The sequence below is a fragment of the Sorex fumeus genome, unplaced genomic scaffold (assembly GCF_029834395.1).
Source record: "Sorex fumeus unplaced genomic scaffold, SorFum_2.1 ptg000051l, whole genome shotgun sequence".
NCBI classification, from domain to species: Eukaryota; Metazoa; Chordata; class Mammalia; order Eulipotyphla; family Soricidae; genus Sorex; species Sorex fumeus.
The window spans coordinates 12,003,780-12,125,675 of record NW_026606108.1 but is presented as its reverse complement, the minus strand read 5'-3'; the positions used below and the strand labels follow the sequence as shown (position 1 = coordinate 12,125,675).

Below are 121,896 nucleotides of genomic sequence, written 5' to 3'. Positions count from 1 at the left end.
TTAGATCTCTACAAAGGCCTTGATCTATTTCTGCTGTTGTTACATTTTATACCTTCCTATTTCAAAAGAAAGGCTATGTTTTAAAAAAATTTTGGCGGGCTAGGCTGGGATCTTAACTGGAGTTGATAGCCTTGTGTGCCAGTGTTTAGGAGTTAAAGCAATGAATTTTTGGAACTTTATCCACTTGTAAGTTGTTAGCTGTCTGCTTTAGAATTTAAACTGACCTTTTCAAATTGGAAAAGTGGGCAGAAACAAAGAGGAACTTGGAAAATCATAATGGACCACATTTTCAAGCTATTTATGGTTTATAAAGTGGGTTTGTATCATCATCTCATTTGTCCTCCCTATGAGCCTATGAGGTCAGTATGAGGTTTCCCAAAGACAGCTGAGCAAGCAAGTCCCATAGACTCAAAGTTACACATACTTAGCAAGAAATGGAGCAGGATTCACACAGTTTTCGGTCAGCTCTGTTCATCACTGTTCCACATTCTGTATGCTCATACACGTACACACTAAACAAACTACTTCTTGCATTTGTCCAAGGTAACTTTAATTTCAGCCTCTAAATACAATGGACAAAAGTGACCAATTTGTGTGGAGGTTGGGGCAGGGGGGGGGAAGGGCGGGGGATGTGCCCAAGCCCTTGCTGGCTTCCACCCCTTACTCCAGTTGCTTTCCAGTCCACAATGCTCTGAGGAAAGTTTATGAGGGGCGTCTCAGAAGACCACTGGGCATGGACTTTTATTTAACCTAAATGGTTTTGTTTGGGTTTGTTTTTGTTTTTGTTTTTTTGCTTTTTGGGTTACACGCAGCGATGCTCAGGGCTGACTCATGGCATGGCTCTGCACTCAGGAATTACTCCTGGTGGTGCACAGGGGACCATATGGGATGCTGGGGACCCAACTCGGTCGGCTGCGTGCAAGGCAAGTGCCCTACCCGCTGTACTAGTACAGTTGTACCTGCTGTACTAAGGACCAGTATCTAAATGGTCTTTAATGGAGACACTTGCTTTTCCCTCTGAACGGGTTCATCCTCTTTTCCAAGATACAGAATGGGAGAGGGAAAGTTGACATTCTTCATACAATCTTCAACGTAAAGGGGCCGCAGTGTCAGAAGCAATCTTCTGTGATTATATTGGGGAAAGTGTCTATTACATGCTATTTTGTCTGCCAAGGGAGATCACCATCTTTTCTCCCTCTTTCTTGGCCTTTCTTCACATCAGTGCATTGGGAACCTCCAAGTACGGACATGTCCCCAGCACCTCTCAGTAATCCTTTCCATTTCTCCTGGGTGGGTTTTTATTTTTTGAAGATTATTGTTGTTGTTGTTGTTGTTGTTGTCGTCATCATCATTATCATCATTATCCACACCCTTAGTGAGCCAGCAGAGTGCCTGCTGCGCTGTCTGGCTCAGGAAGACCCGTGTATGGAGAAGAGCCAGGAAACGGGTGGCAGCTGCAGAGACAGAGGTTCGATTCCACCGGAAGAAAGTGCGTGCTCCCTAGCAGTGCGGGCGACCTGCGGTGGCAGGAGGGTGCGAGGGCCACCCCCGCCCCGCCCCGCCTCGGCGGTCAGTGGCCCGGAGGGCGGGGCGCGGGCGTGTGCGGGGACCCCCGCCCCGGGGCGCGGCGCGCTCGGGGCTATTCCGGGAGCGGCGTGGAGGCGGGCGCTGGGCGCGCATCCTGCCGGGGGAGGAGACGCGCGGCGGCCGAGCGCGAGCCCTTGCGCCCTGGTGCGCGTCCCTCGCCGGCGCCATGGACCGAGGCCGGGGTAAGAGGGGCTGGGCGCGGCGGGGAAGGGGGCGGCGGCGGCGAGGTGAAGGCGGCGGGCGCGGCGCGCGGGGCCGGGGCGCGGGCTGGGCGCGGGAGCGGCCGGCGCCGCGGGCAGGTGCCTGGGGGCTGCGGCGCGCTCGCGGGCCCGGAGCTGAGCGTAGTAGAGAAGCCGGGTGTGGGGGCCCCCGCGGCTCGCGGCAGACGCCCGCACGGGATTGCCGAGCAGACCAGCTCCTCCCACCCATGACCCTCTAGCCGATCAGATGGAGCCACCAGGCTGCCCTCCCAAACACCCCTTCTTCACCGCCTCCCAACGGGCACAGCCCCTACTGTGTGCCGGGGGGAGAGGGTGTGTGTGTGTGTGTGTGTGTGTGTGTGTGTGTGTGTGTGTGTGTGTGTGTGTGTGTGCAGTTGCAGCTGAGAAAGATTTGGGAAGAGGTAGTATGCGTGTGTGTGCATGCTTTTGTGTGTGCGCGCGTACGTGTGAGCACGTGCGTGTACGTGTGTGTGCATGCGCACCGAGACACACGCGCGTGCTATCTGCGCTCACTGTTTGGGACACGAGTCCTGTGACCTGAGCTCAGTCCCTGCGCTTCTCTGGGCCAGCGACAAAGTTGGACTAAAGACTGTCCACTGCCCCTTTCTGCTTGCACTCTGAGATGAAAGTGTTTGATAGCCGGGTCACAGGGCAAGGAGGGCTGTCAGGCAGAGTAGGTTGAGGTGGGAAGAAAGAGCTGTACGGGACTATTGTCTACTTAAAGGCCCACATACCATCAGGAGCCTGTGACTGTCAAGAAGTGGCCTGTTTGGGCCTGGAGGCAGGCTGGGAATGAAACCCCCAGATGCTTAGCCCCCACCTCTGGGATGCCAAAAGATCACAGGTGTTGGTGCCCTTGGCAAATGGCTGAGGACTGAGGGCTGTGAAGGCGAGCTGCATTCTTGTGCTCCTTTTTGTTATGAATGGAAAATCCCTCCTCTTCCTGTTGTGACCTTACAACCTTCCCCCATCTGCCTGCTTTCTAGGGCCTGGAAGGTGGGGAAAGGCATGGCCAGGGCTTGGAAACTAGGAAGGCACTGGGGCAGAGTGGGATGAGTGAGGGGAGGATGTCAGAGTGCTCCCCTGCACTCCCTCTGTGGATAAAGACAGGCTTGGTGAGCTCAGAGGATGCCAGGGAGCCCCTAACTTCCAGTCCAAGATGCCAGGAAGTGGCCCAAAGGGCTGGGAGGCCCAGGTTCAATCACCTACATTGTTGGGTCCCCAGAGCACCCCCAGCTTTGTCCTTCCAAAAGGGCTCTCACGCACCCTCCTCCTCAGCACACATACTGTGTACATCCCCTCCAGGCTGAGGAGGGCTGGCAGAAAATGGGGGGGCGGGAGGGGGTTCCTTTGGGCTCTGTGGAAACTGAGTCTGTTGTGTGAAGAAGCCCTCACTTAGCCCAGAGAGCCTTCATGGTAGGCAGAGAAGAAAGAGAGAAGAAACTTCTGAAGTCCCTCTGTCCCGCTTCCTCCACCCAGAGCAAAGAGCACCACCCCTCACCGCACAACTTGTCAAGTATATCCCCCTGTCCCCCAGTACAGAGACCCATGTCTAGTGTACCCATAATCATGGAAAAGACTATCTTTATTACACAGTGCAAGAGTGACAGGAATTCCCGTCACGTAAAAGCTTAATAACTCATGCCTTGGTGTAGGAGTCTCCTACAAGAAGCTCTTGGCACTCTGAATGTTCTAGAACTCTGGTCCTCTTCCTGCTACAGGTGTTCCTAATCCATCTCTCTGGGGCACTTGCGATTCCTCTGGGGGGGTGGGGTGTAGTTATCTGGCTGTCTGCTCCCCTGGCACTGGGCTTGAAGGTGAAATGCCTGAGCTTCACATTGCAGTGATGCTCTAGGACAGTGGTGCTTAGGGAGCACTGAGGCTAGAGCAGGTGCTACTCTGGGGACCATGCAGTGACAGGGGTCAAAGCTGGGGCCCCCCACCCTTTGAGCTAGCTGAACCTCCAATTAGTTTTTTGCTGATGTGAATTGCTCTTCATGGTAGGAAGGTTGATTTTTGATTTTTTTTGAAAGAATGCAACCATAACTCCTCACATTTGTTTAGGTTTAAAGTGACCCTCTCTAAAAGTGTCGTAGAGGGGTCATGTGAGGTTACCCAGAGAGGGATGCCTAGTTAGATCATCGGGGGGCTACCCTGTCAATTCTTGCAAACACTTTATGAATTAAAAACACACAACTAGGCCGGAAGATAGTTTAGTTGTTAGGGGACCCACTAGGTGTGTGCCCAACCATTTCTCACCAACCACATGGTTCCCTGAGCATTGCTGGTGAAACTCTAGTGAACCTCTGGATACCACTAGTGGGGCCCTCAGGTCTCTTGAGCACTGCTTGAGATGGAAGGAAGGATGGATGGAGGAAGTGAGGAAGGGGAGATGGGGAGAAAGACAGGAAGCGTCACTGTATCAATTAGAGTGCAGTCGTTAGGCTTTGTTTTTAAATCAAACAGGACTTCACCAATCATGCCAAAGAACACTGCACCGGGCCACTGTCCTTGGGTGCTTTTCTGTTGTCCGGTTTCTGGAGCTCCCAGACCTGCCAGGTGGGACACAGGATGACTTTGTCCAAGTACTCAAGAGCAGACTTCGATGTTAGTACCAGTCACAAATGAACTCACCCAGGCCCAGAGCTCCAGAACTTGCTCCACTTTCTCTGCGCCTGCCCCAAAGACAGAGGATGAGGCAGAGGCCCCTCCAGCGGAAATCCCCCATCAGAGGAAGCAGGCTCAGCCATGCTTTCCTTTACAGAGCAGGGCTGCCACCACAGACTGTCACAGAATGGCTGGCGCTAACAGCAGACTGAGTTTTTCCCAGAGACTCCCCAGTCCAAGAGCAACTCGTCATCCAGGTGTGGTTCTTCTTCTACCCTCGCAGATGGGCCCCTTCTGGCTTGTCCCCACATGACCTCTTCTCTCTCTAGTGTCTCTTCCTCTTCTTGTTGTGGACTTAAATCAGATTAAATTGAATCACCATTCAATTGTGACCTCATTTCACCTTCATCACTCCCCCAAAGGCCCTATTTCTAAATATAATCCCATTTGGGATTCGGGCTTTCCCTTCCAAATCAGGAGTTGTGACGAGCAGAGTGAGATGTCAGACATTAGCATGCACAGCTGCTCCCCAGGCAAGAATCAGCACTGGACCTGAGACAGAGCCCTGCTCATCAGCAAATCTCTGACCCTCCCCAGTGCAGGTGACCGTGCAAGCTCTATGGCCATGCCTGGACAACAGTGCTGATCACCTCCGCCAATCTCTGACTCTGGCTTTTCTTTTTTTCCTTTTTGGGTCACACCTGGCAATGCTCAGGGGTTATTCCTGGCTCTGCACTTAGGAATTACTCCTGGCGGTGCTCGGGGCTCCTTATGGGATGCTGGGAGTCGAACCCGGGTTGGCTGCATGCAAGGCAAACACCCTACCCGCTATGCTATTGCTCGGGCCCCAATCTCTGACTCTTCTGTGGCAGTTTCAGCCTAAAATTCAGTGTCCCAGTCAACTGCATCTGAGAGTGGAAACACGCTTAGTGGTGGAGTCTTCTGCTCCCAGAATCTGTGTCTTCCTTTGATTAAAGCAGAATTCACAGGCAGCAGATAGAATGAAATTTCTTCCAGTCGGATTTAGCAGTTCATGGATGTCCTACGAAGTAATGTCATAGACGTTACCTCTGCAGGGCAAGTTCTTATCTCTACATCCTTGGATGAGTATAGAAATGAATATTGATCAAGACTATTCCTTAGGGTTTATTATAAATGTTAAGTGTATAAAAAAAATTACTTCCTACAGTGCCTAGTATATGGGATCCACCCAAACAGAGGCACTGGCCATAATTGCAAAGTTTTTAATCAACTCAACATAATTAAATTGCTTTAGAGAGCAACACTTAGTTCTTCCACGAGCTGTACTAATTCTGGTGACGCTTTGAGTCTCCATTGTTTTAAGTACTGGTACTAGACAGCTTAGTGACCAACTCAAACTCCGGGGCCATTTGTAATCATTTGCTTCTTAGTGCTGGCCTCTCAGAAACCCGTCTCTGCATCCCTGTCCAACAGACTTATGAGTGACAGATTAAATACCTATGCCAATGTGCCCATTTTCTTGTGTTAAGCCTGCTCATTCCTAATGCCCCAATTGTGTCTTCACAACTTGTGAACTTCCCAGTCTTGGGCTAACTTTGGCTGATTTTCAAATGCACCTTCTAGGTTTTTTTGTTTGTTGGTGTATTTGATATGCCAAACACAGTAACAAGTATCACAGTGGAGACGTTGCTGGGTCTGCTCGAGCAAATTGATGAACAACGGGAGGACAGTGACAGTGACTTTTTGGGTCACACCTGGCAGTGCTCAGGGGTCATTCCTGGCTCCCCACTCAGAAATTACTTTACTTCTGGAGGTGCTTGGGGGACCGTATAGAATGCAGAGGCTTAAACCCAAGTCAGCCAAATACAAGGCAAACGCCCTACCCACTGAACTATCTCTCCAGCCCCCCTCATACTCCTTAATGACCAAGGTTACATCTCATCTACCTGACTCCGTGAAGGGAGGTCTCCTTCAGATCCACGCTCAGATTGTCTCTTGTCTTTACAACTAGTTCTTTCTCAGCAAGTTGAATATAACCCAACTTGGGAATTACTTTTGGTTTTTGTTTTGTTATTTTTTGTTTGGGGGCCACTCTCAGTGAAACCCAGGGATCACTCCTGGCTCTATATTCAGGAATTACTCCTGGTGGTGTTCTGGAGACCATATGGGATACCGAGGATCAAGCCCAGGTTGGCCACGTGCAAGGCAAGCACCTAACTGCTATACTATCTCTCTGGACCCTTGGGAGTTACTTTTGCTACTACATTCTGTATTCTTTAGATCATCTTGTCTACTGATGAACAAAAAAATCTGAAGCTTTGCTTTTCATTAAGTAACAGTTTCTTTCATTGTTCAAAGCAATAGAAGACTCAGTCCCTTCTTAAGTGGGCCGTGCATCTAGTTGTATATGCTTTGAGAGCTACATTAGGAAAAATATGGCTTGCCTAGCCATGGTGTTGATTGGCCAAGCTGTCTGCACCTGGCGTGTGCTTGCTGAGAGAGCTAAACCTCTCCTCAGCGTCTGTCTCCAGAGCTGTGAAAGCCCCTGCAGACATACCTCTTTCCTGTCATCCAATTCACTTTTGACTCATCCATCAGCTACTGCTCTTCTGGAAGAAACACTTGTTCCTCTCTATCCTTTCCCCCAAAACACATTCCATGGGGACTCCATACAGCTGAAGAGTTCAGAGGATGAAGAAGCCTGGCCTTGGGTTTGGATGACAACCTTCCAGCTGTGTGACCTTGTATGAATTGACATAAGTTCTTTGAACTTCAGTTTCCTCTGCTGGAATGCCATGGAAGCAGGTGGTACCTGGGGGCTGCCACTCACAAACAATGTTGTAATGAAAGCTGGGGTGGGTGGGGTTACCAGGTCTAGTGGACTGGGTTTCAGCCTCACCCTGCACTGGCCTGATGTGGTCCAGGGGACCATGGCACTTACCTCATTCTCCCGGCAGATGCTCCTGCAGGTCCTGCTGCTGCCTCCCTCTCCTTGTCCCATGAGGCCTCCCTGGCCTTTACCTTTCCACTGGAGTCACTGTCTTCCTCCCCCTCAAGATCACTTTCCCGCTTTCCACATGGGTGAGTCCCTGCCAAGTCACTTCCACCCAGCCTCTGACCCGGAGCCTCTCATGAGTATTCTGATCTCTACTTCCGGAAAACAATCCTGATTTTCAGCTACTCATATCCTTCTTACCTTTAAAAAAATAACTTGCACTGAATACAAAGTGAAGCACACACCTACCCATATACTCACATGCCTGTACATGTCTACACACTCACATGCACACGCAAGCACAACTCAGTCGCTCAGAGACACACCTCAGTATTCCTCCCCCCCCACCCCCCCCACCCCCGCCGCCTTTCCTTTTGGCCAGTCTTCAGTGAGAAATGGGCACGCATGGCCTCTTGTTCCTTCCGCTCACTTCCGCCACTCCCTCCAGACTCGAGTCAGCCGCACTCTGCACACAGCCCTCTCCCTAGGGGCCCAGAGGGCCCATCTGTCTGCTCTTTCCCTCTTCCAAATCCCATCTCCTGGACTTCTCTCTAGGTCTATTGACGTTTCTGATTTTCTTCTCTTTTTTGCAATGATAGGAAAAACGTAGATGTGGGAATGGAATAAATCTAGTATCAGTGACCCCCCCCCACGCCCCTGCAGACCCCGGCCCACTTGCCCATGTCCTTGGGCTGCTTGGCTCCAGGCAAACTCCCAGCTAAGCCTTATTGCTCCGTCTGTGAAAGCAGGTAGAAAGACCTCCAGATCTGGAAGGCAGAAATGAGGTACCCTGCACCCAGCACCAGGGCTTGACCGTGGTATGCGCTCACCAGTTTTTGTCCCTTCTTCCTTCTCCGCTTTTTATTCTTGGGCAGCTCTTGCCCCTCTCTTCCCTGGTCTTCCCACCACCTTCACTCCCTGGAGGGCAAGCCGCCCTGGGCAGGTGACTCTCAGACACCCAGTCCATCACCATCCATGTGGTGGGGTCCCCATCCACGTCAGCTTCCATCTGGTACATTTCCACTCACAGATCGACCAGCCTCCCAGTGACCCAACTGTGAACTCCCCCTATTCACCACCAAATCAGACGACCTTTCCTGTTTCTCTTTTTCTGCTAACAGTACAGCCATGTGAGGAGCTATTGAAAGAAATGGGGCTGTTTGTGAGCTCTTTAACCAAATTTGAAAGACTTGATTTGATCGGGGACCTGGATCAGTTCTCAACCTAACTGTCCTAGAGAAGTCGAAGAAAAAGTCTCCAGAAGGCTCTGAAGAGGCTAAACAGAGGCAAATTTGGGCACCATCAAGGACAGTGTCCTCCAGACTAGGCACTGTGGAGAACAGTGCAGGAACAATTCAGTGCTGGAACAGTCGGGAAACAGTGGGGGCGGGGGTGGAGGTGATACCAGCTTCTGCTGCTGTTGGCCTGAGGTGTTTGTTTATTTGTTTGTTTGCTTTGTTTTTTGTTTATGCTTTTTTCCCCTGAAGATCTGGCAGTAGCAAATTTGGGAACCTCTGATTTGGGAGAAGCAGACAGATGAAAAAAATAGGAGTTTCCCCAGGACCCAAGGAGGCAAAGCTTAAATCCCCACCAGTCAGGCAGTCCCCAAATGATTTCTGTGTGACCAAAGTCAGATGTAGGCTAAGAACCACTGTCCTTGATATTGAGGAGGTGTAAGCACGCTGCCTTTGCAGACTCTGGAGAATAGGATTTTTAGAATTTTTTACTTTAACCTACAATATTCAGCTATGTTGGAGGGGAGGAGTCATTTCATACCCAGTAGTGCTCAAGGTTTACTCCTTGCTCTCCACTTAGGGATCACTCTTGGGGACTCGGGGACCATATGTGGTGCTGGGAGCTAAATCTGAGTTGACAGGGTGCGAGGCAAGTACCTTACCCCCTGTACTGTCTCTCCAGTCCCAACCTTCGGCTTTTATTTAAATGTACACCATATCCTTAGCGGGTAAGGTGTTTGCCTTGCATGCGGCTGACCCGGGTTCGATTCCTCTGTCCCTCTCGGAGAGCCTGGCAAGCTACCGAGAGTATCCTGCCCACACAGCAGAGCCTGGCAAGCTCCCCGTGGCATATTCGTTATGCCAAAAACAGTAACAGCAAGTCTCACAATGGAGACATTACTGGTGCCAGCTTGAGCAAATTGATGAACAACGAGAGGATAGTGCTACAGTGCTACCATATCCTGATTTTTTTTTTTTATTTCTTTATTGAATCACCGTGGGAAAGGTTACAAAGCTTTCAGGTTTAGGTCTCAGTCATGCAAATATCAAACACATTTCCTTTTACCAAAACTTATTTTTTACCATGAAGAACCCCAATAAAACCCCACCCCCCACCCCTCCCAGTCCCTGTGGGGCAGATGAATTCTAGTTAACACTCTATCTGCTTTGATTAGATTCATTATTTCAATAAAAGATTCACCACTATTATTTAGAGTTTACCCCCCCCCCCCCCAAATCAGACACGCTGAAAAAGCATTGTGAAGTGATTTGCTTTCTACAGCTGGGTTCAAGAATTAAATGTTGGTTTTGGATTTCTGCTATTTTACTTATTGAACCTGGAAGTATTTCTACTGAGAGTCAGATAGTTAAGAAATTGGTTTCTGTGCACTGGAGACGTGGCCGTGCTGGAGAGCCGCTAGTGGGAGGCAACTGGTGGCCTCGGTAGGGCGTGAAGGGCGGACCGAAACGCCCCCCTTCCCATGAGGTTTTAGTCGCCCCCACTACCCCGGCTCATACCTGCTGTCCACAAGGCTCCCATGCGGCCATATCCTGATTTTTAATGGGACATATAAACAATATATTTGAGGACAGAATTTGGAAAGAAGAGGACCTGATACAATTAATTATTTAAAACAGGACATATATATATAAAGATAGCATTTTATATTTGTATCATTTTTGTATCATTTGTATATATATTTGTATCATATATATTTGTATCATAGTTGTAGGCTGGAGCGATAGCACAGCGGGTAGGGTGTTCGCCTTACACGTGGCCAACATGGCCGACCCGAGTTCGATTCCTCCGCTCCTCTCGGAGAGCCCGGCAAGCTACCGAGAGTATTCGATATGCCAGACACAGTAACAACAAAGTCTCCAATGGAGACGTTACTGGGCCCACTCTAGCAAATTGACGATCAACGGGAGGGCCTTTACCTTTTACCTTTTATAGTTGTAGCATTTATATTTGTATCGTATATGTGTATAATAATCATACAATTATAAATATACCATTACATATTCTATCATTTAAACAGCATATTTTCTGTATGCTTGACATTTTACATAAATGTGTTTTATTTTTATTATTTGTACTTACATTTTATCTAAAACATATATACCTAAACAAACTCAAGTCCTTCAGTGGTATCACATTTTCTCAAGACAAAAGCCACCATCTGCAGAGGGCCTTGGACCAGCCCTGTCTGTCTCCAGCTCCCTCTAGACCCCTGTCCACCTCTTGCTTTGGGCTTCTGATGGTCACCACTTCATGCCTGCTTTTCTCTTGGCTCAGTGTTACTTCCTCAAGCCAGCCCTTTCCCTTCTTTCTGCTCCATCCCTGTCTGGATGCCCAAAGGCTGCTTTTTCCCTGGTAGTGATCCTTGTAGGGCTGAATCAGAGCCGGGTAAGAGGGGCGCCTCCTTCTAACCTAGTTGACTGCCCTTTCCCCAGTATCTTGGTCACCTAGGAAGGCTCAAAACGTGACAAAAGGAAAAATGTACAATTCAGGGTAGGCATTGGCTCCTTCTGGCTTTGAGAGAAATTGTCCAGGTCAGATTCATTTTAAAGGGACAGGCACAGATACGTCCTCCTTCCCTTGGCCTGTCTTAACACCGTCAGCCCCCAGATCCTGCCTCCGGGCTCTTCTCCCATACCCTGCTCCTTCTGGAGGGGCTTCCTAGCTTTGCTCTCATGTTCTCTAGCCTAAACCCTGTAGTGTCTACCCAGTACCTACACTTAACTCCAGCTGGGCTCAGAATCACCCCCTCTAGAGCCCACTGCCACAGATGGGATGAGGGGGTGGATGGGTGTGGCGCGAGGGGTGGAAGTGCGTGTTTTTGCAAAGCCGCTCCCTTGCCCCGCCTTCCATGCTGTGGCCCTGTTCTGATGCCCTTACTCTGCCCTGCCCCTCTTGCTTTCCACCAGGTGCGACTCTACAGCCTGGATTTGCTGCTCAGAGTCGCCGCTGAAAGCTTGGGATGTCATGTTTTATCCTTAAAATGTTGAGCCAAGTGCGCCAGAGATACATAGTCCACGGGTTTAGACCCTTGTTAAACTGTGTGAGCGATAGCACAGCGGTAGGGCGTTTGCCTTGCACAAAACCAGCCCGGCCAAGCCAGGTTCGAATCCTGCACCCCTCTTAGAGAGCCCAGCAAGCTACTGAGTATCTCACCTGCGCGGCAAAGCCTGGCAAGCTACCCCTGACGTATTCAATATGCCAAACACAGTAACGACAAGTCTCAAAAAAAAAAAAAATGGAGACGTTCCTGGGCCTGCTCGAGCAAATTGATGAACAATGGGAGAACAGTGTATTTTGCAGTTTAGACCCTTGCCTTGCTTGTGTCTGTGGCCACGACAGTGGTTCGAATCCTGGAACCATACATGGTCCCCACTGCTAGACGTACCCTCTTCCCTAAAGAGCAAAGAATTCTGATAGCCTATATCTGAACACACTCGCTTCCTCACAAAAAACTGTTTGTGCAGGGGCTGGAGTGGTAATATAACAGGTAGGGTATTCGCCTTATAAGGGTTCGATCCCCAGAACCTATGTGGTCCCCTGAGCATGGCCAGGAGCACTGCCGTGTGTGGCCAAAAGAAAAAAAAAGTATGCAGTGGGCCACAGAGATGACACTTCTCTGCATCCTTCCCAGCTCCTATCCTCCACCTTGGATCTCCAGTTTATGTGGACTCCACACCCAGCACACCATGCTGGAGTGGGAGCTGAAACCCCACAGTCTAGCCTGGCATGGCCCTGCCTTCTACAGTATGAGGACAGCATCTCATAAAGCTTCTGACTTTTACAAGCGTTTCACATTCCCCAGATGCATCCGTTTTATGGGTGCATGGCTAAGGGCCTTGACTTTCTTGGGTCATAGGTAGACTCCGCACTCTATACTTCCTTCCGGCTGTGCACAGGGAAGAACCGGTATTTTCAGAGGGTTCATTAGAGAATTGGCCCATGAAATGTTTTCACCGTGAGCCCTTTCAGCCCAATTTGCCCATTGGCTTCTTAACTCTGTAAAGAGGAGCAAATGAGACCTTCTCCTCACTGGACAGATAGGACAACTGAGGTTCAAAAAGGCAGCTGCATTTTTGCCCTCCCTGAAAGAGCCCACTTGGTATCAGCTGCTGGTGCCGAGGGCAACCCCTTCCATGTCTTCCCCAGCCTAAACCCTACCACACCTCCTCCTGCCTAAACCCTATCCCATCTCCCCCAGCCTAACCATACCACACCTCCCGTAGCCTACCCCTCCCACACCTCCCACAGCCTAAACCCTAGAACAACTCCCCCAGCCTTCCCTGTGGACTGCAGCTTCCCGCCATCCTCCTTCACCTGTGCTTTCAGATGCTTTGACTGCCCTAAATGCTTCCTCTGTGTATGGATGAGACCCTCTTTTCTTTCCTCTTTCATTTAAAAATGGGGTCTGAGACCCTCTTTGTTTTTTCTCTTTCATTAATTTTTTTTAGTTGATTCACTACAAGATATGCAGTTACAAAGTTGTTCGTGATTGGATTTCATACAGTGTTCCAATACCTGTCCCCTCGCCAGTGTACATTTCTCGCCACCAATGTCCCCAGTTTTCCTCCTACCACTGCCCACTTCCACTTCTCTCTCTCTCTCTCTCTCTCTCTCTCTCTCTCTCTCTCTCTCTCTCTCTCTCTCTCTCCCCCACCCCCTTTTGGACATTATGGTTTGCAATACAGCTACTAAAAGGTTGTCATGTATATCCCTTTACCTACTTCAGCACTCAGCTCTTGTCCAACTACCATTGTCATAGGGGTCCCTCCTCTATCCTAACTGCCCTCCCCCCACCACTTATAGCAAGCTTCCAACAGTGGACCAGGCCTTGCGGCCCCTCTTTCTGCTGTCCTTAAGTATTAGTCTCATACTGTGTATTTTTATAGCCCTTAGATGAATGCAGTCATTCTATGCCTGTGCCTCTCTTTCTGACTCACTTCACTCAGCGTAATACTCTCCATGTCCATCCATTTATAAGCATATTTCGTGATTTCATTTTTCCTGGTGGCTGCGTAGTATTCCATTGTGTAGATGTACCACAGTTTCTCTATCCAGTAGTCCTATTCTTGGGCACTTGTGTTGTTTCCAGATTCTGGCTGTTGTGAACAGCACTGCAACAAAAAGAGAAGTACAGATGGCTTTTCTGCTGTGTGATTTGGGGCACCCATGGTATAATCCCAGATGGGGTATTGCTGTGAGACCCTCTTTTCGTTCCCTTCTTTACATTTGATTTCATCTTCCACATTGCAGAATAACCAGGCAGCTGACAAGAGTGATGGGGTCTCTTAATCTTCGAAGCAGGCAAGGGCTGTTCCATCCAACCTCCCTGTGGGTCAGATACACCACAAATCACAGCGCCCACTCGCAGATGGTGCCTGCTGCTGTGAATTAAGAGTTTTCCTCCAGGGGGGCTGGAGCGATAGCACAGCGGGTAGGGCATTTACCTTGCACCCGGCAACTTGGTTTGATTCCCAGCATCCCATATGGTTCCCCAAGCACTGCCAGGAGTAATTCCTGAGTGCAAAACCTGGAGTAACCCCTGTGCATTGCTGGGTGTGACCCCCCAAAAAAACAAAACAAAATAAAACAAAGAGTTGCCCTCCAGAGGGGAGCTTTTGCTCTCTTAATTCAGATAGGATGTGTAGATGAATTACAAATATGTGTATGTTCGATGTTTCACAGTTATTGCAAATGCGGGTTCTGAGTAGGCTAATGAGTACATTCCCTGGGAAGGAACGTAGGTAACCCTCGCATGTGGTGGCATACAGACCACTGAGCAGCTTTATGATCTGTGCTGTTGAGTTTGCTTGGCCACTACAGTCTCACACCCCAGGGAATGCAGGGGCCAGAGTTTATCATGGGTCTGCCTTATTTGCATTTAGTTATTTCCTATCATTTCTTTTCAGTCCATAATTAAGAATTTGTTCCTGGGCTAGTGGTGAGATAAAGAGGTTAAGACTCCTGTTTTCATCACTATCACGATCACTGTCACTATCACTATCACTCTCTTCCCATTGTTCATCGATTTGCTCCAGGGGGTCCAATAACATTGTGAAACTTGATAGTGTGTTAGGCATATTGAATACGTCACGGGTAGCTTGCCAGGCTTTGCCGTGCAGGCGAGATAATCTCAGTAGCTTGCCAGGCTCTCTGAGAGGGGCAGTGGAATCGAACTAGGGTTGGCCATGTTGGCTGCGTGCAAGGCAAACACCCTACCCGCTGTGCTATCACTCCAGCCCCCTGTTTTCATATACCTATCTATATATCTATATATCTATATATATGGATCTATATATGGAGAGAGATAATGCGATATGGAGAGTATATATATATGTGTGTGTGTGTATATATATATATATATATATATATATATATATATATATCACCTCCATGGTCCTCCCGTTATTCATTGATTTGCTCGAGCGGGCCCAGTAACATCTCCATCGTGAGACTTGTTGTTACTGTGTTTGGCATATTGAATACGTCACGGGGAGCTTGCCAGGCTTTGCCATGCAAGCAAGATACTCTCGGTAGCTTGCTGGGCTCTCCGAGAGGGGCGGAGGAATCGAACTTGGGTCAGCCATATTGGCCGCTTGCAAGGCAAACGCCTTATCCGCTGTGCTATCGCTCCAGCCCCCTGTTTTCATATACCTATCTATATACCTATATATCTACATATCTGGATCTATATATGGAGAGAGATAATGCGATATGGAGAATATATATATATATACACACACACACACATCTATATCTTTATATATAGATATAATATATATTTAGTTATTTTCATTTTACAGATGATGAAACTGAGGCTTGGAAAAGCTAGTTTATTTACCCAATTCTCCAAACCTCAGTTCTTTATTAAATGCTAGAGAGTCACCGCTAGGTCGGATATTTGAAAGACTTACAGATAAGCCACAAGGACTTACTAGGTAAAGATTTCAGGGCACTGGCGGGGGAGGTAAATCCATTTGGACAATTACAGGAGACACTCCACCAATGAATGGTATGTCCAGGCAGCTGGCATGAGATTATATTTCTTGCCCTTCACACTCTTGGCTGTGGCCTCAGAGTTCTCATGATCAAAATTCAAGGACCACTCATCCTGGAATTCACAAAGCAGCAGCTTGGGGGCTTCGAGGGGGTTGTTGTCTCCCCCCCTAAAATTCCATCCTGCAAATCCCAGCCAGGCCCATTGTGGGTGGAGGTGAAGAGGCTGAGTCTGCTCCCTGGCACAGCTGTCGGGCTGAAGGGGAAGAATGTGGCACTGCAGTGTTGTCATTCTAGCCCTGGGGACTTTACTGACAGCATGGCCCACGGGGCAGGCTCCAGGGCTTTATTTAGCCCGCTAAGAACCTTGGGGAAACCCGATCTCCTGGCTGAGAGTAGTGGGGCCCTGTCTTTTCCAGGCACATCTCCTCATCAGGGAGCCCTGGATCCCTGTGGTTCAAACTGGGCCACGGGTCCCAGCTAAGAGCAGCACGGAGTAAGCAAGCATGGTCCCCATCCCACAGGTGTCATCCAAGCCAGGTCTCACACATCCGCACACGCCTGGCCCTTGCTTTAGGAAATGACACGACCATACTCTCCATCACCTATTGTCTGTGGCTGCTGTCTGAGTCATTGCAGCCAAGGCCACATGCAGCCTGCAGTGCTCAACGTCTATAACTAGCTGGTCTTCTGCAGAAAAGGGTTACCTTGCATGTGCCTGACCTGACTCGGATTCCTTCTCAGCACCCCACAGGGTTCCTTGAATCCCACTGGGAGTGATCCCCAACACGGAGCTAGGAGAAAGCGCTGAGCACTGAGGGTAGGATCTGGGAATGGCTCCAGGAGGACTTAGAGGGGGTCTCCTGACTAAGGAACCACTCTGATACCTCACAGCAGTATGTATTCAAAGGCAGTGTCAGAAGAAAGCCACTAACCAGATTTTTCCCCCCAACTACTTCTAGCCCCAGATACCTTTTGCAAACAAAATCTTAAGCAATAGAACTGAAAGTTTGCTTAAGCTCTCGGATGAAGTAGGACTAAGAACACCAAGTACCGTTCCATCTGTCCCAGGCCTGTGAAAACTTCTACGGAAGCCCTGCAGACCCATAGCTCCTTCAGAAGAATGTTTGGAGGGACTGGAGCGATAGTACATTGGGTAGGGCATTTGCCCTGCGCGCGGCCGACCTGCGTTCAATCCCCGGCATCCTGTCAAGTAACCCCTGAGCGTCGCTGGGTGTGATTCAAAATGCTAAATAAATAATGTTTGGAAAAGTTTGCAACTAGGGAAGGGTGCCTGAGAACCAATGGCAGGTTCTTGCCTAGGGTCACATGACTGGCTCCAGGCGAAGGCTCCCGGACCCTCCACAGAGGTCCTGAGGTATTGGTATCTGCGGGGCATAGAGAGGCTGCTGACTTCAGGGTCTTTGGGCCTGTCACCACGTGTGGGAGGCTGTGACAGGCCCTGGCTGGCCCGGGCAACACCTCAGAAGGCAGGGCAGGGGTTTGGCCAGGACACGCTGCTGCCATGTATTAAGCTTGAGAGCCTTTCCTCTTGAGACCACCAGATGCAAAAGAAGAAAATAAAAATTGAGTGGGACTCTGTTGTGTTTTGTTTTGAAAGACTATTTTCTTTGCTGCTAAAATACATTTTTAAAAAGTCAAAACACAGCGGACAACCAATACATTTCTTTGTCTACTTTTCCATTTCTCTTTTCCCAAAAGCTGTTATTTAGTCCGTGAAACATCTTTAAAGCAGTGGCTTCTTAGAATGGAGAAATTATGGTAATTTATACCAAAACTTTCTTTTGAAGATGGTATCAGGTTCATTCATTTGTAGAATAAATATTTATCCTTCCTGCCCGTTCTTGTTGAAGGGTTCGCTGAGCACAGATCCCACTGATAGGAGCCCAGGGGGATTTTTTTTTTTTAAGCTCCACTCGAACCAAGAAGAAAATTGATCTAGGAGTGAGCTGGGAAACCAGGGAGACAGATCCAATTTCCTCACCTTCAGCCTGCAGCCAGACACGCACCCTCTGGGGGACTCCATGGAAAAAGTGAGGGTCCTTGCACCATGTGTCCTGGTGAGACAGAAAAGGTCAAATGTGGTCACCAAGGCCTGTGATGTGAGCTGGACAGAGTCCATCCAAGAGAATGCATGAAGGGACCAGAGAGTGTCAGGGACACTTTAGGGCCAGGATCTTCTTAGGCGGGAAGGAGGGATGGCGAAATGGTGGGGGAAATGCACAATGCTGGACTGCAAGCCCACAGCCAAGTGGAGGTCCACGCCCTCCCACAAGGGGGACCTTATCTGCAGGTTCCTCCTAACTGGGTGTGCGCCAGCCCCTGAGAGGCTGGTGATTTGTAGCTAATAATAGAGGTGGCATGAGGCAGGAGCCAGCGCATGGGGCCCAGTAAATATCAGATTGCAGGGGTTTGAATCCTGGCCCTTGTGCATCCACTTAATCCCCCAGACCAGTATCTTCAACTAAAAATGGAGATCACGGTGGCCTGTCTGCCCACAAGGGATCTGGGATCCTTGGATCTGTGAAGGACAACACTCAGCTCTTGAAAGCTTTCAATTAAAAAAAAAAAAAAGGTGAAAGCTTCCATGCAGGTTGATAAGTGATCCCTTGTTCAAGAATTCCAGGAGACTCCAAGCTATTCGGGCTTCCTTGCTGTGCGTGCAACGAGTCAGGGAGTGTGCAAAGACTGCATATGGCGGTGGACTGTGCATACCAATTCATCTTCATGCTTAAGACCCAGGAAATGGGGCTGGAGCGATAGCACAGTGGGTAGGGCATTTGCCTTGTACGCGGCTGACCCAGGTTCGATTCCCAGAATCCCATATGGTCCCCCGAGCACTGCCAGGAGTAATTCCTGAGTACAAAACCAGGAGTAACCCCTGAACATCTCTGGGTGTGACCCAAAAAGCAAAAAAAGAAAATAAGACCCAGGAGACTGGTGCATATGCTGCCTGAGCCTATGTGCTGCTTGTGCCCATGTGGTCAAGAACGTGTGTTGCCTGAGCACATGCGTCTCCCACATCTCCCCTCTTGAGATGCTTCCATATCTAATGCTGGGTTGGGGAGGGGGGTGTAGGGGCTCTCTCTGCCTTTGGAAAAGTCTATGTTCTCCCTTGAGCACATTATTCTCATTTTTCTCTCCCTCCTTCCCCTTCCTAAAAACCTCCAGATAAAATGTTTTTACTTAAAAAAAAAAAAGACCGAGGAGACTAAAAGTTCAAAGTGTCCACCTGCGAAAAGTATAATGGGGGTCGCGTAGGAGACTTTTGGCTGAAGGTCTCTGTGCCTCAAGGCATGCATTCCCAGACCTTCACCATCCCAGCCCTAGAAGCAGGAAATCAGCCCCAGAGGAAGGCGGAGAGGCGGGGAGGCATCAGTGGTGGTCTTGGGATGACTGTGTTTCCTGTGGGCAGGATTCCTGAGCATCTGACCCCAAATCAAATCCATGGTGAGCTCTGGCACCCTTTGCAGGGAGGGGGAGAATGGAGTGGATAAAGGAAGTGATGTCTGTGGGCCCCACAGTCGGCTTATCTGAAGCAGGGAGGAGAAAGAGAGTCGCTTTATCTCTATCCATATCTGCCACCAGGGAGCCCAGGGTTCCCGGGTTCTTATCTCACTTTGCAAAAAAGGAATTTCAGGAGTAGACAAGAAATGCAGTAAAACGTCTTATTTGGAGATTTTTGAAGGGAAGGAAGAAGAGAAAGTGGGAGAGAGTGGAGAGTAATGCTCTCAAGAGAGAACCTGGGCTTCTCTAAGGGCAGGAAGAGCCCCTACACACATCCCAGCATTAGGCATGAAAGTACACATCTCAAGAGTGGAGATGTGGGCAGCATGTTAGGTAGAGGTCTGAGCTCTTTTTTGTTTTGTCTTGTTTTTGCATGTAGCTGTCCAGTTTTGCCAGCACCACGCACGCTTCATATATTTTGCTGCTTTATCAAAGATTAAATGATCATTTATTTGAGGGTGTAAGGATATTCAATCCTATTCCATTGGTCTGCAGATCTGTCTTTATTCCAATACCATACTGTTTTAATTAATACTGCTTTGTAGTACAGTTTGAAGTTGGGAAAGGTGATGCCTCCCATCTTTTTTTCTCCAATTAATTGCATTAGCTGTTTGTGCGGGGTGATTGTGTAGTATGAATTTCTGGAGTGTTTGATCAATTTCTTTGAAGAAATGTCATGGGTATCCTTATAGGGACCGCATTGAACCTGTATAATGCTTTGGGAAGTATTGCCATTTTGACAATGTTAATTCTCTCAATCCATGAGCAGGCTATGTATTTCTATGACCTCACGTCCTTTATTTCTTGAAGTAGCATTTTGTCGTTTTCTTTGTACAAGTCCTTTACCACCTTAGTTAAGCTGATTCTGAGGTACTTGATTTTTTGAGCCTCACCTCCTAAATCCCGTGAGCAGATGGCACCCCCCCCCAACCTGTTAATCCCAGATAACCAACTGACAAAATATCCTTATTTTCAGGGCCGTACCCCACCCTGCCCCCAACCTACGTTGCCAGGTGTGAGGCCTGAGGTGTGAGTCAGGCATCCACACTTTATTATTTTTTCTTTTTTGGAGGGTCGCACCCAGCGATGCACAAGGGTTACTCCTGGCTCATGTACTCAGGAATTACTCCTGTGGTGCTCCAGGGGACCATATGGGATGCTGAGAATTGAACCTGGGATGGCTGCCTGCGAGGCAAAAACACCCTACCCATTGTGCCTTGCATCCTCTCCTCATTTTCATGTTGAGAAAATGGAGGCTTAGAGACCTGAGGCCACTAGCCCAAGGTCACACAGCCAGGAAATGTGGATCCAGGGCTCTTCCCTGCTGTCTCCTCTAAACCAAATCATTGTGTACAGTTTGGGGCCAGGAGATTTAAAGCCAGCAGCAAGTGCCAGACCCTCTCAAGGACTTGATTTCCTGTCTAATAGAAGAGTTCTTTTCAAAGAGGGGTGCTGCAAAATTTCAGTGAGGCACTAGGTGGAGAGTCAGAATATTCCTGTGCTGGATTCCCCTAAAATAACAAATGAAGGAGCAGAATGACAAACAACATGGCTAGTTTTTTTTTTTTTTTTTTGCTTTTTGGGTCACACCTGGCCATGCTCAGGGGCCACTCCTGACTTTGCACTCAGGAATCACTCCTGGCGGTGCTGGGGGGGGGGGGGGGCATATGGGATGCTGGGAATCGAACCTGGGTCAGCCACGTGCAAGGCAAACACCCTACCCTACCCGCTGTGCTATAGCTCCAGCCCCATGGCTAGTTGTTTTTAAGCAGCAAAGGAAAGAAAAGTCACAAAACATTACCTCTATCGTTATACATCTTTCTTCAAATTAAGGAGGACTTTAAAAAATGATTCCTCCTGGGTCCATTCAGTTGCAGTGCGGCTCTGTCGTAGGGAAAGCAAGGGCATGGAAGAGCACGCAGGTAGGAAGGAGAGGTTTGCAATGGCACCATTAGGTGTAAGATGCTGTCCGGATTCGGCTTTGGCACTCAATCTAGAGCTGTGGGTGCTTCTCATATTAGCAAAAGCAACTCATGGAGCAAATAAATAAATATATTGATGAAAGTCTCAAAACAAGGATTAGGATTTACCTAATCAGTTTTTGTTCCCCTGAAATCTTTGTAAAAAGAGATAAGGGCTGGGGTGAAGCCCAGCCCTTGCCTAAAGATGGTCCCGAGTCTGGTCCCTAGCACTGCTCTGCCAAGCAAACCTCAGGAGCTGAAGCTCTGCTGGCCTCTGTGTGCCCTGGGTCTGAGCATCACTGTAACTTCTATCTTTGAGGAAAAGAAAAGAAGGGAAATTAGGGGCCAGAGCAGTGGTACAGCAGGAAGGGCCCTGGCCTTGCACCCAGCCAACATGGGTTCAATTCCCAGTATCCTATATGGTCCCCCCTGAAACCTTGCCAGGCGTGATCCCTGAGCACAGAGCCAGGAATAAGCCTTGATACCACTGGGTCTGACCTGACCCCAAAACAAAACAATCAAACAAGAAAATTATTAGACACACTCTCTCACTGTCAGAAGTGCCAGGATTCACTGTCAATCTTGGGTCTCTTTAATTTTTATCTCCTTTATCTGCATTGTCCAAATGCTCTAGCCCACACCTTCCATTGTCTGTTCCACGGACCTCAAACTCAAGCTTCTCAGCAGCAAAAAGTTTAGCCCCACGCCAATGGCCAGGCTGTGAGTGGACTACAACACAGATTGGTCATGAGGCCCTGCTGGCTGGTTCCTGTGCAGGTAGAGGGCCTCTCAGTTTTCGATCACTACAGACCCAAGAATTGACTTGAGGCTTGAATCACAGAGGCTGTCAACTGTGTGCCTGGAGAATTGTGGCCCTCTGAACCAAAGTTGGTTTAGATGAAAAACAGGGGGTAAAAATAGGACCTGCCTCACAGGGTCATTATGAGGCGTGGATGAGATCACCCAGGCAGCATACTGTGCTGAACATCTGGAACATCACTTAGGGACTCAAAAATACTACCTGCTTTCATCACCAGGTATCCTAGAGCTCTCCTGGGGGCTACTTCTGTTTCCCTAGCCTTTGGGGAAGGAGGTGGCGCAAACTGTTGGAACCGGAAGCAGCTGCCATCTTGGGGCGTATGTCACTGTTTTCTACTTCCTCCTGGAACCGTTTCCTTTGTGAGCTAAACAGGGAGGAATCTGTAGACAAAGGAACAATTCTGGGAGAGCCCCATTCCACAGCCAGAAGTTATTTTCTCGGAAGTGGGGCTTGCCCCTCCCCGTCCTGCACACCAGGCAGGTTACAGAAATGGCCTGTGGAGATGCAGCTTCCCTGGCGTGGGCCTGGAGGAGGGTTCCCTGGGCGACTAACAGCACCTGGGCAGACTGTGCTGGAAGGTGGTTGAGATGCAAAGGCTTTCTGGAGCCTGTTGCCCTGGCTGGTTGGCTGGAAGTCACCCAGAAACTACCCCAGGACCTGCCCCATTGGCCTGAAAACTCCCTGACCTCTTGGCTTCCCAACTTTAGGAAAATAGCTGTAAATAAAGACGTGTGTTCTTCTGCCTTCCACAAAGGCAATCCTACAAGTTTCAACCTTTCCCAACCAGCCCCTGAAATTCCCCCTGCCCCCAGTCTTATACTGAATATTCTAAGGAAACCCACACTTCCATCTAGAAAAAAAAAACACAAAAAAAAACAAGGAAATATGCTCTGAGGGACTAACTGACGGCCCCAAGAGTGAGTGGGAGGACTTGGAACCCCATATCCCAAATCTCCCCTACTCCTCCCTCAGGATTCTGTTCCTGCTGTGGAGTCTGACTCCTACTGTTCTCTTCGGCATTAAGGATATTCCATTTCCTGCCCTTGCTGTAATTAACAGGCACAAAAGGCTTCTGAGGTCACCTGGCCAGCCCTGACCCCTCCTGGCACTGGGCTCTGTTTAACTCCTGGAAAGCAGTCAGCGCTCAGGCTGGGCTTGGGGGCCAGGATGGCTTTGCTGCCGTGTTTCCATTCTTCTCTAGCTGGCTTCACCATGCTCCTCCCGGTATGCTGTGAGACAACAGGAAGCGTTTGTTTTAGCAACCAACAATGCAATTCCAACCCCTCAGCCTCAGAAACCATGGCTTGACTTCACTGAGACTCAGAAATGCTTGTAAATTCAGAGGAAGGAAGTGAGATGACCCCAGGGTTGCAAACCGGCAGATTTGCAACAACTTGGACTAGAGCTCTCCTCAGGCATGGAGAGGAGAGATTTCTGCTCCACCATTGAGGGACAGGTGTACAGATAGATGGTGGCCTCACTGGGATAGAGCAGCCCCTCCTTCCCCAATGGACAGCCACAGTGAGAAGAACAAACTGATCTGAATAATCCCGGTCAATCTCTTAAAGTAGGGAGGGCACCTGACAGTAAGGAGAAGAGGCTGGTATTGTGGCCAACACTTCTGAGCACATTGGTCCTTCTAGCAAATTCTCTTGTGTTTGAGTTCATTCCCACAGGCGCATCTACAAGTCCATGCAGCCTGGGGCAACCATCTCTGCCCTGAAGTTAGGAAATGGGGAGCTCGAACTTTAGTGATGTGGGCTGCTTAAGCTATGTCAATAATTATTTCACAATATACATGTTAGAATTAAAAACCCACCAACTGCATTAAGCATGTCGCCAGGTGAACTGGCAGCCCAAGGGCTACCAACTCCACCAGGCAGGGTGTGGACAGCTTAGCCTCGTGAAAAAAATGAGGCTTCACTTGACTTTTCCTGTGGATTTTTGTTTTCTGCTTTTTCTTTCACGAGTTTTCTTTTTCCTTTTTCAGTCTCTTTTTCAGTAGGCTGAACCTCTGTGGTAAATTAGCTGTTACTTTATTAACTCCTAAGAGAAGTTTGCTTAGGGACCTAAGGAGATAGTACAGTGGGTACTTGATTTGCATTCATTCAGTCCCTGGAACTCCATATGGTCCCCCAAGCCCATCAGGAGTAATTCCTGAATTCAGAGCCAGTAGTCAACCCTGAACACTGGGTATGGCCAACAATGCCCCCCCCCCCAACAAAAAAAAGAAAAGTTTGCTAAGGGCTGGAGACATAGTCCAAGGGTTAAGTCACTTGCCTTGCATGTGGTCAACCCAGGTTTGATCCCCAGCACCACATATGGTTCCAGCCAGAATTGATTACTTACTGAACAGAGAGAGCCAGGAGAAAGAGGAAAATAAGCAAGGAACGGAGGAGAAGAGGTTTGGTTCAAAAGTTCATGTGCTCCACAAATATTTAAATATACCAAACTAGAAAAAAGCTGGAACTTTTCCCACCCTCAGGGTGGGCACAAGTGGGGACACTGACATAAACCAAGAAATGCATCAGTATAACATTTCTCCATGACTGTTACCCCAGGGAGAGTGATGCTAATTGGAGGGCATTGAGCAGGGAGAGTGGGTGTGGTCCAGAGAATGGGGCTAGTTTTCCAGAACACCCTGGGGGAGCTGAGTCTGACAGGCAGAGACAGCTAAGGAGGCAAAGGCCCAACCTCCAGAGGCTGAAGACCAGAGTATGAGGGAGGGAGGTGGGCAGCCCACAGGATGGAACCAAAGTCTCCTCTTCCTTTCCCCACTCCCGCCCGAGCACTGAGGCACACCTGCTAGGTGTTCCGCTTTCCTTCCCAGAGCCATTTGTGTTTCTACTGCTGTACAGTCACCAGTTGCTTGGCAACAGAGCTACGTTCTGAGAAAATGCATCCTTGAGTGATTCTGTCACTGCAAAAATAAGAGTTAGGTCAGACACCAGACTGGCACAGTGGAGTATATGCTTAGGCAGCCTGGCACTGGCAGTTGGCACCACGGTGCTCCATGCAGCCAGTCAACCAAAAGGTCATTGAGGATTGGATGACTATAATGAATTAGACCTCTTGAACATGCTAGCTTGTTAAAACACCATAGGCAATCATTGACCATGACTCATAGTTAAAATCATGGTCAAATTTTTTTTAAAGGAAAGCATTTTTTTTCCTCCAGGAGAGATGGAATGTGGGTTTCTTTTGCTGCATAGAAATGAGAAAGGAAATTTGAGTAAACCAAAAGAAAAAAATTGTAGACCCTTCATTAAACTATGGTTTATGGGGCCAGAGTGATAATACAGTGGGTAGAACACTTGCCTTGCACAAGGTCCACCTGGGTTCTATCCCTGCTATCCCGTATGGTACCCCCAGCACCACCAGAAGTAACTCCTGAGTGCAGAGCCAGGAATAACCCCTGTGCATTGCTTGGTGTGGCCAAAAAACCAAAAGAAAAATAAAACAAAACTATGGTTTGAAAGAGCTTCCCAGTTTTCCTTTTTACATGCTTCCGGGTTTGTTTGTTTGCTTGCTTGCTTGCTTGCTTGCTTGCTTGCTTACTTGCTTTGAACATTGAAAGGAGCATGTTGTCTTTGTTCTCAAGAGCTTGTCAAATTAAGATGTGGGGGGAAAAGCAATTGTGTTTCCTCTTTGTTCTTGAAGTTCTCATTTGCACAGTGTTCCTAAGTGTATCTGAGTTCTGAACAGCTAGGGGGATGAGATAGTGCAAAGCTTAAGGCAAATGCTTTGGGTGCAACTGTGTTGGTTCAAATCCCTGCACCACATCTGGTCCCCAGCACTGCCAGACATGAGCACTGCTGGGTGGGGCCCAAAAGCAAACCAGTAATTCTGAACAGATTGAAGGGTGTCCAGGAATGAGATCATAATTCAAAGTCCCTGGTGGGTCCACCAGGTAGAAGCCAAGCAGGGGTGTTGGTTTCTGTGGTTTGCTGAAGCTTCATTATTTGCTTCTCCTTTGTCACGGGAATTAGTTAGGCTTGTAACACTTGAGATCACAACATCAAACTACTCCTCCCTGCACGGAAACCTGTACTGAGTAAGAGAAATAGGAGAAACATTTTCTTTTTTTAATTGAGCCACTGTTATTTGTTAGAGATGGTTAGACATACAATGTACCAACCTCAACGCCATCACCAGTGTCCACTTCCCTCCACCAATGTCCCCAGTTTTCTCCTTTGACTCCTCAGCCTGTCTGTGACAGACACTTTCTAAAAACATTCGAGCCACTGTGGTTTACAATACTGTTACTGATAGAGTTTTTATGCATAACACGTTCAGCTCCACACCCTCCCCCAAATGACCGCCTCCCTCCTCCACTGTCCCAGTGCCCCCCCACTTCCCTCCTCTGTGGTTTGCATCCTACTGAAGACACTTCTCAGCTCTGTTGCCTTGGAGCATGTTCTTGCTCTATTATGCTTTTGTTATATCCTGCATATGGTGACAAACGCTCTTAAAGAAAAATGCATCACCGTGATATATACAGGTACAAAGCTATTCATGATTGGGTTCAGTCATACGATGTTCCAACAACTGTCCCTTTACCAGTACATGTTTCCTGCTACCAGTGTCCCCAGTTTCCCTCCCCCACCCCTTCCTCTTGGGAAGACACTACCCTCCCTCCCTCGCTCCCTCTCTCCCTTCTCCCCCATTCTCTCTCTGATGTCTCTCTGTCTCTCTGTCTCTCTGTCTCTCTTTCTCTCTCTCTCTCTCTCTCCTTCTCCTCCTCCTCCTCCTCCTCCTCCTTCTTCTTCTTCCTCTCTATCTCTCTTTCATTTTAGGCACTGTGCTTTGCAATTCTGTTACTGAAAAGTTATCACACATATCACTTTATCTCCTTTCAGCACTCAGTTCTGGTCCAGAGTGACCATTTCCAACTATCATTGTCATAGTGGTCCCTTCTCTGTCCTAACTGTACTTCCCCTCCCCGCACCCCATAACTTGTGGCAAGTTTCCTACCATGGACCAATCTTTCTAGCCCTCATTTTACTGTCTTTGAGTATGATTCTCATACTGCTTTTTAAATATATCCTGCAAACAAGTGTGATCATTCTATGTCTGTCCCTCTCCCTCCAACAGATTTTACTTAGCATGTTACTCTCCATGTCCATTCTTTTATAAGCAAATTTCATGGCTGCATTTTTCCTAATGGCTGCATAGAATTTAATTATGTAGTTGTACCATAGTTTCTTTATCCACTTATCTGTTCTTGGGTATGGATTGTTTCCAGGTTCTGGTAATTGAGAAACACCACTGACCAAAAAAGTGGAAGAAAAGATAAACATTAAAACTAGGAAGCTTCTGTACCTCCAAGGAAACTATGAACAGGATACAAATAGCCTGCAAAATGGAAAAAATTATTTACCCAATACCCATCTGATAAGGGGTTAATATCAAAGATATATAAGCTCTGGTAGAAGTTTATATTTAAAAAAATCCAACCCAATCAAAAAATGGGGAAAAGAAGTGAACAGAAACTTCCTCCAAGAAGAAGTACAAATGGCCAAAAGGCACCAGAAAAAGTTCTCTATTTCACTAATCATCAGGGAAATAAAAATCAAAACACACAAAAAAAACACTGTCCTCTCGTTGTTCATCGATTTGCTCAAGCGGGCCCAATAACGTCTCCATTTTGAGACTTGTTGTTACTGTGTTTGGCATATTGAATACATCACGGGTACTTTGCCAGGCTTTGCCGTGCGGGCAAGATACTCTCGGTAGCTTGCTGGGCTCTCCGAGAGGGGCAGAGGAATCGAACTCTGCTCAGCCGGGCTGGTTGTGCACAAGGCAAATACCCTACTGCTGTGCTATCTCTCCAGACCTTAACTAACAAATTACCAAAACTAATTACCAGAGACCCCAAAACTTCAGTATCTTCTACCAAGGGCTTTTGTTCTTGTTGCTGGGGGCATATCTGAATGCTAACCGACACCTCAGTGAGCACTGACTTTGCCTCAGTTATCCTTGTCGATCATGTTTGCTGTGGATACTGAAACACCATGGTCTGTGAGGCTCAGCATCAGAGTTAAGAGGTTCCTCATCTATTTGAGTTTCAATGACAAAATACTACAGCCTGGGGGGCTTAACTACAAAAATGTGTTTATTTTCTTTTTTAATTTTTAATTAATTTTTAATTGAATCACCAGTTGTAGTTACTGGTTTTGGCATATCGAATACACAACAGATAGCTTGCCAGGCTCTTCCATGCGGGCGGAATACTCTCGGTAGCTTGCCAGTCTTTCCGAGAGGGATAGAGGCTTTTGGGGCGACCTCTAATCACCAAAGAAGGCCTTTGATTCTGTTGAGACGGAAGCAGTCATTGAAGCCCTAGCCAATCAGGGCATTCAAGCCCAATACATCAGGATCCTCCGTGAGCTGTATTGCGGATTCACTACCAGGATCTCACCATTCTACAAAGAAGTGATCGTTGATGTCAGAAGAGGGGTTCGGCAGGGTGATACCATTTCACCGAAACTCTTCAGTGCCACCCTCGAGAACATCATGCGACGACTGGAATGGGAAGGAATGGGAGTGAAGATAGATGGTCGGCAACTACACCACCTCCGCTTTGCTGATGACATTGTTTCAATAACACCAAACATCAGCCAAGCGGCACAAGTGCTGGCCGACTTTGACCGTGAGTGTGGAAAGGTAGGACTACAGCTGAATCTTAAGAAGACAATGTTTATGAGAAACAGCCTCATTCCTGATGCCCCATTCGCTCTCAACGGAACGACCATCTCCGAATGCAACAGCTATGTGTACCTAGGTCGAGAAGTCAACATGACAAATGACCTGGCACCCGAGCTGCGCAGGAGGAAGAGAGCAGCTTGGAACGCCTTCAAGAGCGTCAAAGAAATAGCTAAGAGGACGAAGAACCTCCAGCTCCGGGCACATCTCTTTGATTCCACTGTTCTTCCTGCATTAACATATGCCTCAGAGACCTGGGCCCTACGCAAACAGGATGAGAACGCTATTCAGGTCTCCCAAAGAAGAATAGAAAGAGCTATGCTTGGAATATCACGTTTCACTCAAATGAGAGAAAAAATCCGGAGTTCCGACATCCGTGGATGATCAAGAATCAGGGACGCCGTCTCATTTGCCAAGGTGTCAAAAATCAGATGGGCTGGTCATGTAATGAGATTTAAAGACGACCACTGGACTAGAGCTGTTACTGACTGGATTCCACGGGATGTCAAAAGACCGCGTGGCTGCCCACCTACCAGATGGTCAGACTTCTTCGTGAAGATCATGAATGATCGGTTTGAGGCTCTTCATGTTCCCAGAGCGAACAGATGCCACTGGGCTACACTAGCACACGACAGGGACAAATGGAGACGTTATTGGCGCCCGCTCGAGCAAATCGACGACTAACGGGAAGTTAAGTGATTCTTAAGTGATTAAGAATTGAATCACAGTGAGATACACAATTACAAAGTTGTTCATGATTGGGTTTCAGTCACACAATGTTCCCAAACCCCTCCCTCCACCAGTGCATATTACTCTGCATCAATGTCCCCAGTTTCTCCCCATCACCCCCACCTCCTCCACATCATATCTGCCTCTATGACAGACACTTTAGACACTTTCATTCTCTCTCTCTCTCTCTCTCTCTCTCTCTCTCTCTCTCTCTCTCTCTCTCCTTGCAATACAGATACTGAATATTTCACAATAATTTGCAATACAGATTCTGAAAGGTTATCAGGCATATCCCTTTACCTACTTTCAACATTCAATCCTGTACAAAGTGATCATTTCCATCTATAATTGTCATAGGGGTTCCCTCTCTATCCTAAGTGCCCTTTGCACCCCACCCCAACAACCTTGTGACAAGCTTCCAACCACTGATCAGACCTTCTCAAATAAGGACCTGTAGGACTGGTAAAAAATGGGTTTCTTTAGTTCTGGAGTCTGAGAAACCAAGATCCAGATCCCTAATGACTCCATTTCTGATGTTGCCTTTCTAACCTACAGAATCTGTCACTTGCTTTTTTCTGACGTTGCCTTTCAATACTGGGTGGGCTCAGGGAGGCGCGAGATAGAGGGATAAGAAGGAGCTCTCTGGAATCTCTTCAATCAAAGTTCCGGATCCTCGAAATAGCACCCTGTTCTTACAAAATTCTTTGACCGTGAATACTTCTTTTGAGGCCAAAATATTGTTTCTAATATAACTACACCATGGTGATGGCTTCACATGTGAATTTGAGGAGGACACAACATTCAGATTATCTGGGGAAGAGAGGAAAGAAGCTGCTCACTTGAAAATATAACACTGAAAATTGCTCAACTTGAGTAAAAACAGACTGAGAGAATAAAGAACAGAGCACCATATGATCACAACATGAATTCATAGCATCAAAGACCAGCGTGAATTGGACTTTAATCTACCATTTTAGACATTTTAATAAAACTTGGGAGGCGCCTAATTATTATTAATTATCTCAAAGTTTTTCTTCATCATGCACAATTCAAAAATCAAAACAGTGATGAAATATATCTCATGCCACCGACATTGGTACACATCAAAAAGAACAAGAATAACCAGTGTTGGCGCGGATGCGGAGAGAAAGGGACTCATTCACTGCTGATGGGAATGACGACTGGTCCCACTTTTTTGGAAAACAATATGGACATTCCTCAAAAAAGTAGAAAATAAGCTTCCATATGACTCAGCAATATCGCTCCTGGGAATATACTCAAGAGGTCCAAAAAAATGATGAAATTTTTTTATGTTCAGCTAACATATTTCTTTGGGTTTTCTTTAGTTGAAGGTTCCACTCAGGTTGCATGTGGAGCCACACCTAGGATACAGCTGCAGAAGCAAGTGACAGTGCTTTTGTCGGACTTACTTTCTCCTTTGCATCCAATTTTGATTCCAGTTAGGTCAAGAGGGTAGAGAGCAACAGGAGAAAATTGGTCATAGTCTCGCGTATTCACCAAGAACCAGAAGCACTTAGTGGTCTGGCTCCTCTTAGGCATATTTTGTATCTAAGAGGTTGCCAAATGTAGGTTGCCAAATGTGTCTTAGAGAAGAGTTTTCACACATCGTGCATTTCTGAGCCTTGAAAACTCTTCCTCCTCCTCCTCCTCCTCCTCCTCCTCCTCCTCCTCCTCCTCCTCCTCCTCCTCCTCCTCTTGCTTTTCCTCCTCCTCCTCCTCCATCTTCCTTCTTCTTCCTCCTCTTCTCTCCTCCTCCTCCTCCTCCTCCTCCTCCTCCTCCCTTCTTCCTCCCTTTTGCCCCCCCTCCTTCTCCTCCTTTACTCCTTCTTCTCCTCCATCAGGAAGCTAAGATTCTTCTATCCTTCTTAGGCGGGAAAGAATCAAACTGACACAGGAGAGATTAGCCAGAGTAATGACAAGTTTAATTTAGTACACATAGTATATCTAGTCCTTCCATGGAATAATCCAACCTAGTCATTATGAGAAGTTATCTAGTCTCTAGAAAGAAGGTACACCATACAGGGGGACAAATATCAAAGAACTTGGCAATTTAAAGAAAAAGGAATCTTGCAGTGTTTAATCCACATCTGTATCAAAAACTGATCTTGTGACTGTCACTCTGGCTCCTCACTCCTGAGCCACTAGATTTCTTGTGTTTCGGGGAGAGATAATGAGGCAAAAACATCCTTCTCAGATCTCCTATTCAGTAGTTCTGAGACACATCCTTGGTAGCTAATATCAGATCGCCACAGCCCCTAGACCCTGCCCCCAACGTCACAGATGAATAAAGAGAGCCCATGTGCTCATCTGTGTGCCAAGCACTGTCACCATCTGCCCCTTCTGCCCCTTCTCATACTGTCCCTTCTGCCAGCACGTGGGGCACTGGCAGGCCAGAATGGTTAGGAAGTGTCCCAGGGGCCCACGGCCGGAAGTGCAGGGCCACAGAGCTCCCACTTAAGTAGAAAGTGCAGCTTTACCAACATGGGCTCAGAGCCTGATTGTTCTCACCTTAGAAACAATTGTAGGAGTCTTAGAAGCAGAGGAGCTTGAGATGAGAAGTAGGAATGTTGCCCACCCAGAGGTGCTGACAGCAGGAGAGGAAATCAGCGGGGCCTCATACAGAAGGGGGGAGGGGAAGGAAGAACGGATGAATGTCAGAAATCTTCAGGGTTTTACCCTGGCAGGTCATTGCCATTCTCCCAGCAGCTTGCTTGGGACTGACAAGATGACCGGGGAGGGACGACTGAGGGTGCTTTATGTCTGGGGACGTTTGTAGTAGTCGTGTGCCTGTGTACTTTTCTGGTTTTTTTTGTTTGTTTGTTTGTTTGTTTTTCATTTTCTGTCTCAGTTGCTACCATGGTCTGTACTGATTGATATGATCCAAGGGAATGCATGCTCCTTGGGGCTCTTACCAATTTTTGGAATTGTAGAGGGGCCTTGAGATTCGAGGGTCTGAAAAGTATTGGTGCCAGGACAGACCATCACTGCGGTCCGAGCCACAGTCCTTTAAAGACATAGCACATGGGTTTTCAAATGGGCACCATGGCCATCGGCCACATGCGTGCCCTTGGTCGCTGGGTGCCTTCTTTGTCACATCTGCCCTGACGTGTGTGTGTGTGTGTGTGTGTGTGTGTAACAGAAGAGGAGAAGGGAGGGAAGGAGAAGGCCAGGGAAGAAATAAACTTCATGACTTTTCAATCATTTCTCTTTTTGTCTATTCTCTAGGATTCCTTTTGGTGGGGGCTGAGGGGTTGCACACATGGCAGTGTTCAGAGCTTACTCCTGGTTCTGTGCTCAGGAATTAATCCTAGCAGTGCTCAGGGGAACCATATGGGATGCCAGGGATCGAACCCAGGTCAACTGTGTATAAGGCAAACACCCTACTCTCTATGCTATCTCTCCAGCCCCTATCTAGGATTCATTTTCCATTGAATAGAGTCCTTCTCTAGATTCTATTTTTCTATTATTCTTCTCTGGGATTTATCTTCTCCTTTGCTTCCAGCCCAAGCGCCAGTTGGCACATCAGTAGATACTTGGGGGCTTGTGATGTGCTTCTCAGGGCCCCCAGGGAGAGTTGGGATTCCCCTGGGAGAGATTTCCTTCCCAGTACTCAAACTTGGCTGAAACTATTTCCAGTGACTGCCCCCACCCCCACCACATAGTCTCCAGCTCTGGACGCTCTGGGGTTGCAACAGTCAGAGACTTGAGGGGGATTCCACAAACTTGGATCTATCTGATCCCCCTCTTTCAAGCTGCGTGGCCATCCGGTAGCTTCTCTGGGCCTGTGTCGTCTTCTGGTACATAGATTTCCCATGACACCTCGCAGGACTGCAGAGACACCTGGGAATCAGCTGGCCAGCCCTGCACCTGCTCCTGCAGCAAGGCTGATAGCATCAGAGAACTCACGTGTAATAATTTCAGGGTGATTGTGGGAGACTCACAGGGATGCTGGAGCTAACATTCTTTCAACAAGATCTCTCTGATCGAGAAGCGCTGTGGGGTCTATCATTCCCTCTCCTGTCAGACACAGGAGAGCACCCCCATCTCCTGTCAGGCAGAGAGAGCACCCCTCTCCCATCAACACAGAGAAGCACCCCATCCCTGTCAGACACAGAGCAGCCCCCATCCCATAAGACACAGAGAACACTCATCTCCTGTCAGGCCCAGAGAGCACCCATTTCCATCAGACAAAGCATCCATCTCCGTCAGACAGGCATCCATCTCCATCAGACAGAGCACCCATCTCCATCAGACAGAGGGCACTCCCTGTAAGACACAGAACGCCCATTTCCATCAGACAGAGCACCCATCTCCGTCAGACAGAGCACCCATCTCCATCAGACACAGAGCACCCATCTCCATCAGACACAGAGCACCCATCTCCATCAGACACAGAGCACCCATCTCCATCAGACACAGAGCACCCATCTCCATCAGACATAGAACACCCATCTCCATCAGATACAGAGAGCGCCCATCTCCATCAGACACAGAGAGCACCCATCTCCATCAGACAGAGGGCACTCCCTGTAAGACACAGAACGCCCATTTCCATCAGACAGAGCACCCATCTCCGTCAGACAGAGCACCCATCTTTATCAGACACAGAGCACCCATCTCCATCAGACACAGAGCACCCATCTCCATCAGACATAGAACACCCATCTCCATCAGATACAGAGAGCGCCCATCTCCATCAGACACAGAGAGCACCCATCTCCATCAGACACAGAGCACCCATCTCCATCAGAGAGCACCCTTCCCTCCTGTTGGACAGAGAGTACCCATCTCCATCATGCAGACCACCCTCCCCTCCTGTCAGACACAGAGCACCTATCTCCTTCAGAGAGAGCACCCTGCTATTCCATCAGACTCCCAGAACCCCTGAGCTGTGCAGGCCAGAGGCTGAGGAAGCTGGGGTTCACAGCACAGTCTAGAACCTGACAGTCTATAACCCCCGCAAGCCCAGCTTCCATAAGGACAATAACTACAGACAGCAGTCAGGGCAGAGCCTGTCTCCTCTGAGTCCTGCCCTGATGAACCCGTGAGTTAGGCATCCTCCCTTTACACGGGACGGGGAGACTGAGTCATGGCTTAAGAAGGTTGTCAGAGACTCCTCAGGATACGGATAATGGTCCTCAAACCTAACCGTGGGGATATGACTCCACGTGCAGATGGTGCGGCCCCACGTTCATTCAGCAACCTTGCCGCAAGCCAGGGATTCCCGAGATCTCAGGAGGGTCCAGGCCAGGGCCCCAGGCTAAGAGCCCTGGCCTGATCCCCAGCACCAGAGGCCTCCCATCCCACCCCACCCACACACAATGGGCCACACCCCTGGGCAGCAGTAACTAAGACAGAGAAGGAAGGCGGGAGGAAGGGGAAAGCGACAGACAGCTCAAGTGTGGCTCTTGAACCTGCCTCTGTAGCACAATAGCACTGTCCTCCCGTTGTTCATCGATTTGCTCCAGCGGGCCCAGTAACATCTCCATTGCGAGACTTGCTGTTACTGTTTTTGGCATACCGAATACGTCACGGGGAGCTTGCCAGGCTCTGCCCTGTGGGCAGGATACTCTCGGTAGCTTGCCAGGATCTTCAAGAGGGACGGAAGAATCAAACCCGGGTCGACCACATGCAAGGCAAATGCCCTACCCACTGTGCTATCGCTCCAGCCCAACAAAATGGTATATCTCTAAATGATGATCCCCATATAGAATCTAATTGTGTAGTATGTGGTACAATTTAAATTTGCATAAGTATGTAGCACTGTAGCACTGTCTTCCTGTTATTCATCGATTTGCTCGAGCGGGCACCAGTAAAATCTTCATTGTGTTTTTGACATATCAAATGCGCCACAGGGAGCTTGCCAGGCTCTGCTGTGTGGGCAGGATACTTTTGGTAGCTTACCAGGCTCTCTGAGAGGGACGGAGGAATCAAACCTGGGTCGGCCACATGCAAGGCACACACACACCCTACCTGCTGTGCTATCGCTCCAGTCCTGCCTTTGTAATTCCAAGTTATTTTTCCCATCTCTCAGTCCTGTAAGAAGAAGAGGTGGAGTGTGTGTGTGTGTGTGTGTGTGTGTGTGTGTGTGTGTGTGTGTGTTATCTACAAAGTCGGGGTGATCAGAAGACCCATCTCAAAACTTGGTAGGATTGTAGAAAATGCCACCCAGCTCTCGAGGGCTGTGGTGGAGTCAAGGAGCCAGTGTCCCGGGTTCTACTGGCTGCGTGGCCCGGAATCATTCATTCTCCTTATGGCAGGGCTACCCAGAGATGGGTGCGAGATGCCAGGGCCACTCACAGGAAGGCCTTAGCAGATCTCACACTCACAGTCCCGCACTCCCCGGTCCCTGCTGTGCTGGGGGCTGTGTTGCAGAGCTGGATGATCCCAGCGCTCTGGTGTAACTGACCTTTAACCCTAGAGCCGGCCAAGCCCCAAGCCACTAGGGGGACAAGGAGACATCAGTGACCTCATGGTCTTGGCATGCTGCAGTCTTTAAAGGACTCTGTCCTCTAGGATTTGTGACTCAGTCCTTGGGGTCTCAAGTAGCCGTCACTCCCACCCCCCCCCCCCCCCCCAACGCTGGGAGCTCGTCAGAGGAGCAGAATGCCAGCTCCAGCCCAGACGCAGAATCTGAGGGTCTGGGCAGTGGCTGTCTCTGTCCCCCACATGAGAAGCGCCACTATAGCAGGAAAAGTAAGGAAAGGCAGCATTGTCTGGGCTCTGGTGTGAGAAGGGTTAATGTTTCATTTGGCTCCCGTCAAGGCACCGGAAACAGAAGTTTCCAGAAATTGAAACAGAGGAACGGATGGGCCAGGAAGGCTCCCTTCCTGCCTACGTCCTGAGCAATGGGGAGCTGATTGGGACCTGCACTGGGCCCTGAGCTTCGGGCCTGCAGGGCAGAGGGCGTCAGCCCCCAGAGGCAGGCCAGGACCCTCTGTTCCGGCCCCCTGGCCTGAGGCTACTGGGGAAACCAGCTAACTCAGCTGTCCTGCAAGGAAAGTGCCGAAAGGCGGGTGGGTGAGCCCTGGGACTACTGGGAGGGCCTCTGGGGTTTCCCCTGTGGTGCTGGCCCCTCCCAGTGTTCCCCCAGGTCCCTGAGGAGAGGGCAGGGCCAGTGCCCAGGCCCAGAGCCCTGAAGTGACTGTGTTTGTCTGTCCCCGCCCCCTCAGTGCTGGAGCAGTTGCTTCCTGAGCTTACTGGCTTGCTTAGTCTCCTGGACCACGAGTACCTCAGTGACAGCGCCCTGGAGAAGAAGATGGCCGTGGCCTCCATCCTGCAGAACCTCCAGCCCCTCCCAGGTCTGCCCAGCGCCCCTCAGGACCCTCCATCAGCAGTACACATCAGAGCCTGAGAGCGTGGGACGCTCACCCCTTCTCAGGGTCTGGCCAGTGTCCCCAACCCTTCCTGGCCCTCCTCATCCTTGGCCTGTGGGACCCTCACACCCAGCCCTCTATCACATCGACCTAATGGGGTACACACTGTCCCCCATGCTCCTGCCTCTGTTCCTATCTCAGGACCTCCCCAGCCAGGCCACGGGCTGACGTCCGTGCTCTGGGCAAGCTGCCCGTGGCCTTCGGTGTTGGTGCAAGTCACCTCTGGGCATCGGCGCCCAGCCAGACCAAGATGGTGTCGAAGCTGCCTGCTCGGCCCGCAGGTCCTGGAGGCCTGTCCCCCGCCACTCCTAGAGCAGCCCTGGCTTCCATGTTGGCGGGGAGACTCTTGCAGTCATTTCACTGGGCAGAGGTGAACCCAGTATCAGTGTCAGCACCTCAGGAAGGGCCCTACTTTGCAAAGTGAGTGCTGAGGCCAGGATGGGCTGGGGCCCGGCCACCCCCTAAGCTCCTGTACCTTTTGCTCCTTCACAGCAAAGGAAGTCTCCTACCTGTACGTGAACACGGCAGACCTCCACTCAGGGCCTAGCTTCGTGGAGTCACTCTTTGAAGAATTTGGTGAGTGGGTTCCCCCCAACGCGCCCCCGCTGTGCACCCCTCTCCCCGGGCTGGGGTCCAGCGCCCCTGGCCTTAGCCCAGCTCTGACTTCGCAGCACTAAGGCCCTTTGGGCAAGACCCTGAGTGTGCCTGGAGTCACCGCCATCTGCCTACAGGCTGAGGCAATGAGGGATGGACAGAGGGGTCTCAGTGGGCCGGCCCACAGCTGCTCTCATCCACGTCCAGGGCTGTCCAACCGCTGCAGCCCTGGAGGCCAGTGGTGGCCCGCAGGAGTTGGGACGATTCTACCACAGGCGTCTCCATGTACCCCTGACAACAGCCAAAGTGGCCGCTCCCTCACCTCAGCCTCTCCTCACCCCGACACGGCCATAGCGGCCAGTGTGGGGCCACACGGCTGGAGCCGAGCCCAGTCCCTTGCTCCCTCCTCGTTGATGGAGGTGGCAGCTTCTGAGGAGGTCTTCCCACTCTGCACACCCATCAGACTGTGACCTGAGTGACCTTCGGGACATGCCGGAGGATGAGGGGGAGCCCGGGAAAGGAGTCGGCCCTGAGCCAGCCAAGAGCCCGCCCTTGAGAGCCGTGAGTCCTGCCCTGGGTTTCCAGCCCCTCACCCTTACCCCATCCCTCCACAGAGGGCAAGAGAGGCTCTGGCATGAAGTCTGGGGGGCTCTGAGGGCTCTCGCTTTCCTGGTGGCAGTTTAGGGCCGTGAGAGTCACATTCCAGCACCCCGGACATGTGCCCTGTGTTCATGCCTAGCAACCACCTCAGGGAAAAACCCCTGCTATTGAGGATGGGGGAAAGGGGTTAGGGAGACTAACCCCAGCATCAGGGATTGGGGGTTAACATCAGCACCAGGGATGGGCTAACCTCAGCACCAGGGATGGGGGGCTAACCTTGGCACTAGGGATGAGGGCTCACCTCAGCACCAGAGACGGGGGCTAACCTCAGCACCAGGAATGGGTGCTAACCTCAGCACCAGGGATTGGGGGGCAGGGGGGGGTAACCTCAGCACCTCAGCACCAGGGATGAGGAAATGGGGTGAGTGGGGGGGTTGCTCTGCCCTCCCTATTGTAGAGCGTCAGACAAATCACTCTTGCCTGAGCCTGATTCTTTTCACCTACAAACTGACACCTGGCATCCGGCCCTCAGGTTTCCAGCCTTGGTCCTTGGAACAGGGCAGAGCCATAGTCACATCAAGCCTGTCCCCTTGACTGTGTGGTTCACCAGCCCCAGCACCATCCTTGGTCCCGAGTGTTGCCACTTGCCATGTTCTTTAGCGCTCACAGCCGTAGAGTGAGGTGGGTGCTCTTGGTGTCCAGTTTCGTGATAAGAAAACTGAGGCTCAGGGCTGGAGAGATGGTACAGCAGGTCAGTGCCTGCTTAGCATGTGGCTGATCTCGGCTGAATGCTGGCACCACATAGCGTTCCCCAAGGCCCTCCAGGAGTGATCCCTGAGCACAGAGGCAGGAGGAAGCCCTGAGCACTGCTCGGTGTGGGCCTAAGAGGAGGGAGGGAGGGAGCGAGGGAGGGAGGGAGGGAAAAAGAGGGAGGAGGAGGAGGGGAGGAGGGAGGGAAGAAGGCAGGCAGTCAGGCTGAGGTTCAGAGAGCATTGGTGGAGCACAGGGTACAGGACAGCACAGACCTTGTATGCGACCCACTCCCACTAGACCCCAGCACCCCAAGGGTCACTGAGTGAGCCCTGGAGGCCCTTGAACACCATCACGGTGACCTGGGTCCCCCCTGCACCCAGGCCCTCGCAGCACCTTAGCCTTGGGTCTTCATATGAAGCCACCAGCTGAGAGCCAAGAATTTCCAGGATAATAATTATTATTAATATTTATTATTATTATTATCTTGGTGAGACCCTTCAGCCTGATCTCCGGGTTTCCCAGCCCTGCCCTTGCCTGGTCCCTCAAAGTTTAGGCCCCATGTCTGTCTCCTGCCTGTCCTCCTGCCTCCCGCTCCTCTCTGTGAAGGCCTCTGGGTCTCCCACGTCGCTGTGTCCCCCACAGGCAGTGGACCTGCCCCCGCCGCTCCCCAACAGGCCCCCGCCTGAGGACTACTACGAGGAGGCTCTTCCCCTGGGTCCTGGCAAGGCCCCTGAGTACATCAGCTCCCACAGTAAGTTCTGGTCCCCTGGGGGCTGGGGGACTGAGTGGAGGGGACCAGGGCGGGGGAAGAGGAGCTTTTCCCTGAAGGTCTAGCCTGGGATGCCCCCCGCCCCCCCCCCCCCCCCCGCCACACTCCCCTCTGAGGTTACTGAACTTCTCTAGCATGGCCTGTGAAGGTGATGAACATGGTCCTGGGGGCCAAGCCTGGGTCCAGTCCCAGTTATCTGTAGCCTGGGTCCCCTCTTGCTTTGTCCCCCCTTGACTTAGAAAGAAGGACCAGGCACGTAAAGGTGCTCGGCAAGGCCGCATGGACTCACTCACACACTCCTGGCCAAGGGGCTGGCCTCGGTGCTGTCTCCACTGTCCCCTCCTGCAGCAGAGTTGGTTATAAAGCCACAGGCTGACATGAAAGGCACACAATAAAATAGGTCTGCTGTGCTGATCCCAAAAGAGGCTGAGGGCCACACGTTTCCACAGAGCCCAGACACCTTGCACCTGCATCCATGTAACAGTGATGTAGGGTATGCCAGCAACTCTCACCAGCATTTTCCTGTGAGAAGTGAAGAAATATCAGAATGAAGGGGAGGCAGTTTCCTATTCATGCTCTTCTGGTCGGATTGTGCTTCTCACGCTGGGCACCTACTTTCTTGTAGCAAAATTGCACAGGAAGTGATGGTTGTTTGTGAGTTCAAAGTGTAGGGGTAAAAAAATAAATAAAAATAAAAAATAAGGGGCTGGAGCAATAGCACAGCGGGTAGGGCGTTTGCCTTGCACGCGGCCAACCCGGGTTTGATTCCCAGCATCCCATATAGTCCCCTGAGCACCGCCAGGGGTAATTCCTGAGCACAGAGCCAGGAGTAATCCCTGTGCATTGCTGGGTGTGACCCAAAAAGCAAAAAAAATTAAAAAATGTAGGGGTGCCCGACGCGAGCATTCGGTATCCAAGAGATGGCAACCACATACTGTTGTTCAGAATCGCCCCTTTAATGCAGAGCTGCTAGCATACTTATAGAACATCTGAGGGGTTAGAGGTACAGGACTGCATGTGGGTGTCATTGATTATTTACAGAGGTAAAGTGTTTTGGCAGAGGCAGTTCGTTTCCTTGGGCAGATTAACTCAAGGAGACACTCTGTCTCCCAGAGACATCTATATTGCTTTTCTCTTTCCCTTTTGTTGTACATATTAAACAATTAAGCTTACTTCTTATTAATACTTGCAGTTATTTGGATAAACACAGTAAGAGATATAGATTCCAAAACTTAGTTCTCTGGGTCCTCAGGGCGAGAAAGACTTTTACCATAAATCCCAGACTTGGCCCTCAAGCTGGTTCAGCTTGTCCTTCCCCATTGGGGTCCTGTCTTTTAAGTCACAACAGCTTGCATCAAAACTATGCTTTTATGCATAGTTTAAAGACTAAAGACTAAAGTCTAAAAAGACTGTCCCATTTGGATGCTGAGGTAGCTTCACTGCTTGCCCTGGGTCCCAAATATTAGAAGCATAGTATTAATGGTCTTCCTATGTTTAAGCAAAGAACATTGCTCTATAGTAAAATATGAAAAACAAGTAATTCACTTAAAAAATTCAGAATCACCAGAAATTTTGACTTATAAGTAACCAAGACTGATTTAGGGAATTGTAACAATGAGAGGTAAAACACAAAGGAAAGGTTAAAGATAAACTCGGGATTAGGGACCCTGGAAAGAACACTCTTAAGTTTCTCTGGGGAGTGGGAAGGAAAAGGGGCAATTCATTGAAGAAGCCTAAAACACTTAGGGTTAATATCCAGCAGTTGTTCAGGGACCCACAGCGTGGCATGTGCTGGTGCCATGCCCCCTCCCAACCCCTCAGCTCCCAGCCCTCAGAGCTCCCACCTGAAGCCTCCCCACTCCCACACACTCTCCCACACACAGCCACAAGCTTCTTACTGTGTAGTTCCCCTGTCTGGATCTTTCCTGCCAATGGAATCATGTTGTCAAGATTCATCCATGATCTTGATGAATCGGTCCTTTCGTTTTGTGTGTGGTGCTGGGGGTTGAACCCAGGGCCTCACCCATGCAGAACACATGCCTTACCACTGAGCTATGTCCCCAGCCCTGCGTCAGGACTCTCATAAAGACCAGAAAACATGCCATGGTGTGGCTAGCCCACACTTTCTTTTGACCCATTTGCCAATGAATGGATATCTGACTATTTCCCACCTAGTGGCCTCTGTGACCCAAATTTGGCTGGGTCCGGAGGACACTGTGCCTCTTTGACCCTGACAGTCATAGGGTCCATGTAGCAAGTGACATTATCCACTCAAGGACTTGGAGGTGGTGAGGGCAGGGCTGGATCTCGGGCTCAACCCACTGCTGCATGAGGTTCCTCCCCCTCCACAAAGCATCCCCAGGACAGTGGGGATCCCGGGGCAGAAGGGAAGGGAAGGGAGGGACACAGGAAGGGGCAGGCTCTGGCCAGGGCGGAGGCGCCAGGATCCCCCACAGGATCTGATGCTGTAAGAGCCAAGCACATTCCCCCCGCCCCCATGCTTCCCACCCACCCCCACCTTTCTGCCCTGAAGCCCCCAGTCCATTTAAGGGGTGTCAGTGACATGTGACAGAGGGCCTGGGCAGAGCAAGCTGAGTGTCACAAGGCAGAATGCTGGGTGTCCCCCACACACATACACCCTACCCCCTGGCTCAGTCCTGTCGTGCTCCGGAAACAGATGGCAGGGCCGGGAGCCCAAATTAAGTTTTGCAGGACCGTGCAGGGTGGGAGCAAGTGGAAGTGGGTGAAAGACTTCCCAGAGATGGGCCACACGCCTGTCCCTGGGGCAGGGAGCTCCGTGCCCAGCCAGGCTCCCTTCCTAGCACACCCTGCGAGGGCTGGGTTTCCTCGTCTGTCAGGTGTCAGGCGGGGCTGATGCCAACCTCCCTGTGTGGGGAAATGGAAAGTTGGCAGTGGGGATGGGCACTTGCCGAGCACCTCCTGGCTGTCAGGCTCCAAGAGTGAACCCATATCATATCACTGATTTGAGGAGGGATTGTGGTCCTGTCACTCCAAGCAGTGCAGTGTGAAAAGCAGTGACTGTTCTTCCAAGCTGGCTGGAGAGGTGACAGAGAGATGGATTCACACTCAAGTCCCAAAGCCTCCTCCACCCACCAGAATTCAGAACTGAGCTGGTGTAAAAGGACAGTCACTGTTCCGATTCCTCGGAATCAGTTTCATTTCTCTCTTCTCGCCGCTGTTTATGATGGTCCACCTAAATAGGTTCCAGTTTAAGTGAAGTTCCTGGGCCCTGCCCAAAACTGTGAATTGACTCTTTGGGGATACAACCCAAGAATCTGCATTTTATACGATCGCCCTGTTATGCTGGTACAGAAGAAACTGAGACCCACCCCCCACACACACACCCTGTGTTGTACAACCTCCGATGAGAATGTATCGTGAAAATGAGCATCAGCACTGTGGTCTGCAGCCTGGGCCACAATCTGATTGTGATTGGGTCTGCCTCTAGAGAGTACAGGGGACACAGTCCTGTTTCCCTTATGGCCGTCCTCATCAGGGCAGGTGGGTCGGACACCACGGGCCCAGGGCTAGCTATGGAGCACTCGGTATCCCACACGGCCTCGTGTGGAGCACACTCTGAGGCCAGGCCTATGATGTTTGCACAGCAATAAAAGGATGGATTTTTCCCATCATGTCTACAGCCTTAGGTGATGCAGGCAGAGTTCTTTGGGTATTTGCTGGTATATTGAAAGGAAGCGTATACAGCAGTATCAAGTACCAGTACTAAGTACCCTGCAGTACCAAGACTAGGTCAATGACACACACCCCCTACATAAACCCCCCCCCCCATATGTACCTCAGGCTGGAGGTCATTGAGGAGGGGCTGGCCACTCTGGGTCTTGAGGGATGAATAGGAGTTCTCTGGCAGAAGACAAGAATGGATCGGAGTAGCACAGGCATGGTATGGAGGTGCCATGGAGCCCACAGGGGCATTTCCTGGTGATGGGAACACAGTGGGGAGTACTAGAGGGTCAGAGAAGGGCCAGGTGTTGGGGTCTTCCCCACCCAGTGCCCTGGAGTCGACCTGCATTTTGCCGAAGGGCAGTTCCTCTGCCAACCCCACAGATGGCTGCAGCCCTGCGCACTCCATCACAGACGGCTACTACGAAGACGCCGACAGCAGCTACCCTGCCACCAGGATGAACGGGGAGCTAAAAACCTCCTGTGAGTAGAGGACATGCAGACCGACGCTTCTGTGCGCCCGGGCTTGATCCTGTGCATTTGGGTGCCCACCCCCTCGCCCTCGGGGTTGCCATGGAGCCCCCATGGAGCCCCCATGGAGCCTGTGTATCTGGTGGTCGTAGGGCTGGATGAACTCCTGGAGACAGACGCAAGGGTCTCTCTGGGCTCCGCTTTGCTACTGTGTGAAAGGGGGTATGCGGGGCACTGTGAGAATCACCCACCTCTGGGTGCCAAGTGGTGTGCCAGGCTCGAGGCTTAACGAGCCCGGCACACACAGCTTCACAGCCCGCACTCACGCTCACCACAGCCTGAGTAGCAGGTGGCGTTATTCCCGTGGCCTTTCACTGGTGGGGACGGAGAGAAGCAAAGCCGCCAACAACCCCCAGCCAGCGGTCAGCTGCCAGGACCCTGAGCGCAGGGTTGATGCCCACCCCAGGAGCGACCCCATGAGAGGGTGGGTAACTACTTCCCCAGGATGGCACTGATGGTCCTTTCCTCACAGACAATGACTCTGACGCCATGAGCAGCTCCTATGAGTCGTATGAGGAAGAGGAGGAAGAAGGGAAGGGGCCACCTCCCCTGCACCAGTGGCCCTCCGAGGAGTCCTCCATGCACCTGGTGAGGGACAGCAGGATATGCGCCTTCCTGCTACGGAAAAAGCGCTTTGGACAGTGGGCCAAGCAGCTGACCGTCATCAAGGAAGACCAGCTCCTGGTGAGTGGCACGGGCGCGCCCCTCGGCAGCACAGGGATTAGTACTGCTGGTGTGTGTGATGGGGGGAGGTGTGTGTGTGATCTGTGTGTGATCTGTGTGTGTGTGTGTGTGTGTGTGTGTGTGTGTGTGCAGGTCACCCGCCTCTGTGTGCAAGTGTGTCTGCCTTCCTCTCTGTGGGCTTGGCTTATGCACCAAGGCTACAAGCCAAGGCTGCAAGGGACCAGAGCTCTCCCACTCTGCTAGAAATATCTAAAAATAACTTGAAGACCTGATAGAGACTTTACCAAGTTTTTTGTTTTGTTATTGCCAGAGACACCTTTTAAAATTTTTTTTAATCATTTTGTTTTTGCCAGAGACACCTTTAAAAAATAAGTTATAGGGCCAAAGAACATGGCTTAAAGGACTGGAGTGCACAGTTTGCATGGGGGAGCCCCGAGTTCCATCCCCAGCACCCCACATGTTGCCCCTCATCCCCCACCCCTCTGTGTACCACCAAGGGTGACACCCTTGTTCTATGCTGGGAACAGTCTCTGGACACTACTGCCAGATGTGGCCCCATGCCAAAAATTAGATAAACAACAGAGAAAAATAAATAAATATGGGACCAGGGAGATAGTATAGAGGTTAGGTTAGGGATGGATTCCTGACTCCACATGACTTCCCAAGCGTGGGCAGGTGTGACCCTGAAGCCCACCAGGCACTGCTGTTCTTGCCCTGTGGTCAGCTCTGCATCCTTGGGCCCTGTCTGAACCACTGGCCCTGGTCGGCAAGGGATGACCCACATCACAAGCGGTGGCACCAGCCGCAGAGCACCACATGGGAGGCTACAAAATAATAATAATACTAAAATATAAAATAAGGTTTAAATCAGAAAGATCTTGAAGGGCTGGAGCATGTTCCTGGCATGTGGAATGCCCCCAGTTCAATCCTGGCACCACAGTCCCTGGTTTTCACCAGGACGGTCTCTGAGCCACCAAGCACTGGGGATCCCCCCCCCCATGCCCTCCAACACAATAAGACTTACTGGTTTTCATGGCATAGGCAAGTACGTTCATTTGTGGGTTATAGGAGAACAGAGTGAGAAAGTATGTTCTAAAACCACCCCAGGGTTAACCAGTATTTCCATCCTGGTTTTCATACATGTTTTTCCTAAAAACTGCCCATGCAGTATTCTGTATTATTTGGGAGTGGGGTGGGGGTGCCATACTTAAAAGTACTCGAGGTTACTCCCAAGTCTGTTCTTTGGGATCACTCCTGGAGGTGCTCAGGGGACCGTGCAATGCTGGGGGTCAAGTCAAGGTCAGCACTGTAATACTTGTCATTATATCCTGTCTTTAAGTATTTTTTAAATTCCTCATTATTTCTTAAAAGAAAATGTAATCTTAGTTCCAGAAAGGAAATTTTCAGGAATAAAGAAAAAGAGGGGCTGGAGCGATAGCACGGCAGGTAGGACGTTTGTCTTAGACGCGGCCAACCCAGGTTCGATTCCCAGCATCCCATATGGTCCCCCAAGCACCGCTGGGAGTAATTCCTGAGTGCAGAGCCAGGAGTAACCCCTGAGCATCGCTGGGTGTGACCCAAAAAGAAAAAAAAATAAAAGAGTCCTTTACCTAAAAGCTCCTGGATTTGCGCTGACCAACACGTATCACTGGATGAGGCCTCTTGTACTCCAGGGACTGACCAGGTTGGAACTGGCTTCCTCAAGTCTTGGCTTTTCCTGTCTGAGTGCTCTGGCCAGAGTCTCTACATCGAGTCAGTGGAGCGATGAGAGCAGGAGCCCTTGTGCAGAACTCTGGGAGGGTTGCAGTTACTTGTCAACAGGCTGAGGTTTGCCACGGGTTATTGTAGAGGCTCCTTATTTATTAGCACCTTGAAGAGAGTTCTTTTATTTTCCAAGTTGCTGAGAACCAACAGTAAACTAATTGTGAATTTTATCAAATACTTTTTCTGCTTCTACTGAGACACGTGCTTTTTCTCCTTTTTCCTAGTCAGATGAATTATGTGTCTAGTTTTTGAAGACTCACCTGCTCTCCTGTTCCTGGGACCCATTCTTCTTGGTCCTGATGCAGTGTCCTTTTTATATGTGTCTATACTTGATTTGCAAATATTTTGCTTCAACTTGTGAAGCACTTTTGATAGGCGAGGTTGGCCAGGGAGCTCTCCAGTGGGAGGCCCCGAGATCCATCCCAGCACCACACACACCCTGAACATGCCACAATGGTGGGGCAAGCCCCATTAAAAAAAAAAAAAGAGGGGAGCTGATACTTCCCCCTTTTCATAAAATAATTGTCAGAGTCCCGTGTCAAGGTCCTGCTGACCTCCTACTAAGAACCGAGCAAAGAAAATCATTGCATATAAGTGACTGATTTCCTGAACCTACTAGGATTTCATCTCCCATTTTCCTGCCTCGCAGCCTCTGGCCAGGGGCTGGCTGTCTCCCAAAGGCTGCCGGATTCTTCTCTGGCTCTGCTCCAAGGCTCTTTGAGTTTTGTGTGAGAAGTGCGCTCTCAGGCCACTCTCTTGCTCAGTGGCGCCCCCTGGAGTCCCTAATTGTCCTTGAGTCCTGAAGGCTGCCCAGGGAGGCTGGTGCCTGTCAGCCAGGCTTCCCTGGGAGTGAGTGACCACAGCTCCCGTCCTCATGCCCTGCTCACTACTGAGCAGGGGCCGAGAGGCCTCGGGAGGAATGCGTAGGCCAGTTCCCTGGCTTCTCTTCCTTCTGCTCCAGGCCACGCTGACTCCTTTCCCACCCGCCCCTTCCAGTGTTATAAAAGTTCCAAGGACCGGCAGCCGCACCTCCGGCTGGCTCTGGAGACCTGCAGTGTCGTCTACGTGCCCAAGGACAGCCGCCACAAGAGACACGAGCTGCGTTTCTCCCAGGGTGCCACCGAGGTGTTGGTGCTGGCGCTGCAGAGCCGGGAGCAGGCGAAGGAGTGGTTGAAGGTAAGGGGGTCTGAGCCCACCTGGCCCCTGCTCTGGAAGGATAGGCCTTGGTCCGGGCCTGTGTGTGGCCGTGGGGCTGAGCATCTGCATCAGACAGACCTCAGGCTGGAGGTCTCTGTTCCTTCTCTCATCTGAAGCCCCTCTTCCAATGGCCCTGCTGTGGATGGGTCCTCCTCCCATGGCGAGTTATCAGATGCGCCAAGCAAGCCGGGTCTGCCACTGTTTGAAACTCGGATCCTTCTAATCACGGAAAACCCCCACCCTGCCTTTGGCGAAAAGGCAAAAATCCACCTGGATCCGTCTGCTGTGTCTTGGAACCACGCAGAGGAGGGGTCCACGTCTCCGCGTGCTGAGCACCAGCCTTGGGTCATGCAGGGTGCTGAGAGCTTATTGATGTGACCTCATTTATTCCTCCCCACTAGCAGAACTGTTATTTTACAAAGTGGGGAAACGGAGGCACCCACTGGGCACTCACGTGACTTTCCAGAGGTTGCATTGAGGATGAGAAGTGAAAAAGGATTTCTCCGACAGCGCTGACTGGGGCTCTGTGATGAGTCTCAGGGCAGGCAGATGTGTCTGGGCCCCAGCCTCAGCAGCAGGGCGGCTGCATGAAGTCCTCGTAGGGATCCTGGGCACCGCACGAGCCCATGGCTGCCTTATTCCTACCCTCCTGCCGGCCTGCATCCCTGCGCCCCCGTGGGTGTCCCTCTAGCCCATGCCTCTGTCCTGACTTTCCTGCTGGAACAAAGAGCCCCTCCTCCCTTCCTTCCTGAGATAACCAGCTCTCCCGCTGCAGGGCCCAGCGTTTCCCAAACTGCCTTTGTCTGGGAGGGGAAGGAAACCCGACCACCTGCTGGGGGCGCCTCTGCCCCCCAGGGCTGCGGCAAAAGGAGGGGTCCTGGACCCGGCCTCAATGTCCGGTCCTGGGCAGCCTCAGCCAGCAGCTTAAGGGCTGGAAACTGGGTCCTCACCTCTCCCAGCCTCACACGAGTCTGTCCCTGGGTGGTGACGTTGGCTGCGACCCCCGGGGCTGTGCTGGGACACAGTGAGCTCCTGTGGGCCTGCAGCCACCAGCCGCCACGCTTCCTTTTGGCCCAGCTGCCTGTTGGCCCCAAATGACCTGGTGCTGCAGAATGTTGTGAGGGTCCAACCCACCCATGAAGCGTTCCCGTGCACACAGGCCACTGTGTCCAGTTCACATCCATCTTCTCATGCGTCCTTCCACCCCCGGAGAGAGAAGCCAAGGACCAGCATCCATCGCAGCTTGGGGAAACCCAGACGGGAGCAGGGAAAGGACTTTGCCAGGGCCACGTAGCTAAGAAGCACCAGTGCCGGTTCTAGGAGTCCGGTCTCTCTGTTCCCAGCCCCCGTCTTTACCATCCCAAGGACAAGTGTGACAGGAGGCCGTGCCGCCTCCTCTCTTCTGCCTGGTGGCCACACGGCCCCTGGCTGTGCCCACCTCCTGCTCATAGCTGTGTACTCTCACACACAGGCCATCCGGGAGGTGAGCAAGTCTGCAGGGGGAGCAGAAGGGTTGGAGGTGCCCACATCCCCGGCCCTCCAGTGCAAGCTGGACCTGGACAAGGTAGGTCTGTCTTTAGCGGGGCTCCTCAGGGCAGGCACGGGCCGCTCAGCATAGGGTCTGTCCCCGGGCATTCCCAGAACGGATGGGACGGCCCGCACAGAGCTGTGGGGCTCAGGAAATATCTGCAAAATGAAAACCTACATATATGCTGAGCAGGCAGAGGTGGGTGTGGCTGACCCCTCCCACCTCCATCCCCTCCCCCACCCGCTGTCTTTGAATGGGCCGTGAACAGGGCATGGGAATAGACCAGCCAGGAAAGGAGGGAGCCCAGCCTGGAGTTGTCATCATTCAGTGGTTGTCAGCCATTGACAAACACCAGCTAGTGCCTGTGCATTGTGGAGGATGTGCACTGTGGGCCCCAGCCCCCTGTTCCTTTTATGGGAGTTCTATGACCCAAAGAGTGTGATTTCACAAGTGAAGAGTATGACTGTGTAACCAGCAATGCTGTAAACACTTTACTCCTATTACCTAATTCCTCAGCAACTTTTTGGTGAAATGCTGTTTCCAGCTGAGGCTGCGGGCACAGAGACTGACCCAAGGGCACACCATTAGTGGAAACAACTAAGGCGGCCACCCCAAGGTCTCCCCTTGGGACCCCAACCTCCAGAGGTCATCCTGAGCCCCACTCATACGCTGGGACTAGAGAGAAAGCAGGGGAAGCCTTCCAGGCAGAGGGCATGGGTCCTGGCACCAGAGGAGGCCTGGCCTGGGCAGGGCCATGTAAGCACTCAGAGGAAGGGGCTGATCTGAGTGATCCTGAGAGGCCACCATGACAGGCACCTGTGTTGGTGAGAGGCTGGAGAGACAAGGGTTTTAGAGAAGAATGGCCCCCATGTTGAATCATAGGAATGAGATTCCAGAGATGCAGAGGTGGGCCAAGGGAAAGGGCCACAAGGAGAAGAGCCTGTGAGGGAAGGGAGGAGTGGGCACAGGACACAGGTGTAGGGCAGCATGCGTGTTTGTATGCCTGTGTGTCCATGTGTGCATGTATTCGTATACATATGCATGTGTGTAGGTGCCATGAGCATACATGCATGTATGTGTACACACGCATGTTTGCCATTGCATGCTTGCATATATGCTTGTGTGTACACGTGTGACACTATGCATGCATATATGCATATGTGCACATGTATGTATGCATGTGTGCCACCATGTGCATGCACACATGTATGCCTGTATACAGGTGGAAGGTATCATGTACATGCACATCATGTGTGCGTGCATGTGTGCCTGTGTGCACATGCATGTGTGTCATGTGCACGCATGTGTGTGCATGCATGCATATATGCATGTGTGTACACACGTATGCACATCATCGTGCGCACATATATGTGCACATATACACGTGCATGTGTCAGCATGTGTGTGCATGTATGTATACACACATGTTGCACACATGTGTGCATGCGTACCTCTGCAGGCGTATTCCATGGTGCAGCAGCTGGAAGAGTGTGCAGAGGAGAAGAGGCAAGCTGTGGAGTGGGGAGCTTCCACGGGGGGCTGAGTGATGCTTGTGCAGCCAAGTGGGGGAGCAGGTGACATGTCAGAGGTCTTGTTTCTGGGGAATCCTGCGGTCCAAGCATCGTCTCTCAAAATCAGAGCTCTCTGGATTTCATTCCACTTGCTTCCTGATACAGACATGCACCAAATAGACTGTAACTTATGTTTCATGTGCTCACGGGTGCTGCTCCATCTGATAGTTCTGGCCCATTTCTTACAGCTGCCATTTGTCACAACGCACACAACCTCTCCAGTCTCCAAATCCCAATACTCTCCCTCCAGCCCACAGCCCTGAGCCTGGCAGGGTGGGAAAAGTCTGTGATCTCAGAACTCTGTAACCCCCTCTTATTTAAGTCACTGGGTATTTGCCGTTCATTTCCCCCTTGCCTCTCCCCATCCTGTGTTTTGTGCTGTGATGCCTGGGGCTGTCCTGGCTGTAGGATTGTGTTGTTCACACACACTGCTGTGATGCTTACCAAGGTTTGTGCTCCCTTAGCTGTGGTGCTCACAAATGTGCTTGCTAGGACTCACTCCAGGGTTTTTTATTGTTTTTGTTTTGTTTTGTTTTGTTTCGTTTTGTTTTTTTTTTTTTTTGTGAGATGGAGGACAACACCCAGTGATGTGTGATGCTCAAGGGTTACTCCTGGCTCTGCATTCAGGAATTACTCCAGGCAGTGCGAGGGAATCATATGCGATGCCGGGAATCAAACCCTGGTCAGTTGGTGAAAAGCAAGTGCTCTCCCCACTGCCTATCACTCCGACTAGCCCTGGGGCTCACACTCTTTGTTTTGTTTTTTTGTTTGTTTGTTTGTTTTTGTTTTTGTTTTTTTGCTTTTTGGGTCACACCCAGCCAAAGCTCAGGGGTTCCTCCTGGCTCTGCACTCAGGAATCACTCCTGGCGGTGCTTGGGGGGTACCATATGGGATGCTGGGAATCGAACCCGGGTGGGCTGCGTGCAAGGCAAATACCCTACCCACTGTACTATTGCTCCAGCCCTGGGGCTCACACTCTTAATGGTGACACACCTCATGGTAGTGGTGCTCACCAGGGGTCACTGCAGCGCTCACACATGCGCTCTAGTCAGAGAGTCATACTTCCTGACTGTGATGCTCACACATTGTTTTAGTGGCAGTGCTCACTCTTGTGATGCTTACACACACCTGAGTGTGGTGGGGCCAGGAATTGCCTCTGGCACCAGGAGCACAGACAGTAGAGCTGCCAGGCTCAAATAGCAGTGTAGATCCCGTGCAGCACATGTGGGACACCAGGGATTTGAACTTGTCACTGTATGTTCAAAAGGAAGTTGCTCTTCAGTCACTGCACTATTCCCCGGCCTGTCATTCCCCCTCACTGAGTTGGTGGCTGTCTTCTCAATCCTGTCCTGAGTCTGGCCACACACAGCTTAAAGTGAAATCATCACCCAGCACAGGGTGAGAAATAGTACAAGTGTTTGACCTCAAAACTTGATCTTGATGCCGCTAAAAAGGGATGTAATTCAGGTGGGGAAAAAAAAACAGCCTTGGAGAGAAGAATTCTCCCTCACTTCCCATTTCCACAATTAATAGCTGATTCTAAATAACCTCTTCCAAGATTCTTCTGAAGATCTTCCACCTCCCGTAGTACTAGCATGTACCTGGCCTTGTGTGAGTGAATGAAGGAATGATAGTGAGTGAAAACAATGGTGCCTGGAAGTACCAGAGAGAGTGAAAGAGTGAGAGAGAGAGAGAGAGAGAGAGAGAGAGAGAGAGAGAGAGAGAGAGAGAGAGAGAAAGAAAGAAAGAAAGAAAGAAAGAAAGAGTTTGCTGCTGTCCTCTCATCCAAGATGGGATCATAATGGACTCCTCTCACAACTCACATTAATTGATCATCAATTCCTGCCATAAGTATTTTCAAACTATCTGCAAGCTCATCTCTCTTCTTCTTGCACACTGTCACCTCAGTTTGTCTCCATAGCAAAAGTCACTTTGCAGATGATGACATTGTCTGTTCTTTTCTTTATCTTTTTTGTGTGTGTGGGAGGAGGAGACTGTCACACCTGGCAATGCTCAGGGGTCACTCTTGGCTCTGCACTCAGGAATTACTGTTGGCAGTGCTTTGGGGTACCATATGGGGTGCTGGGAATTTCTGTTTGCCACAGATTATTTTTCACCTTCTGGTTTATTTTGCTGGACGTGATGTCCTCCAGTTCTATTCAAGTTGCATAAAATTGCGCAATTTCGTATTTTACAACTTCATAGTATATAACATTGTGTCTGCATACCATTTTTATATACTACTTTACCCATTTATCTATCATTAGACATGGGTTATTTCCCTATCCTAACTATTGCGAGAAGTGCTGCAATGAAAATAGTTGTGTGTATATATATATTTTCAAAAATAATGTTTCGTGTATATGTGTTAGAGGGGTAGATGTCAAGAAGTGGAATTTTTTGGATCATATGGAAGCTCTATTATATTGGAGAGGGGGAGAAATTTCCATAGAGGCTGAACCAGATAACATTTCCAGCTATGAAGTTTCCTTTTTCACCACACTCCGCCACACTGGTTGTTCCCAGCCTTTTGATAATGCCCTTATCACTGGTGCCATTTTGATCTGCATTCCCATAAGTGACGATGAACACTCTTTTCTAGGCCTACGGGCTATCCGTTGTCCTCTTCCAGAAAGTTTCTTCTCCCATATTTTGATGGAGTTATTTGGGCATTTTTGCTCTTGAACTTAATGAATGCTTTACATATGTTGACTATTTACCTGATGTATAATACAATACACAACTATTTTCTTCTCTTCAGTAGGGTGTCTTTTCATTCTAGCCTAGTTTCTTTTGCCATCCAAGACCATTTTAGTTTGACATAGTTCCATTTTTTTTCTACTTTTGTCATCTTCGCCAATACAGTTTGAATCATTGACAACTCCTTTGATTCCCATATTATCCTGGTGAGTTCTGCCTATCTTATTTTCCCCAGTGTATTTTATGGATTCTGGCCTAATATCAAGGCCTGTAATCCAGTTTGAATTAACTTTGTGTGTGGTGTGAGATATGAATCCAATTTCAAGTTTTTGCATGTTGCTAACCAGCTTTCCCAGCATCCTTTGTTGAAGAGGATTTCCTTCCTCCACCTCATGCACCCAGCTTCTGTGAGGATGACATTCTCTTTGCTGACAGCCTCGTCTGTCTGGTGATGCATCCTCAACGCACTGAAGGCAGCCTCCTGAGCCCACTGCATTACATTGATGCCCCTCTTAACTCAGGCCCTCAGTCCCTGTCCCCTGCTCAATATGGACCATACATTCATCTCAGCCCATTATGAGTCCCTCATTCCTTGTTCAGGAAACAGACTGTGAAGCCCCATCTCTCGCAGGCCCTAGTTATGCACCCACAGCTGGTAGAATTCCAGGCATAAGATACTTGTTAGCACATCCCCTGAAGATCAAACCAATCAGGGAGGGCTTCTTTGTTGGGGAACAGTTTTTACTCAATGTGCCCAGACACGTTGCACACTGGGTCTGGGCAGACGTGAGGCAAAGGATGATGGGGATGCAGAGAAACCACTTCAGGAGACTGCTGATGGCCACTCACTTTATTGCCAAATCACGATCACGATCGTCCTGTTGTTCGTCGATTGCCTCAAGCAGGCACCAGTAATGTCTCCTTCTTCCTAGCCCTGAGATTTTAAAAGAGCCATATTCAATGCTCTTTCAGGGCTAGGAGAATGAGACCTATCATTGTTACTGGTATCTGGCATATTGAGTACGACACGGGAAGTTTGCCAGACTCTGCCGTGCGGGCAGGATACTTTCGGTAGCCTGCCAAGTTCTCCAAAGGAAAAACAAGATAATAAGATGTCGCGCAGCCGCGAGTGTATTTGCCAAATACACAAGGTATTTGGTGGTCTCAGCTTAAGAGGATGGTCCAATCACATAAAGTTTAGCGTTACTGACCTATCACCTTTCCAACTCTGTTTTGCCGTAGCCCAATCCCAATTAGAGCCAGATAGGAATGCAGTTAGGTGACAATTCTTGGGGGATGAGACTCAACACGGGATACCCGGTGCTTGTAAAATGTGCCCAGACACTCCCTACTGGGTCCCCATGAAGGGACAGGTCTTATCTACTCTGCAGGGACAGATCTCATCTGCTCTGGCGCCTGTTGCCATGCTCCACACTACTTCTCCACCCTCTCACCAGGGCTGTGTGTTTCCCCCACAGAGGCTGTCCCAAGAGAAGCAGACCTCAGACTCCGACAGCCTGGGAATGGGTGACAGCTGTTCCACTCTTGGCCGTGAACATGGTAGGAACTGAAGGGGCTCAAGAGGAATAATAGTGTAGCTGTGGGGGTGATGGGTGTGGGTCTGGGCACAGGCTAGCAGGGCCAGCCCAGCACTCTGGGCCAGGCATGGCATGTGATAGATAGCACTGGAAGGAAGGCAGGGGCAGCTGGACCTGGGACTCAGAGCCCCTCCTTCCTCTCCCTGACAGGCAAAGGGAAGAAGAGCAGCCTGGCAGAGCTGAAGGGCTCCATGAGCAGGGCTGCAGGCCGCAAGATCACCCGCATCATCAGCTTCTCCAAGAAGAAGGGTCTGGCTGATGACCTGCAAACGTCTTCCACCGATGACGAGGTTCCCTGCTGCGGTGGGTGTGGGCATGGGCAGAACTCAGATCCCACAGAGGCTAAGCTAGGAGACCCTTAAGGCTGCAGCTCCCACCTCGTGGCCAGGGCAGAGAGTCCTGGGCTAGTGAAATAGTTCCACTGTCCCAACAAGTAACTTTCTGACTTCTTCCTCGAACCCCTGACAATGAGCACAATGAAAAGCTAGTGAAGCCCCTATTTCTGTATCTGCACCCTGGTCACCCCGCCTCTGGGCCCCAGAGACTCTGATTAGGGGAGTGTCTTACTCTGTGTGTAATACAGGGAAATTTCTGGGAGAAAAAAATTGAAATACTTTTCTTTTTGTTTTTTCCTTCCTTTTTAAAATTTTTTTGACTTTTTGGATCACACCCAGTGATGCTCAGGATTTACTCCTGGCTCTGCACTCAGTAATTACTTCTGGCGGCGCTCTGGGGACCATATGGGATACGGGGATCAAACCTGTGTTGGCCGCATGCAGGGCAAGTGTCCTACCCGCTGTAATATCACTCTGGGCTCTGAAATACTTTTCAGTGCAAATATACCCAGTGTCAGTTAAACATGGTTTGGAAAGTAAAACTTGTTATTCTTGTTCATGGAAATGCAATGTTCCACTAAAATTCAGTCTAGAACAATATTCTACCAATCCTTTAAAAATGGTATAGCAGCTAATATTTTGTAACCAGTGACTGGATATATGATCTGGTCAACATTGCACTTAAATCTGCAATGTGAAGAGAAGATCCCAGCCCAGTGCTTTGTTTGCCCTTTCCTTAATTCTTGACCACAGTAACATGGGTTTGTTCCCACGAGCAGCCACCAGGGGTCAGCAGCACCCGTTAGTTACAGCTTGCATAAAATTGCTGACATTTGAGTTGTGACCTCGTTCATTCATTCTCTCTAGTGGCTCCTGCCTTTTGCATCCAGCTTAGATGCTCTAGAAGGTCATGCCACCTGTAGAACTGTGACTGTTGGTCCAGTTGCACAGGCAGAAAGCCAGCCCCAAGCGAGAGAGACCGGGTCTTCCGAGAGTCTCCTTCCCCCCTAGAGGACAAGGACTGTGTCCCGGGAATAGACCCACAAACTGGCCTTGCAGCTCCCTGTATTGCTCCACAGACTGAACTGAAGGACTCTATGCCCATCGGCTCCCTTCCCAGTGTTAAACAGTAGAATCCAGCTGAGTTGACCTTAGGTCTAATTGATGTTCAGTGATTCTTGAATTGGGCAGCATTCTGTCAAACCAGTAGATAATACCCAAACGCCATACACGGCGTAAGTAAGCACGAGGCCTGGGCTCAGGTGTAGAACACTTGCCTTGCACGGGAGGTCTTGGTTGGCTCCCCAGCACAACAAGAACGACACTCAGAGGCGCTGGGTGGGCGTCCCCGTTTGAGGCTGCCCTTTTTGTGAACCTAGGCTACTTGAACGTGCTGGTGAACCACAGCTGGAAGGAACGCTGGTGCCGTCTGAAGTGCAACACCATGTATTTCCACAAGGACCGCACCGACCTGCGGACCCACGTGAACACCATTGCCCTCCGTGGCTGTGAGGTGGCGCCAGGCTTTGGGCCCAGACACCCATTTGCCTTCCGGATCCTGCGTAACCGGCAGGAGGTTGCTATCCTGGAGGTGAGAAGAGAGGGTGGCTCCTGGTGGTGGAAGTTTTGAGAGGGGCTTACTGGGTGCTAGATGCTGGACCTTGCATGGGCATGACAGGAAGTGAGGGGGAAAAGCAGGAAGCCCCAGCTGGGCCAAGTGCCAAGCAATATTGCCAATTAAAGTACAAGATGCCAACATAGCCATGGATTTCAGGTAAATAACAGAGTGTCTTCTTCTTCTTCTTCTTCCTCTTCCTCTTCCTCTTCTTCCTCTTCTTCCTCTTCTTCTTCCTCCTCTTCCTCCTCTTCTTCCTCCTCTTCTTCCTCTTCTTCTTCCTCTTCCTCCTCTTCCTCTTCTTCCTCTTCTTCCCTTCCTCTTCCTCTTTTTCCTCTTCTTCCTGTTCTTCCTCTTCTTCTTCTTCCTCTTCCTCTTCTTCCTCCTCCTCCTCCTCCTTCTTTCTTCTTCCTTCTTCTTCTTCTTCTTCTTCTTCTGCTTCTGCTTCTGCTTCTGCTTCTGCTTCTGCTTCTTCTTCTTCTTCTTCTTCTTCTTCTGCTTCTTCTTCTTCTTCTTCTTCTTCTTCTTCTTCTTCTTCTGCTGCTGCTGCTGCTGCTGCTGCTGCTGCTGCTGCTGCTGCTGCCACATCCAGCAATGCACAGGGGTTATTCCTGGCTCTGCACTCAGAAATTACTCCTGGTGGTGCTCGGGGGACCATATGGGATGCTGGGAATCGACCATGTGCGAGGCAAACGCCCTACCCGCTGTGCTATCACTCCAGCCCCAACAGGGTGTCTTTTATGTGAGCTTCTTCTCCCGTTGGAACAAGCCTATACTGAAAAATAACCTGTGTGGTGTTTTTCTGAAATTCAACAGAGAATTCTGATTTTTTTTCTTTCTATATATGGTAACCCTAGAACTAAGGTTTATTCTCCCTGATGGAGGTCCTGACCCTGATGGTCCTGTGCAATTCTGGGATCCTTTCTCAAACCACGGCCTGGATGGATAAGTCTCTGCCCTGCACTTGCCCCCCTCCCCTCCCCCAGCACGCAGATACTTAGCACAGTTGTCCCTGTGCTAAGGCGTCCCTGAGCATGGCAAAGGTCACTTCTTAGCACTTCTTCAACTCTTCCTCCTTTTTTTTTCTTGACTCACAGAGATCACCCCGTATGCAGGTGAGATCTTCAACTTTGAGAAGGCAGTGGACATGGCCATGATCCAGACTTTTAGGTTTCTGGGATCCAATATGATATCAGGCACATACTGAGGGCCCAGTAAATGCTTGTTGAGCAAATGGTCAAATGCAAATAAGATGACATCTCACATCCATGCTGCCGTGCCCTGAGCAGCAGCCCACCCCCACCCCAGGCCATGCAGAGCACGCTGACCTTCTCTTCCCCATGTCAATCCATTTACTATTTAATTGAACTTGAAATGTCATCACTGGAGGAATACAGCACAGAAAAGGAAACGGAAGCCAGGGCAGCCAAGTGCTTTGCCCGAGGCTCCCACCATCTGTGGCCTCTTAGTCACATTCTAGAAGCAAAACTCTCAGTTCTTAAATGTCAAGAACTCGCGTCTCTGTGACTCACTTTGATTTCTCATTGTTCAAGATGGCTTGCTCCAGTTATATATACAGAACTCTCTGGCAAAAAGCATACTCCCTTTATTCAAATTTAGCAACTGCGGGGCTGGAGTGATAGTCCAGCGGGTAGGATATTTGCTTTGCACGCGCTGACCTGGGTTTGGTTCCCAGCATCCCATATGGTCCCCTGAGCACCGCCAGGAGGAATTCCTGAGTGCAGAGCCAGGAGTAACCCCTGAGCATCACCAGGTGTGACCCAAAAAGAAAAAAAAATTAGCAACTGCATGTTGATTTTATAGTAATGCTGTTTGAATGAGGACTTACCTAGATACCCGTTAACTAGAAAGTTCTTGGAGATTTCACTGTACATTGTACTATGAAATAATTGCCAATTATTATAAAACATAAAATGATTAGGAAATAGTCATCTCGACTATAAATAAATAAATGCTAATAAAAAACTCCAGGTCTGCCCACATGATTTCATATCCAAATGGCCAGGCAGGCTCTCTGATGCAAGTAAGCCAGCCTGTGTATCTTTAGAGAGGTAGTCAGGGAGGGCCTCCTACAGGGGGTGGCATTTGAGCAGAGACCTGAAGAGAGAGAAAGAGGAATGGATGTATGTTCTAGCTTCTAACTTAGGGCAGGTGGCCAGAGGCGCTGATGGTGCCAATGATGTGAATCTGGCTTGTGCTTCCTCTCCCTCAGGCGAGCTGCTCTGAGGACATGGGCCGCTGGCTGGGGCTGCTGCTGGTGGAGATGGACTCCAAAGTCACGCCCGAGGCCCTGCACTACGACTACGTGGATGTGGAGACCCTGACCAGTATCGTCAGCGCAGGGCGAAACTCTTTCCTGTAAGAGTTGCACCCTGCAGGGGCTGGAGCGATAGCACAGCAGGAAGGGCGTTTGCCTTGCACGCGGACGACCCGGGTTCGATTCTCAGCATCCCATTTGGTCGCCTGAGCACCACAGGAGTGATTCCTGAGTGCATGAGCCAGGAATAACCCCTGAGCATCGCCAGGTGTGACCCAGAAAGAAAAAAAAAAAGAGTTGCACCCTGCAGCCCACAGTGTGGAAGACCAGCCCTGGCACGGGTCCCTCCGGGGGCTCTGAGTCCAGGCCTGAAGCCGGGTGGCATAGGAGGAAGGGCTGGGCAAAACTCTGTCCTCAAGGGAAGGCCAAGGGGAGCCCAGAGACAGGGGCCGTGTGACTGAGTGGAGAACCCACTCTACCCGGTGGCCTGGCTGTACTTTCATGCCACTAAATCTTCATTTCTTCATCCCTTGGGCATCCTCTTGGTACATGGGTTTGGCATTTGAAGAGTCAGGCTCTAGTTCATAGACCATGGTTGAACTATGATCCTGACCAAGATGTTGTTCAGTCATGGTTAGATCATGACCAATGTACTTTTCAGCTTGGATCCTGTTTTCTTAAGGAAGTAAGAGTGAGTGAGGGCAATAGATTTCCTGCATCCTGGGATGTTGGAGGCCCTGCCTATGCAGCCCTTCAGACAGCAAGGGCCAGATGCTGCCCAGTGAGCCAGCTGTTATTAGCTTCCACCCCCATATCAACTCTGGGCTGAAGTTGGCCAGGATGGGACTGTGATATGTGGGATGTCGTCATGGTTACCATCATCACTGTGGTCATCACCAATCCCTTGCTTTCTAGATATGCAAGATCCTGCCAGGATCAGTGGCCTGAGCCCCGCGTCTATGATGATGTTCCTTATGAGAAGATGCAGGTATGATCCCTTGTGGCTGCGAGAGCATGGCACAGGGAGCTTCTTAGCACTCCCTCCAACTCTTCCTCCGTTTTTTTCCTTAACTCACAGAGATCACTTCCACTTTTGTAGCAGCTAGAAAGGGGCTGAGGTACCTCACCAACGAAGGCCCAGGACAAGTTCTCCAGTCATGGGGGTGGGGGGGGTGGAGGAGGAGGTGGCCTGATCTTCTCGTGGCCTCAGAGCCAGGTGAAGACAGGGAGTTGGGCTGCTGAGGAAGTAGACACAGCTGTCAGACACACCCTGCCATGGGCAGTGGCACATGACACTATGTTCTCATCTAGGACTCTTTGCTAGAAAGTTCTCCGACCATCCTTCTGTGTTCACGCTCCATCTCCAGACTCAGATGAGCCAGGTTCTTCTGCAGACTCAGATGAACCAATGTTGAGAAACATAATGGTATTTTTCTTTGTAAACTTCAGAGTGTAGTAAAGACAGCCTTGTACTTGGGGACATGAACAGCAGACTCAGAGCAGCGTCCAGGTTATCTCTGTCGTCAGGGCTCTTTCCTCACCCCTGGTTCTGCACAGAGATGAGGAAGCCTGACAGCACCGCTGCACGGACTCTATCAAATCCTTCATGGCAGGACATCGCACAGCACCTGGGAGGCCCTACACAGAGGCCTGGGCAGGACTGTTGTTGTTGACAGTATCATCATATGTTACCGAATTGGTACTCCACTCAAGGTCTTCTGAGCTTTGATGGGATTTTGAGTTCTTAGAAACACACCATGTACAAATGTGCAGTTGGCTGTATCTCTGCTACTGCTGGTTTATCTCCTCTCTGACTGTGTGTGTGTGTGTGTGTGTGTGTGTGTGTGTGTGTGTGCTCGTGTGTATTTGTATGTGTGTTCCCAGGGATTGACCCAGAGCTCACACACATGTGAGCATATGCACTGTCATTGAACTTTATCCATGTTCAAAGATTTCTTTCCTTTTTCTTTTCCCAAGTTTTTCTATATTTTCTCCCTTTCCTTTCCTTTATTGTTTTTTTTGTTTGTTTTTTTGCTTTTTGGGTGGAGTGATAGCACAGTGGTAGGGCATTTGCCTTGCACACAGCCAGCCCAGCCGAGCTGAGTTCAATTCCTCCACCCCACTCAGAGAGCCTGGTAAGCTACTGAGACTATCTCTCCCGCACAGCAAAGCCTGGCAAGCTACCCGTGACATATTCGATATGCCAAACACAGTAACAACAAGTCTCAAAATGGAGACTTTACTGGGCCCGCTTGAGCAAATCGATGAACAACGGGAGGACAGTGCTTGCTTTTTGGGTCACACCTGGCAATGCACAGGGATTACTCCTGGCTCTGCACTCAGGAGTTACTCCTGGCAGTGCTCAGGGGACCATATGGCATATGGGATGCTGGGGATCGAACCAGGGTCGGCCGCATGCAAGGCAAACGCCCTACCTGATGTGCTATCTCTCCAGCCCCCTCCTTTATTGTTTCTACAGTGACTGGGGGATACACACTTTCCAGTGGTAGTAGGGATTCCAAATGGCAGTGCCACTGAAATAACAATTGACAGTGGGACAGGCCACTGCTGAGTGACACCTGTCCCCAACTTAGACCCTCGTGGCTCATTGTTTGTTTTAGGGCCACTCCCAGCAGTGCTCAGGTCTTACTCCAGGCTCTATGCTCAGGGAGCACTCCTGGCAGGGCTCAGGGGACCATCTGGGTTCCCAGGGATGGAACTAAGGTGGGTCGCATGCAAGGCAAGTGTCCTACCTGTTGTACTATCATTCTGACCCCATCTTGGTTCATTTTTAACTGGAATACATATATTAGAATTCAGAAGATGTGATGTCTACATCCAAGTGACCTGAGGACTAGATAGTGTGAGGAATCTGATAGGCTACCATATTCTCTGAGTCTTCTCGCTGTCCTCTCAGAAGGTTCACCTCACAGTACAGCCGGAGGAGGCAATGAGCCCTTGCTTCTGACAGTGATTGGTTCTGTGGGGACAGTGGTTTAGACATGACAGACCAAGAGCAGGCCTCGGCCTTCCCCCATGTTGGTGAGGCGGAGACGACACGAGTGACCTCCCTCCTTCCTCCAGGATGAGGAGCCGCGGCCGACGGGGGCCCAGGTGAAGCGGCATGCGTCCTCATGCAGTGAGAAGGCTCATCGCGTGGACCCGCAGGTCAAAGTCAAGCGCCATGCCTCCAGTGAGTTCTGGGGCTGCGGGGTGGTGTACGGGCTATCTCAAAATAAAATTCCTCCAGAGACCAGACTGGTGAATAAAAGCGTGAAATGGGGTGTGAGGAAGCACTCTACAATAAGAAAAAATGACCCAAGAGCATAATGAAGGGCAGGTAGCATGTGGTTCGGAAAGGAAAGGACCCGGCATGAAGTGGGGTCTGCAGGAACCTGGAATGCTCAAGCCCTGACCTGGGGCCACCATTTGGCCCATCCAGGCAGCAGTGCTCAGAAGAAAGAACACAAGCTTAGATATTAAGTGAAACTGACTTTTTTTCTTTGATTTAATTTATTTATTTGGTTTGGGGGCTACACCCAGTGATACTCAGGGCTTATTCCTGGCTCTGTGCTCAGGGATCACTTCTAGCAGGCTTGGGGACCATATGTGGTGCCAGGGATCAAGCCCGAGTCAGCTACATGCAAAGCCAACACCATACCCAATGTATTATCTCTCTGACCTACGGTCAGTTTTATATCGGCAACTAATTTTTCTAAATGTTAACAGTAAATAACATCAAGTATATCTGTGTGCATGTATCTTGTAATTAGGAGCACTGACCCCTACACAATGGATAATATGCATATAATGGTGACCACCCCCCAAAACTTGACTACAGTGATGCTTTGGTGGCCCCTGGGGATTAGTCTCAGGACCCCCAGCCAGTCTACGTCCTACAAATGCTAAGGTCCCTTATAGCAAATCTCCTTACCCACAGTCTTCTTATCCAGTATCTGTGGTTGCTGGATCCAAGAATGTGGAATTGATGATGATAAGGATAGAACAATGCAGTTCAAATCTGGGATTTCTGAGGGACAACTATGAGTGTGTGTGTGTGTGTGTGTGTGTGTGTGTGTGTGTGTGTTATTTTTAAGCTGTGTTGATCCACAGGCTAACAGTTGATCACCTCTGGTTGGGGATAGTAAGTAGAGAACTGAAGTCCATGAAAGGTGAGCTCATCTCTGCCCCAGTCTGAGCTCCTCCTCACACCCCACAGGGACTGGGTGGATCACCTGATCGAAACACTTAGTAATGACTAAGTAGGCAGAACAACTCTAAGGCAAGGTCTATTTGATTTCCAGCAATAATATTTACTTCTGTGTGATTTAATGTTATGAGCAAGCCAGCATCCTGTAGCTCCAGAAGTCTTTGATTCAGTTTTTTTTTTCATTTTTTATAATTTTATTTATCGAATCACTGTGAAAGCAGTTACAAAGCTTTCTGGTTTAAGTCTTGGTCATAAAATGGAACACCCTTACCTTCACCAGTGCCCATTCTCCACCACCCAAAACCCCAGTATACCCCCATCCCACACCCTCCCCCTACCTGTGGGGCAGATGATTTCCACATTACTCTCTCTCTACTTTGATCTCATTCAATATTTTGACACCAGACCCACCATTATTATTTGGGATTTTACCCCAACACTCAGATCTGGTGAAAAGGTAAGAGTAGACAATATTTTTTTTTATTGCTGGTTAAGAATAACATATGATGTTGCGTGGCTGCAGTAGTGGCCACGCGATTTTAAAATTCCAAAATTTTAACACTTAAATCTGGAGGGATTTCTGCCAAAACCTGCTGGGCTCCAAGATTTTTTTCTGAATCTCTGGGATCATGGCTGTTAAGCAGCTTGATCAGGAGCCAGAAAGGCGGTTCATGGGTGGCAACTCTGGGTCTCGTTGGGACGGGGGAAAAAAGGGCCGGCTCCACCCCCATCCCGTGAGGCCCCACATGTCTCGTCACTGCGGGCCCAAACCTAACTGTCCAGTGGCCTCTGGAGGATGGTGGCCACTGGGCCGCCAGGGGGAACAGGCCAAGGCATGAAACCTATTCCCACCTGGGTTGGCCCAGCACCGGTAACCTACTTCAGGGACCGGATGCATTTCTGCCAAAAGCCGCTGGGTTTGAGATTTGTTTCTGAGTTTCTGGGATCATGGTCATTCAGGGTCAGTTAGATCAGGAACCAGAGAGGCCATGCCTCCAATTACATAGCTGAGCCTGGGGTGGTTTGTGGGTGTGTTTCCCACATACCTAACTTTTGGCTGTTTACTTTCTTGGTAAACTTTGCCCCAAGTTTTAGGGATCTGGCCAAAGGCACAGCAGCAATTTTAGGGTATCTGGAAGTCTGAAGCGCCATCAGGCTGCTGATGCACTCGCCTCACTGGTACAGATTGACCTGCTGGCAGCACCATACCCCCTGATTCAAATCTTATAGAACAGCCTGGTTTATAAGATGTAGGAAATATAAGCCACTCTAGAGTGAGCCCACTGGACCTCCTTGTCCCCTAGCACTGTGACAGCACAGACTGTGGGCAGGATGGCTGGGAACTATAGCACAAGTTCAGCGACACTATTCAGATGAAGAAATTAAGGACTATCAAAGGGTAGTAGCCAAGATTATGGTAATCACATAGTGCTATGCAATAAATTACCCAAGAGTTAATAGACCAAAAAGCATGTGTGTGTGTGTGGCGTGTGTGTATGTGTATGTGTGTGTGTGTGTGTGTGTGTGTATGTATGTGTGTGAGTGTGTGTTGGTTTCTCTGGGCCAGGAATCCTGGAACTGTTTAGTTACGGAGGTTCTGGTTGGGGGTCTGTTGTGAGCCAGAGTGAGCAGGTCACCCACACTCGTAAATCAGGGCACTGGACACTGGTGAGAGTGTGGCCTCAGTCTCTGGACATAGGGAGCTCTCCAGTTCTCTCCTTGTCCTTACAAAATAACCAAAAGCTGGGCGCAATGCAAGACTCCCAATTATCAGTTAATAATGGAAATTGCTCCCCCTAGATCAAGGGACTTGGTAAAAAGTGACCGGACAGGAGCCACCATGCTTTGGTCATCTCACTTTGTAACATCATTTCTTCCCTTCCTAATGGCATGCAGCTCAGCCCTCTCTGATGTGGAAGGAGAATACAAAAGTCCATGCATACCCGAGAGCACAATTCACAGAGGTTGCGTGGGCTGCTGTGGAAGATAGTGCGTGGAAAGTGCCACAGACCAGCTCCTCAGCAAAGCAATCATAGCTGGTGAAAATTACTAACCCAATCATTTGGAAATTGTCCAAGTGGCACTTGAAAATTTTAAATGAAAATTCTGAATAAAAATTCTAAAAAGTGTACTAGATCTCAGTGAAAGGCATGAGGTTTGTGGCATTTAAATCACAACCCACTCCTTTACCCTTCCCCCAGCCTCGGGTGTGTAGCAAGAGTCTCCTTCCTAGGCTGAGTGGACAAGAAACAGGGCCTCCCTTCCCACAAGCTCCTAGTCAAAAGTTGCAGCATCTCCCAGGTAAGGGCAGGTCAAGCATTTCTCCTCACACCAGCTCCACAGAGTGGAAGCTAAGCTGCAGTTGAGTGCAGTTGAGAGGCAGGGATTTCTGTTTTGCTCAGCCCCAGTTCATAGGGGGAGAGGCTCTATCCAGGCCAAGAACAGCATTCTGGGAGAGGTAAACCCAGAAGATCATTCTGGGTAGTGCTCAAGGGGACTGTGTGATGCTCTGACTCTCTGGCACGTTTGTTCTTTTATTATTATTATTATTGCTGAAGAGGGGGCTGGAGAGATAGCATAGCGGGTAGGGTGTTTGCCTTGCAGGTGGCCGACCCGGGTTGGATTCCTCCATCGTTCTCCGAGAGCCTGGCAAGCTACCGAGAAGATCTCGCCTACATGGCAAAGCCTGGCAGGCTCCACGTGGTGTATTCGATATGCCAAAAACAGTAACAAGTCTCACAATGGAGACGTTACTGGTGCCCACTCAAGCAAATTGATGAACAATGGGAGGACAGTGCTTCAGTCCTATTGCTGAAGAGGATGTGGAGAAAGGGAATCCTTGCACACTATTGATGGGAATGTAAATTGGTGCAACCATATGGAAAGCCAGATATTCCTCAAGAAATCAAAAATAGAAATTCTGGGGCTGGAGAGATAGTTCAGGTACTAGCCACGCGTGTGACCAAACCTGGTTCAGTTCCCAGCACTACATGGTCCTTGAACACTGCTAGGTCTGGCCCCAAATCGTCACGGTCACGGTCCTCCCATTATTCATCAATTTGCTCGAGTGGGCCCAGTAACGTCTCCATCGTGAGACTTGTTGTTACTGTGTTTGGCATATTGAATATGTCACGGGTAGCTTGCCAGCTTTGCAGTGCGGGCAAGATACTCTTGGTAACTTGCCGAGCTCTCTGAGAGGGGCGGAGGAATCGAACCCCGCTTGGTCGGACTGGCTGCGCGCAAGGCAAACGCCCTCCTGCTGTGCTATTGCTCCAGCCCAGCCCAGCCCCAAACCATAAATAAACAAATAAATAAAATCAGAAATTCCACAGTGATTCAATAAAAAGAAAAAAATTAATTAGAAATTCCAGGTGACCCAGTTTTCTCACTGTTAGGAATTTATACAAAAACACTTTATTTAGGCCCCTGTTTATTGCAGCATTATTCATTATAACCAAAAGCTGGCACAACCAAAGTACTCATAAACAGATGACTAGATAAAAAGTAGTAATGCAGACACATTGAAGTACCAATCAGGTCTGAAAAAATAAAATAAAATTTCTGCCATTTACAGTAATATGGATAAAACTAGAAGATATTGATGTGTATTAAAATAAGCTGAATGGAGAAAGACAAAGGCAAGGATCAAAGGGCTTATTTGTATGTGGTACATGTGAAAAAATGAACTAAATAAAACAGAAATAGACTTTCAGACTCTAAGACCAAAATCAGTGGGACCGTGCAGATGACTGAAGGGGTGGCGCTCATCCTTTGCACGTGAGAGCCCCACTTCAGTCCCTGGCACCACATGAAAGAGAGGTAGGAAACTACAACTGGGGCTGCGGAAGCAGAAAAACACCACCATTCTCCTTTGCCCGATGTCATTCAGCTAAGGAGGGCGAAGAAAACACAAACCTTGGTCAGCCGGCTTGCAACGCCTGTTCCTAAACCCTGTGCTCTCCTCCCTGCCCCTCCCCCCGTCCAGCTCTCCCCCTTCTTTGCTCCTTTCTTCCCCCACCCCTCCCTTCAAGGATTCACACTAACTATATCCAGGAATGTAGCACTGTAGCACTGTCCTCCTGTTATTCATCGATTTGCTCCAGCGGGCACCAATAACGTCTCCATTGTGAGACTTGTTGTTACTGTTTTTGGCATATGGAATACGTCACGGGGAGCTTGCCAGGCTCTGCCTTGCGGGCGAGATACTCTGGCTTGCTGGGCTCTCCGAGAAGGGACAGAGGAATCAAACCCGGCTACATGCAAGGCAAACACCCTACCCACTGTGCTATCGCTCCAGCCCATCCAGGGATGTAGACCTAAATATTCCATTTCATTGATGGAGAGATGGAAGCCCAGAAAGACACTGCGCCACCAAGAGCTTGGACCAGAGGTCAGAACGGACAGCCTTTTTCTACCTCTCATCTCTGCAGGTGCCAATCAGTACAAGTACGGTAAAAACCGTGCTGAGGAGGATGCCCGGAGGTACCTGGTAGAAAAAGAGAAGCTGGAGAAAGAGAAAGAGACTCTCCGCACAGAGCTGACGGCACTGCGGCTGGAGAAGAGGGAGGTGAAGGAAGCCATCCGAAGCAACCCAGGTAGGGTGGGCGTGGCCACACTCTCCCGAAACTGCTGCACTGGTCTCCAGGTTTCCCCATCACCAGCCCTCCTGTGGGAATGAAGTGCCATCGACTTAATAACTGCTTTTAGATTTGGAGATGGCCAAAGGTGTGTATACTAGATGTAGCGAAATGTAATGATTTTAGATATGTTAACATGGGGGAAACTGTGCCTTAGAATCAAGTTGATTAGAGACATCAGTTCAAAGTATCACAGGAACTCACTGATTCACAAATAGGTTGCAGAGCACACAAATCTGTGACACATTGGTCTGAATTCTAGGCGTGAGGGGTGTAATACCTGACTGAAAAGTATCTCTTTTGAAATCCAGGGCCATGACCTCTGCAGGCTCTGCTAGTTCGAACTCTTCTGCACCCACTTTCTGCCATATTTCTTTTGAATTATTCCTATAGCTAGTTTGGTACATATGGGGGAGGGTGTTTCTTCACATCCCGGGGGGAACAAAGGTCCTATACTTAGAGGATATTGCCCAGATCACATAGCCCCATGAATATCTCAGAGCCTATAAAATCTCTTTCAAAGGAAAAAAAAACACAGAATTTGAAGAGATAGGACAGCAGATAAAGCACTGTCTTGCATGCAGCAGATCTCGTTTTGATTCCCAGTACCCCATACTGTCTCCAGAGCCCTGCCAGGAGTGATCTCTGAACACAGAGAAAGTAGTAAGCCTTGAGCACTGCTAGATATGGTCCCAAAACAAAAATTTAAACACCCTGGTTCACAATGTTGCAAATAATTTTCAGAGTTTATGTGACTGGAGTCCTTCCATAGAGTTGCTTGGAAATCTATTAACCTCTGATCAGAATTCTTGTGTAAAGGAATGAACTTGAGGGGTCAGAGAGATAGAACAAAGGGTACGGTATTTGCTTTATATGCAGCTGACCCAGGTTCAATCCCCATCCGAATCCCTGAGCCCACCAGGAGTGATCTCTGAGGAGTAAGTCCTGAGCACCACAGGTATGACTCAAAAACAAACAAACAAACAAATACCCAAACAAAAAAAGGAATCAACCTGCTGACAGGCATAGAACCAGAACCAAAGCGCCATAAACTCAAGAAGGCAGCTTGGTTTCAATAGAAAGAAAACTTTATAGGGGAAAAGGCAGCTCAGATAGAGAAGGGAACACCATATAAAGGGTGTTGGGAGGATCCGCCCAAGATGGGAGAAGCATGCTGAAAGTAGACTATAGACCGAACATGATTCCCACTCAATGCCTCTTTTGCAAACCACGGCACCCAAAAGGAGAGAGAGAACAAAAGGGAATGCCCTGCCACAAAGGCGGGGGGGGGGGGGGGAGTTAAGGAGTGGGAGGGATACTGGGATCCGTGGTGGTGGAAAATGGGCACTGGTGGATGAATGGGTACTTGATCATTGTATAATTGAAACCCAAGCACAAAATTTTCTAAGTCTACAACTGTACTTCATGGTGTTTCACTAATAAAAAATTTAAAAACAAAAGAAAGAAAGAAAGAAAGAAAGAAAGAAAGAAAGAAAGAAAGAAAACTTTATAAGAAGACTCAGAACCATGGCTTAGAAAAGGCTGACTGTTCTTGTTTTGGTCAACTTCTTTTCTATAGCACATCACTTTATAAAATTATTATAGTTGTTGTACTGTCTCTCCTTCCATCCCCCACTCTGTCACATACACATGTCTGTGCGCCCAGCTCTGTAAGAGCTAGTTTCTTTGCCTATATTGTTTCCTACTGTATCCCAAAGAGACCCAGCGCAGTGCCTGGTACGAACTAGGCATTCAGTAAATATTGAATGAATGAATAATCAATGAACAAATGAATGAATGAAAAGAATGACCTACTCTTGGCTTAACTGGCTGAAGTGCATGCTTTCATGCAGGAAACCTGGTTTAATTCCTAAACTTCATGGTCCCCCAACACCTCCAGGAATAACCCCCAAACACTGAGCTTGGAATAATCCCCAAGCACCATCAGGTATGGCTGAATAAATAAATATATATATATATGTGTGTGTGTGTGTGTGTGTGTTTATATATGTATATATACACACATATATGTATTGCCATACATATATATATATATATATATATATATATATATATTGCCACCGTTGCCTTCAGTATAGCCTTGCTTTGGGCAAAGAATGGAATTTTTAGACCTAACACCATACAGCTCTTGGCACAGAGAAAATTCATACTGAAAGCAAAACCCTGTGTTATTACTCAGTTACATGAGAGATCAAAGTCAGATTGGCTTATTAAATGAAAGGAGAAAATCATTACTAGACAAACAGTGATTAAGCCCCACCAGCCTTGACCCTCCTAGACCCCAGATGCTCCAGGCCTAACTCAGCTATTTCTCCCCCATGTGTTTGGACCCAGGAGAAAAACAGTTGGCTCTCGAAGAGACCCTGGCCACCCTCGAAGCCCAGTGTCGGGCAAAGGAGGAACGACGGATTGACCTGGAGCTGCGGCTGGTGGCCGTGAAGGAGCGCTTGCAGCAGTCCCTGGCAGGGGGCCCAGCCCTGGGGCTCTCCGTGGGCAGCAAGAACAAGAGTGGGGTGAGTCCATTCCCTCCCCTCCCGCTCCTGCCACCCCTCACATTTTTCTTTAACCTTTCCACTCACGGTACCTTTTGTTGGGATGGTCACACATGGCAGTGCTCAGGGATTACTCCTGAATCTGCACTCAGGGATCACTCCTGGTGGTGCTCGGGGGACTATCTGGAGTGCTGGGGATCGAACCCGGGTCGGCTGCATGCTAGGCAAGTGCCCTACCCGCTGTACAATCTCTGACCCCTTATAGCCCCTTTTTTGCCCAATTAAGTTGCATGACACTGCATGCGGTGCTGTCCTGTGCCATGGGTCTGTGGGTTCTGCCTTCTCTCTACCACTTGTCAAGCCATGGTCCTTCTCAGGAGTCTAGATCCAGGAGATGCAGTAGTGAGAAAGAGCCAATATTCCTTTTCTTGGAGCCACACACTGCTTGCCTGCCTTGCTTCCTGCAGTCCTTCTGCTCACTGGTAGTTTTAGGGCTCTCCAGCCGTGTTGTCTTAGGACTCAGACCCCCACACTTGCCGTGTTAGACTCCCCTCGCAGCAGCCTCACGGCCCTCCTGAGCTCCTGACTCACCCCAGCGGGCAGCCACTCTCCAGTGGTACCTGAGCCCTAGTTAGTCTTAGAGCTTCTAGCTGGCTTTCGAGCTGCACCGCTGGCAGCCCCCTAATCTCTCCTACTCTGCCGCCTTCTGTCTCCCCCCCCCTCCCACCTTCACCCCTCTCTCTCTCTTTCATCTTCTCTCTCTTCCCCTATCACTTCCACCTTTATCCTTCTTTCCCTCTTTTCCACCTTCTCTCTCTCCCTGTCTCTCTCCCACCCTCACTCCTCTCTCCCTCTTTTCATCTTCTTTCTCTCTCCCTCCCTCTTTCCCACTGCCTCCCACCTTCTTTCTCCCACCTTCACCCCTCTCTCTCCCAAGTGCTCTATACTTTCTCCCTCTCATGCTCTTTCTCCCACCGTCTCCCTATCCCTCTCTTTCCCTCTTCCGCCTTTTCTCCCTCTCTCCACCCTCTCACCCCCCTCTCCCATTCTCTCCTTTTTCCCATCCTCTCCTTCTCTCTCTTCCTCCCACTTCTCTCCCACCCACCTTTTCTCCTACCCTTTCTCTCTCTCCCTCCCTTTCTCCCTTTCTCCTTCTCTCCCTTTCTCTCCCCTTCTGCATTCCCCCCTCCCCCCCCCCACACACCAGGATAGCCCCTACATCTTCCTTGGGCTCTCTTGGCTCATCTCAGCAGCCAGGGCAGCACTCCTTAGCTAACTGCACCCCTCTAGCTTGCTCACTCATGGAGCCCATTCTTGCTGCAGTCTCAGCTACCCCATTCCCAGGGAATAGGACAAAGTCAGCAAACTGCCAGCATCTTCCTGCACACCTGTGGGGTAGGCACATCCACCCCACAAGTAAGTACCCAAGGTCTTGCCCAAAGCTCCCTCTGTGTTCCTGGCTCCTGTGCCCAAGGTTTTGCTACTGTGCCTGAGTCAGAGATTCATTCCCATCCCGGGCCCCCCAATGTACCCCTAGATATACAGCCCCTTGCAGGCCAAAGGCCTCACTCTCCTTCACTGGGGAGAAATACCTAATAATTTTGCCATAAGCCCCACACTGGTGTATAAAATAGCTATACGATCAAACATTTACTGATAATTGTGTTACTGTCCTGTCACTGTCCTCCCGTTGTTCATCAATTTACTCGAGCGGGCCCAGTAATGTCTCCATTGGAGACTTTTGTTGTTACTGTGTTTGGCATATCGAATACGTCACGGGGAGCTTGCCAGGCTCTGCCGATAATTGTGTAATCCAAAATAAATAAGAGGGTGCATTGGTGGTGTGGTCTCGCCCGCCACATGCGTTCGGTGGCCTTGAGCCATTTCCCCCACCCCAGCCTGCAGCCACTGCCAGTGAAGGAGAGAACAGGGCTGCCAGGCTTGTTGGCAATCAGTTGCCGTTTATTCCATTCTCCACGCCCCCCCCACCCCGTGCCTGTTCCAATCTCACCGAGCTCCCCATTCCAGTTTCACACTGCCCCTCATTCCCATCTCCTCCTGTCCCCCATGCTAGTCTCTCGTCTTGCCCAACCTCCAAGCATTGGGGGTAGCAGCTACACCCATGTCCAGTAGTGCAGTCAACATATGAAAACTCTTCCTTCCAATCATCTGCAGCCAAGAGATCCGCTCAAGAGCAGAATACCACCTAGGGGTATTCTTTCCTTAGTCCATTTACCATGTAAACGTTCATCTTAATTCTACTTCTTGATATTAGCCGTTTTGTATGGAAACAGTAAGAGATATATTAAGCTTATAGGGTGGCTCTCCTGGGGGCATCTTGCTATATATCTCAGACTACAGTGCTCAGGGTAGATTAGTCTTTACTAACCCTAAGTATGGTCCTTATCCAGTTGTTACTCTTTGGATTATGACAGAATTTGTCCATGACACTTGAGCCCGTGTTGATGCCAGTGTAGCTCATAGCTTGCCCTGGGTCCATCCAGTCTTTCATCGGGACCCTACTTTTGGGGTGCTAGGAATGAAGGGCAACTTAAAACTTTAAAGCAATTTAAAGGCATAAATGGAAAAAACAGATGCTCAGGAGTGAATATTATTAGGAGTCAATTAACTTCCAAGTTACAAAAGCATAGCATTAACTGTCTTCCTGTGTCTATACAAAAAGGACTTTGCTCTGAGGTAAACTGCAAAAGGACATGAGGGAAGGAGAAAAGCAGTATTGCACTTACAAATCAACAGTCTGATTTGGGGATAAAGGTGATTCACCGGTTGGGGAAGAAGAACACAGAGAAGAGGTTAAAGATAAACACACAGGGGGGCTGGAGCAATAACACAGAGGGTAGGGCGTTTGCCTTGCACGCAGCCGACCTAGGTTCTATTCCCAGCATCCTATAAGGTCCTCCGAGCGCTGCCAGGAGTAATTCCTGAGTGCATGAACCAGGAGTAACTCCTGTGCATCTCTGGGTGTGACCCAAAAAGCAAAAAAAAAAAAAAAAAAAAAAGATAAACACACAGGAATGGGAGTGCCTCGGGAGCACTATGATGGGTGTAACCTCATAAACCTAAGCTCCCTGCTACCAGGGAAAAAATGACAAACCAATGTCATCTTACAGATAATGAATAAGATTTATTTTATTTTAAAACAAATTCTTCATGATCCCACATTCAATCGCATGCCACCACGTGGGACGATGCCCACCAAAGTTTAAGGAACTTGGCTACAGTGTTGAATGATTTGCTCAAGCTAAGTGGGAAACGGGATTCCAAACCTAGCAAGCCTTAATTCTGAAGCTCTCTTTGATGTTTTAGCCACCAGGACACGTGCCCTCTCCTAGTCCTCATGTAGCAGATCCTGTCCTTAGGGCTTTGTATCCATTCTCTCCAAGGTTCCCTGTACCCTGCAAGGCAGATACTCTTACCCTGAATGGGACTTCCTCAGAGAATTCAGCCTGCCTTGGTAAACATCAGTATCTCAACCTCAGCACTAGTGACATTCGGGATCAGTAACTCTTAAAGGGGCTGTTGTGTGCTTTGTAAGATGTTTAAGAACATCCTTAGCCTCTGCCCACTAGATTCCAATAGCTTCACTCCCCATATGTCAACCAAAATGCCCCCAGAAACTGCCAAATGCCTCCTTCATGGGAAGAATCACTTCTATTTGGAAATCACTAGCCTTAATTACCAAGAGTTTTATCTGTTATTCTTCATAGTACTTAACCACAATTTTAATGTATGTTTTTATATATGTGTGTGTTTATAAACATATGTAATATCTGTCTTCCCAACTCTTGTATTTTTTTTCAAGAATTGGACTATGTATTTCATCACAACCCTTGTCTTTAGTGTATGACAAATAGGAAGAGTGCAGTGAATGTCTGCTACATATATTTAGAGACACTGTCACTGTCACTGTCCTCCCGTTGTTCATCAATTTGCTCGAGCGGGCCCAGTAACGTCTCCATTGTGACAATTGTTACTGTGTTTGGCATACTGAAATACATTACGGGTAGCTTGCGAGGCTTTGCCTTGCGGGTGAGATACTCTGGGTAGCTTTCCGGACTCTCCGAGAGGGGCGGAGAGACAAGGTGATTGAAATTCAGAGAGATTAAATAACTGATTTGGTCAGTGTGAGCTCGGTATTGGGAACTGTATTGCTCTTGGCCATTGAATCTGAGCAGACCACACCCATGACTCTGAAGCTAGGATTGTTTCTTCTGCCCCTACACTCTGTGAGGTATTTCCAACACAGTCTACAGACCAGGAGGTGGAGGAGCTACAAACAGTTCCCTCACCTCGGCTACTTCCTCTGCCAAGAGGCCCAGAAGTTCACATTTCAGAGGACTTTCCCCTTCACTTGGAGATGAAAAGATAACTTCTCTAAATTCCCTGCAGGGCTAGGTACTGCAGGTGAGATTTTTTTTTTTTTTTGAAGTTTGTGATCTAACTTTATTGAATAGATTTTTCATTGGTTTTCAATCCTTTTTTTTTTTTTTGGCTTTGTAGATTTTAAGCAATTACCTGCGTTTAAAGCAATTACCTGGGTTTGTTTTTGGTCACAGTCCGTCCCCCTCCCCCCCAACGGAGATGGTGATTTGAATCTAAAGAGTCACTTAATCACTTAACTTAATCACTTAACTTCCCCTTAGTTGTCAAGCAAATCGACAGTAATGTCTCCATTTGTCCCTGTCACGTGCTAGTGTAGCCCAATGGCATCTGTTCGCTCTGGGAACATGAAGAGCCTCAAACCGATCATTCATGATCTTGATGAAGAAGTCTGACCATCTGGTAGGTGGGCGGCCACGCGGTCTTTTGACATCCCGTGGAATCCAATCAGTAACAGCTCTAGTCCAGCGCTCATCTTTAAATTTCATTATGTGACCAGCCCATCTGATTTTTGACACCTTGGCAAACGAGAAAGGGTCCCTGATTCTTGATCGTAGACAGATGTCGGAACTCCGGATTCTTTCTCTCATTTGAGTGAAACGTGATATTCCAAGTATAGCTCTTTCAGTTCCTCTTTGGGAGACCCGAATAGCCTTCTCATCCTGTTTACGTAGGCCCCAGGTCTCTGAGGCATATGTTAATGCAGGAAGAACAGTGGAATCAAAGAGATGTGCCCGGTGCTGGAGGTTCTTCGTCCTCTTAGCTATTTCTTTGACATTCTTGAAGGCGTTCCAAGCCGCTCTCTTCCTCCTGCGCAGCTCGGGTGCCAGGTCATTTGTCCTGTTGACTTCTCGACCTAGGTACACATAGCTGTTGCATTCGGAGATGGTCGTTCTGTTGAGAGTGAATGGGGCATCAGGAACGAGGCTGTTTCTCATAAACATTGTCTTCATAAGATTCAGCTGTAGTCCTACCTCTCCACACTCACGGTCAAAGTCGGCCAGCATTTGTGCCGCTTGGCTGATGTTTGGCGTTATTAAAACAATGTCATCAGCAAAGTGGAGGTGGTGTAGTTGCCGACCATCTATCTTCACTCCCATTCCTTCCCATTCCAGTTGTCGCATGATGTTCTCGAGGGTGGCACTGAAGAGTTTCGGTGAAATGGTATCACCCTGCCAAACCCCTCTCCTGACATCAACAATCACTTCTTTGTAGAATGGTGAGATCCTGGTAGTGAATCCGCAATACAGCTCACGGAGGATCTCTAAAGAGAGCACACAGGAATCCATGTGATAAATGGAAAATGCATAAATTTATTAAGGGTACCCTGCACTGAGGGTCTCATCACCAAGGTGGTCAACAGGTCCTTGTTCAGAGAGAAGGTCACATCCACTAAATGACCAGAAGCATATCAGGCACTCTTTTGTTCTTTCAAAATTAAGGACTTTGATTTCAGGAATAAGTGAGTGTTTCACAAATACATGCTGATTTCTTTCCCAGAAGAGGGTCACATGGATCATGACATCTACAATGGCACAACCCACAAGAAAAATGGAATCAGTCCTGCACACAGAGGAGAGGAGAGGAATGGGACTGTCAAGGTTAAATCCTGGTTGTCTCACTCCTCATTTCCATGACTCTAAGCATAGCTTGACCTTCCCATTTTCCTTATCTGGAAGTTAGGATGACTAATAATAGTACATACCCCATAGGCTGGGAAAGACTAGATAAGCTAATCTATACAGTACCTGCTATCCATCATTGGTAAAAGCCCTTTGTTGTCTTCTAGGATCACCATCTGATACTTCTATGGGCCTTCTGTTTGCATTCTTTGGAAAGGATGTTAGTTCTAAATAGATAAGATTAGATCTCACCTATGTAACCATTTACTGTCATTAACAGGACACGTCAAATAAGCCGCCAAACAACACGGCAGAGCAACCACTGCCTGTCAACTGTGTTTCTGAGCTGCGGAAGAGGAGTCCGTCCATCATAAACTCCAACCAAGGAAGGGTGCTACAAAAAGCTAAGGTACAGTAAGAGGGCAACTGATCAAAGTTCATGTATCTGCCAGCCTCTTTGATATGGAGCCTTATTAAGAGCCAGCCAACGAGGTAGTGAGAATAGCAGCAAACTGCCATCTGTGCAGTAACTTTTAATGAACACTGTTCAGAGAAGAACCTTAAATCTCATTCGAGAACAGACTTACTCTTCCTGCATAATTCTAATATCTCTAAGGTCTGTGCTTTAGGTGTGTTTTGAGATGGGAAAGGCTCTTTCATAGGTAAGGAAAAGAAAACTCAAGGAGCAAAAGGACTTGCCCGTGGCCAGGCAGGACACCTCTCCCGAGCTGGGATGAAAACCAGCCTCTTCCAAGGCTATGACAATGGCCTCTTGCCCTGTCTCTGCAACTCTTGGGGCCAGCTGTATTTTACAGCTTTTGGACTTTGGGGAAAAAACTGTATTTTCGGAAATGTAGCTGTAATAGCACATATACTATAGAGGATGAAAAACCCCAAGAGGTTCTCTGGAGGTACTCTGTACCTTGTTCAACCATGTTACTATTTCTACCACATTGGGGCAACAGCTAGTACAGAGGTCAAGGCACTTGGCTTACACATAGCCGATCTGGGTTCAATCTCTGGAACTACAGATGGTCCTCTAAGTACCGCCTGGAGTGATCCCTGAACACCACAAGTGATCCCTGAGCACCATTAGGTGTGACCTGAAAAAACAAAATAATAATAGTAATAATAATTCTACCACAAAATATATGAATGGGGGCTGGAGTGATAGCACAGTGGGTAGGGCATTTGCCTTGCACGCGACTGACCGGGTTCAATTCCCTCATCCCATATGGTCCCCTGAGCACTGCCAGGAGTAATTCCTGAGTGTAGAGCCAGGAGTAACCCGGGTGCATTGCTGGGTGTGACCCAAAAAGCAAAAATAAAAACAAAAAAAAACAAGATACATGAATGTTGGGTACTGGAGAGACAGGACAGTAGTTAAGGCACTTATTCTTACATACAGGTGACCGGGGTTTGATCCCTGGAACCATTCCTGAGCAGAGAGCCAGATATAAGCTCAGAGCACAGCTGGGTTTGGCCCCCAAAAATATACATATTTATACCATATTTAATAACTATATTACAGTAGCCTCTTATCACTTCAGCTCATGTTTTGCCATCAAGTGATTTTATGCAAAGCACTTAAGTTATTTTGCTTTCAGAGCTTTCTGGGTTTCAGAACAGAAGGTAAAGCATAACTCTGAAAAACAAACACACCTTAGGACAAGGAATTAGAGTAGGAACTGGCCAGAACTCCAAACCAGACAGCAGCAGATGTTTTTATGAAAGGGGCCGAAGAGTAAATATTTGAGGCTTTTTGGACTACTTGTCTCTTTAAATTCATTTCTGCCATTGAATCAGGAGAATAGCCACAGACAACATGTAGATGAATGATGAATATTACTGGACTCCAACAAAACTAGTATGTGTATATAATTTTCACAGGTCATGAAAATTATTTCTTTTATCCCCAATCATTTAAAGACGTGAAGATCATTCTTTGATAATAGGTAATATTTTTTTTAAAAAATGCAGTGAGCTATATATGACCTGTGAATTATGACTTCTCTTTGATTCTTGTAGACCACTGGAAGAATTTTGAATTTTATTCTAACAATGGAAAAGTCATTGGAAAAATTTGAGTGAAAGATTTTTTTAAAAAGATTTTAAAATTGGATGTTTTAAAGACCTCTCTGGTTACTTTGTTATAAATTAGTGCATGTGGGAACAAGAGAAACTAGGTAGTAGTCATCTAAATGGCAGTGAGGGAGGTCTGGGAGAGTTGACATGAAAGTGGCTGGTCTTGGTAAGCAGTGTGAGAGCAGGGCAGCCACAGCTCCGCACCATCCTTAGGGTTTCTGAGATGGACACTGGGCTGTCCCATCACCCCTCCCCACCACAAGATTCTATGAAGAAGCCTTGCATCTAGATGCAATTTCCTGCTCCCTTCTACACCTTCCTCTTTCTACACCTGCTCCCTTGTCTGAGATAAGCAAGCTTAGTGATGTTTGCATCTCCTGAGAGGGGAAGCCCAACATCAACAAATGACTTTCCCAAGTCCAAAGAGAGTAAGTCTGAGGTCTCAGGCTCTCTAATCTGGTCCGTGATCATCTTTATAACCATGAAATACTATGCCATCTTTCAGCCTGCAAATCCCATTTGAATGCATAGCCTACACACTGATTTGTTTTGTCTTTCTGTACTTCAGGAATGGGAAATGAAGAAAACCTAGAGAAGATGAGGATTTCACACAAAAGAAACATCAGTTTGACCACGCAAGGCAGAAATTTTTCTGCTTTTTTCACAAGGAGACATCCGAATGCTAGATGTGGACCTTACTCTCTAGGGCACCCAAAAGACCAGCCTTTATTGTCTGTCTGCATGATTATAGGGGGGTTAGGGGAGGGAAGAAGTAGCAGAGGGAATTGGAGGGTATTCTTGTGGCTTTATGGTGGATAGAAGTAGGGGTAGAGGGAGATGAAATTTGCACAATTGTAAAGATTTTGTTAATACCTTTGCCTTCCATTCTCAAGAAATGAAAGTATATGTGATAAGCCTTTCTCTCTCAATCTCAGAATCCCATTCTCCATCCCTTGGGCAAAGCAAAGCAAAGCAATGCTGAAGTACTGGAAGTGCAGTGCAGAGATATGCCAGCTGGTCTCGTACTGGACATTACTGACCACCTCTGGGACAAATAGGCTGAAAAAGCAAGAGAACCATCCTTGCCTCCAGAGAGTTAAACAAAAGCTATAGAGAATATGCAACATCTATAATAATCCCTCGTTTTAGAGCTGGGAAAATGCAGCCACTGGAATCCCTGAGTTGTGTGATTTCAAATCAGAGATCTGGGTGTGCATCACGCAAGGGGGAAAGGTGCTATAACTGATGTATTATGCTCACAGTGATACTCAATGACAGAATCATGGATTTCCAGCTATGCAATGTCAAATGCATTGCATGGTGGGATCACTCTCTGTCATTCCTTTAGCTACAGTGTTCTAGAAGCTAAGGGTAGAGGTCCAGATGACATTCTCTGTCTTTATCTTCAGTTGCTCTTCCAAATCTGCTATCAAGTAAAACCTGTGACTCATAAGCATTTTAAAAACACTTGAGGGGTTGGAGCGATAGCACAGCAGTAGGGCTTTGCCTTGCACGTGGCCAACCCAGGTTTGATTCCCAGCATCCCATCTGGTCCCCCAAGTAATTCCTGAGTGCATGATCCAGGAGGAACCCCTGTGCATCACTGGATGTGACCCAAAAAGCAAAAAATTTAAAAAATAAAAAATAAAACCACTTGATACTTTCATAGGAAAACAAAGACCTCAAGTTTCCTTACTGAGCCACTCACTACTTTCTCTGCACTTTACAGGTCTTTATCATGTTTCTTTCTGATCAGATAGAGGTTATCTCAAAGAGATTAAAACCCCAGGATAACCTATGAGAACTCTGTTAGAAAATGTACATGCTTCTTAGCTAAGAGTACCAGTACTTTATCATCAAAAGTTACCACTCTTAATGGTAGCTGGAGACCAAAGTAGGGAAAATAACTAGACCAAAAGCAGAACATAATATTTAGCAAAGCATAAGGTTTGGGGGCTGGAGCGATAGCACAGTGGGTAGGGCGTTTGCGTTACACACAGCCAACATGGCCAGCCCGGGTTCGATTCCCAGCATCCCATATGGTCCCCCAAGCACCGCCAGGAGTAATTCCTGAGTGCATGAGCCAGGAGTAACCCCTGAGCATCGCTGGGTGTGACCCAAAAAGGAAAAAAAAAGCATAAGGTTTAGAGAATGAGTTACTCAAACTTCCACCTGGAGAAGACAGGTGGAGATCTGAGTAACCTTTGCTGTTTCAGCTATGTGGCTAGAAAAGTCATGTGATCTCATTGTTTCATCTTTTCCTTTCCTGTGAAATCAAGGTTTACAACTATACTTTCCTTCCCAAAACCACTGTGGGACTCCAATGAAACAAAACAAGAGAAACAATCTGTAGTGTTCAAAAAAGAATGGCTATTATTAGCTTTCAAAATAATTCAAAATCCTGTTTATTTTCCACTAAAGAAATGGTCTATATGGTAAAGATACCAAAAGTTAAAAGGCAATCAAAACCAAATGTGAATCGTGGAAAGGCACCAAACATCCAATTATGATCTTATTGTATGGCACCTTTTTTCATGAAGTAATTCCAAAGTTAAATGCTTTTCCCAAAGTATATAATAGAGATTTGGATGTTAAGTAATAATAATTAACACTGAACATTCTCCATGAATCAGGAACTGTGTTAGTTGGGGAAGGCTTCCCAGATATGCAGCCCACATTTGGTAGGGTCTCGAGTCTAAGCTAATGCTCTACTTTTGCCTTCTTAGTAATTTTTTAACAAGGGGGCTCTACATTTCCCCCCTTAAAATTATGTAGCCAGTCCTGGTGCTATGTACTTTCCCTGACAATATCCCTTTCATCTTTACCTAAAACCATGTGTGATAGATTTTGTTATTTGTTTTCACAGCTCACAGAATGGGAGTCCAGAGAGGTTGGGTAACTTGTTGAAGCTCATGAAAGTGGTAAAGTGAAGATAACACTTGAATACAGATAGGAAACCTAGCCCTAGATTACTCCTTCCTACTTTCCAGTCTCTGTTTCATCCATGTCTTCCCCACTCCCTTGCACTACGACATTCTATCATACTGGCACTTAATGAGTATGTGAATGAATACAGCCCTTAATAAATATGCACACATGTATACAGCACATCTGGTGTTAAGTTGAAGAGTTAAAAGAAGTGCAGACAAGGAGCAAGGATATGATTTCAGTGACAGAACACATGACATTCAGGTACCAAGTTCAGTCCCCAATTTCACATGGATCCTCAGAATTGCCAGATATGAACAAAAAAAAAAAAGTAGGGGTTGTACAAACAAAATGACTGAAGTATAGATGCCAGTTCTTGCTTGTTAAAATGCCTTTCTCGGATTGCCTTATCAAAATAAGACTCTTGAGTCTGATGTGGTCTTCAAGTTCCATCATTTCCAACATCCCCAAATTTTTGGAACTTGATTAAAATAAAGAGGCAAAATCTCTGTCTTCATGGAATTCACATGTAGAAATCTGACCTAAATATCAACAGTACAATAAGTCACGTTCAGAACGATGAAGGCATAAATCCCATCCTTTCAAAAAGCGGGGGGGGGGGGGGGGGGGGGGGGGGGGGGGGGTGCCTAAGTGGTTAGTGTAGCAGGTAGAGCACTTGCTGTGTATGTGGCCAACCTGGGTTTGATTCCCAGCAACCAATGTGGTCCTCCAAGCCTGCCAGGAGGGATCCCTGAGCACAGGGCTAGGAATAAGTCCTCGGCACCAACAGGTGTTACCCCAAAATAAAGCAAAACAAAACTGTTCGTGGCTAAGGAACTATCCAGCATCTTCAAGTAACTTCCACTCCAAACATCTCATAAATTTATCTATTTACTATCTCCACTGCACCATTCTGTTTCCAATTTATTAATTCAATTTTTATTGATCACATTATATGGATCTACTGTCCTAGATGTTAGAAATTACAGCTGTTGGGGCCAGAGTGATAGTACAGTGGGTAGGGTGTTTGCCTTGTACACGGTCGACCTGGGGTCGATCCCCGGCATCCCATATGGTCCCCCAAGCACCACCAGGAGTAATTCCTGACTGCAGAGCCAGGAGGAATTCCTGAGCATTGCTGAGTGTGAACCCAAAAAGCAAAAATAAAAAATTACAGCTGTAAATACAAACACCCTCAATTAGGACAGCAAACAAACAAAAAGAAATAAAGCAAACTAAGATCGAAACCAAAAAGTCACCGGACACAGCGTAAAAGCTAACTGCTTTAGAACATTCAGTAACAAGTGTCTTTCTGTTGAGGAGATTCCAGGGTAGAACAGAACCATCTTCCTTGGGCTCAAGAGCTTATTTTTTCTTTTTGGGTCACATCCAGCAATGCACAGGGGCCACTCCCGGCTCAGGCACTTAGGCAGTCCCCAGGGGACCATATGGGATGCTGGGAATCGAACCTGGATCGGCCGCGTGCAAGGCAAACACCCTACCCGCTGTGCCATCACTCCAGCCCCTCAACAGCTTATTTTTACATACTGCAAACTCCTGCAACACAAAAATGACCCCTCACGTCAAGGCTTTCAGACATGGTCCCATTGCAACCTAAGACTCAAATGCACCGAAGTGTTTGACAACTTCATTAAATGTAGTTTAAAAAAAATACTGCACTATTGGACCTTCCTTTTTAATAAGGGTAAACTGGAGGATGGGGAAGGCAGTGATGGCAGAGTGGGTCACTGGAAGGCCTGACGGTTCGGCCCACTCACGTGACCTGGCCCTTCCTCTTCCTCCCGTGACTGACTCCCTCATCACTGACTGCGTTACGTGCTCCTCTCCACTGCATTCTCTTTTCCCGAGCCACTTTACTCCTCTTGCCCTTTATTCGCCCTTCCGCTCCCAGTGCAAGTCTTCTCTTTGGGCACCCAACCATATCGCACCCTACGTCGCCCCTCGCTCCTGAAACACCGCCCACAGTTTGGCCTCATTTGCTCAACGTCTATCAGTTCCCGGGAGCTCCGTGCAGACACCACCGGGCACGCCTTCCGCCAGCCCCGCAGCTGAGCCGGGAGCGAAGCCCGCTAAACCGGCGCCGGAAGTCTCTTCCCCCACCAGGATCCGCACGGCATGACCGGAAGCGAAGCTTTGGAGGAAAAGCCCGCGGGAAGAAAGTGCTCGCAAAGGCTGCCGGGAAGCGTGGTTTTTCTCTCTCTCTCGCTCCCTTTCCGCGGAGCCTAGCCTGGGCTTGGGAGCTAGTGCGCATGCGCCGCCTCCTCTGCCGCGCTCGCAAACATGGCGGCGCGAGCCCTGGGGTCGGTCCGGTGGCCGCTCCGGCGCCTCCTGGCCTCGGGTGCCGGGTCCAGTGGCAGGTGAGTGAGTCGAGCGGGGGGCCGCGGGCGTGAGGACGGTGCTGAACCCTGCAGAGCGGGAGGGCAAGCCTCCCCGCGCGGCCTTCTGCCTGCCAACGTCTCGGGTGGGCGTGCTGGGCTTTGCCCCGTTCCCCACGTGCCTTGAGCCGCGGCCCTGCCCCCGCGTCCTGGTCTCTCGGACCCGGTGCCACCCGCCGAAGCTGCTGCTTGTATCCATCTATGGATGGGTTCTCTGGCCGCCTGCGGTGTGCAAACAGCGACGGGCTTCGTGCCGAGAGCCATCGGGTTTCCCGGGCGTTGAACCCGGGCAGTGTTATGCACCGTGGCTAGGGCGCTTGCCTTGCACGCGGCTCACCTGGCTTTGAACCCACCCTGCCACCCCCTTCTGTTCCCCCTTAGCCTCACCGGGAGTGCCAGGAGTAAGCCCTGGGCAGCACTGGGTGTAGCCCCAAACAAAACAAACCTTTGCTCCAGGTGTCAGTTCAGTGACTAGTTTTTCGTGTATGTTATTTATATGAACAAACTGTCTGGAAGAGCTCTTAGGGCCAGAGAAACCCCGGTTGAATCTCTGCTATTGTCCCCTGAGCACAGCCAGGACTACCAAACCGGTTGTGGCTCCCAAAACAGATTTTTTTAATTTTAAAAAGAACTTTTTTTTTTTAATTTTTATTAGTGAGACATCATGAGGTACAGTTGTAGACTTACAAATTTTTGTGCTTGGGTTTCAATTATACAATGATCAAATACCCATCCCTCCACCAGTGCCCATTTCCCACCACCACGGATCCCAGTATGCCTCCCACCCCCCATCCCACCCTGCCTCTGTGGCAGGGCATTCCCTTTTGTTCTCTCTCTCTTATTGGGTGTTGTGGTTTGCAAAAGAGGCAATGGGTGACAATCATGTTTGGTCTGTAGTCTACTAAAAAGAACTTTTAATGCACAATTTAACTGATAATTTTGTTTCCAGTCAAATTATATGGCTTCTGAAAGGAAAATTCGTTGAACTGCCAAAATTCAAGGTATCACCTACTTTGAATTTCTTATGTAAACTGAACTAAAGTGTCAAACATTGAGCTATGAAAGTCCAACAATACTAACAGAATATAAAGCTCTTTTTTAGTCACTTCTTTATAGTTCACGTCCCATAACAAAGTGACTTGATTTTTACATAGGTGAGTTCTTGCTTAGAATCTCTGTTAACATATGGACTTGTTCCTAAAAGCTTACAAAATTCCAGGCCTGACTTCTGTTTTGTAAGCCCCCTTTACTCCTTAACCTTCCCCACTGTAAGGTATTGGACCAGAAGTCTAAGGCTTTGTGTTTTGAATTTATGTTTCTGGTTATTTCCTTGCTGAAATAGCCAGCAGGTATCAGAACTTGGTTTTCCCTTCTGTTATGCACCCCCCCCCCCCTGCTGTTTTTCCACTTCTGCCTGTTTCCACATCTGTTGCCTGATGCTCAGTATCCTGGTTCAGCAGACTACTTACTGTGTGTGTGAGATCTTGAGCCAGTCATATGTTTCTCTGAGCCTGTTTGGTCATCTGAGAATAGGAATGATAATATTACCTGCACACTGTTGTGAGATTTAAGAAAAGGATTGCAATAAATCTGACGCCACTTAGACAGCCCTTCCTAAGTGAGTATGTTGTTAACTGACCGAGAGTCCTGTGTCAGCCTCTAAACTAAACTAACATGGGCCGTTTCTGATGGCAGCCCTTCATGTTTGCCCTCTCCCTCCCATCTTAGAGCATGGCTGCACCCTTTCAGCACCGCCACCCAGAGAACTGCTGGTGAGGACTGCAGTTCGGAAGACCCTCCTGATGAGCTTGGTCCTTCTCTTGCAGAACGAGCCTTAAAGCTAAAAGCTGTTAAGCTGGAGAAGGAAGTACAGGATTTGACAGTGAGTCCATTTTTCTTTTCTTGGTGTTTTTTGGGGGGCCATGCCTGGAGTTGCTCAGGGATTATCCCTGGCTCTGTACTTACGAGATGGTGCTCAGAGAACCACCTGGGGTTTGGGGATTGAACCCGGGTCAGCAGCATGCCAGGAAAGCTTCCTGTGTATCCACAGCGCTCCCTCTCTAGCCCAAACAGCAAGTAGATATATTATCTGTTCTTTGCAGTCTCCTGAGTTAAGTGTCCACGAAGAGTTTTACGTCAATTTAAGTTTTTTTCTGCTGGCTCTTTACCCTTCACTTCTTTACTTATTTGCTAGGTAAACCAGACAAATCTGTTGTTTAAAAAATCATTCCCATGGGGCTGGAGCGATAGCACAGCAGTTAGGGCGTTTGCCATGCATACAGCTAACTCGGGTTCGATTCCCAGCATCCCATATGGTCCCCCGAGCACTGCCAGGAGTAATCCATGAGCATCGCTGGGTGTGACCCAAAAAGGAAAAAAAAATAATAAATTTTTTAAAAAAATCATCCCTTCTAGGGGCCAGAGAGATAGTACAGCATGTAAGGTTCTTGCTTCGCACACAGCTGCCTCATTTTTGATCCCCAGCATGCAGAGTGATCCTCTGCATCCCAACAAGAGTAATTCCTGAGTGCAGAGCCAGAAGTAGCCCAAAAGTAGCCAGAACCCCCACGCATCGCCAGGTGTAGGCCAAAAACAAAAATTATTGACTACACTCACCCCTTTTCTGCTACAGCTGGATTATAGTATATCTACATCATCCCATATTTTTGGTGGCTTCATAAGAGGTACAGTTCCTGGCATGTAGTATATGCTTCATGAATAATTGTTACTTTTTTCATTATATTCTGTTGACCAAATTGTGTCTAGCATACTGTCTCCTGTATTGGACTGACAAACATGCTTTGAGAGAGATAACTGGGCAAAAACACTTTTTTTCTCATTATTTTGACTTCGCTTTCCAGATAAAGTACCAGAGAGCTGTAGCTGATGGTGAAAACATCAGAAGGCGAACCCAGAGATGTGTGGAGGATGCCAAGATATTTGGTGAGAGATTTACTGACTTTCGAAGTTTTGGTCGAAGGCCGTTTGCTAACTGTCCTGCAAAGTGAGCATCTTGGTCCTGCCCTTTATACCTGTCTCTGGTCCCTTCGGCCTCGGTGCTGCTGACTAGGCTTTGCATACTTTCAAGTGAACCATTGGCTAAAATAATCCTTGCCTTTATTTTCTCCAAAACTTTGTTGTTTTTATAGCATGTACAGTTCGCATTTTATTACTTATCCACACAATTCTGCTTGTCATTGCTGAGCAAATGAGAAGTTCCTATGTTCAGAGAAGACCCCAGAGAGCAAAGGCAGCCAGGAATGCTGAAGTTTGTTTTGTAGAAGTTTGTCAGAATTGCTCTTCCAACCCTTGTTCTCCTTTGAACACGTATCTTGGTTTCTTGTCTAGGTTTCTTTGCCTGTCTATTTCCACTCTGGAGACCCCTCTGGCCCCTCTGTTCTCTCTTAAATACATTCTTCTCTCTCTCCCATCACATCTAAGGATGTTTCAATAAAAATTATTGTATTTCACCCCCAAAAAAGTAAAAACTGCCTATGTGTTACACAATAATCAGCTGTATTGCCATCAGACAGTTTTCATTCCAGGAGGCAAGAATCATTTGCATTCCTAGCAGCATTCTTTAACCTGCTAAATTATTAAATAACTCAAAGGTTGGGAGCACATAGAAGCAGGTAACCCTGAGGGCTGTGCTAAGTCACTATTTTTGTTGTTATTGTTGATGATGTTAAGTAACCTTTTTAGTCACTTCCAAAGTCTTTCAGGAATTTTTTCCAAGTGTCTTCATGGAAATGTTGACTAATAGGCACTGTGGGGTAAAAGGAAATCTCTGTTTACGTGGTGTGCCCACAGTTTCGTGTGGAGCATCATTCTTTGACTACACATGAATGAGCGGCCCTAGTCCCATCTTCGTTAACGTGTAAATGGAAAAATTAGATTGGAGACAGACCTAGACTGGAGACCATTATTTTCTACCCTCTAATATTCTTTCCTGTATGTCATACTTCTTTCTGCTGTTTGTGAATGGGACTTGCTCTTTCCTAATGCATTGTCATGTTCTTCTGCTTTTCAATCTGTGCTGTAGATACTGTGTTTCAGGGCTTGGAGCTATCAGTTAAGTACTGCCCTGAAGATTTCATTCCTGCTGTTTTAAGATTTTTTTAGTCCATGATTTCCAGAGTGCTTGCCTTGCATGCAGCCGACCTGGGCTCAATCCCACAGAGTCCCCCAAGCCCAACCAGGAATGATCCCCAAGCACAGAGCCAGGAGTGAGCCCAGAGCACCAATGGGTGTACCCCCTCCCCCTCCCCCCACACACAAAGACCCACAAAATAAAAAGGAAGAAGACAAAAAAGGTTTCATGCTCTTAAGTTTTTGTTTGTTTGGGGGCGGCACACCCAGTGGTGCTCAGGTTTTACAGGTAGGGAACAAACATATCAAACTTAATTTTTTTAACATACTTTATTTTCAGAGCAAAATGTATTTTTGAAAAACATGCTGTGTAAGTAATTTTCCTACATCATTGGTTCTTAGTGGACAGGTGTACTTAGAAAATTGAAGAAACTAGAAATCTTTCGAGGGCAATACCATCTATCAACTATCCTCTTTTTTCAGCAGTTTGTCTCGGTATCTGACAAGTTACAGAGATCTCCTCCCTATCCCCAGTAGTACAGACACCAACTACGTTATTAAAATAAATAATTAGATTTTAATCAGAACCCAGAAGATAACTCAGATTATTAGAACACGGGATCCTTTGAGCTCTGTCCGGAGCAGCTCTCCAGCTAGGTGTGGTCCCCAAAATAAAGGAGTCACAATTAGAAACCCCACAAGCCAGAGAACCTAATCTTCTGTTTACCCAAATTCCTACAATACTGAGTAGGAACAGGCTCTTTGCACCCTGGCTTATACAAGTTAGCCCAGAGGTGTCTAGCTATTACAATAGATATCTGTCTTTGAATAGCCTTGGGATGCCTTTGAAGTCCCAAACTGAGCTTTCTCAAACATTTCTTTCTGCCTTATTGACAGGGTGGAATTTTGTCTTGCTGGCATACTTTTCAGGCCTTTGACTAATCTCTTATCATATATTCCCCTAAACCATAATCTCTTGCCCACCATTAACATTGATGGCTGTCATCTCTAATGGGTGTGGCTTAGTTCCTTTGTTGAATTTTGCTGATACCCAGTGGTTCTCTAGAAATGCCTGTGGTTTCACTCTGCCTCCCTTGCCTCCTCTCAGCTGCCAGACCACACATTATACTGAGGCTACTCCAGTTGCCTTACCTGAGTCTCCTCTCCCTTTCCACCCATCTGGAGTCCCTCTAGCATGGCATATCCATTGTGCATGTTGTTATTATTAGACTTACTTGGCGAATAAGTCTGTTACACGTCATTATTACGTTGTTAAACCTGTGGCACTTGCTATGCTTAAGAAACTGTCCGTCTTCCAGGTAGTAAGTCTAGGAAATCTCTTTTATTGCGTCCTTTGTGAGAGTAAGTACATTTCCTTTTCACTTCTGAGAATGCTTAAGATGACTCCTATTTTGTACTTAGCTAAGTATCATAGATGCCTATTGGGGTGACATTCCATAACACTGCTGTAAGAAGAATGTGTGCAGCCTTAGGAGTATTGGCATTCCACGGCAGCAGAGCTGATGTCAGCTGTGCAGCAGTGCTTGTGACTCAAGAAAGTCAGCTCTGCCGGCCTCCTCCCAGCCAACAGCATGTGCTTCTATACAACACAAAGTGGGTAGGACAAGGGGCAGGCAGTGGGAGACTGACCTCATCTAACTTCCCCAGACTCACGCCCACCAGCTGGGTGATTTCCACAGAATAACTGAAAACATCTGGTTTCCCTAGGAATCCAGAGTTTCTGTAAGGACTTGGTGGAGGTGGCCGACCTTCTGGAGAAGACCACAGAGTGCCTCTCTGCAGAAGCAGAGCCTGGGGACCAGAAGCCCACCCTGGAGAAGATCTTCCAAGGCTTGTCCCTTCTAGAAGCAAAGCTGAAGAGCGTATTCGCCAAGCATGGCCTTGAGAAGATGAGCCCCGTGGGCGACAAATACGACCCTCATGAGCACGAACTCATCTCGCACGTGCCCGCTGGCGTTGGTGTGCAGCCTGGCACCGTGGCCTTAGTCAGACAAGATGGCTACAAGCTTCACGGCCGCACCATCAGACTCGCCCAGGTGGAAGTGGCCGTGGAGGCCCAGAAGAGGCTCTGAACGGGCCCTCGGGGGCTGAGTCGGCTCCCAGTGTGCAGTCACCTGTGTTCCCTTTATTTATTAAGCTAGGTTTGTATTGTACATGAGGTACTTCATGTGATCTGTTTTGGATTTAGTCATATTGGCTTGATTTCTACGATAATCTCTTAATTTCCTGGGGCCTGTTTGGTCCCGTCGGATTATTTTGCCATCGGGCATTTGAACAAAGTGGCAAGTGTGTGTATCACCTTTGTCCTACTGCGCTTCAGAAATTAATTTTAAATTGGTACTCTGCTGATTTTTCAGAATCTTTAAGAGGTGAAAATGAGTATAAGCGTATGTATTTTGACCTAATTGTTCCTTCCTAATAATTTCTATAATGAGAATTGAATAGGATCTTGTATCTTGTGGGGAAAAAGAGATGGTAAGGGGTTAGTTCAACATTTGGTACTTGGGTGATGAATCTAAATCTAAATAATGGATTTAGATTATTGTTGATTTTTATATACTAATAGATTTTCAAGGCTTTCTCTCTTTTTTACAAATTACTCTTTGTGGGGTGGGGGCTTCGGTGCCACACCTGGCTGTGCTCAGGGCTTACTTTTGGCTCTGCACTCAGGGATCACTCCAGGCAGTGCTTGGGAGAACCATATAGGGTGCCAAGAATCATACCTGGGTCATCTGCAAGGCAGGCACCCTCCCTCCTTGCTGTACTATCTCTTCAGCTCCATCTCTTAGTGCCTTTTTTTTTTTTGGTTTGTTTTGGTCCCCTAGTCCCTACCAGATAAACTTCTGTCCAGTTCCCATTTATAGGGTCAGACTAGACTTGGAAAGCAGGGAGCAGTAGAAATTTGAGGTATCCAAGTGGCTTTCAAGGATGACTTTGTGCTCTTTGCTGAATTTACGTTCAACTTATTTTCAACCTCCCATTTCTGGTGAATGAGGCACCCCCAATGATCCAGTGATCCAAACCAATCTAGGCTACTTACCAAAGTTTCCTTTTCCCCCAGCCCTGCCATTTAGTCAGATTTCCCTTTTTCCTATTTGATGATGTAAGGAGAGGATTAGAACAAAGGTGTTAGGATCCTATAGTTTCTCATTTAATTCAGTTATGTGGATTTCCATTTTTGATACTCACCAATTACTACCTCTGTTACATAGACAAACTATTTTGTAGTTTTTATAGCGCATGTGTATAAACATCTCACTCCCTTTTTTGCACTTTTAGTTTTTAGTTGTGTTTATTTTTGTTGTTTTTTTTTCTAGTGTTCTGTAAAAGATCTGTCCAATATATGAGTAGGTAGATGAAGTAATCAGACATTAGAAAGGAGGTCAATCATATATGTTTTAATGTAGAAGAGACCTTGGTAATAACCCAACCTTACCCTTTCAGCTTCTTCTGAAGCATGAAAATATATTGTTTTTTAGAATTAGACTAAAAAAAAAACCTCTAAAAATAGCTAAAATTCACTGGGAACTTAAAAGTAAGGAGTAATTACATAGTAGCTTCCATCATTTAAAATTAAACAGTTCTTAAATGAACTTGCAAATATGTTCCCAGCAGACAGAAGATATCCAGGTTGCCTAGGTTTAAGCTTTTAGTTACCCACGAAATAATCTATTTCTAGTGGCACTCTCCAAGCCACATTCAGTAGAGTGGGGAGTCAGCCTTTTGATGCGATATGTAATCCCAAGACAAAACATAGACATCTCTAATGGACCCTACCCTCTGCCAGATTTAGACATTTAATAATCCATGCTTCTAAATTGCAAACAGAAGACTGCCAATAAGATTTTAAAATCATAGCGACTCTTGATACTCTGTTAAGCACTTATGTAAACATATGCAGCCCCTAGACAGTAGGAATTTGTTCCTTTTTTGCTTCATTCCTTTGAGATTAAACAGAAGGCACCAAGAAAATGAGCCATTTATTTACAATTACCCCTGTGTTCTTGGTATACTGTCAGTACCAGTCCATTAGAATAACCATCCTTTAAAAGTGTGAAATATGATTGCTTGAGTTTTCTAATATTCCTTTTTAACTTCTTGTTTTAGGCTGAGAATAATCTTAGATTCTTTCATTATTCAGTCGTTTCGCAGACTTGATATATGAAGATGGAGCTGTAGTAGTAACAGTCTCTAGAACTTGAAAGGCTTTACTGGAACTTGGGCAACCTCAAGGAACATGGAGGTGGAAGGTTATCACATAACCCTGGCGACCAAAAGTTGCACCCCTCAGAGCTTATTTGTTAGGTGGTTAGCATTTTCTCACTGTCTTGTGAAGATTTAATGAAATTTGTAAATTGCATCTTACAATAGGCCCTCAAATGTTTATTTTTATTATATTTTATTTACAGGTTTTTTTTTTCTGTATTTTACTGCTGCCTAAAATTTAGGGGAAGACTGGTAAAGAAAGCGATGCTTAAAATTTCTTAAGCTAATCGGAATGACTAGTTTTCTTTCTGATTTCTGGTGGTTTGGTTTTCACGTAATTCCATAGTTGTTAACAGAAGGAACAAGAAAATTATGTTGGTGCTATTATTTTTATTGTGATTGTTAAGTAAAAAGTCATTGGCTTGGAGATAACATGTAAGAGAGCTTTGGATCTCATGAAGAGGGAATCTTAGTGTCTTAATCCTTGGATCTATAAATCTCACACAGATTTTCCTTGCTGTCATAAAGGAATGTCAGTTTGATACCAAGTTATTTGGTGCTCTTTCATGATACAGGACTTGATATATGAACATTAAAGAAAAAAAAAACCTCAAGGATGAAATAAAATGTTCAGAAACAATAAAACTCAAATTGAAATAATTGGGATTCCTGTTATTCGTGTCTTGGCCTAATTTATATTGGGTTTCCCCAGACTGCTAACCCTACAGATGCCCCATGGAGGTACCTTGATTATCTCTTAATCATCCAGCCAGTGGAATGCAGCATGAGCCAATAATAGTTGTAACCTTTTTGCACCATGCCTATCTACACGCTGACAGTTTTTTTGAAAGCCATTGACATAGATAACAAGCAGTCTCGCCTTGGCTTTGCTGAAGTTGTTCTTAACCCCTTGACATACTCTCGGATTTCTGTATATTTCTCCAATACAAACTCCTGTTTCTGTCTCTCTCTTTGACACTGCCCCGTTTTCTTATATTTGCTTTTTGGTTCTGGTTGTCTTACCTGTTTTAATTACTCTACACCAACTGCTAGACTTTCCTCTTGCCTGTTCTGACCGTCCGCCTTCACCTGTCCTTCCCAGCCTCTGGCAGTTTGCCCTTATCTTCACCTCTCCTGTGCACTTTTCTAGTTTGTCTGCAGACCCTGGTCCCATCACCCATTGCTTCCCACATTCCCTGTGCTTGTAGGTAAATATATTCTTATTCTTCCGCACATTGCCCACATTCTCAAGTGCACTGTGGGATTTATTCTGTTTATTTGGCTTGGTTTGGGGCCTCCTGGTTGTGCTTGAGCATTGCTCCCACCTTGTGCATGGGAATCACTCTGATGACCATGCATGCTGGGGAGCAAACCCAAAGTGACTAGAACCATCTTTCTAGTCCCACTGTGGGAGCTGTAGAACATGACTTCAAATCTCGGACTTTGACCAGCAAAATAAAGAGGAAGCGACTAGCTCACCGAGCTCTGCTGAAGTACAGGTGTACAGGCATGAGTGAGTCTAGTTAAATTTGGGGTTAGTTTGTTGGAGCTGGAGAGAGTACCGGGCTAAGATGCTTGCTTTACATGGGACTGACATTGATTCAATTCCTAGCACTACATATCCCCTGAGCACCACCTGGAATGATTCCTGAGCATCACCAAGTATGACCCCAAACCCAAACTAAACCTTGGGGGTGCATTGTTGTTTAGCAATAGATTGCTTCCACTTACCTAGTTGTTCTCCTTAGCTGTTCTGTACCCTGAGTACTCAGCAGAACATGCCACCTTAGTATTGACCTTAAAGCTCTAGATCTTATCCTGTGATCTGGATATGCTCACACATTGTCAATATGTTGGTAGGACTAAAAGAGCTCATAACTCTTTTGCATGTTATTTAACCTAAAATTAGAGTCAAGGAGTTTAATTTTTTTTTTTTTTTTTTTTTTTTTTTTTTTGCTTTTTGGGTCACACACACCTGGTGATGCACAGGGGTTACTCCTGGCTCTGCACTCAGGATTTACTCGTGGCAGTGCTCAGGGGGCCATATGAGATGCTGGGAATCGAACCCGGGTCGGCCGCGTGCAAGGCAAACCTGCTGTGCCCCAAGGAGTTGAATTTTAAAGTTATAATTTACCCAAAAAAATCCATGGGCCCAGGTATAGCTCAGCAAAAAAGGGAACTGTGAGGTGGGAGAATGCAACCCCCAGCACCACCCACATGCCAGAGTGCTCTCCCAGCAATGCTCCCCTACAGGAACCCTGCTGTGCATCCCTCAGGCATCACAGAAACAAAGGGGTGGAGGATGGGAGGCGGATAAAAGTGTTCAATGTGGGGCTGGAGTGATAGCACAGTGAGTAGGGCATTTCCCTTGCACGCAGCTGACCAGACCCGGGTTCAATTCCCAGCATCCCATATGGTCCCCTGGGCACTGTCAGGAGGAATTCCTGAGTGCAGAGCCAGGAGTAACCCCTGTGCATCGCTAGGTGTGACCCAAAAAGCCAAAAAAAAAAAAAGTGTTTAATGTGCATCTTAAAACCATATTAAGTTGGCACATAAGAAAACTTGGCACAAATTGACCAGTGAATGTGGACTTCTTATAACTGAAAAAATATCCAGGGCTATAGATTTATCTCAGTAGTCTCTCTCTCATCACTTGTAACCAGGATTCACACACTTGCCTGCAGTGTTCACATTTGGATAGGGGTCCACACTCTAAAATACCGCTCAGACACTGCGCCACCCGATACCCTACAGCATAGAAACAATTCAGCTCCACAACTGGCAAAAGAACAAGCTGAATCTTCCCAGGAGGAACCAGTCTGTGGGCTGAAAACTCTGGGGTATTCTCAGAATGGGCATGGGCCAAGTCTCCCAACACAGACCCCACCATCACAACCACCACATGGAAAACCCAGCAGAGAAACAGCCCAGCTCCACAACAAATCTCCAAAAGAACATGATGGAACTAAATCTTGACTGGTCCAAGCTGACAGCTCAGTTCTCAGAATGAGGGTGGGCAGACTGCCCTCTCTGCATGAAGGCACAGCAGCTACAGACACACCCAATACCCTCCAATACAGAAAGAGCCCACCTCCACAACTGAGCCTCATTGAACTGCCAAGCCACCAAACTGTTCCAGATCTATATAGCTCCTGGATGACACCTCTAATTGCATGGTACCATTAGCTTTCACAGCTGTGCGACACATTATAAGACACTCCCTACACCATATTTGATGGGGTTCAGACAGTTGGCAACAAATCATAGAGGGAAATAAATATATATGCCTCTCGGAGAGCCCAGCAAACTACCGAGAGTATCCCACCTGCATGGCAGAGCCTGGCCAGCTACCCGTGGCATATTTGATATGCCAAAAACAGTAACAATAACGGGTCTCATTCCCCTGACCCTGAAAGAGCTCCAATACAGCAGCTTTGGGAAAGGCGAGTAAGGAGAGGCTGCTAAAATCTCAGGGCTGGGATGAATGGGGATGTTACTGGTGCCCACTCAAGTAAATCAATGAACAATGGGATGACACTGATACAATGATACAGTTAGCCCAGTAAGATCACAGCAAATCTGATGGGAAAGTTGCATAGAAGCCCACCAAGTTCACTGGTCCTAAATAACACATGCTCAACCAGAATCAACCAGGACAACATTTCCTCCAAAAATAATTCTAGCAGCACCATTGTGAGATGTCATAATAAGCACAAATTGACTCATTGATCTCAGTTTTGATTATTCCATCTGCCTTTGTGTTATAACATTCGATATAAAATAAGTTTGTGCCTACTAGGGGGAAAGCTGGGGTGGTGGCTAGGAAACTGGGGACATTAGTGGAGGAAAGGTCACACTGTTGGGATTGGTGTTGGGACATTTAATGCCTGAAACAACTGCATTTTGAACCAGTTGGTAAACCATGATGTTAAAATTAAAACACAGGATGGAATGATAGTACAGTGGGTAGGGCATTTGCCTTGCATGTGGCCAACCCGGCTTCAATTCCCAGCATCCCATATGGCCCCCCAAGCACCACTAGGAGTAATTCCTGAGTGCTGAGCCAGGAGTAACTTTGTGCATCGCTGTTTGTGACCCAAAAAGAAAAAAATAATAATAATAAAATAATTAAAAATAAAAAAAATAAAACACTGCTCAAAGCACTTGGGGATTTCTGGGCCCAGACCTGAGGGTTTGGCACTGCCAAGGGGGTTGGACCGGAGTTGGCTGCATGCAAGGCATGAGCCTCAATCCTGCCCTGTTGTATCTCTCCAGCCTGAGCATATTTTTGTTGTGGTTTTTCAGGGGGTCGCACTTTTATTCCTGTGCTCAAATAAAATTGGTCGACATGTGCTGGAAAGCACAAATGGCCAGAGGATCACCCTCAGTCTGTGGGATGCTGTTGGGCTCTGGCTCTTGGCCTCAGGTCTGCAATGACAGGTGCTGCCCTACCACTGAAGGGGAGTTTCATTTTTTCATTTAAGAGAGTGTTGGGGCCCAACTAGACCATCAGGATGAGCCCATGGAGACTGACCCGCACACGGGCAGGACAATAGGACCCATGAAACTGGGCAAGCTATGACTAGTGTGTCCAGACTGGTTTGGATAGAGTTAAACATCTCTTTCTTTAAGCTGCCTTCAGTAAATAGCCTAAATTTTAGTATAACAAAAAATATAACAAAAAATAGCCTAAATCTTAGTATAATAAAAACTATAACAAAAAATTCCTCTTCTCACAGATCCCAGACCCAGCTGTCTTTGATATTCAGACCCTATGTGCTTGAGTTTGTAACTTGCAGAGCAGGAAGGCTTGACTTTGCATTTCTTTCCCTGGGGGTTGAAACTAATTGACTTGGGGACATAAGGAAACAATGTATGCCTTAATGCCTCAATGTTCTTCCTGTAACTTCTTTATTGATGACATCACTGTATCAAGCCCTTTAGAGGTCTTTACGGTAGGATAGTAAATAAAGGGAGATCTCAGGATGTTCTTACCTTTGTCACAGGATCTGAGCAAATCGGGACTCTCAGTGAAAAATAATTTCTCTGGGCCTCTGACTGAATGAATATTCACACAACAAGGGAGGAACTGGGAATGCAGCTCAGTGGTAAAGCATATGTCTCACATGTATGAGGCTCTGGATTCAATCCCTGGAACCACAAAATTAATGTTTGAGAGGTTAAAATAATGTTTTTACTTCAGACCCTGTGTGTACACCCGCTGCACCAGATGGTCTTCATGAAATTCATCCTGTTGGTCACCTCAGACTGCAGCAAAACCCACAAATTCCACTTCAATACCTCTTCACATGTGTGTCAGACTATGTTGTCTCTTCTGTCCAAGGAGCTGTGGCAGAAATAAAATCTGCTACAGGCCCACCTACGAGGATGATGAGGTCCGGGTGGTTCAAGAACACAACAAAGGCCGCCAACAAATTGGAAAGGCAGTTCAGGTGTACAGAAAGAAATATGTCATCTACATTGACTGGGTGCATCAGGAAAAAGCTAAAGGCTACAACTGTTCCATGTGGGTATTGGCCCCAGCAAGGTGGTTATCACCAGGCTAAAACTGGACAGTGATCAGAAAAAAAACACTGTCCTCCCGTTGTTCATCGATTTGCTCAAGTGGGCCCAGTAACGTCTCTATTTTGAGACTTGTTACTGTGTTTGGCATATACGTCATGGGTAGCTTGCCAGGCTTTGCCATGAGGGCGAGATACTCTCGGAAGCTTGCCGGGCTCTCCGAGAGGGGCGGAGGAATGGAACCTGGCTGCACGCAAGGCAAACATCCTACCGCTGTGCTATCGCTCCAGCCCTAATCAGAACAGAAAAAAAAAAAAGAATTACTGAACGCAAACACAGGTCTCAACAAGTTGGAAAAAGAAGGTAAATATAAGGAAGAACTTACTGAGAAAATGTGGGAATGAGCATAGCTATTGTGCAGCAATCGCTTAATTAGATTTTCAGTCTGGTGTATATTTGAACCTTTTCAAGATGTATCTGAAACATTGTACTTCCTGTTTTGATGCTGATGTGTCTCTGTAAATTTGACTTTTGTTCATCTCATGAATTTTATAAATAAAACGTTGGACTCTTCCCTTAAAAACTGTTTTAAGATGGAAAAATGCATATGTATTCATCTGCCAGTTTGAGCAACGAGTTTTAAGCCCTGTTAAATTTAGACAGCTGACTTAGAACTTTGCTCGAGCAGGCCCAGTAACGTCTCCATTGGAGACTTTGTTGTTACTGTGTCTGGCATATCGAATACTCTCGGTAGCTTGCCGGGCTCTCCGAGAGGGGCGGAGGAATCGAACTCGGGTCGGCCATGTTGGCCGCTTGTAAGGCAAACGCCCTACCCGCTGTGCTATCGCTCCAGAGTATTCGATATGCCAGACACAGTAACAACAAAGTCTCCAATGGAGACGTTACTGGGCCCGCTCGACTTAGAACTTTAGTGATATACTTTTACTGTTCTCAGTTAATCAGTGTCTCCTCATAGCTATAATCTGACTCAGTGGCTATAGGTTTGATTTATTCTAAAATGCATCCTCAATTTTATTTTTTGCTAGAGGAAATCTGTCCTTCACAGTAAGACAAAGTACCCACGCTGGGTTGTTCTTATTTCCTTAGGGTGAAAAAGGAGCGTTTTCCCTTCTTGCCTGCCTTCTGAGGAGAGCTCATTTGCTTTGTAAGCAGAGATATAAAATAGGAACTACTTTGCTTTGTAAGCAGAGATATAAAATAGGAACTACAGGAGTAACAGCAGTTCCCATAGCATCCAGCCTGGTTCAGTATATGCATGGGTAGTGTCTAGTCACCCTGCCTGTGTGTTTAGCAACTTCCAGCACTTGCAGGCATTGCCAAGTGATTTCACATCCCTTGTCATTGTCACAACCAGGCAGAGCCTGGAAAAGAACATGGGACATAGATAAAACACTGCAGAGCTAGTAACTCCCAGGCCTTCTACTCAGGTCTTCAATACTTAAGTTCTTACCGTCATTTCTCAGGCAGCTGGATTCCGGTCCTGATGCTGAGCTACTGAAGCTCGCACACCTGCGCGTCAGAAGTCAGAGCCAACCAATGAGAAGCCAACCTGCAACAGGAGGCGGGATAAGGACGGCGACCAATAGCAGGGCCTGCCCCTGGAGCGCTGTAGCCAATGAGGGCTTCTTGCTGGCGGAGGAGCGGCGCGCCGTCCAATGAGCGGCTGGGACGGTCGAGCCTGGAAGGCGGAAGGGCCAGTGGGGTGCCGGGGCGGGCCGGGAGCCCCGCGCAGCCCGCGCGCGCCCGAGCCGGCGTGCAGCCTGCTTCCCGCCCGCCATGGCCCGCGCCACCCGGCTGCTGGCCGTCCTGGCCTCACTGCTCGCCGCCGCTGCTCCGAGCGGAGACACCCGGCCCAACAAAATCGGTGCGGGAAAGACGGAGCGGGGGTAGTGGGAGGCCGGTCGAGGACGGGTCCCGGGGAGAGGGAGCTGGTGCACAAGAGGGGTGCAGCACTGGCCTGACGCTCCGAGACTGGACACAGACGGTGCAGAAGCGCGGATGGCATATGCATGTGTCCAGGGGGGCTACTTGGCGCGGAAAGGGGGCTCTGGACGGGACGGGGCACGGAGCTCAAGGGAAGGCCCAGGGACATTGAGCCGCCACGATGGATCTTGCATTTTGCCAATGCCAAAGACAGGGCCTGCCTGGGCGATGTCTCTTAACAAAGGTTTGGTCAGGGCGCCCGTGCGGCGGGCACAGTGTTCACACCTTCGAATGTAGAGGAAGAGAACCGGCATAGCCCAGGGCAGCCGGTGCCAAAGCCGAGCGCCTGGACAACGCGGGGAGGGTACTTCACAGCCTGGGTGAACGGGGAGCGTAGGAGTCCGTCATCCGGGAGAACAGGAGACTTGGCCAGATGAGAGTGGGCATTTTCATCAGTAGTCATGTTGTTTGTTTCTTTGTTTCTTTTTTTCTAATACTTTGTCTCTGAATAGTTCATCCGCCAAAAGTTGAAAGAAATATTCAGGGATGCTCTGCATATCCATCGCCTAGGTTGTGCTTTAAAAAAAACTGCTAAGATCTATTAAAAATCCTTTGGCCTGGCTTACATTTTAATGTATTCAAAGTAAATTTCAAGCATGGAACACTGCTAAGTACTGGATTGTGCATACAATTCATTGGAGTTCCATATTCATTTACCACTGCTTTCCATCTTAACAATTGTTCTTTTTGGGCCAGAGAGATAGTAACAGCAGGTAAGGTGTTTTCTTTGCACGCAACTAACCTGGCTTGTATCCCTTGTACCCTGTATGGTGGTAGGCAAGGAAGGGTGTCCTGTGGGTGCACCCCAAGTCATTGGAGCCAGTGCAGTGCTAAGTCTCCTTGTCATAAGGATTAAAACGGACTCAAACATGCCAGAAACCAGCTTGGAGCTGAGAGCTTAGGGTTTCCAGATTCCTGGCAAGAGGGGCCAGAAAAGGCCTATAGAAAAGGTGGGCTTTGAGCCAGGATTTGACGGGTGGGAAGAGTTTGGCCAGCAGAGCTGGACACTGACCTCTGGCTAAGGGGCATGGCCTTCTCCTGTCCACACTGAGCTTGTGGACTCATCTCACTCCAGGGCTCTCTATGTTGACAGTGCCAGGCTGCCCCGTAGTTTTCCTAAGTTTCCAGGCCCAGTGACCAGCTTCTGTGCACCCTCACTGGTTTGGATCCCACCCACAATGCCAAGGAGGAGCTTCCTGCTCCTGAGTATGCTGCAAGGTCAAATCTGTAACCCTCAGGGGGGCGCTGGATCCTTTAAACCGCCACAGTCCCACCTACTGCCCCCTTAGTGCTGTTTTCTCTCTGCTGGAGAATGTTTCTACTTCCTGCCAAAGCTGATTGTCCTTCTGGGTCCAGACCAAAGAATTGTTTCTCTATACCTATAGGCAAAGTCCACTGCTTTCTACTTGGACACTGGTCATGGCTCACTGTGCGAGTGTCTGCCCACTCTCTCCGGGGGCTCAGGGCGACAGAACCCCTGTTGGATTCCTCCTGAGCCCCAGCATATCTAACCAGAAAGGGGCTCTGGGTTATGTATGTGGAGTGATGCATCCTGCTCTCCACTAGCTTTTTTTTTCCTTCAGATCACACCCGGAGATGCACAGGGGTTACTCCTGGCTCTGTGCTCAGGAATTACTCCTGGCGGTGCTCAAGGGACCATATGGAATGCTGGGAATTGAACCTGGGTCAGCCGTGTGCAAGGCAAACGCCCTACCCACTGTACTATCGCTCCAACCCCTCTCCACTAGCTCTTGGCAGCCTTCCATGTCAGTTTCTCTCAGTGTCTCCAGAAAAAGGGTATGGGAATGGGGGGAAGCTTGTCACAAATGGAAAGGGAGAGAACACATTGGTTTACAGGTTACAGGCTCCCTAGAAAGTGTTTTTTTTTTTTTCTTTTCAACATGCAACAAAGAGTGAATCCCAATTTTACCTACCAGGCTTTGGGGTCAAAAGCTCTTGTTCCTTAAACCCACCCTTGGAGGGGAACAAGCTCAGGTCTGCACCAGGGGTAAGAAAGGTCCAAGGGACTGGGGGAGGGGTTGCCCTGAGGTCGACGGGGCAAATGCAGCTAAAATGGCATCAGGGGCCAACAGAGCCAGGGAGATGGGAGGCACAGAGAGTTTTCCTGACAAAGGAGCTGCAGGCAAAAGTGTGAAAGCACACATTTTGTGTGTCCATCACCACAGAGGTGAGACGGGCAGGACGCTGGAGTATGGGAACAGAGTGATGGACAGAGCTAGAGTGTCGGGACCCAGTGTTCCTGTAGGACAAACGAGAGTTGGGGAGAGGAAGGCTATCAGGAAGGCTGTCTCGGGTGGCTGAGGGGAGAGGAGGTGGGAAGCTGGGACCTGGGTGGTCCAGTAACTCTCATAGCGCTTAGTCATGACCTGTGGACAGGGGTCATGACATCTCAGAACTTTTTCTGCCCTGGAAAAAGTTTTTATCTGTGTCCTGGATGAGATACTAGTGGCATGAGTCGAGACGCCAAGTTAACAGGAAGGCAGGAGGCAGGATTAGAAACTGGTTGAGATAATTTGGGAATTTGGCAAGCTGCAATTTTTTTTTTTTCTTTTTGGATCACACCTGACAATGCACAGGGGTTACTCCTGGCTCATGCACTCAGGAATTACTCCTGGCAGTGCTCAGGGGACATATGAGATGCTGGGAATCAGATCCAGGTCGGCTATGTGCAAGGCATACGTCCTACTTGCTGTGCCATCGCTCCAGCCCCAAGCTGCGATTTCTTAACCAGAGTCTGGGTTAGAAAGGGACAACCTTCTTGAGAAGGAGCCACCGGCCACGGGTGCGTTCCAATCTTGGCAGACACAGAGATGTAAATAACTGAAGTGGTAGATTGAACCAGATCCGGGAGGGACGGACTTCGCTTAAGGACCAGAAAGTAAATATTGGAGGCTTTTCGGCCATACTGGCTGTCACAGTTGCTCTGCTACACGAAGCTTGAGTAAACTAAAAAAAAACACCAGTGTGGCTAATAAAGCTCAGTTTGCAAAAATAGGCATCCACCTCGATTTGGCCCAGACTGGGTAAGGAGTAGTTTCCAGCAATCATCCACCTCACAGCGGTGATTAGGGACCAGCTTTGCACCAACTCATAGTGAAATAAAAGTAGAAGCCACCCAAGGACCAGGGAGCTGGCCTGGGGGTCAAAGTGCATGCATGACGCCCTGGTTTGATTTCCAGAACAGTGGCTCCCCTCACGCTGTCAGGTGGAACTCTGGTGGCCCCCAAGCTCCACTAGGGTAACCCTAGTGGACTCCAGACTACAGTGCCCGTGCATTGAACCATGCAGCCTGGTTGGCCAAGTGTCACCACGAAAGACTCCCAAAAGGGAAGAGAAACCAGTTCAATCAAACCGAATTCATTCTTCCGTAGCATCCTGAATCTTGAAGTTCTTTCTCTTGTGCTGCTAACATTGTTTTTATGAAAAAATGGATTATGGGAGGTGGCACTTCCTGGGCGGGTCTTTGCTCCTGATTAACAAATACACTGAATGCAGATGTTCCACGTGGGGGTCTGCACGGAGGGGTCCTTGGTGCCCCCTCTCACTGCGTCCTCTGTCTCTCTCCCTGCTGTCAGCCGTTGTTGGTGCCGGAATCGGGGGCTCTGCCGTGGCCCATTTCCTCCAGCAGCATTTTGGGCCCCGAGTGCAGATCGATGTGTATGAGAAGGGGACAGTGGGCGGCCGCCTGGCTACCATCTCTGTCAACAAGCAGCACTACGAGAGCGGAGCGGCCTCCTTCCACTCCCTCAGCCTGCACACACAGAACTTCGTCAAGCTGCTGGGTGAGTGCTGTGGGGGGTGCGGGGGGGGGGGGGGGCAGCCCCACCGCCCCAAGTGGACTGCAGCCAGTGGGCCCTTCCCAGGTTCCCCTATGGTCCAGGCCAGAAGGTCACGGAGCCCCATCTCCCTCATTTTACAGATGGAGCAACTGAGACCAGAGAGGGGAAGGAACTTGCCTGAGGTCACACAGTGAGTTAGTAGCAGAGTCCCTGTTAGAACTCAAGAGTTTGGGGCTTGTTTTAGTGTGTGTTTGTTTGTTTTTTCCCCTTGGCTTTTTGGGCCATACCTGGCGGTGCTCAGGGCTTACTCCTGGCTCTGCGATTCACTCCTGGCAGTGCTCAGGGACCATATGAGGTACAGCCATATACAGTGCAAATGCCTACTGGCTGTGCTATTGTTCTGACCCTAGAACAAAGGTTTGACTCCCAGATAAGTCTGCTTCTTCGTGGCCAGGGTCACGGTGGCACCCACAGGTGGCACCCACGGGTCCTTGCCCCGGCTGAGGTGCTATTCAGGCATTACCTTGGTTCCTCCCTACCAGCCTCCCAGATGGCTGTTTGCTCTCCTGGGGAAACTGAGGTTCAGAAGCTGCATATACCTCAGCTGACGCCACATGCCAGGGAGCTGGGGTTTAGTTCCGGCAGCATCTGTCGCCACCAAAATAACCCCTCAGGAATGTTCCTGTTGCTGGTGGCCAAGTGTCCCCATGAGGGCACAGAGCACATCCCACCTGCCCGCCACAGGTGCCAGAGGGGAAATCCTTTCTGTCCTGTGGCTTTCTAGTAGTTTGCAGCCAGAATGAGCAAGTCCTGTGTGGAGCACAGCCTCCAAGACTTGGAGGTGGCAGGTGCTGATGGGGCGCAGTGGGGGGCAGAGGAGGAAGTGGTCGCCCTTGTCCCAACACCTCTGGAAAGATGCTGCAGGTGGGGGGAGATCCTGGCTGCTCCAGGGAAGCTCAGTGCCCCTCCCCCCCCCCCCCCCCAGGGGAAGAAGCCCAGAGTGGTATCTCCAGACAGGTCCTCTAATCCCTCAGCCATTGTCCCCACGCCTGGAACAGTGTTTTTCACCTGCCCCCTCCTGAACTGAGCTCCAAGAAGATGACTTGAGATGCACAAGCCCCGGCACTTGGGGGTTGTACAGAGCTGTGCCCAGGAGGAGCCAGTGAGGTGGTTGGGAGCTGGTGGTATGTCTCGGCTCAGGATAAGCCTTGTGCTTGTGGGCCTCTAGACCTTTCTGGGCTGACCTTTGAATTACCCTCACAGGGCGCAAGGGGATCCCCACTGAATCAGAAAAGTGCCTTGCTTTTCATTTTGTCTGGTGACCAAGGCCAGGCCTGCCCCTGTTTACAGTGCAGAGGGTTGGGGGAAAGGGTGTTCCTTAAGAGAGCCGCCCACTGGCCTCCCTGTGGAGGGCTGAGGTCTCCACTGCAGGCGCTGCCCATCCTCCCGAGGGGCCGTTAGGAGGGACCTGAGGGCCCCCCTTGTCTCCTCAGGGCTGAGGCACCGGCGGGAGGTGGTGGGCAGGAGCGCCATCTTCGGCGGGGAGCAGTTCGTGCTGGAGGAGACCGACTGGTACCTGCTGAACCTCTTCCGCCTCTGGTGGCACTACGGCATCAGCTTCCTGCGGCTGCAGATGTGGGTGGAGGAGGTCATGGAGAAGTTCATGAGGTAGGGCTGGCAGGGCGGGGCAGGGAGGGGGGCAGGAACCTGCAGGACGCAGCGTGGTGGAGAGGGACGGCGGCTCACTGGCCTGTGTGTGGACCCGGCCCTGCGCCCCACTGAGGGGGAGGCTCTGTGGTCTCTGGGGGCCGTCTGTGCTGTTGCTGCGTCAGGGTTCCCTTCCCCACAGCAGCCCGATTCATAACACCATGACTTGCCAAGTCAGCCACCTGCAAGGCCCACCTGGGAATAGGAGTGACGCGACAGCTTGGGCAGGTGGTGAAGGAGAAGGAGCCAGGGCAAGAGCCAGATGTGTCTAAAGTGGACGGTCAGGGGGCTGGAGCCATAGAACAGCGGGTTGTGTATTTGCCTTGCACACCGCCGACCTGGATTTGATTCCCAGCATCCCATATGGTCCCCTGAGCACCACCAGGAGTAATTCCTGAGTGCATGAGCCAGGAGTAACCTCTGTGCATCACGGGGTGTGACCCAAAAAGCTAATAATAATAATAATAAAGTGGCCTTGGCAGGAGCCTGCCGTGGCCCTGTGGGAGTGGCTCAGTCTCCCAAACTCCCCCATCGAGTTAGGAATGCAGAGTGATACGTGACAGCTCCCCACTCTGCCAAGTGTGCAGCCTTGCAAACTAACAAACCCAGGTGGCTGGTGGGCCGCACTCCACTTCCTCACGTCGTCACCACTTCCGGAGTGCCGACCCCATCCCTGTGTCCAGGACGACAGCCCCTCGGACACCCCCGGGGACTGAGCACCTGCTGTTCCCACCCATGTAGAGGCTGTGACTGGCTCCAGATGGGCCATCCAGACCTTCTGCCTTTCGCTGGGTCCAGGCTGCTCCCCTGGTGAGGCTCTTGATGGCATTCCTCTCCCGGATATGCTCCTGGCATCCCCATCTCCCCCCCCCCCCCCCCCCGCCCCCGAGTTCACGTCCTACCCGCTTTCTTTCTCCCTTGTCAGTTTTGTTCAAACTTACAGCATCACCTGCGTTCTCCATTTTCTGGGAGACGGTGAGCACTCGGCAGCCCCAGTCTCCCCAGAGGTGACGACCCACATTTCTCACTGCTGCCTAGATACCTCCACCTGGGTGTCTGTCCCCCTGGGACAGCCGGGCTCCACACATCTGCACAGCCACCCAGGCAGCGGCAGCCTGTCAGAAGGTGGAAGCAGTGTCCTGAGGCCCTGGCGCCAGAGCCAAGGGTGCAGGAAGGTGGGCCTGGCTGTGCAGATACCTGAGAGGGCCGTTCCTTGAGAGGCAGCGCCGTCCATGGTGATGGCAGAACCTCCAGGGGCCAGTTTAGCGGGATCCCGGAGTTCTTTGTGCGTGGGGCGAGGGCAGGAAGCCCACCGTGGTGGGTGACCCACACCAAGGTTCTGCCCGCCTGTTCCCCAGGATCTATAAGTACCAGGCCCATGGCTACGCCTTCTCGGGTGTGGAAGAGCTGCTCCACTCACTCGGGGAATCCTTCGTCAACATGACCCAGCGCTCCGTGGCCGAGTCCCTGCTCCAGGTGGGCGTCACGCAGCGCTTCATCGATGACGTGGTCTCGGCCGTCCTGCGGGCCAGCTACGGCCAATCAGCAGCGATGCCCGCCTTCGCCGGTGAGCCTTGCTTGGCCCAAGGACCCACAGCCCTTGTTCTCAGGCTCATGCCTCTGGCCCCAGCCTGCCAAGCTGCTAGGAGAAGGGAGTCATCCCCCTCCCAGCTGGGGAAGGAGGTCCTGGCCTCTGTCCTGTCTGAGTAGACTGAGTAGTCACCACACAGGCAAGTGGGCACATGCACCTATCCCACCAGCACAGCCCACATGGTGGTCCCACCAGCTCTACCTAGGAGAGGACTTCGGCACACCCTGTCAGTAAACTCAGGACGTGATGGCATCTGACCTCCCTCCCTCAGACCCATCTGAGGGCCTCTTCCCCGCTCACACTTTGTGCATCTTCAGTCTGAGGCATGCATGTCCCAGGTGTGGAGCCAGCTTCCCAACCTAGAACCACAGCCCCTGATCTAGCGAGGGGTAGATCAGTTCCCTAGCGAGGGCTGCAGGTCCTGATCTAGTACCATGGCTCCCAATCTAGAACCACGGCTCCTGATCAAGAACCACGGCTCCTGATCAAGAACCACAGCTCCCAAGCTAGGACCGCGGCTCCTAATCTGGAACTGTGGCTCCTTATCTAGAGCTGGCGCTCCCAATCTAGAGCTACTGCTCCCATTTCAGCTGCCACCTGCTGGAGGGCTCATAGGTGCCTCCAACTCTTTCTCACCTGGGCACTTCCCAGGTCATCCCCCACTCCCAACAGAAAGTCATCCTTCCACTTGCCCCCACCCAAGCCTTCATGTTCTTCCTCATGTTTTAACCTGCTTCACTGCCCTCACCCAGTCAGTGTGCTGGCTTCCCCCAGCAGCTGCTCCCTGGTCAGCCTCCCCAGCATCCTTTGGTCCTTCGAGAGTCTCCTTCCTGTCCCTCCTGCCCCCGTCAGGCCCTTCTCAAAGCCTGATGCCTTTAAACTAGATCCCACCAGGCTTGTGTGTCAGACTATTGGGGCCCACCTTTCCCTCTCCCCCCCCCCATCTGCCTGCTGGCTGCAGCCCTGTTCCAGACCCCTTGTGGCCCTGGCTGTGTTTGTAGGCCCCCTCGGCACCCCACGGCCCAGTGCGTCCTCCCCAGGCACGGCCCGTGCCAACCCTCACTCCCCAGGCTGATGCAGCAGCACAGCAGGAGGGAGGCCTTGGGAAGATGGGGCTGGACACCGTAAGCCCACCGGCCATTCTCCCTTCTCTGCCCAGGAGCCATGTCTCTAGCCGGGGCCCAAGGCAGCCTGTGGTCTGTGGAAGGCGGCAACAAACTGGTTTGTTCCGGCCTGCTGAGGCTCACCAAAGCCAGGGTGATCCATGCCAGAGTGACCTCGGTGACCCTGCAGAGTTCCGGTGAGTGAGCCCTACCCTCCAAGGCTTTGGGCCCTCCGCTGCCTTTCTGGACGCCTCCCGAAGTCAGTGGGAAGCCCCGCACCACCCGGCCACACTAGGGGGCACTGTTGTCCACTACAGTGTCAGTGCCAGGCCACTGGGACGGCAGCCAGGACTCGGAGCCTCAGTCCTGGCAGCCCCCAGGGCCTGTGGGGTGGACTGCAGAGTACAGACCCCCAGCCCCGGGCCCAGAGTCCTCCAGACCCAACAGGAGTGCTCTAGCTCGACATAGCCCCCCCAGGATCCCTTCATGTGGGGCTGCAGGGGACCCAGAAGTCATGTTCTCCTCTCCCCCCAGAAGGGAAGGCCTCATACCAGGTAGAATATGAGAGCGAGGAGGGCAGAGGCACCGACGTGTACGACATCGTGGTCATCGCCACCCCTCTGCCCCTGACCAACGGCAGCGACTCCCTGGCCTTCCACGGTTTCCACCCACCCCTGCGCATTGCCCAGGGCCCATTCCAGCCCACCGTCGTCTCCCTGGTCCACGGCTACCTCAACTCTTCCTACTTCGGTTTCCCCGACCCCAAGCTCTTCCCCTTCGCCAGCGTCCTGACCACAGACTTCCCCAACTTCTTCTGCGTGCTGGACAACATCTGCCCGGTCAACGTGTCAGCCAGCTTCCGGCGCAAGCAGCCGCAGGAGGCCGCCGTCTGGCGCGTGCAGTCCCCCACGCCCCTGTCGCGGAGCCAGCTCAAGACCCTCTTCCGTTCCTATTACTCGGTGCAGACAGCCGAGTGGCAGGCGCACCCCCGCTACGGTGCCTACCCGGCCCTCCCGCGCTTCCAGCTCCACGATCAGCTCTTCTACCTCAACGCCCTGGAGTGGGCCGCCAGCTCTGTGGAGGTGATGGCCGTCGCAGCCAAGAACGTAGCCCTGCTGGCCTTCAACCACTGGTACCAGGACCTGGACAAGATTGACCAGAAGGACTTGATGCACAAAGTCAAGACTGAGCTGTGAGGGCCTCTGAGAACCAGATGCCTTTCCCTCCCTCGGGCGACTTGCCCACTCCAGCCACTGATGGGCAAGGCCGCCCGTTCCTGCCCGTGCCCACCCAGCCTCGGACGCCTCGTGGCAGAGCACTCCCCCTTTGGGTGGCTTCTATGCCTCCGTCTTAAGGATCCTTGGCAGTATAAGCTCTCTGAGGAGGATAGCAAGAGAAAGGGAGCACAAACCAGTGTGTTCATTTTATTTATTTTCTTTTATAAAAGAAGAAATAAAAATATGTCTCAAGCTGTTTCTGGCTTGCTTTTCTATTTTTTTATTTTTTGATTTTGGGGCCGCGCCTGGCAATGCCCGGGAGCTGTACCAGGCTCTGTGCTCAGGAGTGATCCCTGGCAGTGCCAAGGGTGGTGCCAGGGATTTGAACGGGGGGGGGGGGCTTTAATCCCTGTTCTCTCTCTCTCTCTCTCTCTCTCTCTCTCTCTCTCTCTCTCTCTCTCTCTCTCTCTCTCTCTCTCTCTCTCCAGCCCCAAAGCTTGCTGTCCTAACTAACCCGAGGCAGAGAGAGCTGAACGTGGTGTCTCGTTTTTCATGGCCTACTCCCAACGGGAAACATTTAGACATGGATGGTGACAGTCAGATAAGTCAAAGGGAAGACCAAGAACCATGAGTGAGACTCATAGCACATCCTCAGCCCTCTCCAGCACTGCCCCAGCGCCAGGATGCACTGTCCTCCGCAGAGGAACGGGACAGATGGACTTCAGCCCAGAGTAGTGAGACATGCATGTCCCACTCAAGCGTGTGGGGCCAGGGGAAAGCTGACAGGCAGCAAATATTGTGACTCTCCTTGCAGGATCTGCCCTAGGGCCAGCCAGCTCATCTCTGCAGAAGCCCCAGAGAGAAGAAACCCCAGTGAGGACTAGAGAAATAGATCAGTGGGCAATCTCCGACGCCCCTTAGGGTCCCCAGCCCCACAAGGAGTGATCCCGGAGTGCAGAGCCAGACATAATCCCTGGGCATTACCAGGTATGGCCCCCAAACAGCGTGGCCAGCCCACAATGAGGAGCTGATCCTCCAGGGCCCCTGGTGAGCAGAGCTTCAGCATGGGGCCGTTAAACTCGAGAGCAATCATGGGGTAAAATGCCCTCCTGGGAGGCGGAGGCCTTTATCAGTGTTGAGCTGTTTTATACTATACCAAGGGTATCTGGAAAGGGCGGTGGGGATGGAGTGCCAGGGTTCGGGACAGGCACTTGTTGATTTGGGAAGAATAATGAGACTGCCACTCTTGGTTGAAGTAGCAGAAAGTCAAACTAGCATATGTGATAGAGAGTGTTTTGTACTGGTTGCTGTGAAGGTCAGGCTCCGCACCATTCCCACGCGGTTACGTTCTCAGGGCCAAGCATCCGCTAGCAGTCCTGGATAAGACCGTCTCCCCACCCACCCCACTGGACACAAGTCTGGGCTCCTGGGTCTGCTGGGACCCTGGCACTGCAGCCAACTAGTCTGGGGCCCCTCCCTGCAGTCCCCGGGCCAGGAACAAGGCCAGACACCAGAAAAACACTCAGCGCCCCTCTAGAAATCTAGCCCTTTTTTGGTTTGCTTTCATTTTTATTTTTGTCTTTTTATTTTTATTTTGTCATCTGGTGATGCTCAGGGGTCACTCCTGGTTCTGCGCTCAGGAATTCCTCCTGGTGATATGTGGGGGACCTACGGGCTGCCGGGGATCGAACCGAGGTGGACTGTGTGTAAGGCAAATGCCCTAACCACTGCACTTTCTCTCCACCCGGTCCAGATGTCTAATCTGCCTTCTTCAAGGGAATAATAGAAGGCACCTCCGCCCCTCTTTATCCGATGCTACGACTGCCTCCTGAATTGTGCCAGCACCCCTGGGGCAGAATCACCCATGTGGAAAACACTGATCCCAAATCATCAGGGCCACCCTGGAGCAGAGGAGGGTTGGAGGAAACAGGAGAAAGACAAAGGGTCACTCCCGCAGGGACGGGCCCCTCCCTCCCAACCCCAGTGAAACCCATGCATGATGGCATTTCCCTGCAGTCTGTGGAGATGGTCTGGGCAGCCTCAGCCCTGATCATAGGTGACATTGAGTCAGAGGGACACTTCCTGGGTCTCAGTGGAGGAAGAATGGCCCAGGGCAGCCCGGCCTGGCTGCAGTGCTGAGACGGACCTGATGACACCTGCAATCAGTCCTGAACCCACTGTCTGCTCCCCAGGAAGAGGCAGCAGAGATCCTGGGGGCCACGGGGAGCCTTTGCTCAGCGCCTTCCTGTCCAGAGGCTCTCAGCCCTCTGAGAGAAGAGCACACATTTGCAAAGATAGGGTGTGTGCTATGATCCCCCAAACTCGGGCCCTGTGCCTCCAAGGCCCTTCCCCTGCACTGTTGCTGATGTTAAGAACCCTTACATCACCACTGAGGTACCAGCAGTGATTTAACCCTAACTGCTTAAATTTTTAAAATGTGTTTAAAGGTAAATTTCTTTGTGATACATTGCAGTAAATGTTTGATGAGTGAACCACTTTCAATTTTGGGTGATGCCTCACGGTGCCTCGGAGCTACTCTTGGCTTCGTGCTCAGGGGTGTTCCTAGTGGGATTTGGGGAACAGTGGTGCTGGGGGGGTAGAATCCAGGGCTTCTGTATTCGTGGTCTGGACTTCAGAGATTGAACTAGAGTCAGTTGCATGTAAGGCAAGTGCCTTAACCACTGTACTATCTCTCTGGCCCCCGCAAATCTATGTTATGTCCTTGAATACCTGGGATCGTGGAAACATTTCTCAGGCATAAAGAGATCTGGAGTGGGGGGTGGGGGGCGGGGAATAAGAAGCCCTGGCTTAGAGTAGCTTCCTTGCGAGCATAAGGCTCAGGTTTGGTGGGTTCTCAGTAACCCCTGCGTGACCCCCACAACGCTGCCATCTGTGATTGCCCTCCCCACGGCAGCTGGGTAAGTGTGCCAGCATCGCTGAGGACATTCAAAAAGCATCGCGACACAAACGAGTGTGTGCAGCCAAGGAAGGAATGGCACAACTAACGCAGTGGGACCCCAGCGAGGGACCAGGCGAGTGTGTGTGACACCCCTGTCCTCACAGCAGTGAAAGAAGTTGGGGGTGGGGCAGTGACCATGTAGGTGACCAAGCAGAGTTCCAGGGATCTGGAGAGCAGGGGGGGAAGAGAGAAATGGTGGTTGAAGAAAGATGGGGTCTCCCAGGAGAGCCTGGCTGGGGACCCACCTTTGAGGTAGGATCTGGCAGCTGGCCAGTTGACGGTGGACTTCCCCAGAGACCCTGCAGGGTTCCGGCCCAGGCTCTAAAGGGCCCGGAAGCTCCTCAGGCTCACTCACTCACTCTCACTCACTCTCCTGGAGCCAGTGGGAGACAAGACACACATTAAGAGTTGGGCACCAGCCAGCCTGGGGCATGCTGCCATCCAACTCTGTTGAGTGCCCCCCTCCCCCCGCCCACACACACAGTGCTGCCTTCCCCAGGGAGGCCCCTGCCAGGCTGCTAGCTGCCCTGTGGTGGAGCTGGATGGACAAAGCCCTGACAACCCCAGAGCCAGCTGCCAGTTTCACAGATGGCAAGACCAAAACCCAGGAGAAGGGACCCCCCCTTCCCTCAATAGCCCCTCACTGGCCCGAATCGTCTGCATGTCCCGGAGAAGTAGGGCAGCCCGCCTCTCCCTTCTCTCCCGGCTCACCTCTCCCCACACGCTCCATCCCCCCATTCACTGGCTGCCTGTGTGTGTCTGACAATCTGGACAGAAGATGGGGCTGGGGGCGGGGATGGGTGGGAGTGGGGGACTTGGAGAAGAAGAGCCACTCCCGGGAAGGAAGGGATGCGTCGGTGCTGGCTGGCACTCAGCGTCTATTGCCCACGTGTTTGGAACTAGGCGGGAGCCTCTCGGGGTCATTTTAAGCCGTCTCCACTCTAGAATGATACCAAAAAAGGTATGAGATGCTCACGGGCCCAGACAGACGCTGCCCTGACCGCTGCCCCTGTATGTATGAATCCGCCCCTGAAAGCACGCAGAGCTGGAGCAGCGTCAGGCCCCAAAGCCAGAGCAGCCGAGCCCAGTGTTTCCCTGCAGACTATTCTTACCCTTCCCAAGCGCCTGAGCCCCTCAGCTGTCTTGGTGAGGGAAGGTATTTTTAAGTTCTAGGACAGCTGATTTAGGATTTGCTTGCAGGGGTGAAAAGGGCCAGGGGAAGATTGAATTGCAAGGGGGTCAGGGGGGGCAGGTAGCAGCATTCAGGGCTCAGGAGCCAGCGAGGGCTTTGGAACCGTCCATGATGCCTTTTTGAGTTTCTGGGATATTTCTTGTGGGGAGTCTGGTGCTGAACAGCTGAGCGACATCTCTGCGCCACCCCCATCCCTACCACCTTTTTCTGTTGTGTTGTGTTTTATTTTGTTTGGGGGGAGAGGATTGGGCCATACCCAGTGGTGCTCAGGGCTTACTCCTGACTCTGTGCTCAGGGATTATTCCCGGGGAATATTCAGGGGACCACGTGTAGTTCTGGGAATCAAGCTTGGGTCAGCCTTGGGCCAGGCAAGCCCCTTCTCCACCCTATGATCTCTCCAGTCCTGTACATGACCTTTTCGAAACAGCAAAATGACGTGATGGAAGGCTGAGGTTCTCAAAGTGGGGTCCCCAGAGCAGCAGCCTCGGCGACATCATGAGTCTCTGCTTCAGCAAGATGGAAAACGCCCCATCTCAAAATTGCCTGCCATGGAGGCAGGAGGAGGGCTGGAAAGGGGGGATATACTGGGAACATTGGTGGTGGAGAATGTGCTCTGGTGGAGGGATGGGTGTTCGATCATTGTGTGACTGTAACCCAAACATGAAAGCTTTGTTACTGTATCTCACAGTCATTCAATTTAAAAAAAAAAATAGAAAGAAGGAAAATGCCCCACTTCAGGCCCACCCAGAACTGAGGGGATCAGACTCAGGTGTGGCCTCCACCTGGGTTCTCCTGCCCCCACTGGGCCAGCCTGGCCCAGTACAGCATGAACCATATGGTGATGAGGGATTCATCTCCCCATACTCCCTTTATGGCTACTGCCACAGGAAAGAATCACCTTTGACGTTCTCACCTCTAGAGTGTTTCTCCAAGGGCCAAAAAAAAAAAAGAGTTCCAGGACACTCTTTTCATTCATTCATTCATCATCCTGTTATTCGTCGATTGCCTCGAGCAGGCCCCAGTAATGTCTCCTTCATCCTAGCCCTGAGAGTATATTCAAGGCTCTTTAGGAGAATGAGACCCATCATTGTTACTGGTATTTGGCATATTTGGTACGCCACGGGGAGTTTGCCAGACTCTGCCCTGTGGGCAGGCTACATTCGATAGCCTGCAAGTTTGTCCAAAGTAGGAATGAGATAATAACACTCTGCCCATTAGAAAACCTGCACTTTCCTGCGCTTCTTCTTCTTTTTCTTTTTTTGCTTTTTTTGCTTTTTGGGGTCACACCCAGCGATGCACGGGGGTTACTCCTGACTCTGCACTCAGAAATTGCTCCTGATGGTGCTCAGGGGACCATATGGGATGCTGGGAATCGAACCCAGGCCAGCCATGTGCAAGGCAAATTGCTGCTGTACTATCGCTCCAGCCCCGACCCTGTGCCCCTTGTTGGCCTCTAGATCTGACCTGCAAACAACCTCAGAACTGAGCTGCTAGAATGAAGTTCGGATCCTGCTCCGCAATATCCTCCAGGCCACCAGGGGTAGGGGTATGGGTGGGAAGGAGAGATGGGAAGGTGGCGGGGTGTAGAGACAGGGCATGCAGTCAGGGGTCAGGGCTTGTGTAGAGACCGGTGCCGGCCGTCCTTGGCAGCAACGGTTGATGTCAGTGGGGAGACGGAGCTCTCCTTCACTCCGTCCAAGTTTACACCAAGCTCCCTCACACGGCCAAAACAGGGCTTACAAGCACAGACAAAAGAAAGCTCAGGACTCTGTCCTCCCCGGCAGAAATGAAAGCAGCATAGCTCATGTTTTAATGGCCCGTCTCCGTGTGGGAGAACTCAGGTGTTGGACAGCCCTCCATGGCACTGATCTCAAATCTACCCCCCGCCCCTCCCCCCCCCCGAACACGCGCTGCCCAAGCTGCTGCCCGAGCCGCTGTGGGGAGCACAGCTGAGGGTCTCTCCTTGTGCCCAGCCCTGGCCTCAGAAGATACAGGTGCAGCCCACGGCGATGGTCTCCATGACGGCGCGCTGGCGGCAGGGCCCCGAGCGGGGAGGCAGCGGGCAGAGGCGCCGGCGCACGGGCACCTGGCTGAACACGGGCACGCTCACCATGCTGCGGTCCTCCTGCATGGTGAAGGGGTTCACGCAGCCCAGACACAGGCACCGCGCCTCCGGCAGGTCGGCGGGGATCCGGCTGGGGTCATGGTTGATGCTGCACCGAGGCAGGAGAGAGCACAGGGCAGAAGTGAAGGGATGGAGAGAGGGATGGAGAGAGGGCAAGCGGAGGCCCAGAGCGATAGCACAGCAGGAAGGGCGTTTGCCTTGCCGGGTTTGATCCCTGGCCTCCCATATGGTCCCTCGAGCACTGACAGGAGTAATTCCTGAGTGCAGAGCCAGAAGTAACCCCTGAACATAGCCAGGTGTGACCCCCCCCACACACCAAAAAAAAGGAAAAAAAAGAGGAAAAAAAAGAGAGAGGGCAAGTGGAGGGTGCCCGTACCCTGTGGGAGGGGCGGGGGCAGCCTGCAGTGCTCGGTGCCCTGTGGATGTTGGGCAGATGCTTTGAGGTCCCTCTGCAACCCCTGTCTCTCTGACCCAGGTTTCTCTTCCACACTGAGTCTGTGGTGTGGAGGGTAGATATCCGGGAACGTTCCTGCCGAGAAAACTGGAGGGCTTGAAAAGCAGGTTTCTCTCTCTGTCCCCCATGACTCTACATGTTCAAAGTCACCCAGTTTGCTTCTCTTGTCCAGTAAGATGCCCACCCTGGGTCCAGCTGCTCTGTGAGGTCCCGGGGAAGGCCGAGAACCCCTCCAGCCCCTCCAGTCTGGAAATCATCATCCTGGAGATGACCTCATTGCACATCAATGCACAGAGCTGCCCGGGGCCTGCAGAGTTCACCTGACTTTGTTCCTACCCTTTCACCAAATAGTTTCACAGCCCTCCCCGGGGACAAGGCTGGCAGCTCAGATGGGCCCTCAGGAGTGTGGGGTCCAGGTCTGCTCTGAGCCTCAGTCTCCTTATCTGCTCAGTGGGGAGCATGGCCATGTCATTCTCAGCAGGGGGGGGGGGGGGTGTGTGAAACAGTGTCTCTTCCAGGTTTCTCCCGCTGCCCACGCCCCCTGACCAGAGCCTGTAGTTGTATAAGATGCCCCTGGAGAATCAAAGGATATAATGGGACTTAAAGCCAGATTATTATTTTATTTTGGGCTTTTTTGAGTCACCCCCAGTGATGCTCAGGGGTTACCCAGGGCTCTGCACTCAGGAATGACTCTGAGGTGCTTGGAAGATCATATGGGATGCTAGGGATCAAAACTGGGTTGGCCACATGCAAGACAAATGCCCTCCTCATTGTGCTATTGCTCCGACCCCATAAACCCAGCTTCGAGACTCTTAGCACATATTTCCATAAGCCACGTCCCAGACATGGCCCAGATAGACTCTTCACATTTTAAATTGATCAGACGGTCGCAGCTCATGGCTTGGTGGCCACGTGAGTGAGCACTGCTATGCTGGGTCTGACGCCAGCTCTGAAAATTTTCTCGAATGTGGCCAGAATTCATGGTGTGGGTTTGTGAGCTAGAACCCTCCCCAATCCATTTATGTCTTTGTGTTTGTCCAGCTCATCCCTATGTGGTAGGAAGAGGTGTCATGAGTGGGCAGGGGATGCAGACCTGGCCGTGCTCCCGACCACGTGGGGGTGGATACAGTGCACCCCTCTGCACCCCTGAGATAATATTGATTGGTTCGGGTGGGTATCCTTAGATGATATCGCACAAGGAAGCCATTGGGAAGGGCCAGCCTGGCAGGAGGTGTGTGTGTGTGTGTGTGTGTGTGTGTGTGTGTGTGGTGTAAGGGGGGCGGGGGCGGGGGTGTTAGCCGCTCTTGCCCTGGAAGTGCTAGAACAAAGGTACCTTCCGGGCACCGAGGACAGGACGGGGGAGGGGGGGGGGAGTGCTGTGGTTATGAGTCCATTACTAGAGACAGGAGGAACAAAAACCTCAGAGCCTGCATTGAGAGCTCATTGACTAAGGAGTCCACCAAGGATTCACTGCTGTCACAACTGTTTATAGCTGAGGCCATGGAGGCTCAGAGAGGGTAAGCAACTTGCTAAAGTCACACAGCCAGTAGGAAGCCAGTCCCAGATGCAATCCCTGAAATCCCAGTTCTGAGCTGTGAGAATGACCAGATGGGTGGGCCAGCTGGCAGCTCAGCCTGCCTGTGCTGCCCTGAGGACCTACCTGTAGCCCCAGGGCGAGAGGCTCCTCCGGTTGGACAGCCATAGCTGCAGGTCCACCTCACACTTCCTCCTGGCCGGCTCGGAGCTGTTCCTCAGCTGGGCCACCATCTGCCCAAGGTTCCTCTCATACTCGTCCATGCGGGCGTAGGGCTTGGCCCGGGACACCAGGTCCAGCGGCACCTGCGGGGGCCCGGGGGCCAGGGGGCCGAGCCGGCCCTTCTTCTTGCCTCTCGGGCTCCTGGGCTGGCTGAGCCCCAGAAAGATGGACACGGTGAGCAGGAGCAGCTGTGGGAGAGGCCACGGGTCAGGGGGAGAGCCAGACCTCCTGGAGGTGGGGGGGAGGGGGTGGGCGGGAGGAGGGGCTTCAACACTAGGGCCCAGGTAGGGGGAAGAGAGGGGGCTCCATCATGCCCTGGGCTGGTCCCCCAGGCACCACAGGGGTCAGCACAGTCCTGTCCCCCTGCCCCGCCCTGCTCTGCGTCAGGTCAGCTGCACTCAGCCTCTGCCCCTCCCACTGCTCCTCAGTGGACAGGCAATATCCACACAGCCTCCCCCGCCCCCTCTCACCCACACCTGCAGTCTGGCAGCCTTGGGGTTGGGTGGGGGAAGGGTAGCAGGGTTGGTTGAAGGCAGGTGAGGGCAGGGGGAGTCTGAGGTTTCCAGCAGGAGAGGATGAAGAGGAGGGCAGAGGCTGCCCGGAGGGGGTTGGGAGAGGCAAAGGAGGGAAGTATGGGGCCAGGTAGGTTGGGGACAAGACAGGTTTCTGGTGGACGCCTGGACTCCCACCTCTACTTGCCCCATCTCTTGTCCACCCCCATCCACCCACACCCTCCTTACACCTACCTCTGCCTCCGCCCTGTCCACGGGGGTGGCCCACGGCCAGCTGGGATGGCTGGCTGCGAGGGGCCTGCGCCCCCTCCCCGAGCCCATCTCCTACCTGCCCGACTTCCCTCACTCCTGGATTTTCCAGGTCCCACAGCCAGTCTACACCCCTGGGAGCAAGTTCCAGCCCAGCCCTCCCCGACACAGGCGTTTCCCCGGGCAAAAAGACACTCCACAGTAAGGCACTAAATTCCTCCTGCAGCCCCTGGAGTCTCGCAGGAGACCTTCACCCCCACAAGGGACCCTCTCCTCCGAGCTGCCTGCCCGGGCTGCCCCTCGGCAAACCCCGGGGAGAATCCTGCTCTCCGGAGAGGAGCTTGTGGGGCTAGCCCTGGGCCACACAGCCGGCCCCGGGGAGTCTTTGGAAAAACCCCGAGCCCGAGTGTGCCAGGGTCTCCCCAGATGCCTCCGTCCGGAAAGGGCCTTGGAGCGCAGGGCTGAGCCCAGAGCTCTGGCAGACACCCGGGGCTCTGTCTCCCCCGCATCTGGGGAAGAGGCAGGGGCAAGCTCACGCCTGCAGGTTCCAAATCAAACAGAGGCGGCCGTTAATCATAGGGAAGAGACCTTAGCACCCCGGGGCCCTGAAAGGAGGAGGGAGGGGGTGGGGAGGTGCCACGTACCAGGCTGAGTGGCCAGTCCATCCCGAGAGACCAGGAGGCCGGCCGGCAGCTGCCGCCCGCCGCGAGAGAATGGCAGTGACAGGATGGAGCGAAGCAATTATAGCTCGTGGGGGGCTCCTGGGGGAGTGGGTGGGTGGGCTCGTCATCAGCCGGGGGCCTCGGGCCTGCTGCAGAGGGGGCCCGGCCAGGAGTCAGCCCAGGTGCCCAGGGGCTGTTGACCGAGGGACAATGCCCTGTGTGTCTGGAGGGGCTCTGGCGGGTGGCACCTCCGCCTGTGGCCTGCGGCCGGCCGCCCGGCCAGCACCCACAAGGCCAGCTGAAACGATCAGCTTCGTTTGCTTTGGGATGGCAAGGGGGCGAGGGTGGAGGGCCCAGGCTGGCCGTCGGTCTGGACAGCAAATGTTCCCGGTTGGCCTGGAGAGGGGAGTCTCGGGGCCCAGGCCCCGGGAAGCAGCCTCAGGCACCCCAGGGCACTCTCCAGAGGCTGGGCCGGGAGGCTGAGGCCAGGGCGAGGGCAGGACTGGCCCAGGGCGGCTCCGAGGGTGTGTGAAGGGTAGGCAGGGCACGTAGCAGGGCGTGTGAGCTGTATTCTGCACAGTGCAGTCTGCTCTGAACAGGACCAGCCCAGGTGCTCTTAAAGGCCAATCCCGGGACCCACGAGGACCTGGGGGCGGCCGGGCTGGCCTCAAACAGGCAGCCCCTCCCCCCAGCCCCCACCCCAACTCCAGGAACTGTGGCACTGGGAACTTGCATGCTTTCTCAGCCTCAGTTTCCCCTCAATGCACCATGGGAGGGGCATGCTGAAAGAGAAGTGACTCAGTCAGCTTCCCTCTAAAATCTCTTGGCACCTCAGGCCCCACCTCTGAAAGGGACTCTCAGAGCACCCCACCCCCAACCCCAGAGCAGAAGACAGAGGCTTGTTAAAGAGCTGACCCTGCTCTGGCCTGCAGTAAATGCTCAATAAAACCCAAGACTTTTTCACTCTGAAAACTCATCCTACAATAAAGAAAACCCACATCACACGGGTGACCTGGAGGATGAGCGGGGTCCCCCTCTCGACCCCCTGTGGCCTTCCGTTCTGCTTTCACATGCTCAGGCCACACTCTGTGAGGGCAGATGACCCCCAGGTCCTGGCATCACATGCTGCAGGCGAGGGAGAGCGTGAGTCTTTCAGGAGGGCCGAGAGTCCAGGCAAAACCCAGGGCCAGCCCTGGGAGGTGACCTCTCCCCAAGGGCCACTCTTGGCCATTTACAGGAATCCCGGGAGGAGAAGAATGCAGGCGCAGGGCCCCCTTGAATGTCCCGGGATGGATCTGTCCAGGGCAGGTTTCCACCGCATAACTGAGGAGCGGCTCACGGAGAGAGAGCACCATATTTGGTCAAATGCGAGCAGGGACCCGTTCAACGGTGGAAACTCCCGCGGAGGGGGCTCTGAAAATACCTCCCTGGGCACCGAGGGCCTCGCCCCGCCACCACTGTCCTTAGAAAGGGGAAGAGCCCATACGTGGGGGTGCAGGACGGGGCAGCCCGTGCCTCTCTGTGGCAGCTGCCTGGTCGGCAGACAGCAGCTGAGTGACCCTCCCTGGCCTCTCGGGCAGGTGGGGACTGGGCTGCCTTCAAACCGCCACACTCCACCAGGAGACCCCCCATGTCCCAGTCCTGTCTTGGGAGACCCCCGTGCTTCCGTCTCGGGAGTGCCTCACTTCCTGAGTCCTGGCTCGAGTCTTCCCTCCACAAGGGCCAGTGTAGGAGCCAGGGGTCACTTCCCTCCAGGCTTCTTCCTGAGCAGAGACGGTGGACCTTGCCCAAGCTTACCCTGCATGGTGGGCACAGGTGGGCCAGGCAGACCCCGGCCTCCTGACACCTGCCGCTCTGGCCCACAGGGACGCATTGGGCGCTGGGCCTCCTTGCTGGTCTGGAGGAGTCCCAGAGCAGGTGGGCAGTCATTCCTGAGACGTGAGGGAGACAGAGCCCCCAGAGTGGAGGGGACACGGTGGGGGGCCCACACAAGTGCCATGAGAAGTCGGGAAGGGCCCCAATGACCATCCACAGCACGCCAGGGGGAAGGAGGCCCTTTTGCTACCTCTTTTCTCCAACCCATGTTAGGGTCTTCTGGACACAGGGATGTTCTGGTGTGGACACTGGCTGACATCTGTGGAACCCAGCCCCACAGGAAGGCCTGGGAAGGAGGGCTCCAGGGGCTTCTCCGAGGGCAGAAGGCAGCAGGGGGGCTACCATGGGGGCTGAGCTCTTTGGGCAATGGGTCCCCCTGAAGAAAGGCCAGCCTAGGGCCGACTAGGGCGGTCGGCTGAACTCCAGCAGCCCTCACTGGCCACCAGGTGGCGCCACCAGAAAGCCAACCACCCTGAAGCACGCTGCAGCCCCCCCACCCCCCTCCACGCCTTTCTCTCGCTGCTGTGGGCCAGAAAGGGGGTCACAGGTCCTGTGGCCACCCCGCGCCCAGAGCACCCCCTTCTGTGATACAGACCAGCACAGGGGGCCCCACTTGCACAGGAGAGACGGAGGGATGCCGAGCGGGGTGCTGTGCGCCCTCACCACACCTGTGTGGGAGGCCCTGGGCCCCTACACCCCAACAGTTTCAGAAAATAGCTAATAATAATAGCATCTTGCCACCTGCTTAATAATAATAGCAGCTCGACACCAGCGACGGGTGGGTGGAGTCGTTCATGTGCATTGTTTCAGCAAATCCCCCACCATCGGGGGGGGGGGCCTGATTTTATTTTATTTATTTATTTTTAATTGAATCACTGTGAGATACAGTTACAAAGCTTTCATGGTTGAGTTTCAGTCATACAATGTTCCAACATCCATCCCTTCACTGGTGCACATTTCCCACCACCAATGTCCCATTTCCCTCATGCCACCCCACCCCCACCCCACCCCTAGCCTATACTTATCTCTCTCTGTCTCTCTGTCTCCATATAAATATA

The 121,896-nt window shown here is 50.0% G+C and overlaps 4 protein-coding genes across 5 annotated transcripts; 3 read left to right on the top strand and 1 right to left on the bottom strand.

The window, feature by feature from the left end:
* The first annotated feature begins 1,554 nt into the window (after positions 1–1,554).
* AFAP1L1 (actin filament associated protein 1 like 1) lies at positions 1,555–79,695 on the top strand. Its single transcript, XM_056124468.1, has 19 exons — positions 1,555–1,769; positions 36,579–36,707; positions 37,275–37,358; positions 37,840–37,937; positions 39,372–39,480; positions 43,585–43,683; positions 44,204–44,415; positions 47,176–47,355; positions 48,848–48,940; positions 54,654–54,735; positions 54,924–55,076; positions 56,488–56,699; positions 58,957–59,102; positions 59,917–59,989; positions 62,086–62,194; positions 67,642–67,806; positions 70,204–70,382; positions 76,665–76,793; positions 79,038–79,695. The coding sequence occupies exons 1-19, from the start codon at positions 1,754–1,756 to the stop codon at positions 79,059–79,061; spliced, it is 2,292 nt and encodes a 763-aa protein (XP_055980443.1). The 5' UTR covers positions 1,555–1,753; the 3' UTR covers positions 79,062–79,695.
* A 3,957-nt stretch (positions 79,696–83,652) lies between these two features.
* Positions 83,653–92,772, top strand: GRPEL2 (GrpE like 2, mitochondrial). Its single transcript, XM_056124424.1, has 4 exons — positions 83,653–83,775; positions 85,522–85,675; positions 86,655–86,736; positions 89,611–92,772. The coding sequence occupies exons 1-4, from the start codon at positions 83,699–83,701 to the stop codon at positions 89,973–89,975; spliced, it is 678 nt and encodes a 225-aa protein (XP_055980399.1). The 5' UTR covers positions 83,653–83,698; the 3' UTR covers positions 89,976–92,772.
* A 6,594-nt stretch (positions 92,773–99,366) lies between these two features.
* PCYOX1L (prenylcysteine oxidase 1 like) lies at positions 99,367–109,093 on the top strand. 2 transcript variants are annotated; one of them, XM_056124508.1, is made up of 6 exons: positions 99,367–99,517; positions 103,233–103,439; positions 104,930–105,104; positions 106,502–106,710; positions 107,894–108,034; positions 108,375–109,093. In XM_056124508.1, exons 1-6 carry the CDS (start codon positions 99,430–99,432, stop codon positions 109,031–109,033), a joined length of 1,479 nt encoding a protein of 492 aa, XP_055980483.1. In that variant the 5' UTR covers positions 99,367–99,429; the 3' UTR covers positions 109,034–109,093. The 2 variants fall into 2 exon arrangements, with proteins under 2 accessions (XP_055980483.1, XP_055980482.1); XM_056124507.1 differs by having other exon boundaries at positions 108,372–109,093.
* A 6,057-nt stretch (positions 109,094–115,150) lies between these two features.
* On the bottom strand, positions 115,151–118,966 carry IL17B (interleukin 17B). The gene is made up of 3 exons (XM_056124734.1): positions 118,946–118,966; positions 117,445–117,728; positions 115,151–115,418 (listed from the first exon to the last, which is right to left on the bottom strand). Exons 1-3 carry the CDS (start codon positions 118,964–118,966, stop codon positions 115,187–115,189), a joined length of 537 nt encoding a protein of 178 aa, XP_055980709.1. The 3' UTR covers positions 115,151–115,186.
* Between the last annotated feature and the right edge of the window lie 2,930 nt (positions 118,967–121,896).

What these genes read in the sequence shown, in the direction of transcription:
- AFAP1L1 (XM_056124468.1), top strand. An exon ending in TGACGAGGTTCCCTGCTGCG is followed by an intron (nt 55,077 to 56,487) that starts GTGGGTGTGGGC and finishes TTGTGAACCTAG; the next exon opens with GCTACTTGAACGTGCTGGTG. An exon ending in AGGAGGTTGCTATCCTGGAG is followed by an intron (nt 56,700 to 58,956) that starts GTGAGAAGAGAG and finishes CCTCTCCCTCAG; the next exon opens with GCGAGCTGCTCTGAGGACAT.
- GRPEL2 (XM_056124424.1), top strand. Translation starts at nt 83,699, where the DNA reads ATGGCGGCGCGAGCCCTGGGGTCGGTCCGGTGGCCGCTCCGGCGCCTC. An exon ending in GGTGCCGGGTCCAGTGGCAG is followed by an intron (nt 83,776 to 85,521) that starts GTGAGTGAGTCG and finishes CTCCCATCTTAG; the next exon opens with AGCATGGCTGCACCCTTTCA. An exon ending in GGAGGATGCCAAGATATTTG is followed by an intron (nt 86,737 to 89,610) that starts GTGAGAGATTTA and finishes TGGTTTCCCTAG; the next exon opens with GAATCCAGAGTTTCTGTAAG.
- PCYOX1L (XM_056124507.1), top strand. Translation starts at nt 99,430, where the DNA reads ATGGCCCGCGCCACCCGGCTGCTGGCCGTCCTGGCCTCACTGCTCGCC. An exon ending in GAACTTCGTCAAGCTGCTGG is followed by an intron (nt 103,440 to 104,929) that starts GTGAGTGCTGTG and finishes TTGTCTCCTCAG; the next exon opens with GGCTGAGGCACCGGCGGGAG. An exon ending in GTCATGGAGAAGTTCATGAG is followed by an intron (nt 105,105 to 106,501) that starts GTAGGGCTGGCA and finishes CCTGTTCCCCAG; the next exon opens with GATCTATAAGTACCAGGCCC.
- IL17B (XM_056124734.1), bottom strand. Translation starts at nt 118,966, where the DNA reads ATGGACTGGCCACTCAGCCTG. An exon ending in TGGACTGGCCACTCAGCCTG is followed by an intron (nt 117,729 to 118,945) that starts GTACGTGGCACC and finishes CCTCTCCCACAG; the next exon opens with CTGCTCCTGCTCACCGTGTC. An exon ending in CTCTCGCCCTGGGGCTACAG is followed by an intron (nt 115,419 to 117,444) that starts GTAGGTCCTCAG and finishes GCCTCGGTGCAG; the next exon opens with CATCAACCATGACCCCAGCC.